General features: G+C 37.2%; 2 protein-coding genes and 1 pseudogene across 2 annotated transcripts; 1 reads left to right on the forward strand and 2 right to left on the reverse strand.

Moving 5' to 3' along the window:
* Positions 1 to 32,875: 32,875 nt before the first annotated feature.
* LOC116265240 (replication protein A 70 kDa DNA-binding subunit A-like) lies at positions 32,876 to 82,081 on the reverse strand (annotated as a pseudogene).
* Positions 82,082 to 110,021: 27,940 nt separating this feature from the next.
* LOC116265241 (uncharacterized) lies at positions 110,022 to 110,981 on the reverse strand. The gene is made up of 2 exons (XM_031645800.1): positions 110,661 to 110,981; positions 110,022 to 110,579 (listed from the first exon to the last, which is right to left on the reverse strand). Exons 1-2 carry the CDS (start codon positions 110,979 to 110,981, stop codon positions 110,022 to 110,024), a joined length of 879 nt encoding a protein of 292 aa, XP_031501660.1.
* A 26,558-nt stretch (positions 110,982 to 137,539) lies between these two features.
* LOC116265242 (uncharacterized) lies at positions 137,540 to 138,244 on the forward strand. Its single transcript, XM_031645802.2, has 2 exons — positions 137,540 to 137,886; positions 137,984 to 138,244. Exons 1-2 carry the CDS (start codon positions 137,573 to 137,575, stop codon positions 138,183 to 138,185), a joined length of 516 nt encoding a protein of 171 aa, XP_031501662.2. The 5' UTR covers positions 137,540 to 137,572; the 3' UTR covers positions 138,186 to 138,244.
* The last annotated feature ends 5,935 nt before the right edge of the window (positions 138,245 to 144,179 follow it).

Below are 144,179 nucleotides of genomic sequence, written 5' to 3' on the forward strand. Positions count from 1 at the left end.
GATATATTTCTCACTAGAAAGTGCACAATTCTTTTGGTAGATCAACTTGAAATGGCTATTTGTGTTTGTGGTTTCCCGACTCTTGGAAGTCCTATTTATATGCATTTGTGGGGTAAATTATGTATCAACTTGCGCTTCTGTCTGGTTGTGTGTGATTGCAGGCCCCTTTAATATTGATATCCCGTAAGCAACAACATGCACCAACACGGTGATGTGGGCTCCTCTTATGTCTGCAGAATGCCAGTGTCATCATACTCCTCGGTACATCCCCCTTCCCTCATTTCAGGAGAAGATTTAAAGGTTTATGGCCCTGGAATTCAGGGCAAGTATAATAGCACATGATCGATCCAGAAAAATGGGACGGTACCCACCTGGATTGAACCAACTCATGCACTCACTGGACCCATCTTGAGCAGAGGCTGGCCCTGCAGGCTTGACGGAGGATTTGCCAACTCGAGCAACTTGAGCCTTTTCCATTATGGAGAGATTGGAGAATGGCCGGATTCAATTCACAGAGAATTTTTTATCCATTTTCTTGTTTTCTTATGGTGTAGGGAGCCAAAACTTACAGTTAACTTCATGATTGATGCTTGCATGAATTTGTCACTGTGATATGTGTCTAGCTATCTTCACATGAGCACCAAGATAGATTTTGAAGAAATCTCTAGTTTCCTTGTGGTTCTAATAGTTGCGGATGTGCTCTATACCAGTGGCGAAACTAAGAATTTTAGTCTGAAGAACACTAATTTAAAAACCACCGTCAGATCACAAAGGGCACCACTACATGTAAATGAGTTAATTGTTTAGAGCACTAATATGAAAATAATGACATTTTGTGAGGCTTGTGTGGGCAACTGCCTATATGTGGCTCCGCCACTGCTCTCTACACGTCTCTAGTGCATTTATATGATTGTTCTACAGTATCGCTGCCTTGCATCGAGTTGGTATAAAGAAATTAGAGAAAATTAAGGAGAGAAGTTGTTAGACGGAGACGGAGGTATTGAACAAACTCCAATGTTCTTGATAGCCCAGATATCATAGATCTCATTTTTACATATTTCTTTCGTTTATTTCTTCATCTTGTTGAAGTAAGCGGACGCGACTTAATTTGTGACTGTCCATCTCTGGGTAACAATAATTATGTTGCCATCCTGTTCTAATGGTATTAGTTCTTTACGATGCCTTAATATTGTTTAATTTACGTTTACGGATATCCTTGTATACCAGTAAAATAGGATCATAAGCCATAAAATGCGAAAATTGCTAAAAATATATTTAATTTGCACAGACGTCTTCTGTATCTGGATTCTGTGATACATATATATGAACTCCACCGCCACCTTTGTCTGGATTTCAGTATTTCGACACCATACAGATGTTCCGTAATTGATGTTCTGACATCAACCATACAGATAGATTCAAAAGGTATATTTGTGTGAAAACGAAATCATTAAAAATTGATGTGCAGATCTAAATTTATAAAAGATCAAAATCATTGACGCATGGCTCATGAACATCAAATTAATAATGAAAATTAATATATATATATATACATATATACATATATATATATATAATATAATATAATCAGATTCTAAATTAATGTTTTCAGGTGGCTAAATAATTTGAGGTATGTCGCCAAAAGTATTCTAAACCGTTCCTACAAACCACCGGCGGATGCATGTGTCGGCTAGCACAAAAATGCTTTATTTTTTTATTGGTATATCTCTAATTTTTTATTTATTTCTGTATGAGTGCCCCATAAAAAGATTTCCTTAATTAGCCAGAAATTTTTAGCTCCACCATGGCTAAAAACACCATAAATTGTAGCTGCACTACAAACTGTGGCAATTATTTAATAATCCTACTAATTTTTAGTAATCTTATATATATATATATATATCCATTTTAAAGTCAAGCTACTCTGTGTGTGTGCAAAAGAGAGAGAGAGAGAGAGAGAGAGAGAGAGAGAGAGAGAGAGAGAGAGAGAATTCATGTGGCGTAGAATAAAAGTTTGGAGAGGCTGCAGGTTCTTATGTATGTGCTGTGCATATTTGAGATCTCCACATGCACCACAAATTGATGTGAGGAAAAGACGGAGTCGTCGAGACACCATGAGAAACGGACAAAACGGCTTTAAACACTCGAGTCGTCAAATGGAACAGGATGTTCTTGAGAATGTTCTCAGATGCATGGCCTTTACCTCCTGCACTCCGTCCAAATTAAGAACGTTTCTGGGCTTCTTGTAATCTCCACGGAAGCACTCTTGTTAACTCTCCTTGTATCAATCGCAATGTAAATCCTTTCGAAGCAATCTTCTAGCTTGGCACGATGAGCGAAACAAATGGTAGTTGTCGATTAACAAGATCAGTCATTTTTCAAACTCTGACAATTTGAATGTTAATTAATTAATGTGATTTTATGCAATGGTAATTAACTTGTTCGACTCCATAAAGCTTCGATTCGACCTGCTAAAGTCTTTATATAATATTGCTCAACGACTCGGACTTCAGACTCGCCCTTCATGGACTGAGACCTCATGGGCTGGGATCTTTGCTAATCACTGTTATCGACAGAAATTAATACATAATTTGTCATTTAAACATTAAAAAATTTGTAGAAGGATCAACCTGAATACAATTGTATAATTAAAAAAAAAAAGTCGAATTAATATTAAGTAAAGCTATGACTTAGATTTATATGCTTACTCATGTGATAATAAGAAGTTAAATCATTAAGCTACACCGTAGTTGCCTACTTCAACAAAATAAGTTTCATGTAGCCACATATAAAAGTCAAGGGTAACATCTACCACCAAATTATGGGCGAATAAAACGTATTTTGGCTGGACTACTTAGTTTAACTGTATCGATGCCAAGTGTACATGTAGAGACAAGCTACCAAGTGGGGGTGCCTGCAAATCAAAGCAGGATGAAGTGTCGTAATCAACTACGACATGTATCATCCGTCATAGTTGATTATGTATTCCACCGTCGCCATTGCCATAATACCCAAGTCACCGTCAGCGATCTCTCACCTTTTTTCCGCGACCAAATATACAGGAACGAATTGTCCTGTTTAAATGAGCTTGCCTAAAGACCATTGCCTTCTTTCACATCAATTACAGAGAGCTGGCAGCCATTAAAACGTTATGTACAAGCCAATGTGCCCCTTGAAATGTGAATATATGTGTATAATATCTGAATGATTTTTTGGTAAACTGCCAACATATAGTTGTGTTTTACATTGTCTGTTTGATTAGAGAGATGTTCAAATCTCCGTCTTTTTTTTTTTTGCTTCAAAAATTTGCCTTGCCTTTTAATTAGTACAGGGCTTTATTGTCACTTTTATGATTAATATTCAAAGTTCAATGCAGGCTAGCCATTATTTATGTAAACTATACCATTATTTATGGTCAAAATTTAACCAAAATAAATATAATAAGTTCTAGAAATACGTTTTATTCAAGTCCGTAAACAGAAGAAGGTAGACCACAAGTTGGTGGACGCATGATGAATAAATTGATGGAACAATCAATGGATGGTGAGATAGACGGTTGGAGCTTCCAAAAATGCATTATACGTTAAGATGAGGAGAGAGAAAACCGGAGAGAAAATTAAAGCAGCAGATCGCCTGATTCGGATAATAGCTTCACTAGCGTTTTAGTAAATTAATTTTCTGAAATATTTCGGAATTTTTCCTTTTCATCATTTTCCCTGAATCCAAAGTATCCAATGAATCCGAAGATAGCTCTAAGAATTCTTCTAACAAGTTAATTCCATGTTTGTTGTAAACTTTTTTTTTTTTTGGGTTCAGAGAAATCGTTGGAGAGGTAACAACAGCTTCCTTTTACTCCTTCGCTGGAAGATAGCTTCCTTCTAAACTTTCATATCTTAAATCCGATGGGGGCTGATTTGAGATCACTTTTGTATGGGACTTTACAGAGCACACAAACACTGGATTTAACCACCATGTTTAATAATAATAAAAAAAAACAGGATTTAAGATCCTCGGTATATAACTGAAACTTTTAGATTTGGAGTTGGATAGGAAGGGGTTTGACGCATGGTAACAAACGCGCTTTTTTCCAAAAAAAACGTGAAAAAAAAAGGATAAATGAATTAGCCAATTTAAAATAATAAAAAAACCTATTTTTTGAAAGGAAACACCAAAAGAAAAAAAAAAAAGAAAAACCCCTTTTTTCACTTCTTTTCGTGTTTTTTTTCCTTTTATTCATTTTTTCACATTTTTTTAATGCCAAATTGCATATTTTCATTTTTTAATTTTTATTTGTTGCAGATCTGCTTATTTTTGTATCTTTATGTTATTAGTTGTTCACTTATTTTTTCTTTATTTTTAAAATTAAAATTTTACTGTATTTTTATGTTATTTTCAAGCTCCCCAGATTATATCGAAAAAAAAGACATCATCGAAGTTTTTCATGACTATGATCGGACTTTAAATCCTTGGATATAAGATCCCCAATTTTCTCACTCTCCTTTGGATCTTTCATGAGAGGTTTTATGGCCGGCTGAAGCCGTCAACCATGACAGAGAAAGGAACCTATAAAATGAGGAGAGAAAGTTGTCTAAAGGAAGGAAGGAGGGAATGACATTCTGATAATTTGTTAAAAAGAAATGTCGTTTGTAGTCTTTTTGTTTTTGTTTTTTTCATTTCCATTGTATGGTCTTTTATCAAACTTAATTTGAAGACGGAAAAGAAAATACAAAGCGTTGTTCTTCGAAGACGGAAAAAACCGTTTGTTTTATAAAAGCATGTTGGTCATGAATACGTTTCTAAGGCGTTTTTTCTTCAGAAAGCTGAATAGTGAAAACAGACCTTAGCATTTTTCCTTTCTTTAGATTCGAAGACAAGTACATGTATTATCCCTTTGGTAAAACCAAAGCTAAACCTTGCAATCTCCAATTTTGTATGTTACTTTATTAATTTCATTTTGAACAATAAAACTCTCTTCCATTATAACAGGCTCTACCCATCTAGAGAGGAAGTTAGCTAAATTTAAGCCATTCAAATTGAAGGTTAATTGAGTCTATTATACTTAAATTTGTCATTCAAGTGAAGGTTAAAACAGGCTAGAGACAGAATGAAAGAGAATCATATTTAAGCACACAAGATTTTATAGAAGGTTCTTAAAAAATTTGTTATACAAAGTATTTATTAAAAGTACTTAATTTGAGGCCAAAGAGTGTCCCCCGCCCTATGGTTGACATGTTAATGGGCGAAGAAAAAAATTAAAATATTGGAGATGATTGCTTCTTGTCTTTATCTACACGCTACGGCCGACTGCGCTCTCTTTCTTCTTGGATCTCTAGTTTGTTTTATTTATTTTAAATTTATTTGCCCATTGACATACAATACAGTAGCATATACCATTTAATAAGTCTGTCGAATCTAGAGCCAGTCCCCACCATACTTAATAAACTCAACAAATCAATTAATCTTGAGGCCAAGAAACAAAGCTTTTATCTCTTACAGCAGCTTTTCACAATGACATCAATTACTTCAAGCGTAGCATAGCTTGATCGGGTGGGGTGGCTTCGCTAGTTTGATTTTTGTGGGCATTACTTTTTTGGATTGCAAATGATGGATTGTGATACTTTAGTTCTTAATTTGGCTAAGGATGTCAATGTTCCATTTGAATCAGATATCTCTGATTGAACCAATCCAAAAAATTTGGATATAGAAAAAAAATTAATATCTAATTAAGAAATCGGATCTGAATCAGATTTAAGAAATGTCATTGAATCAGATTCAAGTATGACTCTTTTTCATTTCTGTTTGAATCGGAATTTGAATTTTAATATGTGAATATCTGAAAAAATATATACAATTAACGGTATATCCAATTCCAAACCAACTTATTTTGACTTTCCTAGCCTGTTAGCACAATGACTTCCCTCTATCGAAACACGGAAGACAGCGGCAGGCTTTCAATTGCTTCAAGTATAGAACCGAGTAGTAACTTTCATGTATCTTTCAAGTTTTTAAAAACTTTAAAAGTTTATATATAAATATAAAAAAAAATTAATTTAATATATATATAAAATTTAAAAATTTATATTTTGACCTCTATTAAAATTTTGAAATTATGATTTGGTTTATACCACAAAAAATTCTTGGTTCCAACCCTGGATGCTCCCTTCCCCAGAGTACTATGAACATTTTGTGGGGCCATTGATGGCAGAGAGCAGGTGCATTTATTGACATTGTTTAGACCGAAATGACACTTTTAGGTCCAAATCCAGTTTGGACGGAAATCAAAACGTTTGTCATTTTGCATATGCCAAACCCAATTTGGACGCCACTGCCACTTGCACCCCCAATGCATTTTGGGCCTAAGTGACATTAAACCTAAATTGTGTCTGTTTGAGTCAGACTTGGAAAGTTGTGCTTGGTAGTTTTTCGGGTGAGCAAAGGGTATTAATCTCACCGTCCGAAAAAGGCCCGAAGGCCCCTCATTCTCCCTGCCTCTGGGGTGCTGAGCTGCGTCGATGTCAGCGATAGCAACGGTGCACCCTTCAGTTTAGATGCCGCGCCCTACCGCCTTAAGACACAGGAACATAACGCCCACGAGAATCGAACTAGAGACTTACCTTAGTACAGGTCCCTAGTTCAACCAGCTACGCTATGCCCCTTGAGGCAATGCTTGACAGTTTTCATCGTGGAATAGTTGGGATACAAAACAATCTGTGAAGGTGTAATGACGTTCTACTGCTTTAATATTATCCTAACATAGATTGTGTAATTTTGTCAGTACCATTTTTTTCCCCTCTAAAACCTCCTAAAAATTGGTGGTGTCGGTTACAATTAAGTCAGCTAATTACAAGCACGCTTGACTGATAAAATCAGTGGGTCCAGTCTAGATAATACCAATTCGGGTCCAATCCATGCCCAGAATTTAAACTGCCACTACAGGTTTGTTTTGACTTGTCAAATTTGTATATATAGGAATTTTCTTCTTCAAGCACTTTAATTTCTTAAGGAAATTATGTTGTCATAGGAGCAGTGATGGAGCCACATGTAGGTTAAAATTCTTTTATTTTTACATTGGTAAATTTAATATTTACTTTTATACATAATATTTACTTTTATACATACACAAGTGGCGCTCTTCCAACTAATTTTTCTGGCTTGGCCACTGCCTAGGAGCTTTTTAGTTTTGATCGGGCAATTTCCTCATCAAAGTCTTGTCTTCAACATCCACCCACCAATTTTCTTTCTTCATCGATAAAGATTGACAAGCTTGAAGCAGGAAGAGCTAGACTCAAGGGAGATGTTTGCTGTTAAATATTTTGCTTCAAGAATCAATGGCTGAAGATTGAAAAGCTAGGACCTTGAAGGAGAGATAAGATCTTAACAATTGAAGGGCAATTAAGCCTTTATCCATCCGTAACACGTTTTTTTACTTGGGTGTTGGATGATGGTATGGGCTTGAGTTGAGCGTGGAGGTGCCAAGGCTAATGGTAGAGAGCTAGAGAGGAGTGTTGTCAGGGTAGGATCAAGCGAAGCATCGTTTGGATAATTAGCTTGAATTACGAAAAGGAAAGACAATATGCCTGCTTATAAAAGTATAATCAGCTTTATAATTATGGCAAAATTATCCATGATGGCATGGCATGCAGCTACTGTAGGCAATAAAGAGTCATTTTTTTGTGTGAAATTCCAGCTTATGAGGATTATAGGGTCACAGGCATAGTTACAAAAAACGTGTTATTTTGGTAAAATGCCGTTTAAAAATTAAAAAAAACACGTTTTTTTTAAAAAAACACGTTTAAAAAAAACATGAAAAACAAAAAAACGGATTTTTAACGTGTTTTTTTATTTTGTATTTTTTAATGCCAAATAGTTTTTTTTTTTTCATTTTTTATTTGTTACAAATCTACTTAGCTTTTGATGTTTGTGTTGTTATTTTCTTACTTATTTTATTTTCCCTCATTTTTTTAGTTTTTTTAAAAATTGGTGTAGGAAAATATAAGTGCTTTAACATCTTAACTAGACGATTTTGCTTTAGATGTAACATCAATATGTCTGGAGAGAAAAGTGAACCAGTGAAGACCGTCCAATAAATAACTTCCCTATCATATATTTCCAATACCTCTACTGAAGCTCTTATTAGTAGTGCTCGTGGACTATTTTATATTGTTCGAATACCTTTTGGGTGAAAAAGGAAATAAATCTGAAAATTTTGCCGTTCTGCTAAATCTGCTAATTGTGCTGGCTAACCTTTCTATGCATTGTCATTTCTTGTTTAAATAAAGTCTTGAAAATGGATTTCACAAATTCATGATCATGTGTTTGCATTATTACATTTAAAGATGGTCATAAGTTTGTCATAAATATCAATAGTAGTGTACTTTCGAAGATCATTTTATTATTAACCGCAAATATATTGCCATTTTTTAGTTGGTTGGAATGTCATTTGTTCCGACTTCCTATAGTCTTCATGTTTCAACTTATTTTCTACTCAAAAGTCTAGATACTCTTTCTTTGACGTATAAAATTCAATGGAGCTTAACATGCACATGCACACAAAAACATATGCATACATCTTTATGAGTGTTTATAAGTCTTCGCACACCCACACATGTGCATGCATGCACAAATAGTGTTTTGTTGTCCTTTTGTATATCGCTTTATAAAATAAGGCATATATATCTTTATGAGTGTATTCCATATATTTTTTCTATACTATTTGTATTTTGAAGATGCATGTATGTGCATCGACAATCGTATTATACAAAAATACATCTTTTTTCTAAGATTGTATTGCATTTTCTCTCTTAAAAAATTAATTTTAGAATACACTATGTTACGTTTGCGATAAGTTACGATACGCTATGCCTTAGGTGCCCTGTTCCTACTAGTGTCTCACCCGACCTAAAATCTTGGCTCTATAAGGTTCTTAAAAATCTCACTCGATTGGCTTTCCAATGAGCTGTACATCAGCAGAATCGGAGCTCTTTTCAGTCAGAACTCGGCGCCGGAAGTTGGCTGTTTGAGCAGTCTACGCTGCAGGACTGACAGTAGTCAGGCGTCTGTTTTGGGGCCCCAGTTTGAGGGGGCAAACGAGCTGTTCCAATCCAAGAGTTCCTGTGCTCGCTGGACAGCTCGTTTGATTATCTTTCCAATTAGCCCAAGGTCGACTTCATCGGAGTTAGCTGGAAGTTAAGGGCCAGTAAATGTGGGGTGATTGATCACAGGTGTCAAATGTAGAATAGCATGGACAAGATGGTCAGGACTATCAACAAAGGAAACAATTACTAAATAAAACGAACTTGGGTTCTGTCCCTAAAGCCATTAAACATGGATAGAGAACACCATTATTAAGACAGACACAACAATGTGTGGTGGACAGGGCGTCGTACTGAAACGACCTCTAAAGGTTCTTTGATCTTATGAAAAAACAGAAGCAAATGGTTGGGTCTGTGCCTTATAAAGTTTGAAATGCCTCAGACACACGACGAGAAGAAAGATATTTAGGTAAGCCACATTTCTTAACAACATACTGCACACCCATCAATTGATGTCAAGATTCCAAAGTTGCTCGTTCACTCGCCAAAGGAGATGCCACTTGTTGACATAGACCGGTTCCATGTGTGGTGTTCAACTAGTACAGACCATGCTCATTTGCACCCATAAGAAGATGTTCCTTCATTATGATATCACTTCACATTAGCACTTGCAACAAGAGAAACCCTTTTTTTGGCGATATATATATATATATATATATATATATATATAGAGAGAGAGAGAGAGAGAGAGAGAGAACTAGTTCACAAAAAAAATTATTTTATCACCATACAAATAATCAAGAAATGAATTACAATGCTTGCTACAAAAAAGATCGGGACTGTGGTAAACTTTATGTTCAATACTGTCAATTAGAGACCGAATGCTTAAATGCTAGTCCTCTACTTGAAGGCTAGCTAGCCCACTGTCAACTAGAGACCGAATGCTTGAAGGCTATCTCCTCCAACTCTTGAAGTCTATTCACCCCATCAGTCATAGTTGAGAAAGAGCAAAACCATTTCCTTGATGGAACACCATTTCCTTTTTGCAAGATCTTACTGCTCGAGCTTGTTAACATCTCTAGAAATTTCCAATGTCTCAGAGCAATCTAGGAACTCTATATCGAGATCCTATAACATAGAGTAAGCAACCAAAAACCTTGTCAGCTGTTGTGGTCTGACAACCAGCAACAAGTTGTGGGCTTCATCCCTAAGCATGGTTGTGGGAGATTCAAATGCACTTCAAACTTTTTACATCACCATCTGCACCTCATGCCAAATGTGAACAGTGAAAAACAAACCATCACCATCTGACGTATTCACAAAGCTACAAAGATCACCGCCAGAAAGTTAAGACATCATTGTAGGTCCATACCCTCTCATTGCAATACCGCTCTATGTTGCATAGGCAGGTCCTGCAAGATAACAAGAATAGTGCTTTAGGAAATCATACATGTTGCTCCACCTAGTGAATAGTGGTATATGGTAAGCAGAAAAAGTAAGATCAACTAAAGCCATTGAAGATATGAAGGAACGAGAAGGCAGTACAATCCATGCATTACAAAATTATCAGAAACTATGTGGAGAAGAAGACAAACAAGTGACAAACAATTAAGGTACCTATAGGGCTGTTGTGGCTTTTGTCCAACTGCCCTTTGGAAAGACAAGGGAAGCTCCCTAAGACCACAAGAAAAGCACAAACAAAATGGAATTAGTTTAAAATAATTGAATAAGTCTCAGCTGATTGTAATAAATACATTGCAAAATATAACCCATATGCGCACATACGATTAGAGAACATATTCATATAACTTGCCCCAAATGTGCTCGCAAGTCCCAAGTAGCACATACTACCTAGACAAGCTTCAAGTACTGATACAACTGCTAAATTTCTGGTCTTTGAACCGCTGAACCTTCTTTATCCAAACCATAGTCAGTGACATCATAGGCCACCTTCCAAAGAAGAGAAATACAACATTTTGTCGATTCTAACAATTCAAACAAGAGAAATACAGGCTCAAACAAAGTCACATTCTCAAACCTAATCAAAGCCTAGCCGAATAGCACTAAAAAAAACTAATAAACTTGAAGCAGCAAACTTACATAATGCCATGAGTGCCATGGTAGTAGCTGCTGGAAATGGCTTGAAGCTTTCCTGCGGAAAAGTATCCACTGCATAATATCAACAAAAGGACAAGATATCAGCATATATTTGAATACTTAAAAGATGATTCTTAAATATGAACTAAAAACTGCCCTTAAAAACAAAGGAGAAAAGTCATCCCATGAATGGCTACTAGCTACATAAAATGTTTTAAAACTTAAAAGCATGTTCTCTCAAGCAAGCACATAATTTTCTTCCATACTAGAGCCCTACATTATATAGACAATGAGTTACATTTTGAAGCTCAATAGTCGTTCCATCCAACTCCACTATACAAATTTTCTGCAAGAAAAATACCCACAGTTGTATCAGAAATGGCATATATGGATCAACCAGTTACGATGAAAGATGGTACAGGCTGCAGTCTAACAAAAACTAAAGGAAACATATAATTCGGATCAGAAGATCCTATAGTGTGGAGATCAAAGAAAGAGAGACATATGGGACAGATAGCAAAGATGATCAATCAACGGCCACTCGGCCAGCTACATGACTGAGACAAATTTCTAGCGAGACTTCGATGGTGGTAGCTCTGGAATCTCTAGATGGGCACACGTACGTCACCAGGGAACTCAGGCAACAAAACGGTACAATCAAATGAATAAATGTAATAGAGTAAAATGTTTGTTCCTTGACGTAGGCAATAGACAATGAGGAGCTGAAGGAACCAAAAGTTAGTGATTGCAAAGGAAAACAAAACTCGGTTGATATACATGATTGTTGCCATCAGAAGAAACTCAGCCAAATTCAGACGAATCTAGCATTATCCACGAAGTGTTAAGAAGAAAAAGCAAAACTCCAAACTGTTCACCCAAAAATCCAAACAACACAAATCAGAGAGAGAGAGAGAGAGAGAGAGAGAGAGGTCGAAGTCACCTCCGTTCGGAACGTAGTGGGACAAACCCTCCGATGGAGAAAATGATGTTGCTGGTCATCTTTTTTCTGAAAAGGAAAAGAAAGAACTGAAACCCTTCATCTTCGCCTAAGATGTGCAAGAGAGAGAAGAGGGCTCAAAGCCCTCTCTCGAAATAGAGGGCTTCAACCACTCTTTCCTACCGCAGAAGAGGGCCTCAGAACCCTCATTTTCGGCAAGGAAAGAGGGCTTGCTTGCCGGCTAGAGGGCTTCGACGCCCTCTTTTCCAACCGACCAGACAGGGATAGAGTGATTGAGAAGAAAACTAGGAACTCCTCTGCCCGATCGAAGTCTTGTGATTGGGAAAGCAAAGGGTTGAACGAGGGTTTCCTCCGACCGCACCAGAGAGAGAGAGAGAGACTTACCCATGGAGGGAGGCCAGAGCTTGGCCGGACAGGAAGGGGAACACGAATCTAAACCCTCATTTTTACTCCACTCGTTCTTACCCATGGAGGGAGGCCAGAGATTCGCCGGAGGTTCGCCGGGCAGGAAGGGGAACACGAATCTAAACCCTCCACTCGTCCTTACCCATGGAGGGAGGCCAGAGATTCGCCGGAGGTTCGCCGGGCAGGAAGGGGAACACGAATCTAAACCCTCATTTTTACTCCACTCGTCCTTACCGCATGGAGGGAGGCCAGAGACTCGCCGGAGCTTCGCCGGACAGGGAGGGGAACACGAATCTAAACCCTCATTTTTCTTCCACCCGTTCTCTCTCGTCAAATTTTCTGTTCTTCTTCTTTATTATCAGTTATTACATAGGAATGGGTCCAACAAACACAGACCCGATTCCGTTGAGCTCTAGGCGCGGTTCCCATGCCGTAGCTAGAGCTCATATTTCTCGTAGTGACTTGTTAGGATAAAACTCAGAAAGACATTATTGTCATTTTTAAATTTACGCACTCACATCAAACTTTTAGTAATATAATGCACAACAAGCACATCATTTATAAGAAAACTAGATTTAGGAGAAGAGAGATAGATATTGCCAATTCCTATCCGTTCCCTATTTTCACTTGCTCATTTGCTCAGTGTGTACTTTGACTTGTCATGCTGCTCATGTCAACAGTGATATGGTGCATTGCCCTAAATCAAGGTACCAACCACCATCCTTGGTGCCCTTAGTGTCCTTGTTTTCTATAAATTTGGCATGTTCTGAAATAATTGGCTTCTATGTGCCCTTGATTCCCACATGAACGGCATGTAGTGGATCTAGTATTTTGGTGGTGTGGTCAAACTGAGCCTCCACCTCCCCTTTATCTCTTTTCTAGTTGTTTTGGTAAGTATTGACCTGCATTGGCTTGAAAAAGGGTTAGTAGCAATCTGGTCGATGACTATATCAACCTACATTTGAGCTTCATGCGTCAATAGCATCACAAATAAATCTTCAAGAGATGTAGCATCCATGCGAGTGATAACAACTTTTAATGCACAATATGAAATATATGAAATATGATCCTCTTCTTCATTCGGTTTTGAGGCCAGCATCAACTGATGGGCAAGATTTTTAGCATTGTACAAGTAATCTGATATACTATCATTTCCTTTTCTCACGTTCTGTAGTTGGTTTCTTAATCACAGCATGTTAGCAGGGGATCATGCGACATACATTCTCAATGTCTCCCAAACTTCATATGATGTTTCATACTCATTGATATGACCATGTACTAAAGGGGTCAAGGACAACAACAACCAACTTATAAGTAATTGATATAAACAATGCCATTCATCAAATTTAGTTGTTCACGTCCTTGTTCGATATTGATTTTCGATCCATTCATCAAGGCAATGACTAGAACCATCCACAAGGCCCAACATATTGTAACTTTTAAGGAGCAACAAGAACTGACTTTCCCATAAAAGATAATTGTCTTTGGTAAGCTTAACGGAAAAAAAAAATTGCACGTATGTAAGATCAGGAAGTATAGGAGAGCTTAGATATGTAATGCCCATAGACACTCAATCAAACTGAGCAATCCCTCAAATTAAGGTTTTGGTGCATTGACACCGTAAAAGAACACACACACAAAGGAGAAAATTTTAACGTGGTCCAACTAGAAGTCTATGTCCACCATACCTCACTATCTCTCACCAAGTTTTCATGAGATAGGAGGGTTTCACAAAATCAATGCCATGATATATTGTGTACAACAGTTTCCTCATTAAGAATGGATACAGTTTGACTTGTTTCTCTATCTTTAACAGATTTGACCACATGAGTTTTTGTTTTGAGTTTGTTGTGAATATCATCTCCTATTCTGCTGCCTTGAGATTCCATGCTGCTAAGGTTACTAATATTGGTCCAGATATTCTTGCTTGACATGAAGATATAGTTCGAGACTTTTGGTAAGTGAACTTCATCCTTAATGCTTGATAGAAGAAATGTGTTCGGAGAATGTTAACAAATGAAAGAAAATAAGAGACCAATATAATGTGGTTCAACTCATAGTGTGTGAGTCTATGTTCACGATAAAAAACTCCTCTCCCTTCTGTACATGTTTCTATTTCATCAATATTTGTTTCTCAATACATCGAAAGTGGTTCCTCTCTTATTTATGTACCATACACATTTTCATTATAGAAGCATTTACTATTGGCTGATTTTGTAGATCTTGATTGTTATGATCATTCACTTGCTTTATCTTCAATAGCAAATTTGTAGTTAAGTCTATTTGCTCCCTAGGCTTCACTTAAAATGATCCATTTTGTTATGCATTTTATAGGAGTCATTGGAGAGCTAGAGAATCTTGTGCCCTAACATCCGTCATTTAGCTCATCACACCTTGAATTTATTTAAGATAGAAAAATGAGTTGAACTAAGAGATTTTGTCATTAACTTAGCAAATTGATCAACAGTCGAAATGTAACAAACTAGAAATTGTTTTTTCTGAATGTGATGTCATAGAAAATGAACGTCATTGTCTATATGCTTTGTGTGAAAATGACTCAAAGGATTAAAAGATAAATATGTGGCTCCAACATTATCTCAGTAAAGAATGAGTGGTGTTTACTAGGACACATTTAGTTCTTTGAGGAGATAAGTGGGCTACAGAATTTCACAGTAGCATGGGACGACCATTTGCTTCCAAGCTGACTATGATATTAAGGTTTTGTTGAGAAAAATAGCATGTCTACTAGTGGATTTGTGATCATCCATATCACCGAACCAACCAGCATCCGAATAGGCTTGTAGAGGTTGCATGGAAGAAGTTGAGATAAGAAGACCTTCACATAAGTGTGTTTAACATATCAAAAAATGTCCTTAACAGCCAATTAGTGAGAAAGTGTGGACTTGTATATAAATTGGCAAACCTTGTGCACAAATGTCAAGTCTAGGTGAGTAAGAGTAAGATATTGTAATGCCCCAACTGCCTAGTGGAATTATATAGCAAGAGCTTCATTAGAGGGGGCATTGAGGTTGAGATTAGTAGGTAAAGGCATGGAAACTAGTTTAGCTCCTTCCATGTGAAAGTGGCACAAGAGATCAATGGCATATTTACCCTGAGAAAGATGTAGGCTAGAGGGTGTTGGAATGGCCTCAATGCCTATAAAAGTTCCAAAGTCTTTAAGCCCAAATGGCCCGGCCCGGCCTGATGCCCACCTCATTGGTTTCGGAGTGCTCCAGAAAAATGAGGTTTTGTTTTGAAAGAGGAAAGAAAGGGACTCGCCTGTCGGTACGAGGATCGACCGTTCCCGGCACCTTTAATGGAGGTAATCAACCCAAAGGCTATGTTTATGATTGATGCATTTCGTTTTAACTTAAATATCTTTTTGATTCTATATGCGGTGTAGAAAATATTGAAAGTTTGATGCTTCAAACTTTTGAAAAGGTTCTTGAAGAGTTGCTTGAAAATGTGAAATATTTTGAGGAAAAAGTGGAACTAGTAAATATCATTTGAAAAGCTTGTGAAATTATTTTAAAATCACTTTAGTGTTCTTTAAGACTTTAAGTAGGTTTGAGATTTTGCTCTAATTCGGTTACCACCTAGCTAGAGCTCCATCCCATCTTGCTTAAGTTCTTTTGGAGAGGTGCTTGTGATCATAAGTGAAATAAAGTGGGTGAGAATGCATGAATGCATTTATCCTATATGATTGAAAGAATGTAAAACATTCCTACCACAACATTCATCTAAAGTCATTCCTACCACAACATACATCTAAGATTTTGTTGTCATAATTATTGTATATAAGAAGGAAAAGTTTTTAAAAAGGGATAGAGATTGTAGACCATCAAGCATGATTTCAATATTTAGTCATTACTTGGTTTGTGGTCTTAATGAAGTTGGTAAATAGAAAGATCGTGAGAGGAGAATATTAAAAGAATACTAGAGATAAAACATTCTTATGAAAAGAAAGAGAGACAGATACAGAAAGACATGCATATATGTGTACATGTCATCACGTATACACATATGAAAGCTTAAGAGAAAAAGATGTAGTAATTTGAAGAGAAAAAAGAGAAGTTTTAGAGGAAAAGAAAAATATACATACGTATATATGAGTATGTATAAGAAATTTTGTAAGTGGAGATATTTGTCTTGAAAAGAGGAATAAAATATTTGAAAAAGAGGAAATAGAGCACATATGCATACACATTCATGCATATATGAAAATTTGTAAAATGGAAAGTGAAAGCATAAAGAGAGAAAGATGGGGGATCATCACGTGTGCATGGATGTATATAATATGTATATACGTACGTGCCTTCACAAGATTAGAAATCAAGGAATAACTTAAGACTACCAACTTCAAGTTTAATGTGGGCCGGAGGGGAGCTTGGACTCATGCAAGAGTCTAAGTTAAGTCCCTAAGGCCATGTTAGAAGATTACTTTTGAAAATGTTTTGGAAAATATGATTTATATAAGCATAGAATGTTGTTATTTAGTTTGTTGTAAGAGATATATTTTTTCCACCATTGGGTATGGAAGAAAACAAGCAATATAACGAGACACTCATTAGGTTTCCTAATGGGGTGATTAGGAAGGAAACTTATACGCAATGACATGGTAATGCATTTTTTAACATCTACATATTCGTGAAGGTTTCCCCGGGTTGGACAAGTCCCAACCTCAAAAATTAATAATAAGATAAAAATGAAGAACCCCAAGCCACACTCTCATTCTCATCATACATTCACATATAGACGGAAAACCAAACAACTATGCATGGGTGATACATGGACAATATTCAAGGAATGAAAGAGAGAGAGAGAGAGAGAGAGAGAGGATGATAGGAAGAGAAAGATTTAAGTAGGAAGGAGGGCATAATATAACTATGAAATAAAGGATCATCTCATCTTTCCATGGTCTCGGTGCACTTGAGCATAACCTCTTGTCTCTAAGAAGAGATTGTGTGCTATCTCCTTTGGCCATGCAGAGATAAAGATGAGAACAAAATGAAGAAAGGAAGACAATGCTACATTCTATAAAAGGGAAAACATGATTCAATCATGAAATGAAAGATTATCTCATCTTTCCATGCCCTCGGTGCACTTGAGCATAGCCTCTTGTCTCTAAAAAGAGATTGAGTGTTATCTCCTTTGGCCATGGGAGATGAAGATGAGAAGGGAAGATGAAAACAATAGGAAGACTATGTTTAAGAAAAAGGAATGACATAATAATAAGAACATATTAATGAAAAATAACAACAACAAGAATACTTGAAAGAACATGATTTAATCATAAAATAAAATATAATTTCATCTTCTCATGCTCCCGGTGCACTTGAGCATAGCCTCTTGTCTCTAAAAAGAGGTTGAGTGCTATCTCCATTGACCATTGAGAGATGAAGATGAAAAAAAAAAAAAAGAAATGAGAGGGATGATGATTACATACCTCTAATAAGAAATGACCTAAGGAAGATAAACACCTTCACTTGAAGATCCTCTTGAAGCTCCAAGATGATGCCTCCAAGAGGGTTTTAGCATGCTCCAAGTTGGAGAGAAAAATGGAGAGAGGAAGAGAGAGAGAGAGAGAGAGAGCTGAAGAAAAACTCTAAGTCTTCAAGTGAGAATACACTAGAGTTTCTCTCAAGGGCCAATCTTGCCCAAGAGGGGGGAAGTGTGACGTATTTATAGAGGATTTTGGAGCCAAAACCTTAAATTTGAATTTTTTGACCTAAAAAGACTAAAATCACCCTCTAAAAGGAGACTTTTCGTCAAAAGGAAGGGCAAATGGGTCATGTCCACCCAAAAAGATTAAAATCACCTTGTAAAAGGAGATTTTTTGTCAAAAGGAATGACAAATTGGTCTTGTGCACCCAAAAAGACTAAAATCACCTTTCAAAAGGAGACTTTTTGTAAAAAAAAGGGCAAATTGGTCTTGTCCACCAAAAAAGACTAAAATCACCCTCTAAAAGGAGATTTTTTTTGTCAAAAAGAAGGGCAAATTGGTCTTGTCTACCTAAAAACACTAAAATCACATCTAAAAGGAGACTTTTGTCAAAAAAAAGGGCAAATTGGTCTTGTCCTTCAAAAAAGACTAAAATCACCCTCTAAAAGGAGACTTTTTGTCAAAAGAAAGAGCAAATTAGTCTTATCTACCCGAAAAGAATAAAATCACACTCTAAAAGGAGACTTTTTGTCAAAAGGAGGGGCAAATGGGTCTTAAATGATCGATTCGGATCTGAACTTGGGTTTTGGATTTGAAAGTAGTATTTTGGGTTTAATTTTGATCTAAAAGTTGTATTTTGGATTTGAATCTTGTGCCTAAATTTGAGTTTCGCACTTGGATAAAACGTCATAATCTTTTAGAAAAGTTTGGGGTGATTACAAATGCCCCTCTTTGTTAATAAGCCGGTGTTAGCCGTGCTTAGTGACAAAGATAAACACCACAAATTTTTCAAACAAAACATTTTCATAGAGATGTTTCAAGCTTTACCCCTTACCTGAATGGGTTGTTTGAGCTTAAATTGCTGGTTTAAGCCCCTACGGGTTTACCGATTTCAAATTCAAGTTTAACCCCCGTGAATGAGTTGCCTTGACTTGCATCACAAGTTGAACCCTTTAACTGTGTGGGTTACTTTGGCTTGCATGAGTTACTTTGGCTGGCATTGCAGGTTTAACCCTTTGCCTGCATGGGTTGCCCTCATATTGCAGGTTTAACCCTTTACCTGCATGGGTTGCTCTCAAGCCCTAAGCGATAATAATAATAAAAAATGCCACAGTGTAATTGTCATGTTTTACGACTGGGAAGAATCTAGATTGAATAGTCGATGTGGAAACACAAATGTTTGACATTGATTGGAAAATGAATACAAGAGAACTAGGCATGAAATTTCTTGAGGTGAAGGGCATTAACAGGATCGGCAAGTTCCACCCTATCAGCATCGATTAGTCGGTATGCATTGTGGGGCAAAGCTTCCTTAATGACATACGGGCCTTCCCAATTTGGTGCCCACTTGCCTCATGGTCATCCACTGAGGTACACTACAGATCGTAGGACCGAATCATTCACTTTGAACTGTCTCTCGATAACTGACTTGGCAAATTGTCTGGCTACCCTTTGGCGATAAGCTTCAGCATGTTCAGCTGCTTTTAGCCTCTTTTCATCTAGCAAATCGAGCTGCATTAGCCTTTTCTGCTGATATTGAGTAAGAGGGAGCTCTATGAGAGAAGTGAACTTCAAAGCAGGTTTCAACACATGTAATGGTAGAACCACTTCTGTTCCATAGACTAGCTCTGCTGGAATGGCATTTGTTGGAGTTCTCATAGTGGTGCGATATGCCCATAGAGCGTTATGCATCTTTTCATGCCAATTTCTTCCAGTTTCTACTGTCAGTTCCAGGATGTAGATCAGGATCTTGTTGGTAACCTCTGCTTATCTATTGCCTTGGGGGTAATAAGGAGCTGAAAAATGGTGCGTGATGTGGTACTTGCTGCACAATTGCCTAATCTTTTCATTCTTGAAATGAGTTCCGTTGTCAGATACTATATCATGAGGGACTCCAAATCTGCAAAGAAGATTTTTGTGAATGAAGGACACTACATGATGTCCTTCCACTGTTCTGAGTGTGACATTGGTAAAATAGTCTGTTGCAGCAAGAAAATACTTATGACCATTGGAAGGTGCAGGGGATATCGGTCCCGACTACGTTAAAGACCCACATTGAAAATGGCCAAGGAGATGTCACAGAATGCAAGTGAGAGGCTGGGGCATGGATCACTGGAGCATGCAGTTGGCATTCTTTGCGTCTTTTGAAGTATTGGTGACAATCTTTTTGCATGGTAGGCCAATAATACCCTGCTCGAATTATTTGTTTGGTGAGGGTTTGGTAAACAACATGGCCCCCACAATCTCCTTGATGTGATTTTTCGATGACTTCCTTCGCCTCATCTTCATCAAGGCACCGAGAGTATTCAGTGCTAAATCCACGTCTGTATAATACCCCTGCAAGAATAAAGTACCTTGCTGACATATGTTGTATTGCCTTTTGTTCATTTTTGGGCATTTCAGTCAGGAATTCTCTGCTTTCAATGTACTTTTTGATGTCATGGTACCAAGGCATATTCCCCCCTTGGATGTGATGAACATGGGCCATCGTTTCAAACGCAGGGTGTTCTAATTTTCCAATCTCAAAAGAACGGATTGCTTCATTGGTTCGAAAAGTGATGGTGGATCCTAAGCTTGCGAGGCCATCCATAATAGGGTTACCTTCTCTCTTTACATGAGCCAATTGTACTTCTTCAAATTGACAGATTAAAGAGGTAGAGATTTCTTGATATGGTACCAACTTTTCGTCTTTGACTTGCTATTCTCCATTCACTTGGTTTATAATAAGCTGAGAGTCACCAAAAGCATGCACTCTTTTCACTTGAAAGCTCAATAAAGAACAAAGTCCTTGTATGAGGGCTTCATATTCAGCCATATTATGGGTACATGGAAAATCAAGTTTTAAAGAGTATATGATCATTTTGTTTTTCGGAGTGATGAGTAAGATGCTGATGCCTGCTCCCATCACATTTCTGGATCCATCAAAGTACATCTTCCATATCAGAACCGTTTCCAATCTTAGTACCTGTCAATCTGGAAACTCATCATTTGTTCTGATTTCTTCGTACTGAGGAAAGTCTACTAACTGATCCGCAATTGCTTGTCCTTTGATTGACTTTTGAGACACATATTCAAGATCATATTGCATCAATAGAACTTGCCATTTGGCGATACGCTGATTAAGGAATGGTTGTTCCAAGATGTACTTGAGAGGATTTAGCTTGGAGAGTATCTTGACCTCACAAGCTAATAAATAATGTCTCAACTTCTGACACATCCAAACCAATGCTAGACAAGTTTTCTCTATTGGAGAGTACTTCTTTTCGTACTGGACAAAAGTCTTACTAATGTAGTAGATTGCATGCTCGATGCGACTTTCTTCTTCATATTGTGCCAAAAAGCCATCACATGCTGACTCATTCACTGTGATGTAAAGCAGCAATGGTCTACCCAACACTAGTGGTTTTAGAATTGACGGATTTAGAAGGCATTTCTTGATCCTTTCGAATGACTATTGGTATTCAAAACCCCATTCAAACTTGACGCCTTTCCTCAGCAGCTGGTTGAATGGTTCGCATCTCATGGCCAGATTAGAAATGAATCGTTTGATGGATTGGATTCATCCTTGCAAGCTTCACAACTCTTTGATATGGGTAGTGGTGGCATATCGATTATTGCCTTAGCTTTGGTAAGATCCATTTCAGTCCCCTTCTTACTGACCATGAAACCCAAGAGCTTGCCTAACTCAACCCCAAATACATATTTTTGAGGATTCAAGTGAAGCTTATACTGTAAAAGCCTTTCGAATACTTGGGCAAAAGTTTCAATGTGATCTTCTCTCGTCTTAGATTTGATCAATATGTCATCGATATACGCATCCATGATTTTATGCATCTGATCATGGAAGATGGCAGCCATGGCTCTTTGATAGGTTGCTCTAGTATTCTTCAACCCAAATGGCATTACCGTGTAACAAAAAGTGTCCTATGGTGTAGTAAAAGCGGTCTTAGGTTGATCTTTGACTGCTAATTTGATCTGATTATATCCCGAATATCCATCCATGAAAGAAAACATTGCATGGCCTGTAGTGCTGTCTACTAACAGATCAATGTTTGAAAGATGATAATCATACTTCGGTGTGGCTTTGTTCAAGTCTCGAAAGTCGATGCACAACCTAACTTTGCCATTTTTCTTAAGGACCACCACGATGTTCGCCAACCATTCGGGGTAATCAATGGCACGAATGAATTTTGCCTTTAGCAGGTCCTCTAGTTACAGGGCCTTTTAGTCGGGGGTCAAGCTTGCGCAATTTTACTTAATCGGCTTGCAATTAGGATTTAAGGGCAAACAATCTTTGACCAACTGGGGGTCTAAACCTGACATATCTTCATAAGTCCAAGCAAAAGCTTCTTGGTTACTTATAAGAAAGTCCACCAATCTTTTCTTCTCATCTACTGACAAACTGGTGCCAATTTGAAGAATTTTAGGATTTTCATTGGTTCCAATATTAATCTCTTCAATTGGATCATTAACCAAAGATGAGGGATGTTCTTGTTTCTGAATCTGAGTGAATTCTGGTAATTCTGACTCGGGTATTGTCATAGAATCTCTTTCACCGACTACTTATTTGATAAATGCTTTCTGGGGGGACTTCCGCGGAAAAAGAATAAACTGAGACATATTGAGTTCTGGCATCTTGTAAAAAGGATAAAAGAAAGAGTTGGATGAAATTAAAATTGACAACAAAAGATTACTTGCATTGCATATAAAAAAAAGTTCTTAGTTCATAGAATATGTCCTCTCATGAGACCAGACAAAAAGATGTTTAAAATTACAAAATTCATGGGAGGATTTGAAACAAAAGTGAATACTATTAGCCCCTAAGATCTTCTTCAAATTCCTTCATGATATTCCAGTCCTCTCATGTTCATCTGAAAAGGGATGCTAATCGGCTGCAAGATGCCATCTTCATTTTTTTCGAGGCCAGTGAATGGACGGTAGCCGCCATTTAGAAACAACTGAAAACCTTTAGGATTTTTCGTGAAATGAACACATAAATGATGTTCTTGGTAACTTGCATGATTGCTCAAAACAATATGGGCACTTTCAGATGATTCGCCTATCTTTATGTTCTGCATCCATTCTTCCAAAGGTCCACCCTTTGTTGTTCTTATGATAGGTACATTCACTGGATCAATTGGGTTAGGGAGCATTGGTTGCACTACCCTTTCGGTTGGATCCTCAGCATGTATGGTGATGACTGATGTGCCAAAATTCCATTTGAGGCATTGATAAAGAGTGGATGTGACTCCTCGTATTTGGTGGACCCAGGGTCGTCCTAAAAGTAAGTTATATGATGGTGGCACATCTACCACATGGAACACAATGTGATTGCTGTATTTTCGATGGTCACATTCATATCGAGAGTACCTTTGCTGTTCATGCTTCGGCCATCATATCTGTAGATCTTGATATCATTTGAGCGATATTTGTTTTCACGAAACCCCAATGTTTTAACCGTGAGATCAGGACAAATATTCATACCACTTCCTCCATCAATCAAAACATGTGGCACCGTCATCCCATTGACCTGAACAACGATGTAAAGAGCATCTTCATGGAAATATCTCCATTTTGAGAGGTCTTTTTCTGAGAAGGTAACTAACTGATTTTTAGAAGCTTGAACAGAGTCTCCCTCATCCATACGCTCTTCCAAGGGGAGAACGTCCAAATAGCATGGATCTTCATCTGAGGAGTCATCTGATGATTCGTCACCTTGTAAGATAAAAGTCTTCGGAATCATGGGAAGTTTCTTGGGCAAACTTTTTGTCATGCCATTCATCATAGCAATGAAATCCAGAGGTTCCTTACCTTCGTCTACCACCATGACTTTGTGTGAACTACTCCTAATATAAGGTCGAATGTGCTCTTCTGGATGGTACGAGTGCGTGTAGTGATCATGGCCACTGCCGCCTTTCCATGGTCAGGGAATGGATTCCTTAGTATCTCAAGGGTGCTATCATCACAAATCTTGAGATCTTTGTTGATGAAGTTTGAATAATATTTTTGAGAACAAAACAATCCTCAGTGTCATGACCAGGGGCACGATGAAACTTGCACAATTTTTTTTTATTTCCTCCCATCATTTTTGGAGGCTTTGATACTTTTGGCAAGACGATAGTTCCTTTGGCGAGAAGGTATTCCAGGATCTTCTCCCGAGACTGGCTGGGTGTTTGTTTTTCCTTTCATCGTCGCCTTTGAGAAACTGCGTGTTCTTCTTGAAACTGACTTCCTTGTCATGCTTGTAGTTATTGCCATGGTCCTTTCTAATGTCAGCATTGGCTATGAAGTGTCCAGGCAGCTGTGTCCTTCCTCATTTCTTTCCATCTTCTTTGTACTTAGGAGCAATAATTCCATCAAAATCTCCTTCCTCAATCCCTTCTTCTATTGAGTTTACTTGTACAATAAACTCAGCAAAGGTTTTGATCGGGGCATTGCGGATGAGACTTTTCAAAGCTTGTGTCTCAGAAATGGGCTCATTCATCTTATTGCATTGAATTCTCCATTTTTGGATGAATTCTCGAGCTTTTTCTCTCTGTTTCTAATGAACACTGCAAATGGTACTGAGGGTTGGAGCCATGGGGGCATTTTCGTTCAAATCTTTCAACAAACATATTAATCAATTTGTCAAACTCCTTCAGCTCGATTAGATTGACATTTTCTTTGTACCATTGTGTGGCAATGCCTTCATGACTTCTTGGAAAATATCGAAACAAAGCTCTATTATTTGTCCAAATTTTGTAGCAATCATTGAAAAATGTTGAAAGATGAACATGTGGGCAAGTGGTTTCATCATATCTGATGAATTCTCTGGGTAGGCCTTTCATGTCTTTGTCCCCTTCAATGCCAAGGTAGTAGTCCTCACATGAATATGAACGTTTCCCCTTCCCCCTAAGCTCAAGATTGTTCATTCTTTTCTCCATTTCATAGAATCTGCGCTTAGTCGGACTTTCATCACCACTTGATTCGACCAATTCTGGCTTGGTGTTTTTCTTCTTGCCCTTGATCTCCTTTACTTTTTCTTCAGAACTCTCACTGTCTGAGCTACTGCTTGGGATGTACTTCTTGGTCTTTTTGCCTTTCTTGGTAGACTTTCTCTTCCTTTTGGGCATCTCTTCTGAACTTTCAGTGGTGATAGGACTAGGTGAGCTGCTTTCTATCATAATTTCTTTTTCCTTTTTGCTTTTCTTTGTTGTCTTTTTCTTTTTGAGAGGAAGCAGTTCAGGTTTTTCTTCCTTACTAATTGCCGAATCCGAACTCAAATAATCTTCATCCTGATCTTTAGGAGAGGACTTGTTCTTCTTCTTCTTTCTTTTATGCTTGGCAGCCTTTTCATTCTCTGGAGTAACCGTCAAGGCCTTTTTCTCTTCTTGCTCTTTCATAAATCGCTCCATGAACAAACAGAACATATGGTAAGCTTCTGGCTCGATTGCTGGGAGGCCAAGTGTTTCTGGCCGGAATTTAGAAGATGAAGCATCGTTCTGAGGAGCCTGTTTAGCTTGTGATCTAGTTTCAACCATCTTGTTGGCTTTCAAGTATTCACCTTATGACACAAGAAAATAGAGTTATTGGACGGAAATGATGATAAAATGAAGGTTCATATTGCATTACAAGTTTTAAAAGTTACATCGAAAAATACTAATAAAGACGACAATGACAGAAGGAATACAGAGTTGACAACATAAAACTTTTAGGGAAGGATGGATGGTGGTCGGTTGGCATCCCACCACTCAGCATATTCCTTCTTTACCACTGGGCCTGCGAACCAAGTGTATGATATCCGTGTCTTCCATTCTTGTCGAGCTACTGCAAACAATGCCATCCATTGAGGAGAACTAAGGTCGAATTCAGGAATAGCTCCAATTGGTGCATGCACAGAGACCATCTTCTACCTTTGAGAGAATTGCCTCATACATCTATCAACACAATAATCAACTATGAAGTAAGGGCCCAAGAGTGTGGTACGCCCATGATGATGGTGAGTGTATCGGGGTAGGCTCTGCCAACGATCACAATAATTTTAAATGATCTCTCCTTCATTCAATTGCTCGATCAAACGACGGTGTTGCTCCAAGGTTGTCAATGATCCATCAGTGTTTCTCAATAGACTGGTTCGAGGTCCCGCATGCTTGAGGAACCACAATTGTAAAGCATATGTGCATCCTTCTATGAAGTCGGTATCTCCAATGGTAAAGTGGGTGAGTCCTCGGTAAAGGAAGGCTAAGGTTCTCAATGCATATATGAAAATTTGTAAAATGGAAAGTGAAAGCATAGAAAGTGAAAGATGGGGGGATCATCACGTGTGCATGGATGTATATAATATGTATATACGTACGTGCTTTCATGAGATTAGAAATCAATGAATAACTTAAGACTACCAACTTCAAGTTTAATGTGGGCAGGAGGGGAGCTTGGACTCATGCAAGAGTCTAAGCTAAGTTCCTAAGGCCATGTTAGAAGATTGCTTTTGAAAATGTTTTGGAAAATATGATTTATATAAACATAGAATGTTATTATTTAGTTTGTTGTAAGAGATATATTTCTTCCACCATTGGGTATGGAAGAAAACAAACAATATAACGAGACACTCATTAGGGTTCCTAATGAGGTGATTAGGAAGGAAACTTATACGCAATGACATGAGAATGCATTTTTTAACATGTACATATTCGTGAAGGTTTCTCCGGGTTGGACAAGTCCCAACTTCAAAAATTAATAATAAGATAAAAATGAAGAACCCCAAGCCACACTCTCATTCTCATCATACATTCACATATAGACGGAAAACCAAACAACTATGCATGGGTGATACATGGACAATATTCAAGGAATGAAAGAGAGAGAGAGGATGATAGGAAGAGAAAGATTCAAGTAGGATGGAGGGCATAATATAACTATGAAATAGAGGATCATCTCATCTTTCCATGGTCCCTGTGTACTTCCCTGTATACTTGAGCATAGCCTTTTGTCTCTAAGAAGAGATTGAGTGCTATCTCCTTTGGCCATGGGGAGATAAAGATGAGAACAAAATGAAGAAAGGAAGACAATGCTACATTCAATAAAAGGGAAAACATGATTCAATCATGAAATGAAAGATTATCTCATCTTTCCATGCTCTCAGTGAACTTGAGCATAGCCTCTTGTCTCTAAAAAGAGGTTGAGTGCTATCTCATTTGGCCATGGGGAGATGAAGATGAGAAGGGAAGATGAAAACAATGACAAGACTATGTTCAAGAAAAAAGAATAGCATAATAGTAAGAACATATTAATGAAAAATAACAACAACAAGAATACTTGAAAGAACATTATTTAATCATAAAATAAAATATCATCTCATCTTCTCATGCTCTTGGTGCACTTGAGCATAGCCTCTTGTCTCTAAAAAGAGGTTGAGAGCTATCTCCATTGGCCATGGGGAGATGAAGATGAGAAAAAAAAAAGAAATGAGAGAGATGATGATTACATACATCTAATGAGAAATGACCTAAGGAAGATAAACACCTTCACTTGAATATCCCCTTGAAGCTCCAAGATGATGCCTCCAAGAGGGTTGTAGCTTGCTCCAAGTTGGAGAGGAAAATGAAGAGAGGAAGAGGGAGAGAGAGAGAGAGTTCAAGAGAAACTCTAATTCTTCAAGTGAGAATACACTAGAGTTTCTCTCAAGGGCCAATCTTGCCCAAGAGGGGGGAAGTGTGGGGTATTTATAGAGGATTTTGGAGCCAAAACCCTAAATTTGAATTTTTTAACCTAAAAAGACTAAAATCACCCTCTAAAAGGAGACTTTTTGTCAAAAAGAAGGGCAAATGAATCATGTCCACCCAAAAAGACTAAAATCACCCTGTAAAAGGAATTTTTTTGTCAAAAAGAATGAAAAATTTGTCTTGTCCACCCAAAAAGACTAAAATCACCCTGTAAAAGGAGACTTTTTGTCAAAAGAAAGGGCAAATTGGTCTTGTCCACCTAAAAAGACTAAAATCACCTTCTAAAAGGAGATTTTTTTGTCAAAAGGAAGAGCAAATTGGTTTTGTCTACACCAAAAAGACTAAAATCATCCTCTAAAAGGAGACTTTTGTTAAAAGAAAGGGTAAATTGGTCTTGTCCATCTAAAAAGACTAAAATCACCCTCTAAAAGGAGACTTTTTGTCAAAAGAAAGGGCAAATTGGTCTTATCTACCCAAAAAGACTAAAATCACACTCTAAAAGGAGACTTTTTGTCAAAAGGAGGGGCAAATGGGTCTTAAATGATCGATTTGGATCTGAACTTGGGTTTTGAATCTGAAAGTAGTATTTTGGATTTAATTTTGATCTAAGAGTTGTGTTTTGGATTTGAATCTTGTGCCTAAATTTGAGTTTCGCTCTTGGATAAAACATCATAATCTTTTAGAAAAATTTAGGGTGATTACACCACCCCTAAGTGAGGGTGGCATATTGGAGTGCCCCTTCAATACTGTGATACATACTTTAGTTTTTAGAAGTGATCCAGATCTGATCTTGAGAGGAGGAGAGGCTGCCATGGGTGTGTTGGTAACTTTGGCATTCATAAGTTTTGTTTTGCTCAATAGACCCCCAATATATTTTCTTTCAAAAAGACAAATGCCTTATGAATTTCTCGTGATTTCAATGCCCAAAAAAATAATGTAGATCTCCAAGGTCTTTAAGAACAGACTTTCTACCCAGATTGTTTATGAGTTTGTGGGTGAAGTCTTTGAAATCTTCTGTTATAATGATATCAACCACATATGTAAGAATATCCACAATGTTTTTGCCTTTCTGCTAGATGAATAAAGAAGTGTCGATTTGTGCCCCTACAAAGTCCATTTTTGAAGAAATATGGTAAGTTTGAAAATCAAGCTCATGGGATCTATTTTAGCTAGTAAAGAACCTTTTTAGGCTTGCAATCATATTGATTCTAGTCTTCAAATCCTAGAAGTTGATACATACAAATCTCCACCTGATTATATCCATGAATGAAGGCATTTTATACATCCAGTTGCCTAATGTACCAGTTCTTTGAAATTGTAAGGGACAATATTAGCCGAATAGCAGTGGGTTTAACAACACGACAAAAAGTCCCAGAGTAGTTTATTCCTTCTTGTTGACTATACCTCTTGGCAACCAGCCTCGCTTTGTACCTCAAAGAGTCCTGTCAGCCCATCGCTTTATTTTGAAAATCCATTTGCATCCAACAATGTATTGGTTGGTATGATTTGGAACTAGATCCCATGTCTGATTTCATTTGAGAGCACCGATCTCATTTTGCATAGCTTCGTGATAGTTTTGATCTTTCAAGGTTTCTTCTACACTCATGTTTTTTTTATTTTTAAACAGAGAGTCAAAAGTGTTGTCAAATATGTGGTAGAGAAAACTTTGGGAACACAAATCCATCTTTGGATATTGTGATAATGCGGTGTGTTCTACTAAGGGCTCGGTTTTGGCCATGAGGGGAACTAGTTAAAAGAGCGTCGTTTGCAACTTGATCAGTTGGTATAGGGGTTGCACTTGAGCTCTCATTTGGCAAGGATGTAGACCCTCTTCCAATTCCATTATTGATGTTCAAAGTATCTTTTGGCTTATTCATTTGAGGCTGATTAAAACTTGGAAGTTGAATAATAATGGTATTTTGAATGCCAATGTCAAGTTGAGCAGTTTTATTTGAAGAACGTTGCAATCTCTTTCAAAGAAAAACTTCATTGAAAATAACATGGCAAGAAATAAAAATTTTCCTAGCTTTCAAACTTAGGCAGATGTATCCATGATGTTTTGGAGAGTATCATATGAAGACACACTTTTTAGAATTTGTCTCTAACTTGTGTGTTTGGTAAGATCTCAAACATGGAATACAAGAGTAGCTTAAAAACTTTAGAACTTGTAATCATGTCTTTGTCTAAAAAAGACCTCTATGGGGCTCTTTCTTTTAAAATTTTTTTAGGCATTTGATCCATAAGGAACATAGCTAAGCTGAATGCATAGTACCAAAACCGGTTGGGAATGCTAGCATCTGCCATCATGGTGAGGGTCTTCATGACAACGTCCTGGGCATCCCATCCGCTTGTGCCAAACTTCAAGAGGCTGCATGCTTGATATGTGCACCTGTTTATTAGAAAACAAGGAAATTTTGTGGGACCTTCTTCACTTTCCCCTTGAAGAAGAACTTTCCCTGTAACACAATCCTTCACATGACAATGAGATGAGTGAAATTCGAAAAATACATCATCATCATTTACAAATTTATGACTGATAATAAATTCTTTGAAATTTGAGGCACATTAATGATATTATACATAACAAATCTATCAAAGAATGTGAATCCAACATGATCAATGTTTCAAGCCTGTCCCATTTCTAATGTGAACACTTTCCTCTACTTGATATTCTGAATGAAACAATATGCTGTTTAGGTCATTGGTGAGGTGATGTTAAGCCCTGCAGTTAGGATACCAGTTGTTGTCTCCACTATCATCCATGTGAGGAGCAGTAAGATAGGCTTTGGGAGTAGGTAAAGGATTGTTCTTGACAAAGGAAGCTAGTTGGTAATGTGTTCGTGCCGAGTGCCCTGATTTTTCGCAGATCTGACAAGTGATCCAAGGTTTGTTGTCATAGTTGTTTTGACTACCTCTACCACAGCCTCAATTGCTATGGCCACAAAAAAAATCACCACGATTATTGCTGTTTTCGCAGTTATTTTTGGCAGCCATATTTATTGATACATTTAGCAGTTTGATATTGGTTCCTTGACTTATGTCAGCAAGATGTCTTTATTGTATCAGTTCAAGACCAAGCAATTCATTCAATGATATAGGATTGGGTTGTTCTCAATAGAATACAAAAAGCATGATATTCACTTGATAGACCTTTCAAGATTTTCATAACAAGGTCTTCTTCTTGAACATGTTTAGATGCTATGGCAAGTTGGTGTGCTATTGCATGAACTTGATGAAAATACTCATGGATGGTCTTGGATTCCTTCTTGATATCTTGTAATTGGCTCTTAAGTTGCATGACTCAAGCTCCATAATGAGTGGCACCATAATGAGTGGCAGAGGAGTTTTTCAAGGCTTTCCATACTTGATGAGATGTTTCAAGGCCTATCACTTGACTATAAACAGATTTGCTTGTTGAAGATATTAACCAGCTCACTAGAATTTGATTGTGCTTGATCCATTGAACATATTCAAGGTTCAACTCAGAGCACCCTTCTATGAATTTTGGTGGACATTTCCTCGTTCCATCCACAAAACCCATTGAATCATATGCAACAAGTATCAGCTTAAACTGAGATTCCCACAAACGATAATTTTCAGAATTGAGCTTTATCAACAAATAATGGTGGAGATTGGATGAAACCTAGAAGAATGAGAGGACACTGCAGTTGGAGAGACTCACCTGACTGCTCCCTTCATTATATGAGCCTGACATGTTGGAAGCCATGGTTGATAGATCAGACTCGATGCTCTGATACCATGTACGAATGTGAAAAGAAAAAGACAAAAAATTTTAAAGTCATTTTGTTCTTTTGAACCTACATCCACGGATGCTCACTCTCTCAACAAATTAACATGAAAGTGAATTGCCTTTTTATACAAATAAGCTATTGATTCAAGGGATTTTGACAAAAAAATTTTGCCTTCATTACATTCAAATTAATTGCCTTGAGATTTTATGAAACTTCCTTTGGTGAGAATATTGACTTTATCAACTAGAGGGACATCTTTGTCAAGTCCACCATTCAACCTTTCTTGTTTATCCTTTCCAATTTGATCGACATCTCTTCTAACAAGACCTGGCCTATATGAGCATGTTCTCCTTTAGTTGTATTTGGCAATAGGAACTCTTTGTGAATACAATAATATGAATCTGCCCAAAAAGTTGAGGCAGATTCATGCCATGAATATGCTTTCATGTTTGGAGTAGGTTCATGTAACACTCACATAATGTTTTTGCTTCCAAACGACCCCTTGTGGATCACCTTTTTTGCAAATTTTCAAATAATCATTGTGACTATTGGAAAGAACATCTGCCGACATCCATCCCCTAAGGAAGGAGAAAGCTGTCCATTTTTTCTGCACAAGTACAGCAAGATCTTCCTCTTGCACAACCTTACCTTTTTTTTTTTTGTATTGCAAGCTTGTACTTTGTTCAGTGAGCACCGGTCATGAACTGATTTTTAGGGGCATATCCTCTAGAGGATGCCTGGGTCTCATTAATGCGCTCTATCTCTTCATATTCTTGACCACCGAACATTTATCTTGAGAAGAAAACGACAATCAATTCGCTGAACAAGTAACAAACACCGCACAAGAAAGTAGTTACCACGCACGAAAACAACAAAAGAAACAAACCACCTTTCAAATCTTGGGGATCATCCATATCAACGCAGACACACACACAGATAAGGGAAACCATATTCAGACAACTAATTGTTCACACAATTTTGACTTTTGGGCTTACTATTTTCTTCGTTGAATTTTTAATACCCATCAGGCAAATTCGGAAGTCGGGATGTCAGGAATAACAAAAGTGAAAATCTGATATACCTCTACCATTATCTGTCTATGTAACAAATTTTTAGATACTAACAACTTACAACAATTAATAACAACATTGGTGGATCTATTTCTCACTCTTCCCCGGCCTTCTCCTACTATTGAGAGAAGAAAATTTAATATTGGAGCCAATTGGCTGCCACCCAAACCCACGACCAGCAATTCCACCTTGCCCCTTTCACTCGACCGCAGACCCACTCCTTTGATCGAGTTGGCCATGAAAGATGTCCTGGAGCTCATTTATGTGGCAAGGCAAAGTAAGAATCCCCTTTTGCTCGAAGCCATACTCATCTCTGGCCTTGTCCAGCAGCTTCAGAAAAGCAGGATCTGCAAGGCATCCCAGTGGCAGCACCAATCTCTGGGGCTCGCTGCCATTGAAGGCGAGCACGGCAAAGTGGCCCTTCTTCACGTCGCCGGGAATCCTTTGGAGACCGGCCATCTTTTTGAAACCTGCCCGGACGTTGCCGCCATCTCCATCACCGTACCCTTCTGCTGCTGCACGTAGCAGGAAGCAGCAACTCCCCAATTTAGTGAGCATTTTCCCGGTGAGGCGCCTTCTACGGATAGTGAACTTGTGACCAGTGTTAGCTCTGAGAAGCCGTGTTTGCTAAATCTCAGTCTAAGGGCATTATTTATAAGTGGGGATCAGTGGGGGGGACGTCTATATAGTACGTTGCATGTGACAATGGCACTGGCTTGCTTCAATGAGGCCTTCGTACTGTCACCTCACCAAGAAACGATGACAAAATGGTTAGTTCTAGCATCAGCTTTTTGCTCAGGCCTAACTCTCGTTCCTTTTTTCCCTTCTCTTCCTTGATTGTCGTTATTATGGGTAAGCGACTCGGTATTGGCTCGTATCGGGTTGGTTTTTTATTTTTCGTTTAATAAATTAATTAATAGATATTTTAAAATATTTAGTAAAATAAAACCATAGTTATTCTTTTCAATCCCTTGTATTAATTACCAGCATAGTCTTAGTTTGTCGCCCTTATTATTTATTATTATTATTTTTTATTTTGGGCTGTGTTTGAATCGTGCCCAAAAGGTCCTTTGACATGCCTTATCGTGAGTCCTTTCCCTGTCACAAGGCCTTCCTCTTGACCTTATCCGGTGGAAAAATTTATCACTCACATCCTCAAAAGGAGGAACACCCCTTTCCCTTTTCCAGTGCCTATTAGGTTGACGCTGCATATATGGGCTTGGGGACCTACCACTCAAAGGAAATTGCCGCGTTTCTGCTCGACCAGCTATACTAATCCTTTTAAGGCCTTTATTTTCAGTTTACTTTTTGCTTGCCTGACATGAAAAATTTGTGGATTCTTATTTAAAAAGTCAATTTCTTGAGCTTCTTTCGTAATTCATGCGTGTGAGATCTGTATTTAATCACATTTTTAATGCACTATTTATTTATAATTTTTATCTTTTAAGTAGGGTTGTACGATGAGTCAAGTCAACTTGAGCTTATAAATAAGTCAAGTGAGTTATATGAATCGGACTGATAAAATTCAAGTAAGCTTGTTTAATCTAGGTTACCCGTTTTTTGTAATTTCTAAACTTAAAACCAAGGAAAGAGACCAAGTCAAATGACAAGTTCTTAAATGAGCTTAAGCCAGTTGAGCTCAAGCTGATCTTGTATAGCTCGACTCGAGCTCGAGCTGAACAATATACGAGTTGATTTGAGATGACCGGGAAGGAGCTAGATTCGTCTCATTTTCAGCCTTACTTTTAAATAAGGAATTTAATAATAAAATTTGCTCTCTTTCCTTCTCAAACCCTGTTAATGACTTTTTTCAAATAATTTTTAATATCCAAATTATCTTCTTACCTTCATTTTTTTTTCTATCACCCCAAAGGAAGGCCATAGCCTTCCTGTGCTCCTCGCCCCATGGTCTATAGAGCAAGCTTTGAGACCTTTTTATGGTGCACGAGAATTTGACAATGATCACTGATTTCATTGGAGTGGACTTCCTTGCATCCAGTGCACTCTTCCCTTATATAAAAAAAAATTGAGACTCTCTGTTTCCTGTTTCTACCCGTGTTATTTGGGCCATAGATGTATCGCTGAATTTTTTTATTTGTAAGTATGTTTTATTTAATAAAAGGTGGGAGCTGAACAGCTTCCAGCATGGTTGTTGCAGAAGAAACAGGAAGAGAGAGAGAGAGAGAGAGAGGGAGAAATTTGATGATGAGATTATGAGCATCAGTTATAAGATAGCTTCATAAAATTGAAAATGCAATAACACATATAGCTTCATAAAAGTGAAGAGAAAGAGTTCAAGATCAGATTAGAAATATCAGTTATACGTTACAACATAGCTTCATAATATTGAAAAGGGAAGTATGTAAAAATTTTACAGAAACAGCCTCAATTGTTGGCATATTTATGACATAACCGACTTAGCTTCGAGACAATGTAATTTCAGGTTTAAAAACGAATTCTCAGAAACATGCCTTCCTTAGATATAGGGAGATGACTATATAGCTTATTAATTTCTCATAAATCATGTTTCCGAAGTAAATTGTTTTTATTTTTTTTGGGGATTTGGTTACAGTTTCGAAAAATTTTCAAAACTAACATTTCAATAGATTGAGTGTATAACTGATTTTTTTTTTCAAATTTAAGATTACTAAAAATTTCATAACTATATATTGAGTGTATACACACATGTTCTTAAAATCGTATATATAATAAAAATAAATATGCTTGATAGTAGACTATATCATATCGATCGTTGAATTCGATATATATAAGCTAAATGCTGAAATCTGATTGATACATTCGCTTAGATGTCAAAACAAAAATTTAGATAAGTAACTTGTGAAATTTGATTGAACCATCTTAATATGTATGCATAAGTTAATCCACGTATGTGTAAGTATCTTCGGCACCTTTTGGCTATATATACTTATATTGAAAAATGTCATATTCATTATTTAAATTCGTTCAAAATATCTAACGAAAATAAATTAATGCACTTTTGCATATGCTTACATTTTCTTTTCTTTTTCAAGAAAATGCAAAACAATTCGAAGACATGTTTGAATTTTATGAGAAGTTTAAAAATATAAAAGGCTTAAGTTACAAAAACTATTTTTCTGAATTAATCACATTTAATTATCTCAAAGCATATGAAAAAGATGCCTAAGTTTTTTAAAGAACTCGAAATTTGTTTCGCTCGACAGTAGACAGGGACGGTGGTAATCTTAGTCCATTGATGTGTATCACTAATTATATGGCAAGACATTTGGCTACATTAAGAGAGACATAAAAAAAAAATTGGGAGTACGTTTAAATTTTCTGAAAAATAAAAATATCATGAATAGATCTTGATGGAATTGTGGTCGGAATGATTATCAAATTTTAGTACTTGTTGATTAATTTTAGGTCCTTCTATTCTATACTGGACGCAGATGATTCTATTTTTGAAGTCATCAGCTTTTCTTCTTGACCAAATTTGAATGAGAAAAGGGGTATACTTCCTTTGAACTTAATCATTAATTTGGTGTCTTCTGTTATAAATAATCCAAGGCTTGACGTTATTGGAGATTTCTTAGAGTCTTGCACCATTTTCTCAATTTGTTTTTTTAATTTTCATTTATTTGAACAAATCATGGGAATAACACCATCTTATTTTGTTTAACCAGAGTTATAGTGTTTACTTAAAGAGAATACCTTAGGTGTAAAAACTCAAGGTCGATACCTTTATACCAACAAGGTTCTAACTTGCTTTAGGGCCTGGGTGTAAAGGGGAACTATTAACTAAATCGATACTATGGTTCAACACCAATTGTCACCGGATGAGTAACACACAGAAGCGTGGATTCAAAAAATTGATTGCTTTGCCACCTGGTTGCACTATGGTGCTCCGTAGTTAGTCTGATGATATATATAGTTGCATGCTATTTGGATATATATGGTTAGAGTCACACAAATTATCCCTTTGCCAAATCTTTGTAGCTTTGCTCAATTTTCTCATTCACCTTGGTTCAACCTGACCCACCACGCTGTTTACAATCCTGGTGTCCTTTTGGTGAAAGAGCAAAAGCAGTAAGTAGGGGGACCAAGGGGGGGGCCTGCAGTGGCCCTAGCTTTTCCTAAAAAAAAAAGTTAAAAAAAAAATTACATGTAAATTTTAGAAAATTTCACTTGTTTTATATAAAAATTTTGAAAAATGATATTTTGGCCCCTGTCAAAATATAGAAACTTTAATTCAACCACCTCATGAAAAGTTTCTGGCTCTACTCCTGTGGCATTCAAAGTAGGGAAGGGGTGTTATATGTATATTTTAGTTTATGAGAAGCCGGTATTGGCCTAGTATATAATGGTCGAACTTACACCTATTTTGGGGTATCCAATGCCTTGCCCAGTTTCTGAGTCTGAGAGGGAATGGAATCTTTAAATTGTGGCTGTGAATAAAATTAACAGATGAATTGGTTATCAAATTCCCAGTTTCATCAATCTATTTATGAAGACATTATTATGAATCAAACACTGCAAAATTGTCTTGAGAGTGCATATGAATATTGGAGCTCTGCAACTTGAATTTTGGGTAGACAGAGGTTGCATTAATGTGAACAAAAAACGTTCTTTGCAACGGCTTTGTCAAGGTAAATCTAATCGCAGAGCTAGGGTAGGGTCTGTATGGGCCCTGGGCCCACTTCAATTTTTTTTTCTAGAAATTTATATTTAAATTTTAGAAAATTTCACTTGTTTTATATAAAAATTTTGAAAAATGATATTTCGACCCTTGTCAAAATTTAAAAAGTTTAATTCAAGCCCCTCATGAAAAATTTCTGGCTGAATCTATAATTGTACTTTCAAACTATGCCTAGATCCGAAAGGAAATACCTTAAACTTCTTAGTGTTGCTCACTGTTGCTTTTCTTATACGTCAGATATGCACTAATTGGAATATTGTCGAAGTAAATGATTTTGATGCAATTAGGGATCTCTTTTCTTCTGATAAGCTGGTTTAAGAAACATGTACTTCGACATACAACTGTACTTCCAAAAAGATAGGGTCTTGGTCACTGTTAAACATGCAAACAAGAAAGTGAAGATGATAGAGAGAATACGAGGAGCAGAGGCAGAGGCCATTGCCCCACCTCGGTTTTTGTTTTTTTTAAAAAAAATCAAAATTTTACTTATGAATTTTAAAATTTTAGTTTAATTTGGCCCATGTTAAAATTTTGAAATAATATTCGGCCTCTGCAAAGAAAAATTCCTAACTCTCCCCCTGAACATGACAAAAAAAGATCACAATGATGTATAGTGGTTTGGCAATGTTGCCAATAAAATACCAAAAGCCAGTTGCTACAGGGGATGCTAGGGAAGGATGGGTGGATGTAAAGGTTCTTTGGAGACCCAAGCGCCGTAATGAAAGGGGAGCTGGAGCCCGCCAGAGACCGAAGGTGAAGATTGGGGTGGAAATCAAATAGAAAACAAAATTGGTGTTTAATCTCTGAGAATGATCATTGTTTCTCAAAAGAGGTCACATCTAATGGCAGGAGCGGAGTCAAGAATTTTATTTGTCGCAGGAACCGAACTATAATTTCAAAATTTTAACAAGAGCTGAAATAAAAATTTTCAAAATTTATTATAAATATTAAACTAAAATTTTTTAGATTTACATGTTTTTAGTGAAAGGGGGCCCAAGGTCCTTGCCAGGCCCCGGTGAGGGGGCCAAGGCGCCTGCCGACCCCCTTCCCTCCGCCCCTATCTAATGGTGAGGATGTGATGTACATCTGCCTGCATAATGTCTCTCCTTTTACTGATACAAATGTCAAAGGGAAGAAGAAGGTTCAGGAGGATATTTCTAATCAAATGAGTTCAACTCTCAAGAACTCAGAAAAGAAAAGCTCAAAGAAATGTATTTTCATATTGGGAAGGTTAAAAAAAAAACACTTTAAATATCTTAGGGTCTAGTTTTGTTTGTGAGTGAGATTGAGTGCTTACCTTGTATGGCTCGCGAATTGTAAGGCCTCACAACCGTTCTAGTCTTCTTGTAATAGGCAGACCTTAGTTAGGGTTTTTTGGGAATCAGGTAACCTACACTTGCACTCTCTTACCTATTTGGGTTTGCGCCGGGGTCCTGTCCGGCCGGGTAGAACACTTGTGTAATTTGCTTAGGTTTTTCGGTTTTTAGAATAGGCCTCAAGAAGGTCCTGGGAGGTTTAGGATCTCACTGGTCGGATTATTCTGGCCCAGCTGGTGTGGTCCTAACAAGTCTGTTATATGTATATCATTTAATTGGTTCATCCATATTTATTGTAGTCCAGTCGTCTACTCAGTTTGCGTTTTCTAACTAATTTTTGCTAGTTTCAATAATAATATAATGCATACACATGATCCCAAAATTAGTTTTTTTTAAGAAAAAACATGATGATTGTTTACGTTAGGCTTTGAATACATTTTTAGTAATACTCTTAGCCCCTTTAGACATGTAAATTTCAAACGATAAATGGAATTTGTTGAATTTGTTTGTGCCATGCAATTGCTTTTAAATCTTCAACATGTCTGTTAAACTATTACCAGAGAAACACAATTAGTAAAGGCTCTCTTTTTCTTTCTCTCTCTCCCCCTATATATATATCACAAGAGAGAGAGGCAGGGAGACTTAATGGGAATCATTTGGTCATCGATTTTGAACAAAATAGATGATGGAGTTTATACCAAAAACATGGAAACCAAACGGTTTAATTTTCAAAAGAACAAAATACCCCTCAAAGGAGGCAAGTGTTGTTGTTTTGAAGAAACTGACCTGTTTACCCTCTTTCTCTCTGTCTATCTCCATTAGAGCGAGTGAGAGAGACATAGAGAGCCTTTATTGCGTTGTGCAGTATTTATTTTCACTAATCTATAAAAAATTTAATAGCAAAAGTGCATAACGTTAACAAATTCAACAAATTTGATTTGTAGAATATTGAATTTTATAAATCGAAAGGGCTAATGGTATTATTACAATGTCTTTAGGAGCAAACGAGCAAATAAACACAAGCATTAAAAAATATGACGAATGAATGGAAACTTTTGTACGTGCGTGAAAAGACTTCTTTGTGATAGAAACTGAATCCTTTTGAGAATAGGGCGTTTCAGAAAATTAGAGCAATTATACCTTCTTTTTTCTCATTTTACTTTTTTATTAAAGTGCATTTAATACTAAAAAAAAAGATAAAGAGATGGAAACGTAAAGAAAAGAAGACAGTGGTATGTGAGAGGAGGAAGCCGCCTTCATCTGCCCTGCCCCTAGGGTGCAGTTCTATTGTGAAACCCATTAGGGCTTGGGTAGTTTGAATGTTACACATGCCATCATTTGGAGTTTAAAAGAGGAGCACTATGAAAATTGAACAAAAGAGGAGCACCTGTGAAAATTGAACTGAGCACTGTTCGTGTCATTCAGACCTAGCAACTATATTAGACTTCTCAAGGCAAAGAAGCTACTAGTTGGCATTGATAGTATGTATAGATAATGATCAAGATGGAATGATACTGACCCAAAAAAGTGTAAAACCCTCTTTTATATATAACAATACAATTGAAAAGATGAAAAAAAGTCTCATTCTATAACAATAGACGCAAAAATTGCCTTATTTATAAGTTGACACCTACCTGATATTTGTTCATCCACGTACAATTAATGTCCTTTGAAACTTAAAACTAGCAAAATTATTCAGAAATTTCTAGCACAAACCAGTGAAGAAGCGGGATTGTGAAGCATAGAGCACATGAATAATGTGTAATAATGTGTTCCAGTCTCTAATCAGATCCGGAATTGACAGGAGAGATGCAATTGCGTAGGTCGGCTGTTTGTGGTGTAAATATTATAATGACAGATCATCGCCTCAGAATACATAATTGCACTCACGGAACACGTGTCTTGAGGGGCTGCATCGTGACTACGAGCTTCACTAAGCTGGCTTTTAATCAGTCCTGTCTGGAAGGAATATCCAATGGATTCCATGCTTGGTGCAGTTGAGATGATGGCCACAGCAATGGCGGCTTCGTTGCTTCATTGAAAGATACCTTTCAGAAGCTCCCACATGTTCATTTAATCTCATGATAACTCCCCATCAAAGGAAAACAAGCTATGAAGTTTCTTCGCTGATGCCCTGCAATTTTTTTTTTTTTTTAAACGTATAGCAGTGGCAGAGAAACGTGTGGGCAGGTGCCCACACCAGCTTCGCCAAGTTTCCTTACTTTTATATTGTTGTTTTCAAATGTTTGCTTTTTTATACACTTGGGTGCCCTCAAGATATGAGAGTTTCTTAATTATTGCCCCCCTGGCCAAACTTTCTAGCTCTGTCACTACTGATCTATGGAATACTCTTTTTCTCACACACATAACTGTACTAAGGCGAAAGGAAACACCGGAAACTACTGAAATCAACTGTTAGTTTCCATATTTGACAATCTGAAGCCTGAATGGTGTTCAATCTTACTGGTTTAAATTATAGTTTCAACTATAAATGTTTTCGTAATGGTGCAAGTTTTTTCGTATGCACAGTTTCAACTTATTATGTCTATGAAATTGCCAACTATTTGCCACGGAAGGCTTGAATCCTTAGTCTGCGTGTGGGGCATGCCAGATACTGTAAGCTCTGTAGTTAAAGATGTCGTTGTCTTTTATATTTCTGGTTGTCCAATATATTTCAGGTGAATAGAATGTTAACAACCTGCCGTCCAAAAAAGAGGTGGGAACGCTCCCCATTCCCTTTGGGTTTTGGATTGAGATCATCAAAGAAAAGAGACGTGAGCACCTGGAAGGGAGCTATGTATATTTGCACAAGTTACGTTTCCCAAAATTGAAAATTCTATTCCGAAATAGTTTATATGTAGACAGTGCAGTACCACATATTTCAATAACAACATAGTTGCTTGCCATTTATAGTTATAATCTATTTAGAAATTAAAAAAAGATAGGCTTTGTGATAAGCTTTTGATCTTTTAAATTTGCAATATATCTTTTTGAAAAGCTCAATTTTATATTGTCGTAGTTGGTAATTTTTGCACGATGAACTCTATTAAGGTCTCTGAATTTTCAACAACCAATTTGTCAAGGTAATGATGTCTAGCTACCATCATATTCAACTTGGGCTCGACTCATTAAAGTGGTATGCCATATCCACATTTGACTTGATATCTTTTCTTGGTTTTAAGTTTGAAAATTACAAAAAAAGACAACCTAGTCTAAATGAGCTTACTCGAGTTTAATCAACTCAAGTTCATGTAACTCGAACTCGACTCTTTTACAATCTCGTTTTAGTTAAGCTCGAGTTCGACTCATTTACAAATGAGTAAAGCTCAACCAAGCGAGCTGGAGTTGAGGTCGAGTTGGCTAGAAACGTCATACAGCCCTAGCTAGATGCCACAAGTATTAATTGACTACCAAATACAAGATTTTTCACGTGAAAATGTACAATGGTTGGAGCTTCTTGTCCTAGTTATGGGTATATGATAATATGAAAGCAAAATTCTTGCTTACGAACGTGATTCACGTTGTGCATGCTGAGGTACTACTCTGTCTAGGAGGTACAACGAGTAACAGGCGGCACTAATCGCTGGGGCTTATGGAATGCAAAGTAGGAGCACGTGCTTGGATTGAACATGTGAAATGCCTTTATACTTAAGCACGAGATAGTGAATATTAGCTTTTTGCTTCTAAAAGGGCAAAGAAGCTACTTTATTTTCCAAACATGGCACATGGCTTGAAGCGGATTTTCTACCATCAGCTTACCATGTTCAATCGTTGTCAGAAAACCAAATGATTAATTTCTTATACACGGTACTTTATAAGTTCCAAACCTTAATTTAGTGCCTTCGAGATACTTAATTTAGTGCCCAAGATGACTTGAAAAGACATACTAGAGATATGAACCCAAGATCACATTAGACTAAATATAGTGTTTCATCAACCATTTTGGCTATGCTTTTCATTCACTTTCCTTGAAGCAATGACAGCCACTGGCCCCTAGATTGACATGCTAAATCTTTTGAGCAAGTCTTTCTTTTTTATTCACTTATTTGACAAGTACCCTTTGGAGATTCCTGGAGTTCTCAAATATCATGTCGTTATGTAATGTTTTGCCAAGAACTTGGAAATTTTATGGACGCTTTTTTTTTTGTGGCATCTTCCGATTTCATCAAATATATACATATACAATATCACAAAGTCTGTTCTTCACACATAAAGGTACTGCATGGTGCAGTTATCCTTTTCTGAATGCCGGACCTGTTGAAGTCCACTCGAGCTCAATTGGAGAAAGAATTTCTGTTGGAAAATGTATATCAGATCGAAGACATGTCATATATCATAAGCCTACCCAGCCATCACCAGCAGGCTAGAATCTACACGATTTTTCCGTTGGTGCAACTTGCTGCTACAGATCACACTTCCTAGCACAAACTAACAGCGACAACTTTACAGGATCAATCTATTTCATCCCGGATATTCTTTAACAAGCAATTTTCATATAATTGAGCACCTTATCATGCCATCTTGGTCTCTTATATCCTACCGTTTCTCCTGTACTGATAAGGGGTGGGCATCAGGCCAGGCCAGCCCGGCCCGGTTACAATAAAAAAATGTTTTTAAAATAATAAAATAATTTTTTGAACATAAATTATAATTAAATAATAAAATGTATATTATTAAATTAAAAAATAAAAAATATATGTTTTTAATATTAACAGGCCGGGTTGGGCCCCGTCAGGCTGACCCGGCCCGTTAATATTAAATCGAGCCCGGGCCTGGTACGGCCCTCCTCTAGTGCTAATGTCCATGTGGAATTCTTGTCGTTTTGCCATCTTATTTAAATGATATTGTTATTATTGTATAATGAAAGGTGGATGGTCTTCAATGTTTATGGAAACCTCTCTCTCTCTCTCTCTCCCTCTCTCTTTCTCTCTCTCTCTCTCTCTCTCTATATATATATATATATATATATATATATATATATATATATATATATATATATATATATATATATATATATATATATATATATATATATATATATATATGTTGCCGTTGTGAGTGAGTATCTCGATGTGTTCCCTAAGGAATAGTCAAGTTTGCCTCCAACACGAGAAGTGGAATTCAAGATAGAGTTGTTACCAGGAACAACTCCCATTTCTAAGGCACTATACCGAATGGCACTAACAGAGTTAGAAGAATTGAAGAAGCAATTGCAGGAGCTCCTGGATAAATGTTTCATCCGACCTAGTGTGTCACCGTGGGGAGCACCAGTATTGTTTGTTAAAAAGAAAGATGGAACCATGTGCTTGAGTGTAGATGACCGCATGTTGAATCAAGTTGCAATCTAAAATAAGTATCTGCTTCCTAGGATTGAAGACTTGTTTGACCAACTCAAGAATGCAAAGAAATTATTCGAGATCGATCTGAGAACATGTTATCATCAACTTTTGATATGGGAGGAAGACGTTGTTAAGACTGCCTTTTGAACTAGATATGAGCACTATGAATTCAGGGTCATGCCTTTGGGTTGCCCAATGCTCCCACAGCGTTTATGGACCTCATGAATCGAGTTTTTCAAGACTACTTGGATCGATTTGTTATTGTTTTTGTTGATGACATTTTAGTGTACTCATATAGTGAGGCAGAACACAGAGATCACTTAAGGAGTATGTTGGGTATTTTGTGCAAGCATAAGTTATATGTCAAGTACTGAAAATATGAATTTTGGCTAGAGAGGGTAAACTTCTTTGATCATGTGATCTTGAAGGATGGAATTTTCTTTGATCCGGCTAAGGTGTCGACTGTATAGGACTGGAAGATGCCATGCAATGCAACTGAGGTTAGAAGCTTTTTGGGATTGGTAGGATATTATCGTAGGTTTATTCAAGACTTTTCGAAAACAGCTACACCCATGACTAAGCTATTCAGAAAAGGAGTGAAGTTTGTTTGGAATGAAGAGTGTAAGAAGAGTTTTCAAACTCTGAAGGACAAGCTTACTACTGCCCCTATTTTGACGCTCCCATCGGGTTATTCTGAATTTGTGGTGTACACCGATGTATCAGAAATCGGTTATGGTTGTGTATTGATACAACATGGTCGTGTAGTGGCTTATGTATCAAGACAATTGGAGGACCATGAGAAACATTATCCCACTCAAGATTTGGAGTTGAAAGCAGTTGTGTTCGCATTGAAGATGTGGAGATATTATCTCTATGATGTAATTTTTGAGGTGTTTACAGACCACAAGTCATTGAAGTACATATTCTTCCAAAAGGATCTCAATTTAAGGAAAAGAAGATGGATTGAATATTTAAAGAATTATGATTTCACCATATCATACCACTTATGCAAGGCGAATGTGGTGGCTGATGCTTTGAGTAGACATGCTAAGGCAACAATGTGCAGTATGTTGACTCGTTCTTAGACATTGTTGCAAGATGTGATAACATGGCAGCTGTACCTTGGTGATGAGAACAAAGCAATGATGACTGCCGTGATACGACATCCTTTGATGGAAGAGTTTATATTGAAGCAAAAGGAAGATCCTGATTTTACTAAAAATGCAGAAGAAAGTAAGAAGGCAGATTCTTCTTGATATCAAGATGAAGATGGTTCATTGTGGTTTCGACGAAGATTGTGGGTCCCTAGAGATAAAGGGGTGAAGCGTCAGTTGCTTGATGAAGCTCATAAATCTAAGTTTTTTATACACCCTAGCAGCACAAAGATGTTTCAGGATATGAAAAGAAATTTTTGGTGGCTGGGAATGAAGCATAAAATTACAGAATATGTAGCAAAGTGCTTAGTTTGCTAGTGAGTCAAAGCAGAGCATCAACGGCCAGGAGGCTTGTTGCAAAGAATTGATATCCTAGTGTGGAAATAAGAAGACATTACGATGGATTTTGTGGTTGGGTAGCCCCACGCCAGAAGACAACATGATGCCATATGCGTGATTATTAATTGACTTACAAAATCTGCTCATTTTCTACCAATCAGAATTAGTCAAACATTAGAAAGTCTTACAGAGTTATATATTGGCGAGATAGTGAGGTTGCATGGAGTGCCAAAGTCTATCATTGCGGATCGAGGTACACGTTTTACCTCCAGGTTTTGGGAGCAATTTCAAAAGGCATTGGGTATTAAGTTTAAGTTGAGCACAGCGTTCCACCCCCAAACTGATGGGCCATCTAAGAGGACCATTCAGACCTTAGAGGACATGTTGTGTGTCTTAGATTGGAAAGGAGAATGAGATAAACATATGAAATTGGCAGAATTCGCATATAATAACGGTTACCACTCTAGTATCGGGATGATACCTTTTGAGGCCTTGTATCGAAGACCATGCATATCACCAGCTTGTTGGATCGAATTGGATGATGGCAACATCGAGAACCTTTTAGTATTGCAACATTACACCAACCAAGTACAATTAACTGCTTAGAGTAGACAGAAAAGCTATGCCGACATTCGACGTAGAGAGTTGGCTTTTGAGGTAGATGATCATGTATTTTTTAAGATTTCACCTACTAAAGGCGTTTTTCGATTTGGTGTTAAGGGAAAGCTGAGTTCGAGGTTCATTGGACTGTTTGAGATATTAGAGAAGATCGGAGATGTGGCGTATAGATTGTCACTACCACCTGACTTGAGTCATGTTCATGATGTTTTTCATGTTTCCATACTTCGAAAGTTTGTACCAGATCCTATGTATGTGATTGACTTTCAAGGTATTCAAGTGCAAGATGAGAAAAACCTATTGGATTTGTGGATCAAAGAGAGTAAGTGTTTCGCACTAAGAGGATTCCTTTAGTGAGAGTGGAATGGCAACCCCATGGGTTGAAGGAGAACACATGGAAACTCGATGAAGACATGCGAAAGAAATATCCACACTTATTCTTGCATTGAGGTATGATCTAAATTTCGAGGGCGAAATTTTATTTAAGGAGGGTAGTATGTAACACTGGTTGTTTTTGTAGGTGGGCCGGATCGGGTCCAGACCCAGACCCGAATCCAGCAGCGTCGGAGCCCGACGTTGCCGTCCTCTCCCTCGTCTTTCCCTCATCTCCCTCGTTTCCCCTCTTCATCTCTCCCTTTGCTACAACTACAAAGCAGAGAAGAGGAAAACAGAGGTCAGTGCAGCAGCGACGGAAGTGGACGGCTACGGTGGCAGCGCTCAGGTAAACAAATGGTCTCTCTTTCTGTCTCTTCCTCTCTCTCCCGTGTTCTTCCCCTTTCTACCAGCCCTCTCTCCTGCACTCTCTCTCTGCCTGCACTCTTCCCTCTTCGTTAGCACCCTCTGCCCACGCCCTTTCCCTCTCTCGCAACCCCCTTTTCAACTACCGTGTGCCTCTTCTAACGACAGACCCCTCTCTTAAACCTCCTTTGCACCGATTTTGATTCTCTTATCGTTGCTTGATCGGATTTCAGCTTGGGGACATGTTCTTCCCCCTCATACCAGTGACTAGAACGCATTGGTGGTGGCGGCATTGAGGGATTTTAGCCGTTTGAGGACCGGTCGAACTCGTGAGGTGGTTGCTGGGAGGACTGCAGCAATTCGGATTCTTAAATTGAGGTGAGCAAGGCCTAATCGAGCCTCTATTGTTGTGTATTTTTTGTTGGAGCACATATAAATATTGTTTGAGCATGGTAGAATTCAGTATTGGTGATTGTAGGATGCATGTTAGCGACTTTGCTTTTTGGGAAAAGTTTAGGATTATGTTGGAGAAGCAATGGTTTATGTCTATAATGATCTTTTAAGCTTGGAGTGTTGATTTTCGAAGCAATAGGGAAGCATGGTAGAGATTGTGATGTTGTGGAGAAGATTTAGAACTGTCTTAGTGAGCATGTGGCGCATGCTTTTGTGAACGGGCGTATCTTGGCGTTATTTGGGGAAAGAATACGTAAGTTAGATGTAACTATTGGGTTGGCGCCTCGATTAAAGAAAGCAAATGAGAATTGTGTTAGTGATAGATTAATCGCAGCCTTGAGTTTTAACATTTGGTGGCAATGTCAAGAAGTTGGGAGGAGGCCTATTGGAGGGCTTGTAGGTCGGCACTACCCGTTGACACCCTCTTGAGGCGATGACATGCCTCACTGCTTATATTTTCTACTTGTATACATTGTAAAGCGAAACGAGTAGAGAACTTACCATTTGATTATGTTAGCAGGTACACCAGGCACGTCAAGTAGGCCTTGAGCAATGTGAGTTGTAGTTCGAGGTATTTAGTGGACGCGCGACAGGTATGGCGACATTCCAGGCAAATCCCTGCCTGGGGCCAACGTGTGAATGTGTGTTCCTAGGATCGTGGGATCCTACGACTATGATGTGAATGAATGATTGTTTTGTGAGTGAATATATGTATGTATGCAAATGATTTGATACATGATAAGATTAGTTTTGAAAGATGTGACTGATGTGTGTGATTATGAATGTTGTGATTTGTTGTATATGCATTGCCATGGGTAATGATGCAATTGAATGAATGGAAGGGTAGTTGTACCCGTATTGTTATGACGGCCAGCTAAGACTGTTAATGTTATGTGTACCCCTCGTGTGGAGGCAATTGGAGGTATGAGTGCACTTGTGAAGTGAACCAACCTCATGAGCTAGCCAGTCATTTTGTGAATGATTTGTCATGTGACAAGTTTTGTTTTGAAAAGCTATTAGAAGCTCGTTTTGAAAATTATTACGCATTTGCATATGCATGCTAGAATTGATAACTATTTAGGACAGATGAGGTGGGGTATCGAGTCGAGTGTCTCATCAACTCCGATTGTGCATTAAAGAGCATCACAGAATAATAATTGCATAGGACAACTACGAGCCATCACGGATCGAGACTACTCTCCGGGATTTGACTAAGTTTTGAAAGATGTGAATGATGTGTTCGATAAGATGTGAGTGCTTATGAATATGAATGTTGTGATTTGTTGCATATGCATTGCTGCATACAATGATGCAAATGAATGAATTGGAGGGTAGTTGTACCCGTGCTGTATGACGGCTAGCTAAGAATGTAATGACATGTATGGCCTTCGTGTGGAGACAATTGGATGTGTGGGTGCACTCGTGAAGTGTACCAACCTCATGAGCTAGCCAGTCATTTTGTGAATGTGCTATTATAATGATAATAATGAAAGAATAAGAGATGAGAGGTCAGTGGGATGTGGCTATGTGTTTGGGAGTTGTCCCGCCTTCGCCACTGGTCTCACCTGTTCAGAGTGTAGTCGGTGCAAGGTCCCAGGGTACTGTTGTGTGATGTGCTTGGAGTGTTGAGCTTCCACCTTCCCAACCTGGTTGTCCTTAAGGAAAACTCTATATTTTCAAGTAAAAAAGTACTAGAGGTTCTCCAAAGGTTAGCTCATGCTCAAGAAGGAAAATTGTGGGGGTATTTATATAGAGTTTTGGAGCCAAAACTCAAAAATTGAATTTTTTTAATTTAACAAGATTTTCATGCTAATTTTAAGTATTTTTTGAATGTTTTTTAATTTTTTTAAATAGGATTTGACTAAGTGAGATTAGCTGTTAGCCTTACAAGTATACCTTTGGGGTGTGGGAAGGGCTAATGCCCACCCAATAGGGCCAAAACGCCCTCCAAGGGATGGTTTTAAGCTGAAAATGGGGCCTACGTGATTTGTGAGCACGCGACACATTGCCACGTTTAACTATGCAATCGCGTGCATTTGCGCGACGAGCGCTGGGTTCAAAAGTAAAATAAAAATAAATAAATAAATAAGCGGCTATTGATAAAAAATCATAAACCATTTTTTAAATATGTATAAAAATAGTTTTTGTTACAAATGGGGGGCCGACTTCACTTTGAGTGACTCCATGCTCGTTTTAAATCTGGATTGGGTTTAATTGGTTACCGACACATTTTAGTGAGTGATTTAAGCTCAAAAACACATCTTGACGCAGAACGAAACATAAAACAAAGGGAAGGTCCATGCATGCACGCCCGACACTCATTAGCATCAAATTTTGTTTTTTTGATCTCGGCTTTGGAATTTGAGTTTGAAATTCTTGATTTAGATCCAGACTTGGGTTTTGAGTCTAATTCAGATCAAAGAGTAAGAATTTGGACTTGAAACTTGTGTTTGAATTTGGGTTTTGAATTTGAATCTTGTGTTTGGGTTCAGGCATTGGTTTATAGATTCATTAGATCAAATAGTCGTGAATTTATTTTGGGTCCAGGGTTGGGCTTATTCACTAAAAATTTAAATCCAAATAACTGAGTATTTTGTTTGGTGAAAATAAAATACAGTCTTTTTGAAAAAAATTGGGGTGACATCAATATTACAAGAGAAAAAATTCAACATATCTCATATACAGAGTTATTCAATTTATTGAAGTTTGAAGCTGATAGTTCTACCACATAGTCGAAGAGATGCTTTGTATTGTGAATTTTCCAACACTATGCTCTTCATCGACATCAACTTGAGCAAAATATTTTCACTAGATTGATTCATAAGTTATGCATTAACTTCTTCAATAATGCTAACATCTGGATTGACACCCATGAGAAAGTTGTGCAATATACGACATACTAAAATGATCTCCGACTATGTATTGCACGAATAGACTAGCTCTGCCAAACTAGGTATAACTGAGATTTTTTTTTTTCAAGATAGCAAATGATCTTTCAATGACACTTCAAAAGAAGCATGGTGAAGATTAAAAACTCCTTTGCATTTTGTGGGCCTCGCTTGGAGTATTCTTTCAAGTGATATCTCATACCCCAAAAGGGTGTGATAAGTCCACCCTTTAATAGAAAACCTCTATCGACAAGATACTATTTACCTAAAAAAATGAACACAATCACATTGTTAAGTTCATATTTTATAAAGTTATTAAATTATACACATTTTTAATTGCAATTACCTTTTGGAATTTTTAGTTTGTCTTTTTTCATCCATGCACTTTTCATGATTCTCGAATAAGAAACCGTTCCTTTCCAACCAGCTAATAAATAGGTAAATTTCATATCAAAAGAACATGCAGCCAACACATTTGAGTTGGCCAGTCTTTTCCACCATGGTAACTTGGTGCATCCTTTGAAGATACTTTAACATGAACACATGTTCCATCAATTGTGCCAACACAATTCTGAAATGCAATTCAATGTTAATGCAATATTGACATATTATATAGTATAAAAACTAAGTTAATTAATTATTACCTGAAAGTATGGATAAAATCTATTATTGTATAAGATTTCATTTGGCACAGTTGATCCATCAGATTGTTGAATGAATCTATCAAGAAATTATCTATGTTGAACGATAGAACCAAAGCTGAACCGATCGATGTTTATATGTGTGAGACAACATAATGAGAAAGAAAGAAACTTGCTCTTCTACTTTACAATGTCTTGTACTACATAGCCCTCCGTCATGTTGAAGAATATCACATAACTCTTTGAAAGCTGATGTTCTCATACATGTTATATTACGACATTGTACATCATCATCTAATTTATATATAATTTGATCTCTAATTTTTTGCCTTTCTTTGTAAGATAGTCCAATTAGTTGATGCACAAGTTGATGTCGATGTTGTCTTCGATGTATAAAATAATAAAAAATATACCATAAAAACGTAACAACTTGTTGTTGTGGGTGTTGTCTCATGTTATCTAATATGAAATAGGGTAAACAAATAAGTCTGTGTGCAATTGACTCACAAAGAACATAGCGCAAAAGAACACATGATTTCAATATAATTTCCTTACAAAGACAATATATCCATCTGTAGAACCTAAAGATATGGGTTTCAAACAGAGGATCTCTGACATACAATGGTAGATATACTAAAGTCACATAAAGAACATGTCTGGATGATATATGTATATATACAATTAAGAAGCATATGTGAAATTAGATTGTTTTTATGAATGGAAAAATGCCAAAAACAACTTATGCTCTCTCTCTCTCTCTACATAGTAACGACTGAAGGAACAAATTCTATAGCACGACAAGAATTAAGGTGATCAAAGTAAACCGCTTTGTAATAAATGCCATTACTAAAATTTGCTGCATGGAACTGCACCTTGCAAACTAAGAAAATGGTAACGAAGATACCATGGTGAGAAACCCCAGGAAGAGCATATTATCTGTAAATGTTCATCCATTCATCAACAGGAGCATGTAGTAGAGAACTTTCTCAAAGAGACACAGATTGATATTAGTCTCCCTTGCATTGTTGACACTTAGTCTGATGAATTGGTGTTAGTGGATAGTGCTACCCAACCTATCAATTGACAGACAATGTGCGAGCTCATCAGAAGGAAAATTCAATCTTGTAAATGGAAGAGATTGGCAAGATGGGATTGGGCTTCCCTCATGCGTGGGGCTTATATATTAGTCTAGGAAATAAATTGCCAGTTGACTCAAAGTTGTAGGAAATGGGCTTCAGTCTAGCCTCTTGATGTTATCTTTGTAATGCCCAGTCAGAGGACCCAAAGGATGCGGAAAAGGGTAGAAGCAGTTTAGCTGTTGGAGGCAAATTCCCCCAAACCTTCTCCAAAAGCATGAAATGGTGGCATAAACAGAGATTCGGTAACAAGATGCTTGATAAATGCTGGAAGTACTGCTTCCATCTACTGAGCTGGTTTAGATAGAAGCTGAGGAACAATATAAGACATAATGAAGAAGAGAAAATTAAAAACAGTGAAGGAAAGGGTGTGGATCGGATGCAAAGAACATACCCTTAGCCTGAAATGGAGGAAGATGGACAAAATTATAGTTTAAAACTAGTGTGATTGGCATTTTGTGGTGGACATGGCGTTGACTTGAAGGAACGATTCTTAATATCTCAGGATTCTTAATATTCACATTGTGACCTGGTTCAAGAATATGAAAGTGGGTGTCGAATGTCTTTTAGATGTGAGGAAGGAGTGTTCAGTTTAGGAGTTACTGGATGGTTGAACATATCAGTTGAAATAGTGAAGACTGGGTCATTGTAAAATGCCTAGAGATGATTTGGCTGAAACAGGGAATCCCAAGAAGGATTGCACTTCAAACAAATGTTGGTGAACTATGATCAAGGATTAAAAGTGCAGTTTGAGTCACCTGCGACCTTATTGCATTCCAGCTTCTATGGGGTATCTGTTTTTCAGCATTTTTGTGATGAAAAATTGGCCTGCTGCTGAAGTCAGACATTTGCAGGATCTTGTTTCTGAAAACTCAGGTTTAGACTGCTGCAGGGGAAGCAAAAGAGGCTAGAATCCCTTTGATGAGGGACATATATAGAATCAGGATCTTGAAGTACTGTATTTCTCCCATATAGAACTCAGTACTAGATGTCCAACAAAGGCCTGAGTGATCGCTCCCAGTGAGTACTGGCACAGGGACGTGAAGATAACAGGCCCTGCAGGGATATCACAGTTTCTTTGATTCGGCCCCAAATTGGAAGAAAAACCAAACAGAACATAGCGGAAAAGAAGAAAGCATAGGAACAGAGAAACATAACAACAAAAAACATAGGGACATAGAAACCTAACAACAACACTTACAGCATAATTAAAAACTTTGTGGCCAACAAATTTTCAAGGTTGCACACCAAACCTTGAGATAGAGACAGAATCGTTTGGAGCAGAGAAAGATAGAGGTCTGAAACAATAATGTGCACTCCCGAGAGAGAGAGAGAGAGAGATGGAATTGATGGCAGGTGGGTGGAAAGGGTATACATGGTAGAAAAAGATAGACTTTTCATTTCCTTCCCAATCCCTCCAATTTTGGAAGGATTGGATATACATTAGATCTTCCTTTCCTTTCCATCCCTTTGTAACCAAACAAACTTTTTTACTTTTTTTTTTTAATTAATCAACCAAACAAAGGATTGATTGTTCTTTCCCTCCCTTTCCCTCCATCCAAACATGGCGTAAGTGCCAAAAATAAGAGGTCAGGTTTTTTTGGATGGCACCATGAAGCCACCTGTTCCATCTTCTTTAGTTGTTGGATGGATATGCTACAATCATCTGCAATAATCTTACATTCTCAATTCCTTACAAAAAAGACCTGTCTACTTTTGTTTTATATGTGTGCCCTAACTATTGAAGAAGTTTAGGCAGAGTTGAGGGGAGTGGTAAAGATCATCATAAATAGACAATCACATTAAGAGTGCATTCTTTTCTTCTCTAAGAAAAGAAGGTTCGCATATGCATTCTTTTTATTCTCTAAAATAGACTATGAGCTTAGTTAGTTAGGAAAAAAAAAAACTGAGTAGATGAATCATCCACGGAAGAGGAAGAACCAAAATCTTTGGATGGAAAGCACTCAGACATGCCAATTTCATATCACGTAAAAGATATTTATGGTTTGAACTTCAAAATAAGACCTCTTAAATCTTAGGGCTAAAAGGATGAAAGAACAAGAAGAATGCTTCCCCACCTTATGCATTGGAGTTTTCCATCTGACCAACTATGTCTAACAATATGTATTGTTCACCAAAAGAGTAGCATAATTTTGCTCGGAACTACCAGTTTCAAAAGATGAAACCATTTCTGCTGGCAAAAATGTTTGTTCGTTTAAAACAAAGTTGACCAACAGAAAAATATATACTTTGCTAAGATTTGGGTTTATGTACTTTTCAAATCATTATGGCTGGAAGGTTCATGAATGTACTACTCTACACGTTCTTGAATTTGTTGTTTTTTTTATGCATACTAGCTACCAATGTATAATGGAAACTCTTAAAGCCACCACATTTGTCAATATAAATGTGGATTGCTAGCAGTCATTTGTGTTGTGAAAATGGATGCAATACAGGGACTTTGTTTTACATGTGTCAAAATTATGTATGTATTGAAGTTGCCTTCATTACTTTGTTTATATTGTATGCAAGTTTAACATGACCTTTAACTTCCTCTTTGTTATCATTGGAGGGAACAAATAAAATTTGTTATCCCTTTCTGGTGTTATAACAAAGAAGGTTCCCATTTGTTGAAAGAAGATAACATTTAGTTCTTGCCCGACAAATAACATAATGCAAAAAAAAGGAATACTGCATTTACATGAAAAACTTCAAAAAGTACATACTCGTTTACACAAAAATGAAGTCAAATATGCATGCAGAATGTAATTTTGTGATGGATGAAAATTTGTTACTACCGATCTTGTATAATCTAATACTACAACATTGTAATAACTGGAAGCTCATTGAGATAACTTGTGGCTTGTAATGGTATAGGTAGATCTCTTCTAATGTGATTTCAATGAAACTTATGAGATTCTTCATTGATTTACCCCTAGTAGTGTCAGCAACGGATATATATATCTGTGTGTTTTTGTGTGTGTGCGTGTGTGTTTGAATGTTTGAATGGTGAGAACAAGTAGTAAGAACGTTATTTTTCTGTATGCAAATATATGCATGTTGCTACACAACCATTAATTTCTTGTACGATGTAATCCAATTCAACAACAATACAAAGAAACTAAAAATGAAAGTAATAAGAACCTTACAATTCTGAGGTGTCTAATAACACCAAATAGCATCATTTGCAATGTCATAAGTAACATCCTTAAAGTCTGAAATTAATGGTGACAACAAATAACATCCTATACATTTTGAAGTGTTTAGTTTCACCAATACAAATATTGCTTGCAACTGATTTGCAAGCAAATCAGAAAAGTTCAATTGTATCTCTAAAATATCCTTAGCTAGCAAATAACAAGAAATTTCTACATTATGAGGGTGTTCAACATCAACTCCAACATAGTTTGTCCATGGCAAGTAGACCTGAAATATAAGAAAGAAGACAATTTTTATACTAATGATATTAATGCAGATATACAAAGTACAAAAGACGATACTTACACTATGATCAATTGCAAGTGCGTGATACTAGTCATACTATGCATTCCCTATTGATGTGCATCCGATAAAAACAAGTAACCGAGAGTGTTAAAACTAGAAAAAATATATCAATACAGTTAGTTAACAGCCTTACCTGCATGCCTCAATTTTGGACAATTTCTCTTTTCATGGCCATAATGAAGGTAGCATCAATACATACATAATTTTGTCACCTGTAAAACAGCATCATAGTATTGTGTCCATTTTTCACAACCCAAATGGCTGCTGGCAATCCACATTTACATTGACAACTGTACTGGCTCGAGGAGTGTGGCATTATACACCACTCAAAAATTGAAGGCAACATATGAGAACATATAAAAAATGCAATTATTCATAGTAAAGGATAATATTAACCTTTAGTTGAACCATATTTGAAATAGCCCAAAAAATTGAACCATTAGTTAATTTCAACCCCATCTATATGTCTTTCCCAGCTGGTATGCATAAAAAACAACAAATTCAAGAACATGTAGAGTAGTACATTCATGAACCTACCAGCCATAATTTGTATGTATTTATTAACTGGTATGCATAAAAAACAACAAATTCATGAACATGTAGAGTAGTATGTTCATGAACCTACCAACCATAATGATTTGCAAAGTACATAAACCTAAATCTTAGTAAAGTACAAAATTTTCTGTTGGTCAATTTTGTTTTAAACCAACACACTTTTTTCTAGCAAGAATTGTTTCTCTTCAAACAGGTAGTTCCAATAAAAATTATGCTACTATTTTGGCGAATAATACATATGGTGGATGCATTTGATCAGATCCAGAACTCCAATGCATGAGATGGGGAGGAACTCTTCTTGTTCTTTCCTCCTTTTAGCCCTAATTAAGACTTAAGATGTTCTCTTTTGAAGTTCAAACCATAAATATCAATTATTAGTTATTGGATAGGCATGCTTGAGTGCTTTCCATCCCAAGATTTTGGTGCTTCCTCTTCTATGGATGGTCCATCTACTCAGTTCTTTTAATAACTAATCTCACTTAGTCCATTTTATTGAATTAAAAAATGCATCTACAGAACCTTCTTAGAGAAGAAAAGAATGCACTCTCAATTGTGATTGTCTATTTATGATCTTCAAGCACCACTCCCCTCAACTCTGCCTAAACTTCTTCAGGCATGTATATATAACAAAAATAGACAAGTCTCTTTTGCACGGAATTGACAATGTAAGATTATATCATATGATTGTAGCATGTCCATCCAACTAAAGAAGGTGGAATAGGTGGCATAATGGTGCCATCCAAAAAAGGCTGGCCTTTTGTTTTTGGCACTTAAGGCCACCGTCTTCTTCCTGTTTTGGGAGAATGGGGGCTGTGGTGGAGCAGCCCCTTTCTCCATTTAACAAAAAAGGGGCTGCATGGAGCAGCCCCTTGTTGTATTTGGGAGAATGGGGGCTGAAGCTGAGCATCCCCCTGCTGTAATCATGGGAGAATGGGGGCTGTGGAGGAGAAGCTCCCTCAAAAATCACACACAATGGGCTGCCCCACTGCAGCCAGCTGAGAAACACAAGAGAACATACCATCATTGGTGGTGCAAGCTTTGGTGTTTGAAGATGCTCTTCTTTCGTTGTCCAGTTCCTTCAATGCAAGTGCTGCAAACTTTGGTGTACGAAGAAACTGAAATGCGTCGGGTTGCGACAAGATGGAAGCGGATGGAGGGGGGAGAGAGAGAGCACGTAGAGGGACTAAGGAACCCATCCACTCGAGCAATGTTCCTTTTGGATGCTCAGGACTGAATCATAGCCATCCAATATTTTAAAATTCGGACGGCTCACACATCAATCATGAGATACATTAGTCTCCATGTCTTTGGAGACCGACATTTTCCACACACACACACACACATATATGTAGGGAATGGTCCGGGTTCCATTCCTGAATGTTATTGCATGAAGTATTAGGAACAGTCACCTTGGTGGCTTCTATATGCATATTAAAATATAATTGTAAATTTAACTTTTAACAATACAAATTAAAAATATGTCCTAATGAGTCTTAATTAAGAAAGGCAGAAACCAGTCCTAAAAGTAATTAGGAATGCCATTTTTAGGAACAGTTGCTTGTCTGTTGCTAATTAATTTTAGGAACAGCTGCTCATAATTTTCTGAATGGTTTCCGGTCCTTCCTAAAAGTGTTATTTGTTGTTGTGTAAGTGTTCGCACCCCACTCCTTTCTCAAAGGGTGTCATATGCAAATCAGCAAAATTCTTTTAAAATTGAGGTTTTGAAAAATATTTTAATGAAAAGGGCTCCGCCCGTCGGTACGAGATCCAACCGTTCCTACCGCCCTTAACAAGGGTAATTAGACCAAGGACTAAGGATCATTTGGATCATATACGAGTTTTTGATGCAAATCCTATATGCTTATGCATTGAGGTTTTAGATTCAAGAACCAAAATTTATTTCGAATGAGTAATTTGAACTTGTTTTGAAGATTAGAGGATTTTCAAGTTGGTTCAAAGACCTTTGTTTTTGTGCCATTCGATTTGAAATACACAATTCTTGAGGACCCTGAAGAGTGAAATTGAGTTCTTTATTATGAACTCTAAATGGTTCATGAGTTGAAATTATGATCAACTTTTGAAAAATAGCTAAGTTTCCTTAGCAAAGAAACTTGATTTTTCAATTCTTCTTTTGCCAAATTGTGTGATTTGGTTAGGTAGAATTCATTTTTTTGATGAAACATAGGTTCCGAATTGTTAGAAAACAAGTTGTTTTTCAAATATACTTTGGCCAAAATCATGAATGCATTGCTTGTGTTTTCTTTTGAAGTTAAGAGAAGTTTACAAATTTTTGTTGCAATATGACTTGGTCACTTTTTGCAACTCAAATTTGAATCACTTAACTTCTTGAGAATGTGCATGTGGTGCCAATGATTTTGAGTGAAAGTGAATGCATGAAATGAGAAGGGAAATTGTATGGAACATTCATTCTTCTCTCTCTCATAATGTCTCAAGGTTCATTCATATGAAACATACATTCTTCACTCTCTCATAATCTCTTAAGGTCCATATTGCAATTGCACATCATACGATCTACACATAGAGATTGATTTTAATTAACATGTAGGACTTTCTCCAAATATGCTTATTATATGATTAAACATATGAATTAGAGATGTAGTCCATAAGCTTGAGACTTGACATAGAACTATCAAAATAATGAAAAATACACAAATGATGTCGAAATCAAAATTTTTTTTTTTTGAAATAGATGGGAGACATGGATGACATCTACTTTTGTCTCAAGATAGCTAAAAAAAATTGGACCTTATGTTGACTTAGATAGCTGGAAATTGTGGACATTGATTCCAATAAAGAGCTTGTTTCTTAGATAGAAATGAGAAGTTCTTAATCAAATTTCAGATTTCGTACTCATGAAATCATCGACTTCTTATGTATGGATTGCTAAAATTAAATAAATTTTAAAATGAAATGAAAATATTTCATAACTTGGTACTATGAAAGTCAAAATGAACCATCTTCTTAAAACCAGTTTGGAAACGTGTTTCAATCTGATTTTAAGAGAAGAAAACAAGTTTTAACAAGAGATTGAACACGTATATGTATACATTCATGAGAATGCATCCATCCTTAATTTCGTCATGCAAAGGTGGATTACATTCATGAGAATGCATCCATCCTTAATAGGCCTTTTCGTCATATATATATTGCAACAAGATCACTCTCTCACCGTGATATTCTCTCATGGTGGGGAGTTCAAAATGGTTTTAAGCTGGTTATTTTGAAAGGAACGTGGCCTTGGGGCCTTTTTCAAAATTTGATATATGGGTTCATCTTTAAGAAAAACTGACGTATGCATGCGATGCATTAACATGTATATTTAATCGTAGGTTTCCTTTAGCTGGACATCATTTCCAACCATGAAACAAATGAAAATAAACTCTCCCATGAATTGCTGGAATTAAAATGAACTAATGAGAAGCCAAAATAGATGAGAAATGGTTAAAATCACCTACCTTGCGGTCGGTCTTGATACTTGATCTCCGCCTTCACTTGTTTTCTAAATCGAGCAATCCTAAGCAAGAATCTAGCTTGGATTCGAGCTTAGCAAAGCTAGAAGTAGAATAGCTTGCTTGCTGGAATTTGTAGTAGGAAAGAAGGCTTCTCACCACGAAAGTCCTAAGTAAGGGTTGACTTAAGCACCCTAACTTAGCAAAATCAATGGAGAGAAATGAGGAAGAAAATATGAGAAAAGAGGGAAGAGTACTTGGACGAATCTCTCATCTCTTCCTTGGCTTCTCCCTCCTAGCTCTTTGGCTGCCACAACTTGGTGAAGTGCTTGAAAATTTCGTCTCCCTTCTTGGTGGCCAAGAGAAGACTTATATAGAGGAGGAGGTTGGTTCAACCAACTTCTTAACTCACCAAGGGAACTTGCTTAAGACCTTGGGGACTTGTAAAATGAGTTAAATAGGCTTTAAAGACTCTAACTGTCCATTTCTTAGCCCATTGTCACGAGTTTGGTGGGCTTGGCTTGGTTTGGTCAATATTGGTTCAGACCTAGCTGACCAACTTTGACTAAAAATTCGGACAAAAATACCCTTGCACAGGGTTTTGCCTTATTTTGTGCTATTTCTTTATTTTTTTTTTGAAATCAAGCTTGTCAGGTTAAAACCTAGTTACTAAGCTCCAAATGTCATTGAATTATGATAATTCAATTTAAATTTGAATAAAATTTGAAAATTCTATCAAATTTGGCTCAAAAAGGGTATTTTCGTCCATAATTTGATTGAAGACGGATTTCAACTGAATCAAACTTTCGTTTGAAAGATTTAATTTTAATTTGGTATTTTATTTATGAATTTGACAAATCTAAATGTTTATTTGCCTTTCATAAACTAATTTTGGGCTCTGTAATGTCAATTTGACCATAGAATGGCAAAATTGTCCAGATTGATCAATTTCGACCAATTGACGAAATTTGATAAATTTGAGCCAAGAAAGCTCTTAATTGAGTTAAATTGCACTTTGACTGAGTTTAGTCAAAGTGGGTTTGGTTCGGTCAAAGTCTATTTTCGTCCATTAATTGGATCGTGAGACAGACCTACTTTTTGGCCTAGCTGAGCTCATGTTGACAGAGCCTAGCTAAGATTTTGGTGCACTAGGGTTGAACCTACTTGAATTAAGTGTGTTTGACCAGCCTAGTTATTTCTTTTCGAAGATTGAAAACTCTTTAAAGAGGACCTAGTTAAAGAAGAGAAAAGAAGAGAGAGATGCATAAATGTTTCTCTTTTCCTTGGTTTTTAGTTATGATATCTTTCATTTCTCCTTGAAAATGATTTTTCATTTAATTGAAAGAAAATATTTATTTATTTATTTATTTTAAATGGGGGGAGTGACCCTGGGGGGCTCATGACCACACGGGCTAGGTGGGGCCCACACGTGGGTCCCACATAGCATTCTAGACCGAAGTAGATCCAATTTTTGGATCTGAGTCAAAATTTGAATTTAGCAATTGGATTTGAATTTCAAATCCTAATTTGGACATAGTTTGAACTCGTAATCCTGCATTGGGATTTGTGTCACAAGTTAAATTCATAATTCGAATCCAAATTACGTTTAGGTTTGAAATTGACATTGAAATTGTAAAATTTCACAATTCTGTTGAGAAATTTTCACATTGCTTCAATTTTGATGTGGAAAAATTTGGGGTGTTAACAGATGCCCCTCTTTGCTGTTAAGCAAGTTGAAGAATTTGCTTAATAGCAAAGATTTATGCACCAAATTTTTGCAAATTGAAATTGAAAAATCCATGTTTTAAGTGATGTTGAACCATCATCACTCGAGGGGAAATGATAGACATAAACCTGAAATAAGAGGATTTTCCTCTATCTCACTGGAGACTTTGTAAAGGAATTAATGTTGGTTGAAAAATTTTGCAATTGTGAAAGTTTTTGCATTTGATGCTTGGAGAACTTAGCCGTTGATGCCTTCTAAACCATTGGCAAGTGCTTTTTCTCTCCTTTTACTTAGTTTTTCGCCTATTCACTTTTGTTTTTTAATTTTGATTTTTTCTTTTTGAGCCACCCTTCACTCTTGGGGAAAATTCCTCATCACCCCAAAAGCTACTACGGAGTTTCACCGCTTTGGTGGTTTTGTGTAGTTTGCTTTGTGTAATATCAAGTCTATCGGGCTTTCTTCTGAACCCTTGTAACAAGCTTTGGGCCGGAACTCCTAGACCAGTTGGCCTTAGGGTACCAAGTGTAAACACTCCATGGACTTACTTGCTCGAATTCAAAAGGCTTTAGGGGACTTAATATAAGCAAAATGTTCATGGATTGCTTTTTAGCTTCAAGGGGTAAGCATAAGTCGTATGCCCACCCGTGCCTGCAGAGCTTTGAACCAGAGGAACAACTACACTCATGCCGAGCTCATCGCTCAATTCATTTTGCTTGATAGCTTTTTCTTGCATCTTGCCAAGGTCTTTTAGCTCACAAGGACTTTTTATTGTGGCATCTCATGCTAGACCCTTACAAGTGCCAATTGTCGGGACCAACATTAATTTTTCTACATTAATCCCTCAATTTCATTGAAATTTTTTGCATATTTCAAGCCAATGCCTTTGCTGTTGTCCTCAAGACATGGGCTGAGTTTGAAAATTTTGACGCTTTTTTTTTTTAAACTAAGGGATACTATGCCCCTTAGTTGGTTTGAAAATTGGTAAAAATGTGCTTAAAGCACAATTGTTTCGAAATCATTGATTTGCAAATTCAAGTATAGAATTTCTTGAGATGCAAAGCATTAATCGGATCAGGGATTTCGACTCCATCGGCGTCAATCAGCCGATAAGAATTGTGATGTAGAACCTCCTTGTCGACATAAGGTCCATCCCAGTTCGGTGCCCATTTTCCTTTAGGTCTACTCTTGAGTGGAACTATAGATCTTAGTACAAGATCATTTACTTGAAATTTTCTCTCAATGACCGATTTGGCATAATGTCGGGCGACTCTCTTGCGATAGACTTCAGCGTGCTCTGCCACTTGTAGTCTTTTCTCATCTAAGAGGTCTAATTGAGCAAGTCTCTTTTTTTGATACTTGCTAATTGGGAGTTCAATGAGAGCAGCAAATTTCATTGCTGGTTTTTGGACATGTAATGGAAGGACAATTTCCGTTTCATATACTAACTCTACTGGTGTAGCATTGGTGGGTGTCTGAATTGATGGTGCATGCAACTGACATTTGATGCATTTCTTGACAAATTGGTCACAGTCCTTTTGCATTGTAGGCCAATAATATCCTGCTCTGACTATCTGTTTGACGAGGGTCTGATACCCTACATGTCCTCCACAAATTCCTTCATGAGCTTCTTGAATGACTTCTAGTGCCTCATTTACGTTGAGACATCTAGCATATTCTGTACTGAATCCTCTTCTATATAGGATGTCTGCTAAAATGAAATATCTTGATGACGTATGCCTTAGGGCCCATTGCTCCTTTACATTTCAGGTGGAAGTGTTCCTGTTCGGAGAAAATCTTTGATGTTTTGATACCATGGTGTTTCTCTGCTTTTTGCTTGTAATACCTATTCTGGTATGACAAAAGAAGGTTGTTCGAGTCTTCCGACTTCAAAAGATCTGATAGATTCTCCAGGTTTGAATGCAATGGTGGAGCCTAAACTGGCTAAACCGTCTGCAATCGGGTAAAATTCTCTTTTGGCATGCAAGAGTTGATATTCCTCGAATTGTCTTAAGAGGGAAGTTGCTAACTCTTGATATGAGATCAATTTCTGATCTTTGACTTACCAATCTCCATTGACCTGACTGACAACTAAGAGAGAATCTCCAAAAATGTGAACTCTCTGCACTTTAAATTTGAGCAGCATTTTGAGTCCTTGGATTAGGGCCTCGTACTCTGCCATATTATGCGTGCAAGAAAAATTCAATTTGAGGGAGTAAGGAATCATTTCCTTTTCCGGTGTAGTGAAAAGTATCCCAATGCCTGCCCCAGCTATGCTTTTAGATCCATCAAAATACATCTCCCAAATTGGCTCTGGTTCAGTCGTTAGGATTTGCTCATCTGGAAAATCATCCTCTGTTTTGATTTCTTCAGATAGAGGAAAATCTGCCAACTGATCTGTGATGGCTTGCCCCTTGATTGATTTTTGTGACACATATTCCAAATCATATTGCATCAACAAAACCTGCCACTTTGCTATCTTTTCATTCAGAAATGGCTGTTCAAGGATATATTTGAGTCGATTAAGTTTGGATAAAATTTTAACTTCGCATGCCAATAGGTAATGTCTTAATTTTTGACACATCCATACCAATGCCAAACAAGTTTTTTCCATGTGCGAGTAGTTCTTTTCATACTGCACAAATGTCTTATTGATGTAATAAATGGCATGTTCTATTCGACATCCTTCTTCATATTGAGCCAAAAATCCACCACAAGCTGAATTGTTGACTGTGACGTAAAGAAGTAGAGGTTTCCCTAGAATTGGAGGTTTTAAAATTGGTGGACAAAGAAGATACTTCTTGATCTTTTCAAATGGGACTTGACATTCATGTCTCCATTCAAACTTGATTCCTTTCCGTAGTAAATGGTTGAAGGGTTCACATCTCATGGCAAGATTAGATATAAACCTTCTAATTGACTGAATTCTGCCTTATAAGCTGCGTAGCTCCTTGAGATTTGTTGGCGGCGGCATTTCGATGATCGCCTTTGCTTTGGAGGGATCCATTTCGATTCCCTTTTTGCTAACCATAAATCTCAAAAGATTACCAGATTCCACACCAAATACACATTTTTGTGGATTCAACCTAAGCTTATACTGCAAGAGTCTATCAAAAACTTGAGAAAGAATGTTGATGTGATTTTCCCTTGTTTTTGACTTAATTAGTAGATCATCTACATATGCATCCATGATCTGATGCATTTGATCATGAAAAATAGTTGTCATGACTCTTTGATATGTTGTCCCAGCGTTCCTCAAACCAAACGACATTACCATATATCAAAAAGTACCCCATGGGGTTGTAAACGATGTTTTGGCTTGATCTTGAGCAGCCAGTTTAATTTGGTTATAGCCAGAATATCCATCCATAAAAGAGAACAAAGCGTGGCTTGCAGTACTGTCGACCAACAAGTCGATGTTTGGAAGTGGATAGTCGTCCTTTGGTGTGGCTTTATTCAAATCTCTGAAATCGATGCAGAGTCGAATTTTGCCATTTTTCTTTGGGACTACCATAATGTTTGCTAACCATTCAGGATAGTCGATTGCTCAGATGAACCTTGCCTTTAGTAGGTCTTCTAGGCCTTTCTTAACTTGCCCCTCAAGACGAGGGTCTAGTTTTCTCAACTTTTGTTTGATTGGCTTGCATTCTGGTTTCAATTGTAGTCGATGCTCAACTAATTTTGTATCGAGTCCTGGCGTGTCCTCATAAGTCCATGCAAAGTATTGATTTGCATATGACACCCTTTGAGAAAGGGGTGGGGTGCGAACAGATGGCACACCCAGTGGGACCCGTCATTGTTTGTTTAAGGACCTATTTGAATCATATACAAGTTATTTTACAATGTCGGATATCAATTGCACAAAAAATTTCATAAACATGCATACCGGCATCATGTAGTATACATTGAGGAGATTTCATGAACCTCTTCCATTTCAATTTATCCTACCCCTCCTCAATTTAGGGATTGTATGCAGCCCATGTATGCTCTCAAATTTTTAAATCTATTTCGTAGGAATGTATGCAATAGAGCCATCTATTTCGTATCTTCTCATGAATTTTGAAAAACAAATCCTAACCTATATCATGTCCCGGTCATCACATTGCCAGGCTATCTCTAGGACATTATTCCAAGATGTAGCCTTAAAATTGGACCACCCAATTGGTCTGAGAAGTCCCCCATTAGTATCGAAATAGACAATAGTCCCGGTATATCGATGGGTGAACAAGGAGAATTGGAGAGCCCAAATCTAGAAAACCCTTGGAGAAGTTTATGCTAGTACCATAAGTTTGGTATATAGGCATACCTTAAATTATTGGATAAATCGAAAACGATTCACTCATTTATTCTCCATAGGTTCCAAGACCAATTTTCAAAACAATGCATATAGGCAAGAGTCCTAGGGAATGCATTATCAATTTTTCGTTAATTGTTTATTTTGATGCATATGATGTTTGCCTCTAAGTCCATGTCCAAACCCAATGTCAAAACTCTTCTCGAATCTCTATTGGGTCAATTCATGTCAATGTCTAACACCTTCTCTTGTCTAGATGGACTCAGAAAGCATTTTCTCATATGACCACATCCTATTCGGGTCATGTCAAGGTCGATCCGGACTTCGCATCATCTCAAGTGGTGTCTACCTACCTCAGTGGTATCTTTCATGGTACCCAACTTTTCGTTGTATGTTTCCGGACCACTTAGAAGATTGCGGTCTCGAAGAAGCAATTAGTCTTGCCACGCAACCTATCAATGGCAATCTAATCCATGCAGTTGCCGAAAGATGGAACCCAAGGACCAACACATTCTGGTTTCTATGGGGTGAAATGACAATCACTCTTGATGAGTTCTCCAGCATTATGGGTTTGCCAGAACCAAAAGGTGACCCAAGAGGTTCAATTGAAGACCAGTTCCTTGTAAACCAAGGTCAAGTCAAAACTCTAGAAGTGATTCGTAAACTCACAGGGAAACGGAGTTGGCCTTTTCTAGAGAAAGTTGGACATCAATATCTTCCGCTACAAGAACTTGGTGAAACATATTCCCAATTTGTCAACCCTGCATCACTATCTAGAAGTGTTGCAGACAAATATAAAAACTCCATGGTGACTTGTACCGCGGGTCTTATCTTCTTCAACAATGAAGAGCACATAATGGATTTCCGCATAGCCCGCCTCTTCAGAAAATGGGGGCATGTCAAAGTCCATCACATATCCGTAGCAATGGCAGCCTTGGCATTTCTTTACAGAGGACTGACCAAATTTTCAATTGGAGATGCAGACTTGATAGAAGGATGTGTCTTCGCACTACAAGCATGGTTCTACAAACATGTGGGGCCACAATCATGTCATTTTCAGAATACCGACGGCCAGTTATCCAGTATGGAATACTACCGTAGGAGGATGGAGGAAGTGGATGACTCCGTCATCATTTGGGACTTCTTTGATCGAGAAGTCATCAAGTCAAGATACACCTACAACTCAGTCAGAGGAAGTCTTCTATTGGGACCATTCTTCATAGTCGAATACCATCCAGAGGTTGCCTCAAACAGTTATCCTTGCATCAAATGAAAGCATATCCAATTGAGTCAGAAAGAGCCATTGTAGAGTGTGAACTAGATACCGAAGAGTAGTCAGGAATATACACCTACACCCAACAACGTTGGGAATCATTTGCTCACTTGTATCTTATCCTTGGTCCAGGAATGGGTCCTGAATATGTAAAATGGTGGGATGAAGTCCGCCCATCTATCCTTCTGTCCTAGATTGTCATGTCTGGTACATTGTTGTTAAGCCAAAATTTGTCAAGTTTTGTCAAGTTGTATTGAACTTTGTCAAGTTTTGTCATTCTCATCTTTCTTTTAATATGCAATAAAAATTCGTCATCTCTCGTCAATTCAAATCCTGACATTTTCAATTTTTCTTCTTGCAAGGTGAACATCCGCTTTATGTTCGAAACCAGAAGCCAACAAAGAAGAAGGATTGAAATGGAGCTAGAGCAAACTTTTATGGGAAACAAAGGAGATGAATCCTCCTTAGAAACACCTCCCAAGCTAGAAATGAATGATCCAGAATTTGAAGAAAGTAGAAGATTTCAGAGATACATGATTATGTTCAATAAAGAACAAGCTCAGGTAGAAAAAGCCAAAAAGAAAGGGAAGAAGACAAAGAAGTATTCATCAAGTAGCTCCAACTCTTCTGAGGATACTACAACAGAATCCAGTAGTGAGGAAGAACAAAAAACTCCCAAGAAAAAGAAGAAGGGAGAATCCTGAAAAACAAAAATTCAGGAAGTTGAAAAGAAGTTGAACGCAGTTCAACTCAAAGGCAAGAATAAAAGGAATTTTTCGTGCGAAGATTTCTACGAAAGCTTCAAAAACGACAAGCATATAAAAAACTTGCGTAAGAAATTTATCAAATTTGATGGCCCTGGAGACCCAAAGGTCACATTTGGCCATGTTCTTTGCTGAATGCTACAAATTTTGCCACAATCACAGGGCCCTCTTTCGATGTTTCCCAAGAAGCTTGGAAGGAATTACCGCACAATGGTACCAGGAACACATCAACCCAGTCGAATTGAAAAATTTTGACAAGTTAATCAACATTTTCATTGAAAGGTTCATTCAAAACATCGAAACTGCACCAACGATCACCACACTATGCTATCTGAAGCAGAGGCCAAGTGAAAAGGTGAGAGATTTCATTCAAAGGTGGAGGTCTTCTTGCAACAAGATGAGGGATCAAATCTCTCAATCCCATGCATTGGGACTCATCGTAAACAATTTGACACAATCATTAAGGAGCCTCATTTTCAATGCTCCAATCAAGTCTTTCATCGATCTCACCGAGAGGGCAGAATGCATTGAAGCAGGAATTGAAAATGGAGCTTTTGATGATGTCATCCCGTTAAAGGTTAGGGAAGATACAAAGAAGAATAGCATAAGTCAAAATGCTCCAGCCAACATCGTAGCCAACGCCGCCACCCTCAAGAAAGAGAAGCCAAAATATCCCAAGAATAAAGGGCTAATGGACAAAGCTAGTGGCAGTAGCAGTGGCACTAAAATTAAACATCCTGGATGGGGATACGATAGGAAATTTACCCCATTACAACAGAGTTATGAAGAGGTCATGCACATGTTGATCGAAAGAGGTACTCTGTTTCTCCCAAAAGTCTCCAACCCCCCACCGATGATGGGGAAAAACAAAGAGCAATTCTGTAAATTTTATCGTGCTTCAGGACACAACACAGAAGACTGCCTTGTACTTAAAAATATTGTGCAAGATGCAGTAGATAAAGAAATCATCAAAGAAGTCAGCGAACAAGCAGACATTCTCAAAAACTCTTTTCCTAAACATGGGAAAGGAATAGTTTCGATAGTCAGATTTTCAATAGGTCATCAAATTATGGTGACAAACAAAAGGGACACAACGTCCCTGGATTTCTTTGGATTACTTTTCAAACATGATAAATGATCCATCAATGCACAAACCGGACTAGTTAAACAAGACCATCTGACAGAGATTGATCAGAAGTCACAAGTGTGCGACCCTGAACCATTGGAATTTATTTTCAAGGAATTAGACCCCTAGCCAAAGTCAGGAAGGGAGGATTTATCCCTAACCAAGGAAATTGATGGGCATTTGAATTATGTGAAAATGGTCCGATCATGTTCTCTGATAAAGATCTACCAATTGGAGATGCATCGCATAATGATGTCTTGCACATACTGGTAGAAACAAGGGGAACCAGAGTTTCTCATGTTTTAGTTGATGGTGTAGCAAGCCTAAACATTTGTCCACAACAAACAGCTCATGAGTTAGGCATAAGACAGGCTGACTATACACCGTCGTCGATTTTCATCCATGGATATGATGGAACAGGACAACCATGCCTAGGATGTATATGTCTAGATCTGAATATCTTTGAGACGTATCATCGGGTTTTATTTCATGTGGTGGATATAGAACCCTCATTCAACCTATTGCTTGGTAGACCGTGGATCCATGCTACCAATGCAGTTCCTTCCACTCTACATCAGTGCATCAAATGGACTCACAACAGGAATACTATAACCATCTATGCAGAGGATAGGGAGAGTCGGCTTGTGCACCTAATGATTTCGGTACCAACATATACAATTGAGGTACCCAGTATTCGAGTCTGCAAAGAGGAAGAAATATCTCAAAGTCTTAGCAGATTGGTCATTTAGAAACCGAAGAAACAGGTGTGGGTAAAAAAGGGTACCAAACCTGAAACAAGTTACAAAAGGCATCCGTTATTCAAGAAATTCTGCCAGAATGAGAAAGGATTGGATTTATTCATACGCCATGACTACCAGCCATTTACTGGCCTTGGCAAACATGAAAATGGAATCTTGGAACCAGTTACCTTGACAGGACAACGAGACACTCAAGCCTTAGGATGGCAAAACAATGAAAAAGTGGATGCCGAGGAAGAATTTAAGCCAATACCTTTTGTCAAGAGGAATACCATAGGCGGATGTTCACCATCAATCTGAATCAACAAATTTGCTATCATTTTGACATCGAGTCATCATTTTGTTATTTTGTTATCATTGTACTCCAAATAGACCAAGTGTCTTCATTTTGTAATACCTTCAAAGATGCAATGGCATATGCAATTTACTTCCATGTACAATGTCTCAAATCTCATCTAACTTCTTTATAATCTTTAGGATGACATCTGAGGATCAAACAACAAAAGTCTTTAAGGAGGTAAATCCAGAATTCACTTGAGACAGAGTGTCCAGAGTTCATCCAAATAAGAAATCCAGATCAACCGTCACCTTTGATTAATGATCCAATGGAGGAAATTAATATTGGTACGGAAGAGAACCCAAAGATTTTGCAAATTGGAACAAGACTTTCAGCAGGTGAAAGAAAAGAGTTGATAGACTTCCTCAAAGAGCAGCAAATCAGCAAAATTCTTTTAAAATTGAGGTTTTGAAAAATATTTTAATGAAAAGGGCTCCGCCCGTCGGTACGAGGTCCAACCGTTCCTACCGCCCTTAACAAGGGTAATTAGACTAAGGACTAAGGATCATTTGGATCAAATACGAGTTTTTGATGCAAATCCTATATGCTTATGCATTGAGGTTTTGGATTCAAGAACCAAAATTTATTTCGAATGAGTAATTTGAACTTATTTTGAAGATTAGAGGATTTTCAAGTTGGTTCAAAGACATTTGTTTTTGTGCCATTCGATTTGAAATACACAATTCTTGAGGACCTTGAAGAGTGAAATTGAGTTCTTTATTATGAACTCTAAATGGTTCATGAGTTGAAATTATGATCAACTTTTGAAAAATAGCTAAGTTTCCTTAGCAAAGAAACTTGATTTTTCAATTCTTCTTTTGCCAAATTGTGTGATTTGGTTAGGTAGAATTCATTTTTTTGATGAAACATAGGTTCCGAATTGTTAGAAAACAAGTTGTTTTTCAAATATACTTTGGCCAAAATCATGAATGCATTGCTTGTGTTTTCTTTTGAAGTTAAGAGAAGTTTACAAATTTTTGTTGCAATATGACTTGGTCACTTTTTGCAACTCAAATTTGAATCACTTAACTTCTTGAGAATGTGCATGTGGTGCCAATGATTTTGAGTGAAAGTGAATGCATGAAATGAGAAGGAAAATTGTATGGAACATTCATTCTTCTCTCTCTCATAATCTCTCAAGGTTCATTCATATGAAATATACATTCTTCACTCTCTCATAATCTCTTAAGGTCCATATTGCAATTGCACATCATACGATCTACACATAGAGATTGATTTTAATTAACATGTAGGACTTTCTCCAAATATGCTTATTATATGATTAAACATATGAATTAGAGATGTAGTTCATAAGCTTGAGACTTGACATAGAACTATCAAAATGATGAAAAATACACAAATGATGTCGAAATCAAAATTTTTTTTTTTGAAATAGATGGGAGACATGGATGACATCCACTTTTGTCTCAAGATAGCTAAAAAAAATCGGACCTTATGTTGACTTAGATAGCTGAAAATTGTGGACATTGATTCCAATAAAGAGCTTGTTTCTTAGATAGAAATGAGAAGTTCTTAATCAAATTTCTGATTTCATACTCATGAAATCATCTTCTTTGGATGGTTCTAGGATAGTTGGCATTTCAAATATGTAAAATTTGACAATATCAATCCAATTCCTATAAAATATGGTCTGATTTCAACAACATACATACATCTTACGTATGGATTGCTGAAATTAATCAATTTTTAAAATAAAATGAAAATGATTTCATAACTTGGTACTATGAAAGTCAAAATGAACTATCTTTTTAAAACCAGTTTGGAAACGTGTTTCAATCTGATTTTAAGAGAAGAAAAATTAACAAGAGATTGAACACATATATATATACATTCATGAGAATGCATCCATCCTTAATTTCGTCATGCAAAGGTGGATTACATTCATGAGAATGCATCCATCCTTAATAGGCCTTTTCGTTATATATATATTGCAGCAAGATCACTCTCTCACCGTGATATTCTCTCATGGTGGGGAGTTCAAAATGGTTTTAAGCTGGTTATTTTGAAAGGGACGTGGCCTTGGGGCCTTTTTCAAAATTTGATATATGGGTTCATCTTTAAGAAAAACCGACGTATGCATGCATGATGCATTAACATGTATATTTAATCGTAGGTTTCCGTTAGCTGGACATCATTCCCAGCCATGAAACAAATGAAAATAAATCCTCCCACGAATTGCTGGAATTAAAATGAACTAATGAGAAGCCAAAATAAATGAGAAATGGTTAAAATCACCTACCTTGTGGTCGGTCTTGATACTTGATCTCCGCCTTCACTTGTTTTCTAAATCGAGCAATCCTAAGCAAGAATCCAAGCTTGGATTCGAGCTTAGCAAAGATAGAAGTAGAATAGCTTGCTTGCTGGAGTTTGTAGTAGGAAAGAAGGCTTCTCACCACGAAAATCCTAAGTAAGGGTTCACTTAAGCACCCAAACTTAGCAAAATCAATGGAGAGAAATGAGAAAGAAAATATGAGAAAAGAGGGAAGAGTACTTGGATGAATCTCTCCTATCTTCCTTGGCTTCTCCCTCCTAGCTCTTTGGCTGCCACAACTTAGTGAAGTGCTTGAAAATTTCGTCCCCCTTCTTGGTGGCCAAGAGAAGGCTTATATAGAGGAGGAGGTTGGTTCAACCAACTTCTTAACTCACCATGGCAACTTGCTTAAGACCTTGGGGACTTGTAAAATGAGTTAAATAGGCTTTAAAGGCTCTAACTGTCCATTTCTTAGCCCATTTCCACGAGCTAGGTGGGCTGGGCTAGGTTTGGTCAACATTGGTTCAGACCTAGCTGACCAACTTTGACCAAAAATTTGGAAAAAAATGCCCTTGCACAGGGTTTTGCCATATTTTGTGCTATTTCTTTATTTTTTTGTTTGAAATCGAGTTTGTCAGGTTAAAACCTAGTTACTAAGCTCCAAATGTCATTGAATTATGATAATTCAATTTAAATTTGAATAAAATTTGAAAATACTATCAAATTTGGCTCGAAAAGGTTATTTTCGTCCACAATTTGATTGAAAACGGATTTCAACTGAATCAAACTTTTGTTTGAAAGATTGAATTTTAATTTGGTATTTTATTTATGCATTTGACAAATCTAAATGTTTATTTTCCTTTCATAAACCAATTTTGGGCTCTGTAATCTGAATTTGACAATAGAATGGCAAAATTGTCCAGATTGATCAATTTCGACTAATTGACGAAAGTCAAAGCTCATTTGCTAGTAGTTTGACTTTGTTTGAGGTAATTTGATAAATTTGAGCCAAGAAAGCTCTTTATTGAGCTAAATTGTACTTTGACTGAGTTTAGTCAAAAGTGGGTTTGGTTCGGTCAAAGTCTATTTTCATCCATTAATTGGATCGTGAGACAGGCCTACTTTTTGGCCAAGCTGAGCTCATGTTGACTGAGCCGAGCTAAGGTTTGGGTGCACTAGGGTTGAACCTACTTGAATTAAGTGGGTTTGACCAGCCTAGTTATTGCTTTTCGAAGATTGAAAACTCTTTAAAGAGGACTTAGTTAAAGAAGAGAGAGATGCATAAATGTTTCTCTTTTCCTAGGTTTTTAGTTATATATCATTCATTTCTCCTTGAAAATGATTTTTCATTTAATTGAGAGAAAACATTTATTTATTTATTTATTTTTTTTAAATGGGGGGAGTGACCCTGGGGGGGCTCATGACCACACGGGCTAGGTGGGGCCCACACGTAGGTCCCACATAGCATTGTAGACCGAATTAGATCCAATTTTTGAGGCAGATTCATAGAATCCCAATTTAGAAGGACCACAGTTTCCACACCACAATGTGTTCCAGCACAGTTGCCGAATCTTATTCTCAAATTTCCTAAGTATAATTATATATATATATATATATATATATATATATATATATATATATATATATATATATATTTATATATATATATATATATATATATCTAACTTAGATAATGTATCATGTGAATGCATACTTTACATAGTGTTACTGCTGAAGAACCCTAGTGTTATGGAACTTTGATATGGTTATATATATTACGTTGCTCAAAATGTGCATGCTGTTGAAGCTGAATCCGGAGTGAACAGGAAAATTTGAGTGTTCAGGTTGAACATCATAAATTGATGTGCATGTAAAACAGCGTAGCATTATGCCACAGTACTGATATCTACACATATGACTGCAGAAACCATAAGCTGGAAGATACTGACAGAGAGCTGGTCAAGGTATGGTGGAAGACGGGACTGGTGTGGTCAACTAGTTCTACCATCCACAAGGATGCCAACAGGATTCAGCTGATCACAAGAAAGAAAGAGAAGACAGGGATCACTTCAGCCACATGGTGGAACAGCGAGGAAGAAGCTTATCAATCAGGTGTAAGTTGAGGTGCTACACTTCCATTTTTGTAGCTAGTGATTTATACCTGATCATATGAATAAGAGATGTATCAATCATGATCAGATCACATTTTGAAGCATTGGTGTCAATATACATCAATGTGAAAACAAGGACAATGGCATGAATAAGTAGCTAAGACAGATGTTTACAAAATTACAATGTAGACAGTATAAATGAGCATGGATTTGGTTGCAAGGAAAAATCTGATAAAAGACTTAAGTTGCATACCTGTAGCAAAAGCATTAGTTGGTAGCAAGTTGGCACATTGTCTAAAAGTCCAAAAGTTGAGTAATCAGGAACTACATGGCCCTTTCGTATGTTGTCCTGAAATACTCATGCAAAGCTTTCAGCAGCATCCCCAGTAAAAACCTGACATTCTAAGACAAATATAAAATCCATATACTGACAAGATCATTGGATATATGAGAAAGAAAGATCAAAAGATGCTAGTCACATCATCATTGGTGCAACTAGTCTGATCATACACAATAAAGAGCAGCTTGAAACATGCTCATGGAATTTTTTTACTGAAATTATAAAATTGAAAGTGAAGATAACTAAAGTTAGCCTTAATAGAATTAACATGATTTAAATAGGGAAGCATCACACTCCTGCCATTTTTCCATTTGCATCACATTGGATCCAAAAGCCAGCAATTTCAACAGTTCAGATAGGTACTTCTAGAAGAGAAAAATAATATCACCAGGATGTGAACTACTCTATTAGAGATGTACCAAGGAAAAAAACGTCATATATCCAATCCAATATAAATAGTCAAGGCTACAAAATTACATATTTTAATAAATATCCAAACCAGTGCTTACGGTCCTTTTTTTTCATTCTTGCTGTTATTGCTCCTGCATACGTGGTAAGGTTTGAAGTTTGAACATTTGTATTCAACAATAATCAAACGAGGTGAAAAAGTAAATGTGTAGAAGCGAGCCGACTGCCTCTATTCTGACTGGCAAATGGAATGCAAGGCTAGCAACAAAAAAGGGAAAGCACTCTGCCAAAAAAGGGTCTGGGGAAATGGAAAATGTCACTAGAAGATGAAAGATCAGAGCTTTTGAGCCCCATCTGGGCTATATTTCTTCAGCCCAAGTTTCTACTGAAGTTCTTGTCTAACTGAAACTCAAACCTCCTCTTCGCACATTTTTCTTGTTTATGTTGTTTCTGAAAAAAAATGAAAAATTGCTTTCAAAATGCTCAGCCCACATGTGCCCTTGACATTACTTCTCGGCCAAGAAAGGGGAAGAAACAAATTAAAAAAAAAAACTGGATTTCAATAAATCAAATTATCCAACAACATCTAAAGATAAAACTACATTAAGAAAAAAAAGAGAAAAAATGTACACACACAATAGTCCCACCAAAGTATGAGATATAGCAATCGAAAATGCCCTTTCTTGTAGTGCATCTTCATTTTCTCTATGTGATACAAGATCTAGCAATCGTAATCCACAATGAAATTAAGCAAATATGAAAACAAACACAACACAGTCACCATTTTGGTGAATTTCTGAAGCAAGTAGGTAAAGAGGAAAGGGAGGAACAGAGAGAGCAAGGAGAGATAGAAGAAAAAGAATTACCACCAGAGACAGTACATGCACCACAATATTTGCATAAGATGAAGAAAAGGTTGGAATCGGGGCCATTAGGGCTTGCATTCTCTCTCTCTCTCTCTCTCTCTCTCTCTCTCTCTCTCTACAGAGAGAGCAAGGAGAGATAGAAGAAGAAGAATTACCACCAGAGACAGTACGTGCACCACAATATTTGCATAAGATGAAGAAAAGGTTGGAATCGGAGCCATTAGGGCTTGCATCCTCTCTCTCTCTCTCGATGTTCGCGTGAAAACTTGAATGACTCGCGTAGACCAAAACAAATTCGCAACGCCTTATGTCCTAGGCAACCGTCATAGCGACTAACATATATTGTTGTGTCGGCCATTCTTCGAGGTCTTCCTTTAACATTTAGACATTTGCTGGATCAAATTTTTGTTCTGGATGTCTATTTACAAATCTATAGATTTTGCATGCCTTAGTGTGGCAACCCCTTAATACTCTGCTACAGTCGGAAATCGAGTTTGCGTTAGGAAATGGGGTAAACTATTCAGTAGCCTCTGGTTTGATCATCTCTCTATGTTGTTCAGCACTTGTTTGACGAAAATTAGAACAAAAAAGCTCATTAGTTTGCAGCAACCTTTCAACAGGCGTGCACAAGCTCAAGCTTACAAGACACACACACACCCCAACTGAATCACATGCACTCATGCGTGAACACAAGAGGAAATCACGATTGAAAATCATAACAAGTCCCTTCTGATCAATGAAGATTAGACACAGATGCTAACAGGAAGCGAAAGCGAGGCTATATATAGAAACCTACATAAGATGAAGGCCAATGCGTTATAGGATCTTACCTTCTAAATTCACCCAAAAGAGAAAGCAAACCTCGATCTTCTTCTACTTCTTCCGTCCCAGCATCTCTGAACCTTGATCTTCCTCATTTTTCATCTACCTTGGTCTTTATCCCCAAAGCCTCTCACCTCTTTGTAGTTGAACAATCGTAAGTACATATCTAGAAACCGACCTCTCATCACGAGTCGATATGAATGATTCTCTGACTTGGAATCAGGTATATTTTTTCTAAATATTGCTTTATTTGCTAAAGTGTTGAATTTTTATCATCACTGACAAGTTTGTCTATTCCTCGTTAGAGAATTAAAATTTTCTGTTTCAGCTGCTGCAAGCATGTCAACATGATCTCCAATCATCCACGAGTTCTTCATATCAACCTAGTGTTGTACATCGTGTCTTTCACTATAGTCATAGCAGAAGATCAAGGCATGCGCACACTGCTTCAAGTATCTAAGTTCTCTCTCTCTCTCTCTCTCTCTATCTATATATATATATATATGATTGCATGGTTTCTGGAGTTTGCTAAATGTATTCTATTACTTAGATAATATCTGCATTTTAGAAAAATGTCAAGCTATTTTGAACTTTGAAGTTAATACCTAGTAGTCTTTTGATTTCATCAAGAGCCAAACTTAAACGCACATCAACTAGGACGCAGTCACGCAGATCAGTCCCATTGTTTTTCATGACTAAGAATAAGCTTGTCTCTAAAACCTGACTTATAGCTCCTTTTCAAATTCACAAACAACTGCTTTTTCTTATTATTGTTGAGTGGATTTTGTGGTAAGAATGAGTGTAACGCACTCTAGTGATAGGGGGAGTGGAAATAAAGGCTGGATGCAATGTATAATATTTTATCTTATGAAAATTGTTTATTGAAGGCAATTAATATAACACAGACCTGTATCACTCATATATATATATATATATATATATATATATATATATTTGTTCAACATACGTGCACCTTCCACACTACTGACTTTTAATATATGTATCATCATGTTGATTTTTCGTATATGTATCATTGTGCCTGCATCCTTTGAGTTGCTTGGAGGTTTGCTTCCCTAACAAGCGAAGAATTGCTTGCATTGCTCTTTATGTATTTCTATTCACCCTTCTCTTAAAACGAAGGACCCTTTGCTTTATCCACCTCTTTTTTTACCTTAGTTGCTTTTCCTAAGATTAGGGCACTATCAAATATTGTTTACACCTTAGCATGCAAGGAACGCTTGGGTTAGTGATAGGACTATCTCTGTAGAGAGGCAAGTGTGGGCTATTGCGCAATTTGTTTTTCTCTCCACCATGCTTTACAGTTGCAATCAATTTGATCTGCAAATTGCTAAGAAGCTTGACCATAATAAGATGACCACATCAAACCAAGTCAATAATAATGTAATCATTTGCCATTTGGAGCATTATATGAACACTAGAGCTATCCCAAAGGCGTAATTCCTTATTCTTGAAGTTGGTGATGATCTTGATGAAGATGAGGTTGCTAATTATGCTGCAAACCTTGAAAAGGTGAATAATCGCTTTCCAAGTTAGTTTTAGAAACAAAGACATCCAATACCTGATTTGGCATCCATTTTGTATTTTTTACTCAAGATCCGCTAAAATCATACTAACATGTCCTCCAAATAATTTATTTTGTACTTGTCAGATTTGTTGCTTGCCTTGCCTTAAGCTACATCAGTTATCATCTATGATATTTTAAGCTTATGTTTCTGAAGTTACTTGCCATTTCAGTGCAGGAAAGAGTTTTGTTGCAGAAATCCTAATGCTTCGTCAAGTATTATCCTCTGGAAAGATTGCACTGTTTGTCCATCCTTATGTATCAATTTGTGCTGAAAAGGTATTCTATCTCTGTAGAGTTAGACTATTCAGGTCAGTGACAAGACAGTGAATAGTTTCTTACCTCTTCTTCCTCCAGGCTGAACATTTGGAATCACTCCTTTGGCCAATGAACAAGCATGTTCGTAGTTTCTATGGGAGCCAAGGTGGTGGAACACTTCCTAAAGATACATCTATTGCAGTATGTACAATTGAGAAGGCAAACTCTCTAATAAACGGATTATTAGAAGAAAGTCGACTTTTGGAAGTTGGAATTATTGTAATTGATAAGCTTCATATGGTAAACATCTGTTGTCTTTAAGTATTTATTAGGGCTGAAAAAGTGAGAACATAGTTTTGGACCTTTTGGTTGCATTGTCTTTAACAGCACTGGAACTTTCTGTGCATTTTCCTTCAACTAACGAAAACATTTTGTCATCTCTTGACCTTTGACGTTTTCTTCTTTCAAATTATTCTGTTGTTTGACTTTACTCGAAAACTAGAACTAATGACCCTATCAAGTAAGTTCATAATTACAATGAGTTCCTCATTATTTGATAATCCAGTATTTTTTTTTGTCTCTAAGTACACTGTATTCAGTGTTTCATGAATGTGTCCATTTTATGGTTAGATTCATGGAATAATATGCAACTATTCCATCTGTCAATCAAGCCCTTAGGGGACAATTGATTACCCTTAGCCTACCCTAGTCCAAGATCCTTAGGATTAGATCCATGAATCTCAAACCCTCCCCTTTGATCTTAGACAAGACCTTTTCCAAGTGCAATAAACTCAAGCTTTCAAGTGTGGATCTTAAGTTTGATTTGAGCTCTTTAGTTCATAAACCACGAAATTTATTGAATAGATCTTTTGCCAGATCCATGGATATGAACTTAGAAGTAATCAAACACGGGGTGTATGATTACACTAAATCTTAGATCTCAAGGTCAGTTTGACAAAGGCCATCGTAAATCCATGGTTCTAAGTCTAACAAACTACATACTTGAGAACCGTGGATTAAGATCACCGTTGTGCCTCAAATGGCATAGATGAGAGGGAAAGGGGCTTCAACTTGAGAACCATGGATATTAAGATGCAAGGTTTACAAATCTTCATACATTTCATATGCTTGTTAGAAACCAATGACCAAAATCCTTGAATTTAAGATCTTCAGATCATAGGTCAAGATCTAAGATCTGAAGAAATCAAACCTAACTCAATGTTTTCCCTTTTCCTCAAAAAGGAGCTGACCTTAAATCCAAGGAATTTACACATAAGATCAACAGTTAACAACTCCTTAAGTCGTGCTACCCTTGCAGTGTCCACACTGCCCTTGCATAGTGACTCTGCCATCTTCAGGCATGCCATCAATCAAAGGCATTAATTTTCCTTGTTTTTTTTGTTTCTCCTCTAGTTCCTTCTTTTACTTGGTGACCAAAATTCTAGAATGTCCCTTACACTTATTCCTATACTAATCCGAAGCATAGCACAAACCTCTAATGGCCATCCTCTCAGGAACACAGGAAAGGAGTCCATTCATAAAGTGCCATTTCTGTTAACCTTCTTCATGTACGTAATAGGAGACAAAAAAAATACTGGATTATCAAATAATGAGGAACTCATTGTAATTCTGAACTTACTTTGAGCTTTGGTGGTACAACAATCCTAGAGGAAAGGGCAAAGTTTTTTCTTTTGATCTCCTTGACTGTGATGGTGGGGAAATTCGTGTTACATGCTTCAATTTGGTGGCAGATCAGTTTTATAATAGGATCAATGTAGGTAAGGTGTACTTGATATCCAAGGGAAGTCTAAAGCCTGCTCAGAAGAACTTCAATCACCTTAATAATGAATGAGAAATAATTTTAGAGTCAACTTCAACAATAGAGCCATGCTTGGACGATGACAGCTCTATCCCTAGGCAGCAGTTTAACTTTAGGCCTATCAGTGAAAGGTTAGAGTTGGAGGTAAACCATGAGGATACTCGTCTCCTTGGTCTAAGAACAATATCGTTGCACACATACTGATCCCAAACATAAGAACCCATGTATGATATTTAGGCGGCACCGTTTACATAAAGTTTTACAAAAATGGCACAAAAAGTTTGTTCTTCTTGACATTGAGTTGTTCCTCGAAATGGATGGAGTAGCCACATTTTTTCCCTCCCCATTAAACCACTCCCTCAATTGTTGAGCCTCTGAAAACTCAGGATCAATGAATAGCTGGCTTGAAGAAATCGTCCCAACTGCTATTCCATTGAAATCACTTACTCTACCAGCCTTCACAGCCAAAATATAGCGCATCCCAGAATCATGCATTTCTTGCAGCGTTTGTCCTTCCACGTTGCAAAAGTTACCCCAAATGGTTAATTCAACACTTCACCCTGACATGTCCTTCAACTGAAGAGTTCTTTTTCTGTACCATTTTTTCTCATTATGTTAAAGGAAGGATGTACTGAGACAACTACTCCAATTATATAAACCATTAAGTTGTTCTCCATGCTCTCAATTTCGCTGACATGCCTAAAGTTAAGCTGCTACCTGGGGATAGAGCTGTCTTTGTCCAAGCATGGCTCTATTGTTGAAAGTTGAATCCAAAATTATTTCTCATTCATCATTAAGGTGATTGAAGTTCTTCTGAGCAGACTTTATACTTCCCTTGGATATCAAGTATTCCTTACCTACATTGATCCTATCATAAAACTGATCCACCACCAAATTGAAACAAGTAATATGAATTTCCCCACCATCAGAGTCTAGCAGATAAAAAGAAAAAAACTTTGCCCTCTCCTTTGGGATTGTTGTACTACCTAAGCTCGCCTTTTGATGTGACTCTTGCTTTAACTGTCCATCTTCCCTGATATGGGTTTAACACATCAATTGAAACAATTCGAGCAAGAGCTTCATTTTTAGCAATAGGCACTCAATTGACATATGATAAAGTTTGCTGATATATTGATTGTGGAGTTGCTTGCCCATGCATATTTGATGTCTGATTCTGGTTGGCCATATTACTATGTGATGAAATACCATAATTTTTGCCACTAGCAATGTTAGTAACACTAGCCCCAGTTTCAACTTTGGAATGCAGAGAAGATCCCCCAAGATTTGGCCCTTCCCCAAGATGGCCAGCAGCATTTGGAACACCATAAGGCTGAGCATTTCCAGTTGCTGGAACAGACTTAGCCTTCCGTGCAGCTGGACCATTTTGAGAAGCACCAACATAGAGTTTTGGCTCACCAATTATATCAAACTTATCAAGCACTACTTCGAGGTTCGTCACAACAATGTTCCTAATTCAGGGAAAACAATGGTCAGTTGCAACAGAAGAATATTAACAATAAAACTAAGTAGAATAAATGGAGTCACCAATTTACTTGCAATTATTTATAGTATTGCAAATATACTCAATCATTTGAACTATAGAGTCCTTCTGCATCTGTCCCGACTTAACATAATGATTCAGTTGAGAAGCAAGTACACATTGCTGTAAGTGGATGTCATCTGAGAGAATCAATTTATATTTTTCATTTGCAGTAGTCTGCAACATAACCAATCTAATGTCATAAACCTGAAGAACAGGCTTTATGTCCTGCTTCCCTTCGCTTACCATAGCGATAGCATCTCTTGTCAAATTCATAAACATCTCTCTACTTCTACTGCACAAAAGAGAGGAATGAGCAGAAAAAAAAAACTACCAAAACACAAACATATAGATGTACAAATACTCTTGTAAATCTGCAGATGAGGGAAGCAGCTGGATGAGGGAAGTAGGGAAAGGAAGAAGTACGTAAACAGACGAGGGGAGGGGAGCATCTGGAAGAGGGAATCATGGGAAGGAAGAAGTGCTCGTCTCTCCTATTTCTCCCATCAAAAGGGGAGACAGAGGGGGGGGGGGGGGGAGAGAGAGAGAGAGAGCGTAGAATGAGCGAACAAGATGACTCAAAGAAAAGGGCTCAGAGGCATAATTGATTTTTGAATGTTGTTGACAAGTGAGAAAGGCCACGTCAAGAAAGGACGGCCCACCCCCGCTCCAGCATTTAATGTAGCATTTATTGTGGGGGCGAAGGCAGTGCACCTTAGCATGACAGATCAAACAGATGCCCAATCTGTTGATTCTAGTGGACAAAAAAGTGCTGATGAAAATGGAAAGAAAATTGAGGAAAGTAGAAATCAACGATCCCTTGATTCTAGCAATAAGAAAAGAGAAACTATCAAACCAGCAAAGGAAATTCAATCCCAACGCATGGATCAATCAATTTGTAAACCAAAGGAAAGATATCTTTCCAAGAGTAGCTTGATGTAACATTTCCTATATATATTAGTGGAACCTCACCTAACGAAATCAAGGTGAGAGAGGATGGTTATGGATGTAGGAGAACAATACTCCGAACCATGTTAAAACATGAGTGACTTATATTTTTGCCTATGCTTGAATTCTAACATGGTATCAGAGCTTTTTCTATGAGGATTTTTTTTACACAAATCGAAGCAATGTGCACTGGAAGAGCCCGGTCAGACAGTAGACATTCAGGCCATTGCACGTTGCCACTAGACAATTGTCTGATCAGACCGTAAAATCTGTCGCCTGGAGGCAAATAGGATCACGACAACTATTCCATTACCTTCCTCAGATATCATTCTGGTGTTTTTTGATGCCAAACGGAGCAGCATTGAGGGAGAAATCGATCACTGAATTGGGTGATCGAGTTGTTCAAAGAAGAAACATAACAGAGTGCTGTTGGCCAGAACCTGGCCACAAATTTGGCCGGCATTGTCAACTCTAGCGACGACAATGGTCAAGCAAGGGATCATTGGAATAGTCCACATTTGAAGAATCTCTCTACAAAATTTCAGATTTTTTGGAACAGGCGTTGAAGAGATATGATTTTTTGAACGACCAATTGTTGTTTCAAGAACCGACAGACAGGGCGTTTCCAGAAGCCAGACATGACATCCTAGGAGTGCGTTTTTCAAGGGAAATGAATTAGAGGTCGAGTAAGGTGGCTTGGATTCGGGCAGATGTATAGTATTTTTGGACAAATTTTTAGATTTTCTGGATGATCCTGTGAGGAGCTACAGTTTTTACAAGTGCCACAGGTTTGTGAAGTTCTCTACAACCTCTTGTGAGTCCCCTGTTTTCTTTCCATTTCTACTTAAGAATTGGGAGTAGACATCTCTCTGCTTGATCGACTAGAAATAAGCATCACTCTGCCTCTGCTGTGTGTGTTATGGTGGCTTCAGCCTGATATTGTTACCTTCAGTTAATGCTCGTTTATTTTCATTAGCCGACATTCTCTCCCTGGTTCATCATGGAGTCGATCGGAAATCCAACAGGGATGTCATTACAAGGTGCTACTTCACCTTATTGCCTACACCAACCACTTTACAACAACATTTGAACATCAAGTTGACTGGAGATAATTGTTTACCATGGGAATCGCAATTTGTACCTCTGGTTTATTCATATGATTTGCTTGGGTTCATCGATGGTTCTAAACCATGTCCGAACCAATATATGACTAGCAGTGATGGGAAATCCCAATCTATTAACCTTGAATATGTGACTTGGATGAGGCAAGATCAACTTCTCTTAAGTTGTATTGTCTCCTCATTGTCTGAAACTGTTCTTGCGGAAGTAGTTGGGCTTAAGACAGTCATATGAAGTATGGACTGCTCTTAAAAAGTCCTATGCTGCCCATTTTTGCTCAAGAATCATGCAACTCAAGGAACAACTGCAAGGTCTTAGGAAAGAGAACTTAACTATGGATGACTATTTCAATAAAGCCAAGTGTTCGCTCACCAACTCGCCGTTGCTTCAAATCCAGAAGAAGAGGAAGATTTAATCATGCATATCTTGAGAGGACTTCCTCGTGAACACTCAGCCTTCAAAACATCTCTGACCACTCGTATAGATTCAATATCCCTCAGTGATTTGCATAGGCTTCTTCTCACACAAGATACGCAACTTAAAGCACAAGATTTGGATCATGAAACATTTACTCATGCTTCTCATTATGCCCAACCATATTCAACTGGAAAGGAAAATTTTAGACAGCCCTCAACGCTTCAAAGAGGTCATGGCTGAGGCTGAGGCAGGCCTGATTTTGGACGTGACAAATCTGATTACGGTGGAAGAAATCGTATTATCTGTCAGTTTTGTGATAAAATATGCTATATTGCCAAGAATTGTTTTAAAATAGCAAGAAAAGATCACACAGGAGCAGCAACTATCAACTCGAATGCGTCATCATCCTCAAATGCTCAGATATATCACTCTACTCCTCATATGTTAGATGATGCAAATTGGATTCCTGACAGAGGAGCAACACATCACATCACCAATTCTCTTGGATCAATGACAATGCGTGAACCATATGAAGGCAACTACACCGTTAAAGTTGGGGACGGATCAGGTGTGTGTATTCAAAACATTGGATAAGCTTTTTTCATCTTCCTAAATCTACTGTTGCTCTGCGAGATATTCTTCATGCTCCTAAAATTGTTCATAATCTGTTACCTGTGAATAAATTCTACAAGGATAATCAAGTTGTGTTTGAATTTTCTGTCAATCATTTTGTGGTGAAGGAACGGTGCACAGGGGTGGTCATCCTACAAGGAAGAAGTAACAATGGTCTCTTCTCCAACTCCCACAACTAGAAAGCAATCAACGTCAAACTGAGAAGGTAGCACTCTATGGAGAACGGATGACTATTAGTAGATGGCATGCTAGACTTGGACACACTGCTTTGAATAATGTTCATTTTATATTGAGAAAATTTAAACTTCCTTTTGAGTATGATGACAAAAACAATAACTTTTGTGATGCTTATCAATCTGGAAAATCACATGCTCTTCCTTTTCCTCCATCCGATCACAAAGCCACTAAACTGCTTGAAGTGGTTCACTTAGATATATGGGGTCCAGCTCCCTTGATTAGCAAAGACAAATATCGATACTATGTCTCATTTATAGATGAATACTCGAAGTTACATGGATTTATTTTCTGGCATATAAGTCTGACATTGAAAAGGCTTTTAAAGCGTTCAAGGTAAAAGTCGAAAATATTTTTGATTCAAAAATAATTTTTTTTCAATCTGACGGTGGTGACGAGTATGCAACTCTTAACAAGTTCTTTCAAGATCATGGTATTGAAAGAAAATTTTCATGTCCGTATACACATGAGCAGAATGGCACAACTGAAAGGAAACATCACACCCTTGTTGAAATAGGCCTCTCACTTCTTAAATATGAAGGCGTTCTAGCAGAATTTTGGACTTATGCATTGAGCACAACAACTTATTTATTGAACCGCGTTCCCACAACAGGTCTCAAAGGCAAGTCTCCGTTTGAAATTTTACTCCAAATACCTCCAAATTATAAATTCTTGTGAGTGTTTGGCTGTGCCAGATACCCAAATTTACAACCTTATCATCATCACAAGCTTCAACCTTAGTCCTCCAAACATGCCTTTCCAGGATACTCAAAAGTTCACAATGGCTATCTATGCTACAACCTCCAAAATTCCAAAATCATTGTCAGTCGAAACGTTGTGTTCAATGAATTAGACTTCTCATTTCTTGAACAACCAAAACCATTCCAATCACTATAGTACCACCACACCGATACCCATTTTTTTACCTATACTACCTACCACAACTAGCTCTCCCTCAAATCACCCAACACCATCATCTCAAACCACCCCTCCACGTGATTCAACTACCACTCCAGCTACACATCTTATACTGGACGAGTCAGCCATTCCTCCTCCTCCAGCCATGCCCCCTCTTCAAACCCATAACATGATCACCCGCTCACAAGATGGCACGGGAAGACCGAAATCCACATTTTCAACAGCCTACCCACTTCTCATTGCTCTTGTCACCCAATCTTACTTTGACCAGGAACCAAGAACTTATGTTCAAGCCCTCAAAACTGAGCATTGGCAAGAGGCTATGGCAAAGGAGATACAAGCTCTTCATCAAAACGGAACGTGGACTCTTGTTCCACCAAACTAGACCTTTTCCATTATTGGGTGCAAATGGATCTTCAAGATTAAATGTAAAGCTGATGGAACTTTGGAATGCTACAAAGCTCGACTAGTCGCCAAAGGCTATGATCAAATTGAAGGCATTGGCTACTTTGAAACATTCAATCTTGTTGTAAAGCCAGCTAATATACATATGGTTTTATCTCTTGCTACTTCTCTTCAATGGCCTATAAAACAACTTGACGTCAATAATGTGTTTTTACATGGGAATCTTACTGAAGATGTATATATGGCTCAGCCTCCGGGATTTGAAGATCAATGCCACCCAGGTTATGTGTGCAAACTTCATAAAGCACTTTATGGACTAAAGCAAGCCCCAAGAGCATGGCATCATCATTTCAGTCAGTCGCTCCTACATATGGGTTTTAAAATGTCTCACGCGGACAAGTCCTTGTTCACCTTGACTACAGGTTAGGTTAGGATTTTCGTCATGGTTTATGTCGATGATATCCTACTTACCAGAAATTCTATTGATCAAGTTACTCAGTTGGTTCATCGTCTCAGTGCTGCCTTCCCTCTCAAAGATCTCGGATCTTTACATTATTTCTTGCGTATTCAGGCCATTCCAATGTCAGAAGGATTGTTTCTCTCATAACAAAAGTATATTGTTGACATTCTAACTAGAACAAATATGACTGGTGCCAAGCCTACCTCTACACCCCTTCTGACAAAGTCCTCACTGAGAAAGGTTGGAACACCATTTTCGGACACCACTCTATATTGTCAAACTGTTGGGACACTTCAATATCTCACCATCACTAGGCCTGATCTTTCCTACGTAGTCAATAAAGTGTGTCAATTCATGCACACACGTACAACTGAACATTGGAATGCTGTAAAACACATATTACGCTATGTTAAAGCCACCTTCCATCATGGCCTTCTCCTCCACCAAAACTCATCAACTCAACTTCATGCTTACTCTGATGCAGACTGGGCTAGCTGCCCAAATGACCGCAAATCCACTAGGGCCTATGATATCATCCTTGGCAGCAATTTGATCTCTTGGAGTTTGAAGAAACAACCTACTGTCACTCAATCCTCTACTGAAGCTGAGTATCGGGCCGTCGCCAATACCATTACAGAGGTCCTTTCGCTTAAATACTTGTTACAAGATATGGGCATCTCTCCTTCCGAGCCACCAACACTTTGGTGCAACAACATTAGTACCACCTATATGACGGCGAATCCAGTTCTTCATCAGAAAAGTAAACATATTGAACTAAATGTACACTTCGTTTGAGATCTTGTGCCCCACAGACAACTCTCTGTCAAACACATTCCTACCTCTCAACAGTTGGTGGACCCTCTCACCAAAGCCCTACCCACAGATGCCTTTGTTTGAGGACGGTTTAAACTCAATGTTCGCTCAGGACTATTGAGTTTGAGGGGAGATCTTAGCATCACAGATCAAACGGACGCCCAATCTGGAGTTGATTCTAGTGGACAAAAATGTGTTGATGAAAATGGAAAGAAAATTGAGGAAAGTAGAAATCAACAATCCCTTGATTCCAGCGACAAGAAAAGAGAAACTGTCAAACCAGCAAAAGAAAATTCAATCCCAATGCATGGATCAACCAATTTGTAAACCAAAGGAAAGATATCATTCCAACAGTGGCTTGATGTAACATTTTCTATATATATTACTGGAACCTCACCTAACAAAATCAAGGTGAGAGAGGATCGTCGTGGATGTAGGAGAACAATCTTTCGAACCAAGTTAAATCATGAGTGACTTATACTTTTGCATATGCTTGAATTCTAACAGTGGGAACGCGTCCTGTAGGCAATAGTGATGACTCTCTCCTCTCGCTGGTGGGCACCAGTGGCATATGTAATTGATTTTTGAATGTTGTTGCCAGACGAGAAAGGCTGCTATTGTATCAGACGGATGAGGGTCGTGCGCCAGCCGAGCCCTAACCTTCTTCAGTTGCAGAGGGGAGGCGAGATTTCTGCAAAGGCTATCATTCCACTTCAATATTTACCTTGTCAATGTAAGCTCAGCAACAGATGTCTGATGGATGACAGAGGAGACATGTGATAATGAGAACTGTAGCTCCTATGACTCCGCCAGCCTTCATCCTTTTTTATCTTCGTCTGAATTATATATATATATATATATATATATATATATAATATCTTTGATATATACATATAATTGTATAACCTAAGTTGTTTTGACCGAATCTGTAGATAAACATATGCTTAACATTTGTTTTGACCGAATCTATAGGTAAACATATGCTTAACATAATAAAAAATGTTCGCATCAATCTTTTATTTGTATTGAAAATATTTATATTGTGCTCGACCAAGAAGATTTAGTTGCACTGCCAACCATCGATTCATTTATTAGAACGAAGCCTCGATACATATTGAAGTCACTCTCACATGTATATGGATTAAAAGAGGGTAGATTTTGATTTTAATATACGAAACGACTGAGGATAGTCATGTATTAATGATATTGAGAATGCTTGAGGAGTTCCTTTGATTTAACCGGTTTCTTGCTGTGCTTGCCATCTAGGTCAGTTGGTTACAATGGGGATACAAACACTTCAGACTCATGCATGTTCGGTCATTTGATTAATTATATCTCATGTAATAGGATTTGCACTTTGTCCCGTACACTCCACGAACGATTTTTGAAAGTCAGCCCTAGACCTGTCTGAGCCCTGACCATATTTCTTACTTGCAAACTACCAGTCCAAATTGTTTACAATACTTCAAACCACGTTAAATCAGAATGGCTTATATTTTTGCCTATGCTTGAATTCTAACAGTGCGCATGCGTACTGCGGGCAATAGGGATGACTCTCTCCTCTCGCTGGTGGGCACCGACGGCATATGTAATTGATTTTTGAATGTTGTTGGCAGGCGAAAAAGGCTGCTGTTATATCGGACGGATGAGGGTCAAACACCAGCCTAGCCCTGACCTTCTTCAGTTGCAGAGGAGAGGTGAGGTTTCTGCAAAGGCTATCATTCCACTTCAATCTTTACCTTGTCAATGTAAGCTCAGCAACAGATGTAATGATGGATGATAGAGGAGACGTGATAGTGAGAACTTGTAGCTCCTATGACTCCAGGAGCCTTCATCCTTTTCTATCTTCCTTATGAATTATATATATGTATATACATATAATATCTTCGCTATATGGAATACTACAATGATTTGTATAATCTAAGTTGTTTTGACTGAATCTGTAGGTAAACATCTGCTTAACATTTGTTTTGACTGATTCTGTAGGTAAACATATGCTTAACGTAATGAAAAATGTTCGCATCAATCTTATTTGTATTGAAAATATTTATATTGTGCTAGACCAAGAAGACTTAGATGCACTGCCAACCATCGATTCATTTATTAGAACGAAGCCTTGAGACATATTGAAGTCACACGCACACGTATATGGATTAACAAAAGGCTAGATTTTGATTTTTATATGCGAAACGGCTGAGGATAGTCATGTATTAATGATATTGAGAATGCTTGAGGAGTTCCTTTGATTTAACCGGTTGCTTGCTGTGCTTGCCATCTAGGTCAGTTGGTTACAATGGGGATACAAACACTTCAGACTCGTGCATCTTCGGTCATTTGAAAAATTATTTCTCATGTAATAGGATTTGCACTTCAGCCCGTACACTCCACAAACGATTTTTGAAAGTTAGCCCTAGACCTGATTGAGCCCTGACCATATTTCTTACTTGCGAACTGCTAGTCTACATTGTTAACAATATTCCGAACCATGTTAAATGATGAGTGACTTATATTTTTTCCTATGCTTGAATTCTAACCGTGTGCATGCATGCTGCGGGCAATAGGGATGACTCTCTCCTCTCGCCGGAGGTCACCGGCGGCATATGTAATTGATAATTGAATGTTGTTGGCAGGCGAGAAAGGCTGCGGTTGTATCGGACGGATGAGGGTCGAGCGCCAGCCGAGCCCTGACCTTCTTTAGTTGCAGAGGAGAGGCGAGGTTTCTGCAAAGACTATCATTCCACTTCAATCTTGACCTTGTCAATGTAACCTCAGCAACAGATGTAATGATGGATGACAGAGGAGACATGTGATAATGATATATATATATATAATATCTTCGCTATCTGGAATACTACGATGATTTTTATAATCTAAGTTGTTTTGACTGAATCTGTAGGTAAACATATGCTTAACATTTGTTTTGACCGAATCTGTAGGTAAACATATGCTTAACATAATGAAAAATATTCGCATCAATCTTTTATTTGTATTGAAAATATTTATATTGTGCTCGACCAGGAAAATTTAGATGCACTGCCAACCATCGATTCATTTATTAGAACGAAGCCTCGATACATATTGAAGTGACACGCACACGTATATGGATTTAAAGAGGGTAGATGTTGATTTTAATATACGAAACGGTTGAAGATAGTCATCTATTAATGATATTGAGAATGCTTGAGGAGTTCCTTTGATTTAACCGGGTGTTGTGCTTGCCATCTCGGTCGGTTGGTTACAATGGGGATACAAACACTTCAGACTCGTGCATGTTCGGTCATTTGATTAATTATATCTCATGTAATAGGATTTGCACTTCGGCCCGTACACTCCATGAACATTTTTTGAAAGTCAGCCCCAGACCTGACGGAGCCCTATCCATATTTCTTACTTGCAAACTGCCAGTCTACATTGTTAACAATACTCTTCGTGGCGAAAAGGAAAGGGGCACGAAGAGCAGGTGGGGGCATTCTCCGGAAGTGTTTTTCTTCGTCCAAGCAGACCTTCCACATCGATCTCTCTTCTTCTTCTTCTTCTAATCCTTCTCTGCTTTGATCTCCTTCGCTTCCTGGTTCTTTATTTTCTCCGTGACGTTCTTCTTTCGCTTTGGAACCTCTTTTTTTGCTTTGTCCGTTTCTGGAATAGCAGGGAGGTCAAGCAGACTCAGGTTTCCTGCGCGGATTTTTTCATGGGGTAGAGCATCAGCGGGGGAATTTGTCTTGGAAGACGCTGAAGATCTATTTGGATCTGTTGTTTCCCTGCTTTTCTGCCTTGGTTTTCCTTTCTTTCGTGGTCATTGAGGTGGTTAGGGCTTTCAGTGTCAGTGGGGGAGAATGGATGAGTCCCGGCATTGGTAGCATGGAGGACAGCAATCCGTCGGTCTCGTCATCGAGTAATTCGCAGCCGGATGATGCCGCAATGGAGGCTGGGCTCGTCGAATTTGCAAGGTTCTGTTGCCGTTTCTATGCCGATTTGTGTCCCATTTGTTTGCGCAAGTACTTGAGTTGAACTTTTTTTATGTACTCTAGCAGTGGGTAATCGAGTTTCATGGCCCCTCGTTTGAAATTTTGGACTCAGGAGATTTGTGGTATGGATTATTTCCATCGGCGCTGTAGCTTACACTTCCTGTCTATGTGGTTGATATGCAAATTATTTATTCTCCATTTTAGATAAAACTTCATTCATATGCAAGCCAGAGTTGTGAGGCATTTAAAACGTAGACTTCTAGCTATATATATATATATATATATATATATATATATATTCCATATTTTGCCCTAATTTCTCGGCCCTTTTGGTTATGAAACTGACACAGGGATAGGTTGAGATTTAGCGACTAGGTGTTCATACCACCTTTGAATCAGGTTGGTACATGCAATGCTAGAGTCAAGTTCAACTTTTGAACTTCACATTGCAAGAATATTAACAGTTTAGATCTGAATAATTTATGTTAGGGATCAAGTGTAATAAGTGTAATGTAGAAAGCATGTTCCAACTGTTCTTAGTCCTACCACATTTTGTGGCACAATGATGGGTGGTTCCTCCAAGTGGGACATAATGAAGTCAAATGGGACCTACTACTTCTATAACTCATAAACAACATTAAATTCAACCAAATTTTATCCAATTTGGGAGCGAATTCTCAAACAAACTTGGTGAAAGATCAGCTTCACTAGTATAGTACATTGAGTAACTTCAGTTGCAACATGCAGTCACTTTTAGTGAGGTAAGTCCAGTATTTTCTTCAAGATCAAACGCCTCAATTCAATGTATAGCAGGCCTTTTTATCAGCATGTTCCTTTTTAGTCAATTTATACCAGGTCTTTTCAAGAATATGATTCTTTTTATCAATGTATAGCAGGTTTTTTATGGTTCTTTAGTTGAAGAAAAAGAAAACAAATTAAGATAAGGAAAGTCTTAGTTGAAGAAGAAGGATAATAGACAAAAAAAAGAAGAAAAAAGTTAATTTTCATGGTTTTATTTATATTTCCTCTGTAATATGAATTTTCTTTTGAGTGGCAGGTAGCATGATTGTCATTTAAAAAAAAACATGTGTATTGATATTTACATGCAGCTGATTTATTTACTAGTTGAAGCTGTGACTATGTTTGTTATTTTGTTTGGTGAATGCTAATATATATGTTTATGTTCTTGTTCAAATTGTTGATGAGGCATCAACGCTTTTAGATGAAGGTGCTAAAGCTTCTCTATTGATGTTATTTTTGGCAGTCTCAATAGCAGAAGAGAACAAAGGTTAGCCGTTGTCCTAGAAGAAGTCAGAGTTTATCATGCCCTTTGTTGCTTGTTGTCTCTTGGAGTTTGCTGGCTATATTTTTTCTCTCAGCATGTTTTTACCTGTTACTTGTTAAATTTCTTTTTAGGCAAGACCTTACAGGAGCTGATCTGTTAATTCAAAAGATGATTTGGACTTGATGGGTGACATTTACCAGGTTTCAGGTTTGAGGTGACTGTGGAGTTTCAAGGAGCACTTTTGGCATACTACACACAGTGGGAAAATGATGCAGTTGAATGTCAACTAGGAAATTTGGATCCATGTATCTCAGACAGTATTACATGGACCATTGAGTAGGGTTGTATTATCAACTCATGTATGTTTATTTTTTCATGGCAGCTTGGAACTCAGCTATAAGAAATTTAGGAGAAAAAGAATTCCTTGGCAGGGCTCTAAAGATGAAATTCAGTTTTGGGTGAAAATTAAAATTTGGTCACCGATTGCTTACAGAATGCTTGCAAGCCTTTCATGTAGTATGTTGGAACCTATGGTGGAGAAGCAATATGGTATACCATGGCAGTTGAAACGAAGAGAAAGTCAGGGCGCTTCATGTGTTGATATGGAGAAACTGTCAAGATGTATAGGTTTTTTGTTGCCTTTTGCTTGGGCTCATTTTTTGATCTATTATGGCCTTTTTGAGTGCTTGGGTCAAGGCATTTGAGGGTGTCGTTATTGTTGATGAATGCATCCCTGTATTTAGGTGGAGGGTTTCTTGGAGTGCTTAATTAAATAAAGGAAGTCAGAGAAGCTGGGAATTTGAACATCTACTGCTGAGTCGCTGACCAATTCAAGCATTTTCATTCCTATTTTCCATCTTTTGTCTTATGAATATTTGTTCAATATTAAGCTGACCCAAATTTGTAAATGTGTACAAGTGTATATGCATTTGATTATCAAAACCGGAAAATTCTGTATACATTATGTTGTAGTTCTTATTATTTTTATTCATATGTGGCAACATTTTTAAATTATCTCTGTATTTGCATGAAATGCTGTCATTTTAAGTTTTTGATTTTGTAATAATAATTTTCTAAATATTTAATATTGACATTTTTAACTCATCGCGGAGGCCTTTAGTGGCATTCTTAAATTGCTGTAAAATCTGAATATTGACATATAAAGCAATTGACACTAACAATCAATAATGACATCTTCTTTGCTATAAAAAAAATTTCAGTGACACCCTCATAAAACTATAGAAAAATGTTTAATGGCACTTATTCTATGGAATGCCACTAAAAACTTTTCAGTGGCATTATTCCAGTGCCATAACTGTAAGTATTTTCAATGGCATTATTAAGAAGGTCCCCATTTGTGGCACTGCAAAATTATGACATTAAAAGGAATCGACATCGGCACTTTCATGGCATTTTTCATGGCATGGTTTCTTCCCTACCAAAAACCTTTAGTAGCACATTCAAAATGCCACTAAAGGTCATATATCTGTTAGTGCCAGTATAGTTTATGTTTTATCCATTATTACTTCTAATGCAACTCAATTCCATCAGCGATGGACTTTGTTCATATGTTTGATGCAAGATCATTGTGATGGTGTCCACTTTAGCATTTTTCAATATGATATATGTTTGTGTTGGCTACTAAGGCATACTACCTTTTGTTCCTCTTCAGGGCGCACATAATGTTGCCCTGTCATTTTGGTTAGTAGATGTTTGATGTTCAAATGCAATGGTAAATGAATTTGCTTGCCCTTAAAGTATTAGAATGATGAGCTTCTAATTGACATGCATTTTCTTTCTGACATTACTACCATAGATGGTGAAAGATTTTCAACCAAGTCCAAGGCCAAAATAAAATATTTTATTTACTGCTGAAAAAAGAAAAATGTGAAACTGAAAATTGAAAAAGGCAATAAAAAATCTAAAAGTACAGCCTATTAAACCAAAAGAGGAAACAGCAGTTTCTAATATATCAACCATAATTACATCAAGGCAACTTGGTTCCCAACCAATACAAAAGATAACACCATTGAAATGCTTCTAAGTGTAAGTTCACTTTGAAAATGTTGACCATATATATTTATAAAAAATTTACTAAAACATTGCAAGGATAAGGTTCTTCTTTTTATTCTGTTAAAAAGCTGAATCTATTGAAATAATCTAGCATGACTAATCTGAATTGAATTCAAATTCATAAGCAAACAAATTCAAGATGTTACAACTCATTAACAAGAAATTGACTTTAGAGTCTTAGAAGAAAATGAAATAAGAAGAGAAATTCAAGATAGCACCAACAAGTTAGTTTTGACTTTGACATGTCAAAAAGGAAATTTATAGGGATGCAACAATTAGCAAGTGTAGCCGAATTTCATGTTTGTTGCCCAATGAAATAACGTGTCATCGATTGCTTGCTATGATTAGAATGACACGTGAAATATTGTTGTTATAGAGGATGCTACCAAAATGTAAGTGGATGCAGTGTCTAAACGTAGGTATAAGAAAACAAATACTATAGCCAAGTACATATTAATGTGACCATAACATTATTACATAGAAATCTTATAGGGGCTCAAATAAGTGCTACACGTAACAAAGATGTTCCAAGATAGTTTTGATTCTAAATCGGTAGTCATAACTTGCTTTAACTTTATGCAGTCAAACTTTGAAAGTAATGATTAAGTATTCAATCGAATGTGTCACTAATGTCAACTGCTTTGTCAACCACAATATTCTTGTAGAACCATGATTTGAGATTGTTAGTTCACTACTTGTCATCTATGAAAGTCATTAGCTAGTAACATTGCAAAAACAACAATTTATGGCTAGTTTGAAAGTTGCAGGTACTATTGTTTAATAAACAAGATTGTTGAATACATATTGGAGATAATTGGTGTATGATATCCTTCTATGTTACGTAGATTACAATAAGCTCATTAGTTGGATGATGTTTTGGAGAATGCTTTGATTATCTAAGTTACAGTACCAATAGCACAAGAATCATGGAATGTGATGGTCCTACAAGGCTTTCAAAGTAATGAGCTTTATGTTAGGCTATATCATGCTTACTCAATCTGTTCAATTGAGACCTGATAATGTGATTGCATTCTTTAGTCCAATTTACTGTTTTTGTTTATGTATTCCTAATTTATCCACTGGGTCAATCTGACTTTGTAGCAAGTATATATGTACTTGGGTTTTTCAATAGAAAGCAAAACATTAGAAACTTATTTTAAAATAACATATGTCAAATGTTTAAACAAATTATGAACTCATTCCTCTCAAGAACACATGCACACATGTGCAAGTAAACAAAATTTTTTATTCCACCTTCAACTAATATTCTCCTTAATTTAAGGGCACATTAACCTTAGCTTTTTGCATCTACCACATGAGCTCTCAAATATAAAAATTTGGGACTTTTTTACAATGTTGCGCTTATTTATGTGTCTCATGAAAATAAATGAACATGTGTATCACAAGATAAGCTTGCTTCACATCTCAATATGATAATCATGATTGCATCAGCCATGCCACTATTATTTGGATGCATGAAAATCTTTATTTGTTACCACCATCATTTTCTTAACATAAAACTGATATTAGATTGACACAATCCAAGAGACCAACACATTCTAAAAAGCGAAACAAATTAATGGCAGTAGGTAGGCATGAAGAATGATTAAAATGAGAAGAATTGTCAAAATGTTTCTTTTCAAGAGCCACAATCACAATAAGTTTTCCAACTTACACAAACCTGTTTTAAAAAGAGAAGCTAGATAGCACAAGGCAATATCTTTAGAATATCTCATATTTGGAAAAAGAACAGAAGAGTGACATGTAACCAAATTAACCTTAAATAAAATGTGCAAACATTATGCATAAGGTGCATAACAAATACATATTCAACAACATGTATTGGTAGGAAACCAAGCTTATCAATCTTCACATTGACATCAATACTTGAATAAATGCAACAAAATATCTTTTTCCTACATACAGCGCTCATGGATATATGTGACTTAGAACAAAGCAAGCCGCAATCATGAAATGAATTACAAAAAGAGCTGCCAATAAAATATATCACATATCTAATGATGCTCCAGAGGTAGAAGAAGCTGTGTAATGACAATAAGTTGCAAACACAAAAACAAGTTGGAGGCTAAGAGAAAATAGAGAGGGGGGCACATGTGACTTAATTTCTCCAACCTATAGCGAGGATGATCAATCAACATCAAAAGTTGCTTCACGTCCACGTAAGGTAGCCAACAAATTCAAAATTACAAAAAGACCATGAAACAAAAAATTGTTCTATTGATGCAAGGGTATAACATTGATAAATCAATCAAGGCATTTTGATAAACTTAAATTATGCAGAAATATGAGAAAAACTTGTCGACAAAAATTATACATGTTATCACCCCAAATTTTTCCGAAAAGACTACATTCTTTTTACCCAAATGCAAATTCAAAACTTAACTTTAGACTCGAGATTTAAATGCAAAATCCAATTCTCGAATCCAAATAAGATCCAAAATACAAATCTAGATCCAAATTCATTATTCCAAACTCAAAATCCAAATCTAAAATCAAGACAACAAAATTTGAATTTGTGAGTGTCGTGCACGCATGCACGGACTGTCGCTTTGTTTATGCATCGTTCTCATGCCAAAATGTATTTTTAAGCCTTAGTCGCGTGCTAGAACGCGTCGACAAGCAATTGAACCCAATCAGCATTTAAAACGAGTCCAGAGTCACTCGAAATGTAGTCAACCACAAAATTTGTAACAAAAAATCAATTTTATACACATTTCAAATAAAGAATATATATATATATATATATATATATATATATATATATATAGTTTTATGCTTTTTATATGAACAACATATTTATTTATTTATCTTTTTACTCATTTTATTTTGTTTTATTTCATTTTATACCATTTTAAAAAAAATAAAAAATAAAAGAATCAATCGCGCGTTGTAAGACTTGCAATCACGCGACACACAGTCGCGTAATCGAGTGTCACCTGACGCAAGATCTCACATCACATGACCCAAGATAGACGCGTGCGCGACCGCGTGCACGCAACCGATCGAGTTAAGCGATCGCTACTGCGCATGGCAGCGCTTCGTGTGCGTCTCGCCGAGGTGCCTGGTGCCCAACAGGGCCCGAACTAAGGCCTACAGAGAATGCAGGTCCCTTTTTCTTGCGAAACCGACCCCTGGGGGGCTATGTTTGAATTTTTTGGGTGGACATTCACCATGCCCAAAGCTAATGGCCAATCCCACTTAGTCAACACCTTTTTTTTTTTAGAAAAAGGATTGAAAATAAGTCAAAATTATTTAAAATTTGCATATGTTGTGAAATTAAAAAAAAATTAAACTTTGAGTGTTAGCTTTGAAATTCTCTATAAATACCCCCACAGTCTTCTCTCTTGGGCAAGAGCTAGCCTTTGAGGAACCTCTAGTGCAATCTTACTTGATGACTTAGAGTTTTCCCTTAGCTGTCTTTCTTCATCTCTTTGTTCTTCTTTCCTTCTGATTCTTCTTCTCCTCCAACCTTGGGAGCAAGCCTCTCCAAATTCCAATTCTTCAAGGGAGTACAAAGAGATCCCTTGGAGCGACATCTTCATCATCTTGGAGCTTCACTCAAGGCAAAACTAAGATCATCCGAAGAAAGAGTATTCATTTTCTTAAAATAATTCTTGTTAGAGGTATGTAACCAACATCCCAATCCTTTTTTTTTTCCTACTCTTTCTCTTCTTCATCTCCCCATGGCCATATAAGATAGTTCTCAAACATTCACTTCAGAGTTAAGAGCTATTCTTGAGTGCACCGGAAGCATAAGAAGTTGAAATGATATTTCATTTTATGATTGGAACATGTTCTTTTCTTGAATGTTGCTTTATTTTGGTTTCTTTATTTGCTATCTTCTTCATCTCCCCATGACCATATAAGATTGCTCTCAAATCTCTTTTTCGGAGTCAAAAAGCAATTATTGACTAAACCGGTAGCATGAAAAGACGAGATGATATTTCATTTTATGATTGGAACATGTTCTCTCTTTTCTAGAACGTTGCTTTGTTTTGAAATATCATAAAGGCATATTTGATTGATCTTTTTCCATTTATATATGAATGAACGGTGAGAATGAGTGTGTGGGTTGGGATTCATCTCTATTATTTTGTTGACATTTGAGGTTGGGATTTGTCAACCCTCACAAATATGTACATTTTAATATGCATTTTCTTGTCATTCTTACGTTTAGTTTCCCTCTTAATTGCCCAATTAAGAACCCTTATGAGTGCCTTATTATGTTGTTTGATTTTCTTCCATACCCAACAGTAGAAGAAACATATTTCATTGTAACAAACGAAATAAGAATGTGTATGTTCATATATAAAAATATTTGAAGTCATGTTCTTCAAAAGATTTTCAAAAGCAAGAACCCTATCTAATGAGGCTTTGGAGACAGAGTTTAGGCTCTTGCATGAGCCCAAGTTTCTCTCTGGCCTACATAAAAATTGAAATTGAATATTTTAAGTCATTTCTTGACTTTTAATCTCATGAAGACACATACGTGTATACATGTTATATACGTATATATGCATATGATGATGTTCTTTATCCTTCTCTCTCTATGTTTTCACATTTTATTTTTACAAATTTTCATATACACATGAATGTATATATATATATATATATATATATATATATATATATATATATATATATATATATATATATGTTCTATATTCTCTCTCCAAAATCTTTTATTTTTCTTTTCAAGTTAAATGTCTTGTTCTAAAAATTTCTTTTATATATATATATATATATATATATATATATATATATATATATATATATGCATGTATGTATCTATATATTTCTCTATTTATTTTTCTCTAAAATCTTTCTTTCTCTTCGAAATAATATCCACTTTTATAAACTTTCATATATGTGCATCTCTCTCTCTCTTTCTCTTTCCCTTTTAAGAATTTCTTTTTCCTCTCCATTTAAGTTAATACTTCATTTTCAAAAGCTTTCACATACATACATGTACATATATGTATACATATACATATCTACATGTATGTATATACATACATATAGAGATATGTATATCTTCCTCCTCTAAAATCTTTTATTTTGTGATCTTTGAAATCTCTTTTTCTCTTTCTTTCTTTCTACGGGAGTATTTCATTTTTTCCATTCTTTTGGATACTTTTCTCCAAAGATCTAATGTCTCAATTGTCTACTTCATCAAGACCAAAAAATCAAGTAATGACTTAATATTAGAATCACGTTTGATGGTCTACAACCCCATTCCATTTTCAAAGAGTTTTTTCTTTTCATAACAATATTTATAATAATCTCATAAATAAATATAAGAAATTTAGATGTATGTGATGGTAGGAATGTTTCTAGATGAATGTTGTGGTAGAAATAAATTATTCTCTTATAATAATGTAGGATCAATGCCTTTATGCATTCACACTCACTTAACATCACCTATGATCACAAGCACCTCTCCAAAAGAGCATAAGCAAGATGAGATGAAACTCTAATTAGGTAGTAACTGAATTATAGCAAAACTTCAAACCTACTTAAGGTCATAAGAGAACACTAAATCCATTTTAAAAATGATTTCTCAAGCTTTTCAAATGCTATTTGTAAAGATTTCTCAATTCAAAAATTTCTCAAATCAAAATGTTTTACATTCTCAAGTGATTCTTCAAAGAACTTTTTCAAAAGTTTGAAACAACAAATCTTCAATTATTCTCTCAAATACAACACCACATTTAGAATTAAAAAAGATGTTTAAGCTTAAACAAAATGTATCAATAATAAACATAGCCCTTGGATTGATTACTCCCGATAAAAGCATCGAGAACGGTCGATCATCGTACCGATGGGCGAGTCCGTTTTTTTCTTATTTTTAAAATAAAATCTCATTTTCTGGAGTACTTCAAAAGCCAAATTTTTTTTGGGGATGCGAACAGATGGCGGCCGTGATGTGACCCATCATCTTTTGGCGATGATTATCATTGATGGTTTTCTACAAACTTGGACATCTCATATATTGCCGATGATAAAGTATGTTCCTTTCTTTGGCCTTGACTCCATCAACATTTCATTACATTGCTTGGTACTTGTGATAGTAGTACTAAGCCATTCGGCTAAAGTATATAAGCATAACATAACATTGTATTATCGTGACACAAAATTATCTCAATTAGGTCCCTATACCCATTTTTTCCTAAAATTATTTCAAATGACATGGATGTGCATAAAAGCTTATGTGATGATTTACAACCTCATGATATACCTCTACTTCATATTGTCTTTGTCAACCTAGTCAATTTTTTTCACTAATCTAATCTCTACCCTTCAGACAGTCATCACTCAAGATCTATTCTTTCCAACGTGGTGTCACATTCCCTTATGATCACATCCTCTTCCAGAAAGGGCCTGAACGGTTTACTTATATCTCTCTTGAGTCTAAACCTTTGGCTTTCGAATGGTATCGATCTTGACATCTCACTTCTCTTAGATGTTTTCTTCATACTTTGAAGAATGTAGGCTAGAGACAGTGGTAGCTGGAGGAATGCAAGCAAGGGACAGAAATTTGGTGCATGCAATTGCGGCGCGATGGAACCTAAGGACCTCCTCTTTTTGGTTTTGTAGAGAGAAATAACAGTGTTATTAGATGAATTTGCCAAAATACTAAACCTCTTCACCGTAACTTATAACCCAAATGATCAATTGAAGAAACAATTCTTCATGAACCCGACTAAGGTTAATGGAAATGACCTTATATTTAACTTTACTAGACAAAAAACATAGCCCCTAGTAGAAAACCATGAGAGCCAATGCATCAACCTGAAAATTTTGTATGAAGAATTTGAAGTCTATGTTGAACCTTCCACTTTACCTCGAAAAGTCATAAGAAGAATTAAACATTGTATGATACTCTACACAGTGGAGTGACCCTTTTCCATTAGAGCCAACTTTTTCAGATATGGGCACATAGTGGGACACGACATTTGTGAGTAGCAATGATAGCCTTGGCTTTTCTTTACCGAGGGCTCACTTGCTTCACCATTGGAGATACCAACTTCATAGAAGGATGCACATATGCTTTGCAATTGTAGTTTCTCAAGCACACGGGACCCCAAGCCAGTCTTAGAACAATACCGCCATTTGATCAAGCAGTTAGATGGAGATGAGATCATTTGGGACTATTGTGATCATCGTCAGAGTCTGCCTCGATAAATTTACCATGATCATGGATGTACCACACTCTTTGACCCTTATTTCATAGTTGATTATTGTACTGATAGATGCATGAGACAATCCTCTCAGAGGCAGAAGATGGTTTCTGTGTATGCACCAATTGAAGCTATTCCTGAATTCGACCTCAGCTCTTCTCAATGGGCAGCATTGTTCGCAGTGGCTTGACAAGGGTGGAAGACACAAATATTATACACTTGGTTTGCAGGCCCAGTGGTAAAGAAGTAACACGCCGAGTGGTGGGATGCCAACCAACCACCATCCACCCTTCCTTAAAAGTATATGTTGTCAACCTTGTACTCCATATGTCATCTTTGTTAGTGTTTTCTTTGGATGTAACTTTTAAAAACTCTTAATGCAATATGAACCTTCATTTTGTCATCATTTCCCTCTAGTGACTCTCATTTTCTTATCTCATAAGGTGAATACTTGAAAGTCAACAAGATGGTTGAGAGCAGAGCACAAGCTAAGCAGGCTCCTCAGAACGAAACTACATCCTCAGAACCTATGCCAGAAACACTTGGCTTCTCAGCAATCGAGCCAGAAGGCTGCCATATGTTCCGGATGTTTATGGAGTGATTCATGAGGATGCAAGAAGAACAAAAGGCCCTAATGGTTACTCCAAACCTTAGAGGAGGAACCCAAGAGAAAGAGAAAGTCTGCCAAGAAAGACATCCCAAGTAGTAGCTCAGACAACTAGAGATCTAAAGCAAAAGCAAAGGATGTCAAGGGAAAGAAGAAAAAGACAAAGCGAGAATTAGTCAAATCAAGTGACAATGAAAGTCCAACTAAGCGCAAGTTTCATGAAATGGAGAAAAGAATGAGCAACCTTAAACTTTGGGGGAAAGAAAAACACTCATATTTATGCAAGGATTACTACCCTGGTATTGAAAGAGACAAGGACGTGAAGGGTTTGCCCAAGGAGTTCGTCAAATGTGATGGAACCACATGCCCACATGTTCACCTTTCAACATTTCTCAATGATTTCTACAAGATTTGGCAAATAACAAAGCTTTATTTCACTACTTTCCAAGAAGTCTTGAAGGCATCGCCACATAGTGGTACAAAGAAAATGTCAACCCAGTTGTACTGAAGGAATTGGATAAATTAGTTAACATGTTTGTCGAGAGATTTGAGTAAACTGTTTCCATGGCTCCAACCCTCAGTACCATTTGCAGTCTTCATCAGAAACATGGAGAAAATGTTTGAGAATTCATTCAAAAATGGAGAATCTAATGCAACAAGATAAAAGAGCCCATTTTTGAAACATAGGCTTTGTCACTTATCATAAAAAAATCTTGCCCAATCCTTAACAAGTCTCTTTCTCAATGCTCCAATCAAGACCTTTGTCGAGTTGATTGAACAAGCAGATTCAATAGATGAAGGAATCAAAGAAGGTAATTTTGATGAAATCACTACTCCCAAGTACAAAGAAGAGGGCAAGAAAGGAGGAATGACACAGTTGCCCATACACTTCATGGTAAATGCCAGCATTCGAAAGTATAACGGTAGCTGTTAATAGCCTGATAAAGAAGCCAACCACAGGAAGAACACACAGTTGTCCAAAAGAAATGATGAAGGGAAAAACAAACTCCCAAGTTAGAGTTATGATAAAAAAATCATTCCTCTCAGACAATCTCGCGAGAAGATCCTAGAATCCCTTCTCACCAAAGGAACTATCATCTTGCCAAAAATGTCAAAGCTTCCGAAAATGATAGGAGGTAATAAAGAAAAACTATGTAAGTTTCATCATGCCCCTAGTCATGACACTGATGATTGTTTTGTCCTCAAAAACATTATCCAAGATTTCATCAACAAGGATCTCAAGGTTAATGATGATAGCATCCGTGAGGTATTAAGGAATCCATTTCTCGACCAGGAGAAGGTGGCAATAGCCACGATCACCATAGGCACTCCACTTCCATATCACCAGGAGGAGCACATCCGACCTTGTGATGCAAGCAGTTCACACAAAGTCATGATAACAAATCAAAGTAAGAAACCTCTAGATTTTATTGATATGATGAACAACAAGGTAGAAAGTTCATCAAAAAAACCTGCCATAATTCCAAAGACTTATCTTATGAGGTGGCGATGATGAATCATCAGATGATTCTTTGAACGAGGATCCATGCTACTTGGATGATGTCCTCCCCTTGAAAGAACGTATGGTTGAGGGAGATTGGATTCGAGCCTCTAAAGACCAGTCAATTATCTTTTAAAAAAAGGAACTCTCAAAATAACGATATTACCATGTAGATGCTCTTTATGTCGTCATCTAGGTCAATGGGATGACTATGCCACATGTATTGATCGATAGAAGAAGTAACTTAAATATTTGTCCTAATCTCATGACCAAAGCTTTGGGATTTTGTGAAGACAAATGTCCCTCTGCTGATATCAAGATCTATAGATACGATGGCAGAAGCATGAATAATGAAGGTATCCTTGACATGAACGTGATCATCAAAAACACCAATCATTGTATTATATTCCATGTGGTGGATGTACCACCATCATACAACTTACTCTTGGGATGACCTTGGATCCACCAAGTACGAGGAATCCCATACACTCTTCATCAATGCCTCAAATGGAATTTTGGTCCATCAGTCATCACCGCACATGCTGAAGATCCGGCCGAGAGGTTGGTGCAACCAATGCTCCCTAGGCTAATTGATTCGGTGGATGTACCCAGCATAAGGACAGCGAAGGAAGAACCTTGGAAGAATGGATGCAAAACATGCAGATAGTTAAATCATCTGAGAGTGCTTATACTATTTCAAGCAGTCATTTGAGTTATCAAAAACACTCCTTGTATGCTCATTTCATGAAAAACCCTAAGGGATTTCAGTTGCTTTTGAAAAGTGGCTATCATCCATTCACTGGCTTGGTGAAGAACGAAGATGGCATCTTGCAGCCAACCAGTATCCCTTTTCAAATGAACACCATGGGACTGAAATATCATAAAGAAATTTGAAAAAGATTGTGTTGGCTGATAGTATTCGCCTTTGTTTTAAATCATCCCATGAGTTTTTTAATCTAAACTTCTATTTGTCTTGTCTCATGAGAGGACTCCCTCCTATGAACTAAGAACTTTTAATATGAAATGCAAGTAATCTTTTGTTATCAATTTTAATTTTGTTCAATTTTCCCCTTATCATTCTCTTTACAGGATGTCAGAACTCAATATGTGTCAGTTTCTTCTTTTTCCTCAGAAGTCTCCCCAAAAAGAACTTTTCAAACAAGCAGTCGATGAAGTTGAACCTACGACAATACTTGAGTTGGAATTACCGGAATTCACTTACATTTAGAGACAAAAACATCCCTTGCCCTTAGTTAATGTTCCGATTGAAGAAATTAATATTGGAACTAGTGAGAATCTTAAGATCCTCCAAATTGGCACTAATTTATCAGTAGACGAGAAGAAAAAATTGGTAGACTTTCTTATAAGCCACCAAGAAGTTTTCGCGTGGACCTATGAGGATATGTCGGGTTTAGAGCCCCATTTGGTTGAACATCATTTGCCCCTAAGCCCTAGTCAGAAGCGAGTTAAACAAAAATTGCGCAAGCTTGATCTTCGACTAGAAGGGCCCGTAAAAGAAAGATTAGAAGACCTACTAAAGGCAAAATTTATTCATGTCATTGATTACACTGAATGGTTGACTAATATCATTGTAGTCCCTAAGAAAAATGACAAAGTAAGGTTGTGCATTGACTTTCGAGACTTAAACAAAGCCACACCGAAAGATGATTTTCCACTTCCAAATATTGATTTATTGGTAGACAGTACTATAGGATATGCCGTGTTCTCTTTTATAAACAAATATTCAGGCTATAACAAAATCAACTTAGCAGTCAAGGATCAACCTAAGACCGCTTTTACTACACCCTGGTGTACTTTCTGTTACACGGTGATGCCATTTGGGTTAAAGAATACTGGAACAACTTATCAAAGAGCCATGGCTGCTATCTTCCATGACCAGATGCCCAAAATCATGGATGCATATATCGATGACATATTGATTAAATCTAAAGCAAGAGAAGACCACATTGAAACCCTCACCTAGGTGTTTGAGAGACTCTTATAATACAAGCTTTGTTTGAATCCTAAAAAATGTGTGTTTGGGATTGAATCAGGTAAACTTTTAGGTTTTATGGTCAGTAAAAGGGGGATCGGGATAGATCTTATCAAAGCTAAAGTAATCATCAATATGTCACCCCCTACCAATATAAGGGAACTGCAAAGTTTGCAATGGCGAATCCAGTCCATTAGGCAATTTATTTCTAATCCAGTTATGAAATGTGAACCATTCAACCAGTTGTTGAGGAAAGGCGTTAAGTTTGAATAGAGTTTTGAGTGCCAATAGTCATTTGAAAAGATCAAGAGATACCTACTAAATCCACCAATCTTAAAACTCTCGATGCTGGGTAGACCATTGCTACTTTACATCACAGTGAATAAGTCAGCATGTGACGACTTTTTGGCACAATATGAGGAAGGAAGTCACATCGAACATGTAATTTATTACATTAGTAAAACTTTTGTCCAACATGAAATGAAATACTTTTCGATGGAAAAAACTTGTCTAACATTGGTTTGGATGTGTCAGAAGTTGAGACATATTTATTAGTTTGTGAGGTCAAGATACTTTCTAAGCTAAATCCTCTTAAATACATCTTGGAACATCCCATCCTTAATGGGCGCATAGGCAAATGGTAAATTTTGCTGATGCAATATAATCATGAATATGTGTCCCAGAAGTCAATCAAAGGACAAGAAATTGTGGATCAATTAGTAAACTTTCTCCAGTACGAAGAAATCAGAACGAACGATGAGTTTTTAGTCGAACATGTACTAAGATTAGAAACAGCTTCGATATGGAGGATGTACTTTGACAGATCTAGAAACGTGATGGGAGCTGGTATAGGCATTTTGCTTATCACTCCGGAAGATGAAATGATCTCGTGCTCTTTGAAACTCGACTTTCCATGTACCAAGAATATGGCTAACTATGAAGCCTTCATATAAGAACTTCATTCTTTACCAAGCTTTTAAGTAAAAAAGGTGCATAACTTCGGTGACTCTCAGCTTATCATCAATCAAGTGAATGAAGAATGACAAGTCAAAGATGAAAAGTTGGTGGCATATCAATAAATCACTACTACCTTAATCCAATAGTGTGAAGAAGTACAACTAGCTCACATAAAAAGAGAAGGCAACCCTATTGCGGATGCCCTCGCAAATTTAGGATCTACTATCTTGTTTTGAACCAATGAATCAATCTGTTCTTTTGAGATTGGAAGATTAGAACACCCTGCTTTTGAAGCTGTGAAGCATGTTGATCATATTCAAGAGGAGAATACACCTTGGTATCATGACATTAACGCCCCGTTTGATGGCAGGAAAAAATTAACATGGTAAAATTAACCCTGTTTGATGCACATGATAGTTTTTTGCAAGGTAAAATTTACCATGTTTGATGCACATGGTAGAAAATTTGAGAGACTTTTTTTAGGATGGTTAGTAGTAGTTTTTTTTTTCTCCTCCCCAGTTTTACGTGGAAATAAATCGGAAGATGATCTTCCAAAAAAACAAAATGTTGAGGTTTACACCTACGCATTAAGCATGCAGTACCAAATAAATTTAAGGTACAAAAAAAATTAACACAGTAAGAACCATGACATCCACGAGTTCAATGTAGTTGACCAAATAGAAGTTAGAACCATAACATAATTAAACCTGTATGAAAGTTATAAAACCTTAACAAAAACGTGTATTCCCATCCAAAATATAAGTTTAATGAGTACATATCCAACAAAGAAAACAGGTAATCACAAAACAAGTAATCCGACAATTGTGGCTGCACTTCCATTCAACAAACTTCGTGTCTTCTATTTCTTGCTTTGTGATGACATTTTCAATGACTAGAGGCCTACGTACTTACACACTATACTTTTTGTGGAGATACTCATTCATGTGATTCTCAGCTGCTTCGAATGAATCAAACGATCTGAAGAGGGCACCCTTGTATTGATATACTAAAGGTTGGCACCGCTCCTAACGGTCATATATGCCTCACGACCGACCTTTGAAAACGACATAGTACTTTTGGTGAGGCATCATCTTTGTTGTCATATTCAAAACAAAACAAATGTCAAACAATCAAATGAAACAATAGTCAAAATTCATAAATAAACTTACTGTTCAATTGATAATCGGTAAAGATTTGAGCTGTTATAGCTGTTCTCATAAAATTGTTGCTTCCTCGTTGATGTGTTTGGCTTGTAATTTCTGGTTCGCTTTAGACAAAGTTATCGTTCAAAGGTGCATCTTCATCGACAAATTGCTCAGCATTTGGATTGTGTTCAATTATGAAATTGTACAATAGACATGTAGCAAAAACAATTTGAACTTGTTTTTTGAATGGATACTGAACTTGCATTTTCAATATTGAAAAACAACCTTTCAACATGCCGAAAGTTCTTTCTACTACACTTCAGAGTGATGAATATCTATGGTTGAATAATTCTTCTTGAGTTCTAGGTTAGCATGCCCCCAGAGTGTTAAACTCAGACATATGATATTGATGCTCTCCATATGGAGTTAGCAAACCGATAATGTTTGGATATCACCCATCAGCAAGATAATATTTGCCTATAATTGAACACAATTTATTTATACACTGTTACATGCTTGTAAAAAGAATGCAGTGGTTGGTGGAACTACGTACCTTTTGGGACAACAAACGGGTCGATTTGATGATTGAAAGCATTGTACAATACTCTTGAGTCTGTTGCACTTCCTTCCCATCCTACCAAAATATAGTGGAATCGAGTGTTGAATCCAACTACAACCATGACGTTCTGAGAAATGAATCATTTTCTATTGCAAAACCTTGCTTGATCTGAAGCTGGGACCCATGCAGGTACATGGGTGCCATCGATTTCTCCTAAACAATTCTATATTCATATATGTAAGTTAGTGATGTTGCATGTGTCATGTTGAGTTTACGATTATGAAATTACCTGAAAATATGGAAATAATCATTTAGATTGCAGAATATATGTTGGCATCTCATCATTGAGCTGCCGAACGTAATCCTTACCCAATATACATATCGCTCGTAGGACTAGGCTGACATATTTACTTATTGTTTGTTCGGAATCTTGAAACGTATTTTGAACAGCATGATTCCGATCATTATGTCTAATTGTCAACAGAAAAATAGCTGCTTGTTCATCTACGGTAATGTCATAAGCATCTTCCAATAAAATTCTAGCTCTTAGAGTGTTACACAATATCATATATGTGTGCTCTTTCATACGGAGTAAAACCATACAATTTCTAGGATGACCACGAAACATAAGTTGAACAAAAAATGTACTAGCATGTCTAAATCGATGAACAATCCTCTTAGATTGAGGTAGTCATCTTAACCAAAAGAAAATAAAGACATAAACTAGCCGAATGAAGAAAAGCACTTGTTCATCATCGTCATCAAACATGCCAATATCAACCATTTCGACTAAACTTATTGAATAACAAAATTTCAAACATGAACAAGAATGGATTGCATGAACAGCAACTATTTCAAACAGCATCAAACATCATAGGATTATACTAATATCACACAATAAATGTTTTGGATGACATGAATTATACAAATAATGAACCATTGAATCTATAACAATCAACCTTTACCTACGAATCAGTAAGTTTATGCGTCAACCTTCACACCCTGAAGGTGAAAGGTTGACAAATATCATGGAATTGGTGCCCTCTGCTAACATGTCCATACTCTTCAATCGCGTTTGACTATCTAGGAGTCCAGTGTCCAACAACTCTTGCAATATTTCGCAAGATTTGACAAATTGAAACCCTCTAGAAGTATGTGTGAGGCTCTTCACATCCTCAGCTATACCGTTCAACAAATTGTAATACTTGTCATCATTGGTTGACCTGTTCCTTTTTGACCTATGTGCAGTTCTATTAGTTGTCATTGTTGGATCTTCAGTTGTAGGAGTTGGAGGTACTGGCGATTGTAGCGGAGGACTATCTTCATAAAGCATCTGTGTAAATGATTGTTTACTTTCAGGTTGCATGTACAATGGAGTCGATTGAGATGCAGGTGTAGATGGAAGTGGTTCAGTGTCATCATGTAGCATGCTGCTCAATGTGTCTGCGTCTTTGCCAATTCCATAGGAATCGCCATACACCTCGGCAAACTCATCATAGTATCTCCATAACTTTGGCCCTTTATACTTTTTTCTATTCGGATATTTCTGAAAAAATTCATGTGTTTATATATTGCACAAGTAAGGACATGTTAGACAAAACCTAATAGTATGAACTCTATAACTTACCTCAATGTAGTCACTCCATACTTGGGGGTTGACATCAATATATTTCTTAATTGGGTCATAGCCAAACCCGCTTGTATTCAAAATTTTCTTCATGACTGTCAAGTTGGGTTTGTAATACTTCAATTTATTTTTTATTTTGTCTTTACTGAATTCCGAACTGAATCTGTCCATCATGCTTTTTTCAATTGCTGTATACGCTTTAGACTTCAAACCTCCTCCAGATTTGATGCCAGGCATGCGTGAATGCTCCACAAGAAGCTCGACTAAGTAGTCCATTTGTGGTTCAGTCCACGTAAGACTTGATGAACCGTTGTCTTCCATGGTAATGTTTTGTACAATATTTATTCACAACTATAGTTTTCAGTATGAAAAATCTTGCATGAAGAAAGTTGATAGACGATAATAGGGAAAAGAAGCCATATTAGAAAGACAAAAGCAAACGAGCACCCATCTCTGGAAAAATCAAAACAACAGACATGCTTGTCAAAATTCACAAAAAGAAAAAAATGTTTTACGTCCTACTGACATTCCCTATTATCTAGGGATTAGCTGAAATTGAGCTCCTGCCAACAGTCATATCACTTTTCCCTATATACACTAATTGTATTTCTACAAGCATAATCCCATGTGCAAGTTTGAAACGTTCCATGTGGACACTAGCCCTCCCATGTTATGATGCTTTAACATAAGAAATCATAACATATGAAGTTATAAATATGTTAATTCCTTTATCTTTTCAGTTAACTAGAATATAAGCCTGTTTTCAACCTCCCATGAGTGTGTTAATTATAATATAAGCCTTTCTCCACCTTTTCAATGCATTATCAACACATGAGCAACGACAAGGGCATAATTGTAGAACAAATGTAACAAAGACACAAACATTACTACAAGTTGAACAAAAATTTTGGAGAAAACATACATGACAATGGAATGATCAACAAGATAATCAGATCCCCTTTATATTGTCTACTGAACCAGTTAGCCCTATCAATGCTGGATGAAATTCTGCAAAAGCATAGCAAATATTCAGGGATACTACATGATACTACTACATTATAGAGTTCATGAATACTATAACAAGTGAATATATAATGGCTGAACTATAAATCTGTGTAGGTCTAGATGAAAACAGGACATACAAACATCAGAATCAGCCACATACTAAAGTGTCCAAGACAAGGGTTGTGTTAGCTGCTGAACTGAACTGTCAAGTACCTGCATCTTAACCTTGAAGGAGCTGTACTTATGAAAGTTGGGAACTAGTATCCCTCAAAGCATAATCTTAATCAATTTTTTTGGCTTTTAGTATTTCATCTTGTTATGAAGGACACTTTGCTGATACTTAAACCCAAAAAAAAATTACTAAGCATAGCATAAAGAAAAGTATGTCAATGTCAAAGAAGATTTATATACCTAGAAAGGTAAAAAAGATAAGAAGCAATTAAGGTGTGGTAAAAAAAACAGGGCTGCTAACACATCCATGGTCAACTCAACCAAGTCAAAAAGGTAAGAAGTAATGAAATGATGCACTTGCAATTACAAAGATAAAATTTGCTATGAAAAACAAATGCAGCAAACAATACAACAAATAACAAGGAAAGGCATCAAGGGCGAACTATAACAACTTGAAAACTTGATATATTTATAGCGTCTAAGAACTGAGACATCGTACATAGTATATACAGACTGATAGAAGGATGGTGTTGGTTGTGGCTCTTATAGTTGTTGCCCATTCATGACAATCATCAAAGTCATCCTTTAGCTTCAGGCTTTCTGCAATATGGTAGTTACATATGTGCAGCCTGATAGTACAGTAGAGAGGACATTTGATGAACAACTTAGCCAGCCATGAGGAACATTTTTGGGCAACAAGGAACAATTCATACTAAATGCTAAGCCACACACCAGAATATGGACACTAAAAAGGATCTATTTGAGAAAGATGAGCTGCATTAGCTACAAAAGGATAATCATAAAGAACCATGAGGATTAGTGGCTTTGATATTCCCTCATAAAAAATATGGAAATTTCATCCTATTCCTAGATAGAAAAAACAGAAAAACCATCCCATTTGTCCGTTTGATGTTCTAGCCCTAATATCATTGTAAAATTCAACGAAAACAGAGGTAGCTGAAGTAAACAAAGATAGCTGTTACCAGTGAATGAGAAATCGCCACATACCTTAGTAAAGGAGCAGCCAAGACAGAAGAACAGAAATTTCCTGTTGAAGATGGTGCCTGAGGTCCTGCATCTGAAGGAAGATAGAGCGACAAAGGAGAGGAATGACCGAATATCAGAGCAAGAGAGGAGAGGAACGAGAGAACGAGGGAGGAAAGGGGAAGAGGCGACGAAGGGGAAAGAGGAGAGAAAACGAGATAGGCTGGAGAGAGCGAGAGAGGAGAGGGGAAGAGGCAAGGGAGGGGAAAGAGGAGAGAAAATGAGATATGCTAGAGAGAGCGAGAGAGGAGAGGGTCCGAGAGAGTAGAGGGGAAGAGGCGAAGGAGGGGAAAGACAAGAGAAATGAGATAGGATGGAGAGAGCGAGAGAGGAGAGGCTCTTAGAGAGGAGAAGAATGACAGACAAAGAGAGGAGAGGGGAAGATGCGAAGGAGGGGAAAGAGGAGAAAACATGGGATTTTTTTGAGAGCCTTAACGGCTCTCGAAAAAATCCGTGGTAAAAATCCGAGCTCTCACCTCAGACTTTTTACCGGGTCAAATTTAACCTGCTTACAACGAGTTTTGCGGGGTAACTTTCTCCATGTTTGATGCACTGAATAGTAACCAAGTGAAATTTACAGCAGCCATATAGTTTTTAGCTGCTCCACGATTTTCCCCCTGGCCATCAAACGGGGCCTAAAAGGTATATGGAAGTAGAGAATTTCCAACTGAAATATCTAAAAATGGATAAAAAGCAATTTAATGTATGTCAGCAAGGTACTTTATTCTTGCAAGAGTGCTACATACACGTGGATTTAGTACTAAATACTCTCGAAACCTTGATGAAGATGAGACAAAGGAAGTCATCGACGAAGCACATCAAGGAGACTATGGGGGCCATGTTGGCTACCAAACCCTCATCAAGCAGATAATTCGTGTAGGATATTATTGGCCTACTATGCAAAAAGATTGTTACCAGTTCATCAGAAGATGTAAAGAATGTCAACTGCATGCTCCAATGATTCATGCACCAGCTTTTTACTTGCATTATGTAACATCTTCTTGGCCATTTTCAACATGGGCATTTGACTTAGTTGGACCTATATCTCCTACAGCTTCAAATGGGCATAAGTATCTTCTTACTACAATAGACTATTTTATGAAATGGGTAGAAGTCGTCACACTTAGCATGGTAGAAGGGCGTCATATAGTGTCCTTCATTGACAAAATCTTCTTTGCAGATTTGGAGTACCTCATGACATAGTATCTGATAATGAGACTCATTTCAAAAATGAAAAGAAGAGGCAGTTGTGCAGCAAATACCGTATCATGCATCATTTTTCAGCTCGTCATTATCGCCAAGGTAATGGGCAAGTGGAGGCTGCCAACAAGATCATGATCCATATTTAGAGTGAACAGTAGAAACTGAAAGAGATTGGCATGAAAAGATGCATAACGCTCTGTGGGCATATCGCACCACCATGAGAACTCTAACAAATGCTACTCCAGCAGAACTAGACTACAGAATGGAAGTGGTTCTACCATTACATATACTAAAACCCGCTTTGAATTTTGCTTCTCTCATAGAGCTTCCCCTAACTCAATATCAGCAGAAAAGACTAATACAACTCGATTTGCTAGATGAAAAGAGACAAAAAGCGGCTGAGCGTGTTGAAAGATGGCTAGACAATTTGCCAAGTCAGTGATGAAAGTGAAAGACTTAGTCCTAAGATGTGTGGTATACCTCAGGGGACGACCATGTGGTAAGTGGACACCAAATTGGGAATGCCCATGTGTTATTAAGGAAGCCTTGCCTTGCCCCGTAATTCATACCGATTGATTGATGCTGATCGGGTGGAACTTGCCGATCCCGTTTACACTCTTCACCTCAAGAAATTCTATACCGAGTCCTCTTGTATTCACTTTCCAATCAATGACAAATATTTGTGTTTTTCATATCTAATCTACTAGTCATTTTGGATTATTCCTAGTTGTAGAACATAATGATTACACTGTGGCATTTTTTTATTATTTTATTATCGATCATGTCTTTAGAGCAACTCATGCAAGTAAGGGGTTAAATATGCAATGTAAGGCAACCCATGCAGGTAAGGTTAAACATGCAATGCAAGGCAACCCGCTTAGGTAAGGGGTCAAACCATAACTCAATCTTGCCCAAACCCACTCAGGTAAGGGGTCAAATCTGAAACCAATCTAGCTCAAATAACCCATTGAGGTAAGGGGTTAAGCCTGAGACATCACTCCAAATATATTTTGTTTGAAAAAGTTGAGGTGCTTATCTTTGTCACTAAGCATGGCTAGCACCGGTTTAGTAACAAAGTGGGGCATCTGTTATCACCCCAAATTTTTTCGAAAAGACTGCATTCTTTTTACCCAAACGCAAATTCAAAACTCAACTTTAGATGTGAGACTTAAATCCAAAATCTAATTTTCGAATCCAAATAAGATCCAAAATCTAAATCTAGATCCGAATTCATTATTTCAAATTCGAAACCAAAAATTGAAATCAAGACAACAAAATTTGAATTTATGAGTGTCGTGCGCGCACGCAAGGACTTTCCCTTTGTTTTTGCTTTGTTCTCTTACCAAAATGTGTTTTTAAGCCTTAGTCATGCGCTGGAACACGTCAGTGAGCATTGAACCCAATCAAGATTTGAAACGAGTCCGGAGTCACTCGAAATGGAGTCGACCACAAAATTTGGAACAAAAATCAACTTTATACACACTTTAAATTATATATATAAATATATATATATATATATATATATATATATATATATATATATATATATATATATATATATATATATAGTTTTAAGTCTTAGTCGCACGCTAGAATGCATCAACGACCAATTGAACCCAATCCAGATTTGAAACGCATCCAGAGTCACTCGAAATGGAGTCGACCACAAAATTTGGAACAAAAAAACAATTTTATACACATTTTAAATAAAGAATATATATATATATACATATATATATATACATATATATATATATGCATATAGTTTTAAGCTTGTTATAAAAGCATCCATATTTATTTATTTTTTTACTCATTTTATTTCGTTTTATTTCATTTTATACCATTTTTTATTCCAGTTTAGAAAAATAAAAAATAAAAAATCAATCGCGCACCGCGCGACACACAGTCGCATGATCGCATGTCACCCGACGCGAGATCGCGCGAACGGGCACACGACCTCGTGCACGCGAATGATCATGACCGAGGTAAGTGATTGAGTTACACGATTGCTACTGCACGCGACAACGCATAGCATGCGTCTCGCCAGGGCGCAGGGTGCTGTTGCGTGCACACAGTGCAGACCCCTTTTTCTTGCAGAACCGACCCTTGGGGGGTGGTGTTTGAATTTTGTTGGGTGAGCATTAGCCCTACCCACATGCCAAGGGGGTATTTGTAGGGCTAATGGCCAATCCCACTTAGTCAAAACCTATTTTCTTAGAAAAAAATTAAAAATAGTTCAATATTATTTGAAATTCGCATGAAAATATTAGGAAATTGAAAAAAATTTAAATTTTGAGTTTTGGCTTCAAAACTCCCTATAAATACCCCCACAATCTTCTCTCTTGGACATGATCAAGCGTTCGGGAAACCTCTAGTGCATTCTCACTCGAAGGTTTAGAGTTTTTCCTTACCTCTCTTTCTTCATCTCTCATTTCTTCTTTCCTTCTCATTCTTCTTCTCCTCCAACCTTGGGAGCAAGTATCTTCAAATTCCAATTCTTCAAGGGAGCACAAGGATATCTCTTGGAGCAATATCTTCATCATCTTGGAGCTTCACTCAAGGTGAATCTAAGATCATCCGAAGAAAAGGTATTCATTTTCCTAAAATTATTTTTGTTAGAAGTACATGACCAACATCCCAATCTTTTGTTTTTCCTACTCTTTCTTTTCTTCATCTCCCCATGGCCATATAAGATAGTCCTCAAATCTCCTTTGCGAAGTCAAGAAGCTATTCTTGAGTACACCAGGAGCTTGAAAATATGAGATAATATTCCATTTTATGATTGAAACTTGTTCTCTCTTTTGTAGAATGTTTCTTTTGTTTTGGAATATTATTCATGCACAGTTGATTGATTTTTTCTATTTATATATGAATGAACGGTGAGAATGAGTGCTTGGGTTGAATTTCTTCTCTATTGTTATGTTGATGTTTGAGGTTTGGATTTGCTCAACCCTGAAAAACCCTCACAAATACGTACATGTTAATATGCATTTTCATGTCATTCTTACGTTAGTTTCCCTCTTAATAACCTAATTAAGAACCCTAATCAGTGTCTTATTATGTTGCTTGATTTTCTTCCATACTCAACAGTGGAAGAAACATATTCCTTTGTAACAAACGAAATAACTATGTTTTATGTTCATATACAAAAATATTTGAAGTCATGCTCTTCAAAAGAATTTCAAAAGCAAGAACCCTCTTTAATGAGGCTTTACAGACTAGCTTAGGCTCTTGCATGAACCCAAGTTCCTCTCCGGCCTACATAAAAATTGAAATCGAATATTTTAAGTCATTTCTTGATTTTTAATCTCACGAAGACACACATACCTATATACATGTTATATACATATATATGCACATGATGATGTTCTTTATCCATCTCTCTCTATGTTTTTATATTTTATTTTACAAATTTTCATATACACATGAATGCATATATATATATATATATATATATATATATATATATATATATATATATATATATATATATATATATATATATATATATATATGTATGTGTGTGTGTGTGTGTGTGTGTGTGTGTGTTCTATTTTCTCTCTTTGGAATCTTTTATTTCTCTTTTCGAGTTAAATATCTTCTCCTAAAAATTTCTTATATATATATATATATATGTATGTATGTATATATATATATGTGTATTTCTCTATTTCTTTTCCTCTAAAATCTCTTTTTGTCTTCGAATCAATATCCTCTTTTATAAACTTTCATATATGTGTACACGTATATGTGCATCTCTCTCTCTCTCTTCTCTTTTAAGAACTTTTTCCTCTCTATTTGATTAATACTTCATTTTCAAAAGCTTTCACACACATACTTGTACATATATGTATACATATACATATGTATATGTATATGTATGTATATACATACATATAGAGATACGTATCTCCCTCTTTTCTAAAATCTTTCATTTAGTGATATTTGAAATTTCTTTTCTCTCTCTTTCTTTTCTTTCTGTACAAGTATTTTATCTTTTCCATTCTTTTTGGATATTTTTCTCCAAAGATCTAAGGTTTTAATTGTCTACTTCATCAAGACCAATAAATCAAGTAATGACCCAATATTGGAATCATGCTTGATGGTCTACAACCTTATTTCATTTTCAAAAAGTTTTCTCTTTTAATAACAATATTTATATCAATCTTATAAATAAAAATAAGAACTTTAGATGTATGTGACGGTAGAAATTTTTCTAGATGAGTGTTGTGAAAGGAACGAATTATTATCTTCTAATCATGTAGGATCAATGTATTCATACATTCACACTCACTTAACATCATTTATGATCACAAGCACATCTTCAAAAGAGCTTAAGCAAGATGAGATGGAGCTCTAACTAAGTAGTAACCGAATTATAGCAAAACTTCTAACCTACTTAAAGTCTTTAGAGAACACAAAATCCACTTTAAAAATGATTTCTCAAGCTTTCCAAATGGTATTTGTAAAGATTTCTCAATTCAAAATTTTCTCAAATAAAAATGTTTTACATTCTCAAATGATTCTTCAAACAACTTTTTCAAAAATTTGAAACATCAAATATTGAATTATTTTCTCAAACACAACACCACATTTTTATTGAAAAAGATGTTTAAGTCAAACTAAAATGCATCAGTAATAAATATAGCCTTGGATTGATTACCCCCGGTAAAGGTGCCAATGGTTGATCCTTGTACCGACGAGTGTGTCCAAAAACCAAATTTTTTTTTGAGATGCAAACACAACACAATTATGATTTCGAGAAGCTTTGATGGGCAGCACACTAGTGGAGCTCATCGAGACATAGGACGTCATATTGGAGCTCTATTTTGATAGGTCTTTGGTCACCAATGTGTGTAGTCTTCTTTCAATAGTGGTGCACTAGGAATACAACTCTTCTTCTTCAATCAATGTTGGAATAGGGACACATAACAACATCAATGAAGGCATAACTTGTTTTGATTGAATGTCAACCAATTTTTATAATCCTTGCATCTTTTTGAGATATGCTTTTACTAGGAATTCAATTATTTTTTTTCTTCTTACTAGTTGAAACCTATTTAAACATTAATTTAACTCATTCGAATTCGAAGGAAAATTCCGTTGAGCCTATCTCTTAATTTGGTATGATGTAATCTTCACATTGAAGCATGACATAAATCACTCACAAAAGGTTTATGATGGATTTTTGAGTTTGATTCACTTAATAGTGTCAGTGTTCTTGGGTGTAAATAGTGCACACCAAAAAATAACAAGGAAAAATAGAACAAAATAGAGGGAAAACAAAGCAAGATGTAGAGTTGTCACAAACTCCTCTATTTGATGCATTGTTTCTTGTGTCCATTTATATAAAGAGCGATAACTAATTATGATAGGTGTAATATTAAAAATTAAAAAATGAAGAAAAGCTTACATAAAAAGAGGTGATTAATATCAACAAAATCAAGTTACTATAATCTCACACCAAATGACACCTTTCTCTATATGTTTATCGCGCTCATGCATAATTAGATGGATTGAGATACAAAGAGTTGATTTGTTATCACAAAGTATTGATGTTAGTTTTTTAGTTCACACTTAAAAGTCTTTATGTAAAACCTTAAGCCATATTACCTCACAAGCTGCATTAGCCAAAGGATGGTATTCAACCTCCACTGATGACCATCAAACTACGTGTTGCTTCCTCATTTTCCATGAGATTTGAGTTCCACTAGCAATCATATAATAGTCGATGATTGAATGATGTGCATCTTTGCAAGCTTCCCAATCAGCATCAATGTAAGCTAAATTGAAAACCTTTATTTGCTAGAAGAAGTATCTCTTGCCCTAGACTTAGTTTGAGATACTAAAGCAATCCAAGGGTTGTGTTATAGTTTACTAAGATAAGGCACTACATAAATCTGCCCAACATTTGGATGGCAAACATGGTATCTAGATCTAAAATTGTAAGATAAGTCAAACATCTAACTAAATAATAGTAAATGGTGGGATCTAAGACTAGTTCATAGTCAATTGTCAATAGGTTATGTTTTGTTCAATAGGAACATTTGATGGTTTAGTATAAAGTGGACCTCCTTCATCAAGTATATCACATGCATACTTTCTTTTCAATAAGCAAATACCTTGATTGGACCAAGCTAATTTAAAACCGAAAAAGTACTTCAGCTATCCCAAATCCTTCATCATGAACTGCTTGTGCATATAAGCTTTGGAATTTATGTCAACTATTCTTCATTATTCACTATAATGAAGTCATCTAAACCAGGAAAGCAACAAAGTCAGTTTTTTTTTTATACATGAACAATGAATGATAGTGTTTTTTTTTTTTTTTTTGAAAACAAAAAGCTAGAATGCAAGTGAGAATTTAGCAAACTAGTTGCATGGTTTTTGTGGAAGTCCATAAAGTGACATGTAATTTGCATACTTTGTTCCATATATATATATATATATATATATATATATATATATATATATATATTGCCATTAAGGAAGGTGTTATATAGGTTGATCTGATGCAAATGCCAATTCAGCATGGTAACTAGCTAGCTTTGCAATTGGTGTGTTAGTATCATAAAAATTTAGCCCTTCAACTTGTACATACCCCTTCACAAGCAAGCACACCTGAAAGTGCTTAAGCTCACCATTTGATTTATACTTAATGTGATAGGCCCACCGACAACCACCAAGAGTTACATCTTTCAGAGGCTCCACAAGCATCCAAGTGCTGTTGGATTCCTATTTGCTTCGAGCACTCCAATTTCAGTCTGCTTCATTTGAACCCAATTTAGATCATGCATGACTTGGAAAATGTTAAGGTTTAGTACACTAAGTACGTGAAGAAGAAAAGGTAAAGAAGGAAAGATGGTTATTTAGAGGTTACTTGGTTGTGGGTGGTTGTCCAAGAAATGTTGGATTAAATGACTGTGATCTAAAGCCATAAAAGTCCTTCAAGAGATTTATGGTTTTGGTTTACTCAAAGACCTCCCAAGTTGATGAGTTGGAGCATTTAAGAAATGGAGGGGTCAATCGCTATTTAGATCAAGTAATGATTGATGGTTAGCTGATATGTATGAAGGTCAGCTGGTGATGTATTCAAAGTTTTTGTTGTTTTAAAGGAAAATGTTCATTAAATATTACATCTCGACCAGAGCATACCTTCCTACATCCAGATTTAGGCTTTTAGTCTAAATGGATAGACCTAGGAACACATACTTTGTAGATCTAACATCAAACTTAGAACTATGGTAAGATTTGTTATGTAAAAAAGGCAACTGAAGGCTTCCAAATGTGAGCAATTGGGTTCCTTTCCAAATAATTTCTCATAGGGTGATGAACCTTGCAACAGATCTGTTGGACTCTAATTTATAAGATAGGTGGCTGTAAGAATACAATCTTAGAACTTCAATGGCACTCCTGACTAAAATTTCAAGGCCCTTGCCATACTAAGTATATAACAATGTTTCTTCTTCACCACCCCATTATGTTGTGGAGTGCATGGATAGATATGCTCATTAACAATACTCCATTGTACAAGAAAGCTTATAAGCTCATTTGTAAAAAAGTTTGTGCCATTATCTGTTCTTCTTTTTAAAACTAAGACACTATTCTATTTTTCCATTTCAACTATAAAACTTTGCAATAGATTTGAAATTTTATTCTTAAATTTCACTAGGTATGTCCATGTGACACTTATAAAGTCATTCACTATGTTAAGGGGATGAGCAGCTCGTGAAAAGGGGCCCCGTATATCACAAGGCATGAGTTGAAAGGGAAACTTAGTTTTAGTGCTATGTGTGGAAAATGACAGCCATGATTGCTTAGACATATGACATACTTCGCATTGATTTCAGAATCACAATCAGTAAACAGCTTGCTGAATGATAATGAAGAATGCCCCAAATGAAAATCCCAAGGATCAGGCTGAGTTTGGGTAAAAGACATAACCACTAGTCTATTTTGGTCCTTATAATTTTTTGGATTTCAATTTCAAAGGCCACCTTTTCATCATGTGCTCCAATGGCCATCTTAAAGCTTTAGTCCTACAAAACACAACCAATAGTAGAAAGGAGAAACTCATTGATTTTGTTTCTTTAGTTGGCAACTGGAACTAGGTTTTATTGGAATTTAGGAACAAAGTAAGGATTATGAAGAGTGGCCAAGGATGGGAAAGTTACCTACACATGAAGCATTCAATATATTGTTAATAGGTAATCAAATTGGAAAAACTGAATGCAACTCAATAACATTGGTCATGACTCCAAGACAATAACACTAGTAGTATGTTATTGTTTGGGTTTAGGTTTGGATTTCCAACAAAGTTTTGTAGTTGAAAGCATGACGATGCTGAATACAATGAACTGGATTTAAGAAGCTGCTTGTGTTGAGCATATTCTCAGCAGTAAAGGAGAGAACTAGATCCTTATTGAGTCCTTTCCATGTCAAAATAGTTGCAGCAGAAACCAACAATGTAGCTAGACGATCATTTGCACCTTCAATAGATGCAGTCCCATTGGCAGATTTATCAATCTTTTTTTTAATGATTGTCTTATACTTAGGTGAATAGCTTGGAACAACCATCTTAAGAGTGTTGATTGGCACGCAATAACTGCAGTTGAGCTGCGATCCATCCTTGAACCTTTGTTCTTGCAATCGCATGCTCATAGTTAACTATGACAATGCTAATGTGATCTACCATTCCCGATTGCATTTCTTCTTCCCTTTGTTTTTCGTTGTGCAAAATGAGTGGGTAAGCTCTACTAACTGATAGTAATGGGTCTTAGAGAAGAATTTTTCCTTGTGCAAAATGAGTGGGTAAGCTCTACTAACTGATAGTAATGGGTCTTAGAGAAGAATGTGTCCCCTAATGGCACTTTTTCATTAAAACCTATTAAGAACTATATGACCATATCTTCTTGATATTTCTTGGCAATATATTTCAATGCATCAGGTACAGGTTGATAGCATGCTGTATGAGGATAGTTTATCCCAATATGCCTTCAACTTGGTGTAATAAGTTTCCACAAACATGGTATATCCTTAGTTAACTTAGAGATCATTGGCTTGAGTTGAAACTTCCTTGGAGAGAGACTTCGGGCATAGCTTTTTTGAGTTCCAACCACACCTCTCTAACTTTTGGCTCATAAATAATGCTATTTGTAATTTATTACGACAATGAGTCAATAATCGAATCACATCTTTGGGGCGAGCCTAAAGAATGTAATTGACACTTGTAAGATCTAGTTGAGGCAGTGAACCATCCACAAATATAAATTTGTTTTTTGGAAACAAGGGCCATTGTCATAGAATGACTCCAAGTAATATAATTATCTTTTGTCAAAAGGTTGGACACCGATATAGCTCCAGGATTGTCATTCTGATGTAGGAAATAAGGATAGACGAAGTCTGCTCTCAACTCCATGGATGTGTTAGAACCTGATGCGATCGAGTGTTGAGTATGAAATCGTTGTAAGCATATCAGCCTAAAGATGAAGCCATGTTGATGAAGGAATAGGATCAGCAATACCTCTAATACCAAATGTAAACAAAGCACACCAGAAAATAACATGGCGGAGCAGAACAAAAAGGCAAAATAGAGCAAGTCACCGAGCTGTCATGGAATGCCAATTATTTGTTGTATTGATTCTTGTGTGTATACCAAACAATAAAAAAATAATGAAAAATTACATGATCACAGCTGAATTTGTAACGGGATCAATATTGTTATACTGAAGGCATCAAGGCGAGTGCTTAAGATCTGTCAAGAAATAAAGTGCTTGGTGTGTTCTCCTACATATAATGTTATTCCAGATGCCATTGAAGACATGTGGCTGAAAAGATTTGCATAGTAGCAACAGGTGGACCTAGCATGGCATGCTTATTCAACATTGAGATTGTCAAAGATAGGTCCACTACAACAATTTGCAACATCTGCTACAACAGCTACTGTATGGATAGGAAGCAAGTTCGTGTAGGAGTGAAGTATTCACACGTGAAGTTTCTCAAGAGGGAAGACAAATATTTGCGTGCAGGAATAGTTGAGGCATAAACGCACACACAGACACATAGATTCACTTGCAAAGCCCTCGTTCACGGGAGATAGAGAGGATCATCGATCCATTGATTGATCACTGATCAATCGTGTCAGAGAGAGAGAGAGAGAGAGAGAGAGAGAGAGAGAGAGAGAGATGTGGATTCACTCTCTGTTGGCCTTTCTCCTTTGCAAATTTCATCTCAGCTGTAAATGCACACCTTATAAGCTTTCTGTTTCCTGCTGTAATTTTGATGTCCTGCTCCATGTTTGTCGCCAGAATTGAGGTTCTTCTTAACGGAGACTATGGAAACTGATCGGATATTTCTACAATATTGCTGCTTCCTGTGGTTGTTCTCCACCGCGTTCTATGTAGAGTGTCTGGTGAGAACCTGACTGAAGAAGAACGCTTTGGATCAGGACTGGCTGCTGGCTTACTGGATTGCATTGAAGGACTTTTCCAAGATCAAGTAAGGCATTGGAGGTAACCAGTTGCATGATGATACAGGGGATATCATTAAGCCTGGGCACCGGGCCCGGCCACCGCCGGGTACCCCGTACCCGGCCCGACTCGGGCCCGGGCCCTGAAATAAGTGATAACGGGCTTATATTAACGGGCCTGGCCCGGCCCGGTAATAAATGGGTCGGGCCCGGGCTTCAAACTCTGATTGCCGGGGGCCCGAGAAGCCCAGTAATTAAAAATATATATATTTATATATTTTTAAAATTAAGTTATGTTAGGGTTTTGGTTTGGTTTCATTTTATTTTCTAGTTTCATTGTTTCTCCCCCATCGACCATCGTTCTGCTATGCAATTGAAGAGAACGACAGTGGTGGTGGAGGGCATCAGTGGGGGAGGTGTTAGTTAATGTGAACGTGTGAGCAATATGTGGAAGTGGAGATCGTGTAAACATGTGGTGGTTTTTTTTAGTTTCTTTTCTTTAGCCATAAAAATAGGAATTAGTGGTTATGTGTCCACAAAATGGGGCTGCTTTTTGGCAAGTGGCATTAGTGGGTAGTTTGTTCTTTTGTTCTATAAATACTAGTTTCATGCGTGTAATCCAATGAGTGAGAAAAAGAATGAAAGTGTTGAGGTCTTTTCAAGTTTTATTTTAACGTGCCCTTTTGTAGTGTTGTTTGGTGTGAGAGTTAGAAAGACTTCCTTCAATCTTGGTATCAGAGCGCCAGGTTGCGTGGGCATCTCAAGTATCTTGGAGCATTGCAGAAGCAAGGAACTCCAAATTGCGTGCTATTGGTAAGAGTTATTTTTTGAAAGCTGGTATGGCTAATTCAAATACTCTCAATTTATCTCAATCCTTAGTGCCTATTTTTAATGGTGAGAACTATGAGTTTTGGAGTATCAAAATGAAGACTTACTTCATTTCACAAGATCTTTGGGAGTTAGTTGAAAATGGTTATGCAGAAACTGAAGTATCAAAGGCAGCAGGAAAGTCAATAGAGAAAATTGATGTTAAGGAATTTCGAAAGAAAGATGCAAAGGCACTCTCAGTATTGCAGCAGGCTGTATCAGAGACTGTCTTCCCAACTATTGCTGGTGCAGAGAAGTCAAGTGAAGCGTGGCTATTCCTCAAACAAAAATTTCATGGAGATAAGAAGATTACTACAGTTAAGCTCCAAATCTTAAGGAGAGAGTTTGAAATATTTTGCATGAAAACTGGTGAGTCCGTTCAAAATTATTTTTCTAGACTCTCTACTATTGTAAATCAAATGAAGAGTTTCGGTGAAGCCATAACCGAGCAAAAGGTGGTTGAAAATGTGTTAAGAAGTCTTCCTTCTAAATTTGATCATGTTGTCACTGCAATAGAAGAATCCAAAGATTTGTCTATTTATTCTATTGATGAACTAATGGGGTCTCTTTTAGCACATGAGCAACGTATGAACAAGTCAACAGAAAAAGGAATAGAGCAAGTTTTCCAAACAAAGATAGAGTTTTCAAAAAAGAAGAATGGAAGCTATGATCAAAGAAATGAAGGAAGGAGTCAAGGACGAGGAGGCTATAGAGGAGTCACTCGTGGTTATGGTAGAGGACGTGGAAGATTCCATGGAAATTTCCATAAAACCCATGACACAACAGGGAAAGGTAATCAAAATCAGTACTTTAGAAGAAAACAATGTAACTTTTGCAAGAAGTTTGGTCATATAGAAGCTAAATGTTTTGAAAAGGCAAAACAACAAGCTAGTTTTGTAGAAGAAAATGAGAATTTATTTCTTACAACTATGGATGCTAACAGTTGCAAGAGTGAAGTTTGGTTTGTAGATAGCGGCTGCAGTAATCATATGACTGGTAACAAGAGTTTTTTCAAAGACATTGATGAGACTATACAGTTGGATGTGTGGCTTGGAGACAATAATAGAATAAGTGTGAAGGGCAAAGGAACTGCTATCATCAAATCAGAAACAGGTATGGAAAAATTTATTAATGATGTGTATTACGTTCCCGGGTTGGCTCAAAATTTGCTTAGTGTTGGGCAGTTGGTTCAAAAAGGGTACACACTTTTATTTGAAAATGATGCTTGTGAAATTAAAAATAAAAGTGGTGTAGTTCTTGCGAAAGTAAATATGGTTCGAAATAAAATGTTTCCTCTTGAGACAAATGCTTTTATGACAAAAATTGATGATTCCAAGCTATGGCACGTGAGATATGGACATCTTCATTTTAATGGATTGAAGCTCTTACATAAAAAAAGGTATGGTATATGGACTACCATCTATTGATTGTCATGATGGTGTATGTGAATGGTGTATTTATGGTAAACAACATAAATTACCATTTCAAGTTGGAAAATCATGGAGAGCTAAAATACCGCTTCAATTAGTTCATGCTGACATATGCGGTCCAATGAAAACTTCTTCATTAAATGGTAGCAAGTATTTTTTGCTATTTACTGATGATTACACTAGAATGAGTTGGGTATATTTTCTCAGTCACAAATCTGATGCAATGGATAAATTTAAAGAGTTTAAAGTGTTTGCAGAAAAAAAAAGTGGAAATGTAATAAATATACTACGTACGGATAGAGGGGGAGAATTTTTGTCTGACGAATTTGGTTTATTTTGTAAAAATCATGGCATTCGTAGACAGTTTACAGTAAGGAAGACCCCACAACAAAATGGTGTGGCCGAAAGGAAAAATCGGACAGTGGTGGAAATTGCACGCAGCATGTTAAATGAAAAACAATTACCAAGTGAATTTTAGGCTGAAGCAATCCATACGGCAGTGTATCTTCTCAACATTTCTCCAACAAAGGCAGTCAGAAACAAAACTCCATTCGAAGCATGGTGGAATCGCAAACCAAATGTAAGTATGTTAAAAGTCTTTGGATGTGTTGCATATGCATTAATTGATCCTAGTGAAAGAAGCAAGTTGGATAAGAAGAGTAAAAAATGCATTTTCATTGGTTATAGTAGTGAAACTAAGGGTTATCGTCTTTATAATCCTATCACTAAGAAGATGATTATAAGAAGAGTCATTATATTTGATGAAAAAGCTTGCTGGGATTGGGTTAAGAATGAAACCATGAAACTCCAAGTTGACGGGGAAGAAGTGAATCCAAGTCATATTGACGAAGAACCAAAGGAGAAAGATGAAGCCTTGAAGGAGACGATCAATGAAGGTATTGAATCCATTTCTGAAGAAACTCCTCCAAGAAAGGTACGATCCTTAAATGACATTTATAAGTGTGCATTCGCTTTTGCTGTTATAGAACCTTCAACTTTTGATGAAGCATGTGTAGACAAAAATTGGATGAATGCTATGGAAGAGAAAATACAAACCATAGAAAAGAATGACACATGGGAGCTCTCTAAGTTGCCGTCGGGGAAGGAACCAATTGGAGTAAAATGGGTCTATAAGGTGAAGTATGATGCTAAAGGTAACGTGAAAAAATATAAAGCAAGGCTGGTTGCTAGAGGTTTTGTGCAAGTTTATGGAATTGATTTTACTGAGACGTTTTCACCTGTTGCAAGATTTGAGACAGTAAGAATGGTTCTTTCTATTGCTGCTCAATTTAAATGGAAAGTTTTTCAGTTTGATGTCAAGTCTGCTTTTCTAAATGGCTATTTGAATGAAGAAGTGTATGTTGATCAACCACCTGGATTTAAAATTAAAGGAAAAGAAGACAAGGTTTATAAACTTAAAAAGGCATTATACGGACTTAAACAAGCTCCTCGTGCTTGGTATAGTCGTCTTGATAAATTTCTTCATCAAAATGGCTTTCAAAGAAGTGATAGTGAGCCAACTCTTTATGTCAAAGTGAGTGAAAATCATTTACTTATTGTAAGTGTTTATGTAGATGACATTATCTATACTGGCACTTCTTCTAGCCTTATTGCAGAATTTAAAAATTGTATGATGAGGGAGTTTGAAATGTCTGATTTGGGATTGTTGCATTACTTTCTTGGTCTAAGTAGTACAAAGTGATGAAGGAATCTTTATATCGCAAGGAAAATATGCATTAGATACTCTGAAAAAGTTTAAAATGATGAATTGTAATGGTTGTGCAACTCCCATGAACACCAACGAAAAGCAAATGAAAAATATTTCAGAAGCATGGTCGGTGCATTGATGTACTTGACACATACCAAACCTGACATTGTGTTTTCAGTGAGTTTGATATCAAGGTTCATGCAAGATCCTTCAGTGCAACATCTTGGTGCAGCAAAAAGAATTCTTCGTTACATTCAATCTACACTCAACTATGGAATTTTTTATAAACCTGTGACTAACTTTGGTTTACTTGGATATACTGATAGTGATTGGGCAGGTTCTGTTGATGATCGAAAAAGTACAAGTGGTTTTGTATTTGGATTTGGTTCAAGTGCTGTGTCGTGGTGCTCAAAGAAACAAAGTTCAACAGCCTTATCATCTTCGGAAGCTGAGTATATTGCTGCTGCTGCTGCTGCATGTCAAGCGATATGGATGAGACATATTTTAGAAGATCTTCAATTGAAGCAAGAGAATTCAACTCAGTTATACTGTGATAACAAATCTACTATTTCCATGGCAAAAAATCCATCATTTCACGGAAGGACTAAACATATAGAGTTACGTTATCACTTTATTAGAGACGTGATTGAGAAAGAAGAAATTGAGTTGAAGCAATGTTTCACAAAAGAGCAAGTTGCGGATGGTTTTACAAAAGCACTACCACCATCAAAGTTTTTCAATTTTCGAGAAGCGATTGGAGTACAAGATTTTTCACATTAAGGGGGAGAAATGTTAGTTAATGTGAACGTGTGAGCAATATGTGGAAGTGGAGATCGTGTAAACATGTGGTGGTTTTTTTTAGTTTCTTTTCTTTAGCCATAAAAATAGGAATTAGTGGTTATGTGTCCACAAAATGGGGCTGCTTTTTGGCAAGTGGCATTAGTGGGTAGTTTTTTCTTTTGTTCTATAAATACTAGTTTCATGCGTGTAATCCAATGAGTGAGAAAAAGAATGAAAGTGTTGAGGTCTTTTCAAGTTTTATTTTAACGTGCCCTTTTGTAGTGTTGTTTGGTGTGGGAGTTAGAAAGACTTCCTTCAGGAGGAGCCTGTGGTGATGGATTGCGTCGGTGGGGCAGGAGCCTGTGGTCATGGATTGCGTCGGTGGGAGAGGAGCCAGTGGTGATGGAGGGTGTCAGTGGGGGAGGAGCCGGTGGTGATGGAGGGCATCGGTGGGAGTGGTGCCGGTGGTTGTGGAGGGTGTCGGTGGGGGAGGAGCCGGTGGTGATGGAGGGCGTCGGTGGGGGAGGAGCCGGTGGTGATGGAGGGCGTCGGTGGGGGAGGAGCCGGTGGTGATGGAGGGCTTCTTCTTGATGCTTCTCTCTCTAGAAAAAGGACATTCACAGCAAGAAGCCCAGCCCGTCCCTCGGGACCCATTATCGGGCCGGGCCGGGCCTCGGGCATAAGATCAAGCCCGAGGCCCGATTAAATGTTGGCCCGGCCCGGCCCGGCCCGATTATTAACAGGCCGGGTAACGGGTTGGCCCGATACAATAATCGGGCCCAATTTTGGATTCTTTTATCGGGCCGGGCTGGCCCGATGCCCAAACTTAGATATCATTTCTTTATATAACTACCTTGTCATGCAATACCTTGTGAGATCAGTGTCAGCTCGTCGCCAAATAGTAAAACGGTGTTTTTTGACATCGGAAGCTCCAATTTGTGGTTCCATCCTCCAGGTATTACTTCTTTGTGAGTTTCTTTGATTTGTTTCTAACTGTAGTTTTTTTTTTCCCACTGAAATTTCAATTTGTACAAACTTCCTTTTATATATATATATATATATATATATATATATATATATATATTAGTTTTTTTTTTCCCACTGAAATTTCAATTTGTACAAACTTCCTTTTATATATATATATATATATATATATATATATATATATATATATATATATATATATAGAGAGAGAGAGAGAGAGAGAGAGGGAAATTGGTAAAAAGTAGGCACTTAGGTCAGGTATAAAAACCAGACTTTTTGATTTTTTGCTAAAAAAATATTTTAAATAAAATATAAATCATACTTTGATTGAAGTTGTTTAATAAAAAATGGTAGACTTTTTTATTATGATGTTATGGTGGCGATTCATTTTTCTTATTATAAAAACAGTATTAAAGTATAACAAACGATCAACTTCTTCTATGCTTTGCATCAACCCATTCTTAAGATCAATAAAGTTATATTGCAAAAAAACATATTGGAAAAATCAAAGTCAAAATCAAAATGTCTGGGTTTTACCAATCTCTCTCTCTCTCTCTCTCTCTCTTTCTCTCTCTCTCTCTCTCTATATATATATATATATATATATATATATATGTGTGTGTGTGTGTGTGTGTGTGTGTGTATGTGTGTGTGCTGCAGGATGCAAGGAGAAGTTCATAGGATGATGGTGGCTGGCTGGCAGCAATATTGTTGGCTGCGGTTGACATCTTAGCTAATAAGAGTTTGAGCTTTGCCCAAAAACTTTTTGGATACTGCGTTTACCGTACCTTGTTATTTTTGGACACAGGATTGTGCCTTCGCAATCACCTGCAGGCCATTGCCAAAAATAATTTTTGCATGGGCAATTTTGTTATTGGGTAGGGCATGAGCTGTAACAAATAATACTTTTTGTTATAGTAATCTGTTCTTTTTTTTAATCCACATGTCCCAATTGATCTTTATTCAATAGTATATAGATGAAATTGAAATGTCATTTCCATTAAGGAATTGCATTTTAACATGATCATCATTCGACTAGGAGTGGGAATGCTTGTGCACGAGAGAGAGAGAGAAAGAGCAACAGCCATAGCTTTGTGTGACTCCACAGTTTTTATAATCAAACCCGATAGAGGATGGTTGTGTGACCATAGTTCGCGGCTAATTGGTGACAAAGATCTCGGTAACAACAAATCACATATCCTTACCCATGATTGAGAAGTAAAAGCATAATTCAAATTCAAAATTTCAACAACTTTGTCCTTTTACGTCCAAAGTAGCTTTTGTGGAATAAATTCCTACACGGACAGTTTAAAAACAAAAAAAAAAAAGAAAAGAAGGGTTGACTATGAGCAACGCTTTCGTTAGAGGCTCAATATTCTTTGAGTGTGTATCTGTAGTTTGTTTTTATAAACGTATGAAAGTATGCCTAACGGCCACCCGACAGTTTGGTGCAGCAACAGTAGATTGGATTTGATATTCATGCCAAGGGCTGCAGCTGCTGGACTGGTTTTAATTGTATACCTTTTGTATAGAACCATGCTGCTAGTTAATCTAGCATCTGGATCCCAAAGAAGAAACAATAATCTGATTCGTCAAATTGACTACAAATCTTCAGAAGATCTGCATGTAGAATTTGTTTATTTTGGCAATCCATCCCGGCTGAGAATTTTCTATGAAAAGTGTATTTTTTCTCAATCAAATCATATTCAAGCGAACTAAAATTTTGAATCTGAATGTGATTGGATGTGATTTTCCAATGATGATTTTTTTTTTTCGAGTACTTATTTCATAGTCGTTTAGATGCATCAATCGAACCTACTGAAATCTTCCATGTGATAAATAATGTTACTGAAACGTCCAATTTAGCTAGATGAAATGATTATGAAGGATTTGAATATGCATGAGGCATCCAAGAAGTGGTGGAGCCATGTGGACTGGTGTAAGCAGTTGCCCACACCAGCCCCCCAATATTTCTTTATTTAGCATTCACATCTTCAAATATTTGCTTTATTATGTATACACTACTGTCTCTTGGGATATGGAAATCTGTGAATGATTCTCCAAGAAATCTGCCACAGAATCCAAGCATTACTCTTTTTTTTAGTTATCATTCAAAGATAACATGGGCTCATTGGAAACTCTCCTAAGCATATTTCCACAACATCATAATCTGGAATTCCAAAACATCACTGGGAACTGTACTGCTTCGACCCTTTCCTCTCTGGAGCTGAGGTTCGAATAAACGATTCACAAGGAGAACAAGAACAAAAACATGAACCCCTCAATTTTCTTTTCTTGTTATCATATGGATATATATCCTAAAGAAAATAAATTGCATTGCTTCATCAGTTGAAGAATCGCATGACTTCCCATGGTCTTTTTCTTGTAGGAAGTTGGCGACTTAGAAATTGAACAAAGATGCTATCTATAGGTACGTAACTCCAACATTGCAATTTGGATATTAATGTTACCAGAAGTCACTTGTTTGAGCTAGACTTTGCAAAGTAAAAACTGTAAACTTTTTAACTTATTCAATAATGATACATAAGGTATGATATGATGATGCTCTGTATACTACATGACGAAGGCAGATCGGATGCAATATAAATGCTCAATAATATGAACAATTACATGCCATGCATCAGCTTGTGCCATTATATTGACTTTATTGTGAGGCGTGGCATCTTAAAATCGTACACAGATTCATACCCTTCCCGCACACGGTTTCACGGATTCGTGGTCCTTCCACAGCCAAAAAGAGCACTGAAATATAATGAATGCACATGCAGTGTTGTTCTTACCCTTTTTTGGTGCCTATGTGTGAACAGGACGTTGGCCTCATGTGATGCTTCCCTGTCCCAAGTTCCAGCTCGTATGAGACAAGAATTATAGGGACTTGCCGGCAACAAGTTGAAACATTTAACGGCCCACTGTCCACCATCGTTCATAAGGTATGTAGTATGTACGTCAAGCGAGAAAAATGGAGCTTCATTTCTCCCTTGGGATCTTTTAAACCAGTTGGCAACTAGCCAATTAGTCATTATAGATAGATTATATAAGCATAGGGATGCTGACATTTTGTCTTTGAAGTTTTATTTGCCACATAGATTATACGTACAATTAGCGAAAGGTTTTCCTGTTTGATAAACATTTCTTTCCTCATTTCCTATGATCACTCGAGCTAAGATTGAGCTTGGCTCTTGTACAGTCCTATATAGAAGGAGGGGTAAAGAAGAAGCGAGGGAAAGGGCCAGCAAGAAGCAGAGTGAGAAAGGGTGCCAAGAAGGGGGTCACTGGAGGTTTTGAAATATTTATCGTTGGCTGATCTATGTGGGAGGAGTTCAATCTCCACACCAAAAACTGGCTGTTCGAAACCACCTTCTCATATATATATATATATATATATATATATATATATATATATAACCAGACCAATAGGTCAGGGACAAAAACCAAACACTTTAAATATTATATGTAAGGTGTTTTTTAAAATCTAACCTTACCAATATGATTTAAAGATAGCTTGATGCAAAATATATATTAAGTAGATCAATTTTTGGCTTCTCATGGTGTTTTTGTAATAAGAACAAATGAATGGCTCTCATATCATCAACATTCTGATAATAGATAAATTGACATTTTTCATCAAAACAACTTGATTCAAAACATGTTTTATATCAAAATAGTTTCTACAAATATATTAGAAGGTTTATATTTAAAACAATTTTTTAACAAAATATTAAAGGGTCTGGTTTTGTCCCTAACGTAAGTGTCTGGTTTTAACCAATTGTCTGGAATCAGCCAATTGCAGGATGTCAAAATATTTCAAGACCATTGGTAAAATACGATGTAACCAAAGCAATAACAACGGTTTTTTGTGTTTTTAACAAGGATTTATGGTGCATTCAAACACGGCTTTCAAATATTTACTTGACAACGTGCGCCAACAGGTAGATTTCAATTCTTATATATATATATATATATATATATATATATATATATCAGTCAACAGTTTATAAATAAATATATATATATATATATATATATAATGTTGACTGACAATTATTACACTTACAATTTTAACGGTTCTTTCCATTTCTAAAACTACTCTTTCCATTGAGTGCTCACTGTTTAAAATTCAATGAGAATCATGGTTTGAAATGTGAAAGCAGGTACCGTTGGTAGTAGGACAATGTAGACTTAATTTTAATTTTTATGCATGCCAGACGGCCGATGTGCGGTTCAAATAACTTTTATGTTTAATAGTTCTCACTGACATACAATTCATCTCATAGGTAATATAATATTTTCCAACCATCTGACCAACTTGATTTAGGTGTATCAGGCTTTATGCGTACAATTATGTTATAAAAGTCATCAAACAAATATCCTTCATCTCTTTTAACACAGATTAGTATTGCTACATTGTAAACCATCTCGATCAAATTGTTACACACAGATACCTACACCATTTTGGCATCCAAATTCCAATTACGTGTACTCTCATCGGATAATTCAATTTAGTGGCATTATAAAATGTCTTAGTCAGGGCAACTCTACAACGAAATACTACTAAATGTGATTCAATCCACAGTACGTGCGATTGAACTCAACACGAAAAACAAAGAAACCATCTACAAGGGTAAAATGTATGAGTTACTTTTCACGAAATAGAAAAGTACTGTTAACAAAAAAAAAAGGATACCGTAAAAATGCCAAGAAAAATACCTCCATCAGGTATTTATACATGTTGCACTAAAAATACAAATGAAGAGTCGTAGCCGAGACTGTACAACTTATCAAGGGTAGAGGTAGGTGTTACTTCTGAACCCAATTGCCTATTAACCACACGGAGCTACAAAGAACATTTATTTTTACATTGACACTGTAGGGCAATTTTTTTCTTTTACATGCTGGTACATTTATAAATTTGATTACTAATGCCTTTTAACAAGAATTTTTTGACATATCCCCTGCTTCTTATTGCATAAAACTTCTTCCAATTACTCAAACTAACAGGCGGTGTCAGTGGCGGAGCTACATTGTTAGTGGTGCGAGCAATTGCGCAAGACCAGCCCAAAAAAATTACACTATTTACATTCAACAATTTCATTAACTCATTTTTTTCACATATGAGTGCCCCTCTAAGATTTAAAATTTAGATTTGGAGTGCCCCTCAACCAGAAATTTTTAGCTCCTGGTATTAGTATTTGTTCAAGAAAGAGCTGTTAATTTTCCCACCGTTTTCAGCTCTTACGAAATCAAATCGTACATTACGGCCAGATTCAACGCATGAAAGCAAAAAGAGGGGAAAAAATGGACGCTTCGCAATACAACTATTCGAGGCTGTATCAAAATTAAAACCTTTCCGCTTCAACGAAACGGCAGCTTCATTAATTTTCAGTGCCGGCATATACATGAGGTAGCCGGCATTGCAGGAATGGTCTAGTTTCTGTCCCTGGCTTTTGCTCCCTTTCTCAGCTCAGCAAGATGTCACCGTTGTTATGGCCTCTTCTACCTATGGTATCGCTTTCAGAGGGATACTGCTTGGGCTACAATCCCGGCCTTCACATTTCATTCTGTGGGCAGTCTTCTATAGAGCATGAGAAAAACAACAGGCGGCAGACTCCTCGCCTTATCACTTAGAGGCTGTTGGATGTGGGGTTCAGTCGTCGGCGTCATGCATGGAAAGTGCATAAAGAGCGGATGCTGGTCCATCGCTTTGGGATTCTTATCGAATTCAGAGCCACCATTATCGCGTGGTAGTCAATGTCATTGCCACATGACTTTTTCAAAATTGTTTGCTTTGGTTGTCTCAAATCCTTCTATGGTCCTTAGGGAACAAACGTCAATGAAAGTATTAAAAATCCTAGACACACTATTCCCGCTTTTTGGGTAGATCATATATACCGTTACTATTGCCAAACATATATCTCAATTTTTCTCTGAGTAAGTATCTTGGTTAAGGTATTACATACAAAAAAAAGGATTTACTTTTGCTAGGTTGTCGAGTAGAAACCGTGGTTTCCCCCTCGGTATGTTTGTTTCCTTCACAACCAATTAAGAGCAAAAGCCAGAGGAAAATTATGCGTTTGGCTGCCTGCGCTTCAGACCCTAGCTACTATATAACCGGTTTTATCCTTCTTTTTTTGTCTAAAATGCTGAAACATATAGTTGTATATCTTTATCAAGCTCCCTTGCCAACTTTTATGGAACTTGAGGGTCATGACCTAGGTCACAGTTAGGGCTGCATGATGGGTAAAGCTAACTAAGCTCGACTCGAATTTGCTCATCAAAACTCAATTCAAACTTGACTCGTATATAAATGATTGGAACATGAGTTCAAATTAGTAGTAGAACCAGAAAAATTAGTTGGAAGGGCATTCATTTATATCTGGTGAGACACTTTTATATATATAAGGTTAAATGTTTAAAGGTGCCTGTTTAAAAATAAAAAAAATTAAGAGATGGGTGCCGATCACCATGTAGCTCCTCCACTGGTTCAAATGTATGTTCAAAATGTTAAAAGGAGTTTGTAAGACCTCAACTCATTTAAAGTTGACTCAGCTCAACATTATAATGACAGAATAGTCAAAACAAGTAGAAACTAAACGAGTTAACGAGTACAATGTGTTAACTAGTTAAATGAGTTAAAAGAAACAAGAGATACTTAAATAAGAGAGACTTAAATAAAAGAGTTAAGCGAGTCTAATTCAAGCTCGATATTGTGTCGTCAAGTCGACCTCAAGCTTGTCCTGTGGAGTTCAACTCGAATTCGACTCAACTTCAAGCGAACTTCAACTCAAGTTTTGTAAGTAAATGGAGTTCATAACTTTTAACGGAAGCAGCAACATAAAGTCGGAGGCACTTTCGGAAATTATGGCAAAACAATTCGTTCAAAAACGAAAAGCACTGTGCGTAGATCTTTCTGGCGGCAATCGTCATCATTACTGTCGGGGGTAGTCTCATTATTGTCGTGGGGAGTCTCACAGGGCCATGTGTCCTTCTTTACTGGAGATGCAAATGGAGCCATGTCGTGACGCTGCCTTTGCCATTCAATCCGCTCAGCAAGAGGCCCCATCCTATATCGTTAGAGACGGGGAGAAGGACCCTTTGTTGGTTAGTAATCTATGTATCTCTTATCCAAGAGATCGGTATGTGTATATATACAGAGGGAGAATGTGACGAAACTATCACAAACTCCCAAAGAACCATAATCACATCCTTCCACCTCAAAATAGCATAAAGAAAGATGGTGATGCTCAAAGGCGTAGTCCACAAGCTTCAACGAAAGGTTTCAAGATCGAAGGAGGATGTCAAGGAGGGGCATTTTGCTGTCTTGGCAACACAAGACGGCTTTTCGAAGAGATTCACAGTTCCATTGAGTTACTTGAGCAACCCTGCTTTCTTGAATCTGCTGGATGAGGCAGAAGAGGAGTATGGTTTCTCTCAGCAAAGCGTGCTGACTGTCCCATGTCATCCAAGCGAGCTAGAGAGCATATTGTCAGGGCAATGTAACAAGGAAAGAAGGGATTCGTCTAGCAATGGCCGCCTTAAAGCACAGTGGTAAAGAATCGGATATGCCCAAATAGCTCGCGGGATGGCTGACAGCATTTCCTTTTATTCTATGTGATGATCTGAATTCTCTTCTCTCAACGTGCAGTTTCATCCATATGGCCACCTTTTGTGAACATCGGCATGCGTGTCAGAAGAAAGGATCCGAAGACTTTGTGGTCGACTGGACTCTTTTTGGGCTTCTGCAGCAGTTGCTTAGCCTTCTCACTGCTGTATGGTCATTAAATACCTTTAGCAAATTTCTATCCGTAATCACAATTCAGAACGATATGCTGAGCACTAAACGCTGAACCACTTGTATGACTCATAGGCATGTACAATTTTGTATTTCACTTGTCTCCCACATGTGCCTGTGCCTTCCTTTTCACCATCTTTACATAAGTGTATCAATTAACTACTTGATCGGTTCAGTGATATCAGGTTACATTTGGTCTTTTTCTAATTGAAATGGTGGCAGCATTCTTACATAGCTAGTTTATCTGTAAGTTGCATTTGATTTCCCATGGATCCCAGGTCTAAGGGGATTTGAGATCAGTGATAGTCGAAATCCACTGTTTTAACGAACTGTAGATTTGAGCTCGAATCTCTCAGTGTGGATCTTAAATCCACGCTACATTGTAAAACGCGTGGATTTGAGGTTAGACTGGGGCAGGTCGGACCTCAAAACTGCCGACCGAGGTCTGCTGTGATCTCATATCACTGCACATCTCAGAATCATGGCAATCAAAACGCAACCTTAACTGTCAATTTATTACCGAGTAGGAATAGTGAACACCTATGTTACCATCAGGACAATGCATGCATCCTTCACAGCTTGTGCATTAATGAAGCGCCCCTGGTTATATGCACTATATTGGTGCACGATTTTTCTTGTGTATCTGTATGGTTAATGACTAAAATAACTTTACTTTCACTTAAAAAAAACTTTTTGTTAAGACAAAATTGGAAATAAAAAAATAAAAAGATTATGGAGGTTATTTTTTTAATAAATTACCCAAATATCTTTCCCTCGTTAACTACACATGTAACTTCCTCCCTTAATGAGAAGGCTTGTCGTGGTAGTGCTTTACATTCGCCATGTGACTGGCCGGCCCCTACCTGACCTATTCTGCACTCGCCAAGTGGAACAACGATTGCTTTGTTAAAATGATGAGGAAACTCTAATTGATGCCATCAACAGTTCCACGCTAACATGGAGGCATCAGCTAGCTTGCAAGGAGGCTAGAAAAGCATTTGGTGATAAATTAAAGTTTGACAGATCTAGTGTGCAGATTTAGTGATCCAGCCAAGTACTCATCATATGGTTGAGATCGACTCGCATGAAGCATGGGACAGCATAAGTATCGTGCTGCACAAATGTAGCCAGTTGGTTAGAAGGTTGCAGTCCTCTTGAAGGTCAACATCCAGGTCAGCCACTAGATAGAAGATTGAGATTTCCTTGAAGATAAATCGGACAAGAATTTCAAGCTGCTTAATTTTAATGTTGGTAACAAAAAAAAAAACAGAAAGTAGGTATGAAATTCCGTGTATGACAGAAACAAAGGATAATTGTTACGGATCATGATATCGTGATTCTAGGAATCACTTTTGTACAGTATGAAATCTTTTTGGCAACTGTGCATATCCTTGCCTTATTGTGATCATTAGTAGTTAGGAAAGGATGATTGCGATCTCCTTGTTTTCAGCTTGTTGTATCTAATATTACTCTCTCTTCTCATAGAAATAAACGTATGGTATTGTTCTTCTTCGTTTCCTGAGTCCTGACATAGCATCAGAGACAGTGGGCCTTTACTTTGCCATGGCAGATTAACAATGTCGTAACGGTTCGTCTAAAACTCTGAACAGGGATCAGACACGGACAACCCCTACTATTTACACCACTCTGACAGTCCTAATATGTCTCTTATGTCCCTGTCTTTAACTGGTGATAACTATCAAATGTGGCACAGAGCCATGACTATGGCACTCTGCCAAAAACAAGATGGGTTTCGTAGACAGAACTACTCCAAAACCCTCCTCTCCATGATCCCTGGTCATATCCTGGGAATGATCCTACAACATAGTGCGGTCCTGGTTACTTAATTCTCTTCTCAAATCCTTGTCTTCTATGATTACGCCGAAACTGCAGCTGAAGTTTGGAAAGTGCTTAAGTCTCGATATTCTTAATCTATTGCCCCATGCTTGTACCAAATCCAGCAGCACATTATTAATTGTAAACAGATGCAGTCTTCCATCGCCAGTTATTACACCCAAATGAAGAATCTTTGGGATGAGTATCATTCCTATGTTTCGTTGCCTACATTGAATGTGGGGCAACGAAGAAAGCTAATGATATACAATAACAACACTTGATGGGTGTCCATGAAAGCTATGCAGTCGTTCGAAGTTGGATCCTGATGATGGACCCAATGCCCACCATTTCCTGTGCCAGTTCCTTGCTCATATAAGAAGAAACCCACTGTGATTCCTCAATTTGAACCTATTTTTGCTGCTGTCATTAAAAAAGTTTGACTCCACTAGCAACAAAACAATGGAAAAAGTCAAACTTAGCCCAAGTGCAATCGTTGTGGGCGTTTGGGGCACATTAAAAGGTCGTTTGATTGTTGTCCATTAGGACATGACAGACAGGACGTCATGTTCATTACACTACTGTTCTGTCCTCATAGACAACGATGTTCTTTGTCCATCATTTGATGATTTTAGGAACAGAACACTACGTTCCTTTTGTCCGGCGTTTGTTTCGTGTGTGTCTGTTCTGTCTGTGCTGTCTGACGTTTGTTTCTGTCCTGTCCGGTCTATCCGATCTGTCTGATGTTTGTGTTTTTCATAGTTAGTTCTAGTGTTTGTTTATGTTATGGTCAAACTGTCTATTCCATCCGGTGTTTGAACAGACTACAACCGCATGTATGCAGCTTTCTTGAGGGCAACTTCTATAGGGTGGTGAATCGTCGACTAAAAGCATCTACCTTTTTTTTCAAGAAATACTTCACAAATATGACAGTTGACTTACCATTATGCACTTCTCTAGAGAGAGAGAGAGAGAGAGAGAGAGAGAGAGAGAGAGAGAACTAGTTAGTGGTTGAAACAGTAAAAAATTTTACCATGAAACAGGATGAAAGAAAGTCAATCAACTGCAGCTGTTACATCAACAATGCTCAAACAACTAGGACATATATCCTCCAGCTTGCAGACCTTACTGAGTTGTACGTGCCAACTTTCAAACAGGACCCAAAGCAGCTTGTTTTTTCATTAATGAAGAAAGTTGACAAGCAAGCTGAAACCAGTTCACCATGTTGAACCAGAAATGGTGCATCTAAGATTCTGGTAGTAATTTTTTTTGACAATATCAAGCACATGTATAAATAGTATATTATTCAATATTGAAGCCCTCCTTTCTATAGAAATGCCCTTGTCTACAAAGATCAATATTTATAAATTTCAATGTTCAGCCATCCTTGTTCAGCCTGCGACTTCACAAACATGGCTAGGAGTTTGATTTCGTCATCTTGCAGCCTAGGTCCAAATATACACTGACCTCTTGGCGTGCATTTCTCACCAAATCCCTGCAATGAAAAGGAACACCTTACTTAAATATCACACCATAGAGAGAGAAAAACCTATAAAAGCAAACAGTCAGTGTAGTCACCGGCATTCTTCCCTTTCCATGGTATGTGATTTCATATATGCTCTCTTCAGTCGACACACCATTCCTCGAACAATAAAATTCGAAAGGAATTGCTCGGTTAGTATCTCCTTTTTCAGCCTGGCCTGCAAAGCAAGAAAATATGATTCTAATATAAACTGCTAATTTGTTACCTCTCCAGATCATTATTGAAGAGTGTGGCACCCTGCATGCATACAAGAGAACGGGGGGTTCCAAGCATGAAAATTCAAGAACTGAAAGGCAAAGTATGCGTCAGAAAATACCCGTTAACAGGATTGATTGGATGCTTTGAGAACCACTTACAGGTTGCAGTATATTCCCACCGCCATCATGGCATCATGGCTTCCAATGCAGCATATTCACTTATTTGGGTTTTGTCTCCATGCTCTGTGAACACAAGAAGGAAAAAAGGTTAATCTAAAAAAGGTCTTGAAAATAGTATGAAATCAAAGAAAAAAAAGAGCATGCCAGTTGACAATGCTTCTAAAAAGTGGACTAGGGCATGGTGCTGGGGATGTCTCCATGCCACTGCCGTGTGGGTACTCAACTTGAGAAGTCAAATGATAATAGATATGATTGTTTAAGCTGCTATTTTGTGATAGACAACCAGTCAGGTTAGGCACTGACGGTTTAACTAACTGTTAGTCCTTTATTCGGAGCAGTTCCAAGAGTGCAGTGGACTGCAGTATGTTGGAAGTTGAAGAGGCTAAGAAAAAGAAGATGAAAGAGAAGAAATAAAAATAGTGCTGAAACTTATCAAAACATAGATACCGACCATGTCTCACTGTTAATGGCATTGTCACCAGATTCACATGGGCAGATTCAATTCAATTTGACAATACTATGGCCCAGTTTTCCCGAATAGTAAGATGCAACTGCTTGCCAGCAAGCAGAACCAGTAAGGCAATAATTTGAGCCCCAAATGAGCAATAGAACTTTTAAATACCACTACCGCTAGCCACTAGACCATTGAAGCCAGACCTTTAACAACCCCACCTCTAAGACAGCTCAGACAGGCATGCTAGACTGCAATCTAACCAATGAGCTCAGTCGAAATTACAAGCTAAATCTGATTCATCAGCCTCCAACAACAATAAAATTCTGTAGTGCCCCATAACCCTCAAAAAAGCTGGTGCATCATCATTAATCATCGACAATGTTAACACAATTCTTAGACTAAGAATGGAAAGAACCTGTGGTTTCCTCAAAATCCCGAAACATAAAAGGGAAAAGATTGAACAAGAGGAGAAAAACCATTTTTTGAGTAACAGAATACGATCCCTTCAATATTTTCTTGAAAAATGTCAAAATAAATCCAGTGACCGGCATGTGTCTAACTGGTTCATTATCTACTCAACTTTTTGCTACAATAAGCACCACTCCCCACTCACATTATATCATTAGATAAAAATGGGTTTTCAAGTTCCAAACGTGAGCTCACTGTGGACACAACAAGCGCAGCTTCGTGCCTGAAACACAACAAAGTGTATATAGTTGAGGCATTTCATCAGACAATTTGTCTACAACAAATATGTTTCTCAATATGATAAAAAACCATGGACAATAAACATCAACTGAAGTGAAACAAATCATTTGAGCCATTTGCAGTAAATCGTGAACAAATCAAGCAGCGGAGAAAAACATCAATTGAAAAAGGAAGACAACGGAGGACGAGAGAGAGACCGGTGTCGACGACATTCGCTGGTCAGTCGTAGGTTGGAGAGGTATAGCTGTGCGAGGGGATGATAGCGAGAGACAAAGAAACTGGCACCAATGATTTTTGTGTCGGTCGATTGGAGAGAGAGAGAGAGAGAGAGAGAGGAAGAGGAGAAGGAAGACGCACGTTAATGAAGCGGAGGGTTTCACGCTCACGAGAATTCCCTCGAGTAACAGATCGAGCCTCGAAATCATCGGATCTCGGATGAGAGAGACAGAGAGAGAGAGAGAGGCAGAAATGTCTGACCATGGAGGTAAGGAGCGAGGATCCCAAGATGAGGCAGGTGGTATTGAACCAGGACCTCCTGGCGAGCATGGCGTAGGCGTTGGCGATGGCGAGGGGCCAGATGAAGAACAGCTCATGCCAGACCAGCCTCACAAAGAAGAAGGGACGCTCTGAGACGAGGTAGTCGCCGAACCAATCTTTTTACCAGGAAGCAATACGAAGCAGGGGATCCGGGAAGAGGGTGGAAGGAAGCACGGCCTGCGCGTTCAGGAGAGGAGCGCAAACGATGAGGATGAGGAAAAAGGTGAAGAGGATTAGGTCCAAAACCAGAGTCGGAGGAGAAAGGCAGTTCAGGGGAAGAGACGGGGGAGGAGAGAAAAACGGGGTCGAGGCTCGGGGTTGGGGGCAGGAGGGGCTGTCCTGTCCTGTCTGTTCCGAGAGTTAGCTCAGAACAGCGTGAAACAGAAATTGAATTTATAGTCCTGTCCAATTGTCCGTCGTGTCCAACCAGTCTGGTGTCCAACGTTTGATGAAAAAATCAAGTAAACAGGACACATGTGTCCTGTTCTGCGTGTCCTGTAGCAACGACCTCTAAGGCCCACTGTTATCACCTCCACGAATTTCCCAAGAAAAGTACTTCTCAAGCTTCAACTCAACAACAAAAGGTAAATTCCTCCA

The sequence above is a fragment of the Nymphaea colorata genome, chromosome 12 (assembly GCF_008831285.2).
Source record: "Nymphaea colorata isolate Beijing-Zhang1983 chromosome 12, ASM883128v2, whole genome shotgun sequence".
NCBI classification, from domain to species: Eukaryota; Viridiplantae; Streptophyta; class Magnoliopsida; order Nymphaeales; family Nymphaeaceae; genus Nymphaea; species Nymphaea colorata.

What these genes read in the sequence shown, in the direction of transcription:
- LOC116265241 (XM_031645800.1), bottom strand. Translation starts at nt 110,981, where the DNA reads ATGGAAGACAACGGTTCATCAAGTCTTACGTGGACTGAACCACAAATG. An exon ending in TATGGAGTGACTACATTGAG is followed by an intron (nt 110,580 to 110,660) that starts GTAAGTTATAGA and finishes GAATTTTTTCAG; the next exon opens with AAATATCCGAATAGAAAAAA.
- LOC116265242 (XM_031645802.2), top strand. Translation starts at nt 137,573, where the DNA reads ATGGTGATGCTCAAAGGCGTAGTCCACAAGCTTCAACGAAAGGTTTCA. An exon ending in GGCCGCCTTAAAGCACAGTG is followed by an intron (nt 137,887 to 137,983) that starts GTAAAGAATCGG and finishes CTCAACGTGCAG; the next exon opens with TTTCATCCATATGGCCACCT.